The sequence below is a fragment of the Chiloscyllium plagiosum genome, unplaced genomic scaffold, assembly GCF_037043375.1.
Source record: "Chiloscyllium plagiosum isolate Xiang-an unplaced genomic scaffold, Cpla_swu_hap1 HiC_scaffold_7, whole genome shotgun sequence".
NCBI lineage: Eukaryota > Metazoa > Chordata > Chondrichthyes > Orectolobiformes > Hemiscylliidae > Chiloscyllium > Chiloscyllium plagiosum.
The window spans coordinates 30,144,297-30,288,475 of NW_028270145.1; the positions used below are offsets into that span (position 1 = coordinate 30,144,297).

The 144,179-nt window shown below is 45.3% G+C and overlaps 1 protein-coding gene across 5 annotated transcripts; it reads left to right on the forward strand.

Moving 5' to 3' along the window:
• Positions 1-5,608: 5,608 nt before the first annotated feature.
• On the forward strand, positions 5,609-111,432 carry LOC122551427 (neuropilin-2-like). Of its 5 annotated transcripts, XM_043693315.2 has the most exons (18): positions 5,609-6,096; positions 6,963-7,271; positions 31,550-31,730; positions 44,099-44,280; positions 48,194-48,424; positions 49,518-49,673; positions 50,429-50,598; positions 53,317-53,472; positions 64,486-64,630; positions 67,365-67,723; positions 71,298-71,442; positions 77,983-78,087; positions 84,237-84,398; positions 86,102-86,364; positions 86,495-86,591; positions 88,315-88,362; positions 104,589-104,669; positions 107,897-111,432. In XM_043693315.2, the coding sequence occupies exons 2-18, from the start codon at positions 7,196-7,198 to the stop codon at positions 108,220-108,222; spliced, it is 2,883 nt and encodes a 960-aa protein (XP_043549250.1). In that variant the 5' UTR covers positions 5,609-6,096; positions 6,963-7,195; the 3' UTR covers positions 108,223-111,432. The 5 variants fall into 5 exon arrangements, with proteins under 5 accessions (XP_043549250.1, XP_087845007.1, XP_043549252.1 ...); XM_087988881.1 differs by lacking the exon at positions 6,963-7,271 and having other exon boundaries at positions 5,610-6,096; XM_043693314.2 differs by lacking the exon at positions 5,609-6,096 and having other exon boundaries at positions 6,370-7,271.
• Positions 111,433-144,179: the final 32,747 nt, after the last annotated feature.

Genomic DNA, 144,179 nt, shown 5'->3' on the forward strand with positions numbered 1-144,179 from the left:
AATATACTTAAGAGGGAAATCAAGAGGGCAGAAAGGGGCATTGAGATATTTTGGCAAATAGAGTTAAGGAGAATCCAAAGAAATTCTACAAATACATTAAAGTAAAAAGAGTAACTAGGGAAAGAATAGGGTCCCTTAAAGATCAACAAGGCCATCTATATGTGGAACCACAGGAAATGGGTTAGATCTAACCAAATATTTTACATCATTATTTATTGTGGTGAAGGATATGGAAGTTAGAGAACTTGGGAAAATAGTGATATTTTGAAAGTGACCATTTTACAGAGGAGAAGCTGCTGGATATCTTAAAAAGCATAAAGGTGGATAATTGCCTGGCCCTTGATCAAGTGTATCCCAGAATCTTATGGGAAGCTAGAGAAGAGATTACTGGGCCCTTTGCTGAGATATTTGTGTCATTGCTAGCCAAAGATGAGGTGCTGGAAGATCGGAGGGTGGCTAATGTGATGCCATTATTTAAGAAAGGTGATGAGGAAAAGCTAGAGAATTATAAATCAGTGAGCCTGATGTTGGTGATGGGTAAGTTATTGGCAGGGATTCTGAGGGACAGGATTTACATTCATTTGGAAAGGCAAGGACTGATTAGGGAGGGTAAACATGGGAAGTGTCTCATTAACTTGACTGAGTTTTTGGAAGAAGTCACAAAGAAGGTAGGTGAAGGCAGAGCAGTTGATGTTGTCTATATGGACTTCAACAAGGCATTGGCAAGGTTCTGCATGGTAGGCTGGTTAGCAAGGTTAGATCACATGGAATCCAGGGTAGATAGCCAATTGGAAATAAAATTAGCTTGAACATAGAAGACAGAGGGTGATGGTGGAGGGTTGTTTTTCAGACTGGAGGCCTGTGACCAATGGTGTGCCGCAAAGATCGATGCTGGGTCCACTGCTGGTTGTCATTTATATAAATTATTTGGATATGAATACAGGAGGTTAATAAGTTTACAGATGACACCAAAATTGGTAGAGTAGACAGTGAAGAAGGTTATCTCAGAGTACAATGGGACCTTGATCAGATGGGCAAATGAACCAAGGAGTGACAGATGGAGTTTAATTTAGATAAGTGTGAGGTGCTGCATTTCGGATAGGCAAATCAGAGCAGGACTTATACACTTAATGATACACTTGAAGTGCATTGCTCAACAATGGGATCTTGGGGTGCAGGTGCATAGTTCCTTCAAAATGGAATTGCAGGTAGATAGAGTAGTGAAAAAGGTGTTTGGTACGCTGGCCTTCATTGGTCAGTACATTAAGTATAGGAATTGGGACATCATGTTGCGGCTGTATGGGACATTCATTAGGACACTTTTATAATATTGCATTCAATTCTGGTCTCTCTCTGCTACAGGAAATATGTTGTAAAACTTGAAAGGGTTCAGTAAAGATTTACAAAGGTTTTGCCGGATTTGGAGGGTTTGAGCTATTGGGAGAGGCTGAATAGGCTGGGGTTATTTTCCATGGAGTGTAGAAGCTGAGGGATGACCTTTTTGTAAAGGTTCATGAAATTATGAGGTACATGGATAGGATAAATAGGCAAGGTTTTTGTCCTGGGGTAGGGGAGTCCAAAACTGGAGGGTATGGGTTTAAGTCGAGAGGGGAAAGATTTATAAAGGACTGAGATGCACCTTTTTCACACAGAGGTGAGTGTATGGAACAAGCTGCCAGAGGAAGTGGTGGAGACTAGTACATTTCCAGTATTTAAAAGGCATCTGGATGGGGATATGAATAGGAAGGGTTTTGAGGGATATTGGACAAATGCTGGCAAATGAGACTAGATTAATTTAGGATATCTGGTCAGCAAAGCTGAGTTGGACCGAAGGGTTTGCTTCCATGCTGTATAACTTTATGATTCTGTGAGTCTATGACTGTAAAGGCACCCAGAAATATCTAAAAATAAATCTGCATTTCAACAGTGACTTGAGGACACGCTTGAAACGTTGTAAGTTAAGATGCACGGCAGCAAATATGCACGCACCAATTTCCCATGAACAGTAACATGATAATGATCAGATCGTGTTTTGTATAATGTTGATCACAGAATAAATATACATCAGGACACCTAAGATAAATGAACAACAATACACTCAATAATTTGTATTTGTGTAGCACCTTTAATGTACAAAATTTGAAACTGAGCCACAGAAGGAGATATTCAGCAGCTGGCCAAAGGTTGGCCAAAGGCACAAGTTTTAAAAGCTGTTTTACACAAGGAAATAAGATGCTAAGGTGGAGAGGAGATATAGGGAGGGAATTTCAGAGCTAAGGCACTCAACAGCTTCAAGCAATTAAAATCCAGGATGTGCAAGAGGCTAGCGAGGGGCTGTTGTGGTGTGGTGGTAGTGTCCCTACCTCTGAGCCAAAAGATCCATGTTCAAGACTACCTGCTCCAGAGGTGTGTTATAAAATCTCCAAATAATGTGTCACCAATAATAGTTAAAAATACAAAAAGCAGATAATAGTTTTAAAAAAGACATGGGTTTGGTGATGGGAAAAAGACAGTTTGGTTTTGTGTGATAGATAGCACTTCCAGATTTCAAAAAAATACAAGAACCCAAGAATTAGATATCTTGGAGATTTGCACAACTGGAGGAGATTCCAGTGGAAGGGAGGGGCCGAGGTTTTGAAACTAGTGGAGAGTTTTAAAACTGAGGACCTGCTCAACTATGAGCTGTTGTAGGACAGCAAACACTGAAAAATTGTAGATTAGCATGCCTTGGAGCAAGTTAGGTTACAGGTGGGTTACAAAAACATAAGTTTATGGAATAGCCAGGTCCAGAGATAAAGAAAAATGTAAGGATGAGAGTTTCAGTCACATGTGGGCTGACGAGTCAATCTCAGTATTTAATATTGGGTGATAACAATTACTTTAACAGCCAAAAGAAGCTAATGATTGAAAGAACTAGGTTTTGTTATATTACTTTTCCTTCAATATATTGGCTGGCATGAAAATGGTTTAACCTATTTTATGATGTTTATAAATCAATTGGAGCAATGCCCTCTGGTTGTTTTGAAAGATTAAGGGACTGAATTCCACTCATTGGAGCTTCTAATGGTTCTTCCATATCAACGGACATAACACCATTCTTATCCGAGTCAAGGAAGTAGTATATTTTGGTACATCACAATGCTATGGAGTACAATCAGATGCATATCAAATCTTTCATCCTATTGGTATATGGACTAATATAATCTTTGTGTCCAAATTAACTGATACATCTCAATAACAGTATTTACCAGAGATTTTCTGTATGGAAGGTATTAGAAATGTACAGCTAGCTTCTGTACTGGAATAGAGAGAAAATATCAATCCTTTTAGTTCACATGTTGGTGAATTTTAAGCGTTTTCTGGTTTATTCTGCATGAGTGTGAATGGGGAATGGTAAATCGTCTTCTGTATAAAGTGGCGAGGTAACGTAAGCTTCTGAGTGTTAATTTACTCAACTGTTTATGAAAATTACTTGCTGAAATATAATACAGGTTTGAAATTCTCAAAAAGGAAAGCAGATGATTAGCTTTTAATGTGTGTATATAAATGGTGATTGATTTAAATAATTGAACACAAAAGCAGCAAGATACTTCAGTTATACAGGGCACTGGCGAGACCACATCTGGATTACTGTATACAGTACAGGTCACCTTATTTAAGAAAGGGTGCAAATATAGTAGAAGCAGTTCAAGGAAGGTTTACCTGATGAATATCTGGAATGTGTGGTTGCCTTGTGATTTTTTTCTCCATTGGAGTTTAGAAATGACTTGATTGAAACACATAAGATTCTGAGGGATCCTGACCTGATACATGCAGGAGGATTTAAACTATTTAAATACAGAGAGGAGGTGGAATTTTTTCACTCAGAGGGCCTTTGGAAAACTCTTGTTGAAACGGTGCTGGAAACAGAGTTCCTGACTTTTTTTAAAGACGGAAGTGAATAGAATCTTGTTAAGCAAGGGGTGGGGGGGGGGGGGGTGGCTGAATGCTTATCAGAGGTAGCAGGAACGTGGATTTGAGGTTACAATCAGATTAGATAGTAAAGAAGGCTTAAGAGGCAAAAGGGCCTACTCATACTTCCTGTTTCTTTGGTGAATGTTTCCAATGGTAAAGGATGACTAGGGTTCAGTACAGGAGCCGAGAGTGCGGTGCTGGAAAAGCACAGCCGGTCAGGCAGCATCGGAGGAGCAGGAGAATCTACATTTCGGGTTTTGTACAAGAGCAACAAGTGCTTTTAAATTCCTTGAGACACACCCCCACCACCACCAACATCACTCATATGTATTGGCTCTTGCAGGATACCCTATTAAGAGACATGATGAGGACTGACTGCCAAACCTCTCATGGACCTCACACAGTGAATAGCCATATTGGATGTGATTTGGCACCTGGGCATTTTAGTGTCCCAGTTCCTGTCATTGACTGCAGGAGATTACATAGCAGTAGGAGGGGGTGAGAGATTTTAAAATGGAGTCCTAAAATTGGCAGAAACTGAAGAGTTAGAGGTCTTGCAAGTTCTATTATGATCACCATTGATCCTCATCTGAACAAGCAGCCTTTGGACATTACAGAACCTGTGAAGTAATACAGAATTCTCCGTTCCAGTATATTCCCAGCATATCACTTTTTTAAATTACAGTTAATCAGTGGCATTATATCCTACTGCTTAAATCACAGCATTATATCATGGGTATTGTACAGTATATTGTTATATAGCAGGTATATCATGGCTTTGTTTGACAGATTTATCATACTATTATATCACCAACACATCAGAGCCATACCATGGTTTTATATTATTGATATATCAATATGATATCACAGGTGTGTCACAGAGTAATATTACAGGTATTTCACAATGTTACATTACATGTATATTGCAATGTTGTATTGCAGGCATATCAGTGCTATATCCCAGATGTATCATAATGGTATATCACATATATACCATTCTGGTATATCATGGGTACATCATGACGCTATGGAGCTCAATCAGGTTCGTATCAAATGACAGAACAGGCTCGAGGGGCTGAATTGCCTACTCTAATTCTTATTACAATGTTCTATCCCAGCTAGATCATGGTGCTATATCAGGGATCCACGTGTAATGAATTGAGCTGTCCTGTTGATTCCGGGATTGTCACAGCACAGCAGTCATTTGGTACCCGATTACACAGAACCAATGCCTTGAAATAGCCTTTGTGTTTTTTGTATAAATTTCCTAACGTCGATTAAACCGCCCTTAGAGTAGTCGCCGCTCCCTGGCCACGGTCGCTGTTTTGCTAGGGGGTGGTGAGCCTCGGTTATGTCACACGGTAGATTCTGAACACTGGTGCCCGGAGTGAGTGCTGGAGTGAAAGGGCTGTTCTGGTGCATCTCCCCGCTGAGCTGGCCAAGGGATAGACGGAAAGCGGGAGCCCCCTGTGAAACAGCAGTGCCAGGACTGGTTACTGCACCCGCAGCCTGTCTTTGGGGCTGCATTGTCAGTGAGAACACGAAGCAGCGGCTGAGAAACACCAGACCCTGCACCCATTCCCGCGGTCTCACCAAGCCGTCCCTCTCCCTTTCCCCATCGTCCCCAAATCCTGTTGCGCACTCTAGGTCACGGCTTGAAGATGGCAGGGAGGTATCTACCACCGTTAACGGCAGCTTTCACCCGGCTCTCTCAGACAGAAAATTGTATCCACGTGAAAAAATGTACAGGAATGTTGCCAGGGTTTGAGCTATAAGGAGAGGCTGAGTAGGCTGGCACTGTGTTCCCTGGAGTGTCGGAGGCTGGGGAGAGAGCTTACAGAGGTTCATAAACACAGGTATAACACCCACACTGAGAGGGAGACTGGGAAAAAGTGTTTTTGATTTAGTCATTTAGTTCCCAACGTTCCCTGCTAACAGCAGCACGGCGAGGATTTCAGCTCCTGAAATGACTGGTGAATGGGTTGAAAATAAAAGGGAGCATTTCCCAGTTGGAGTATCCCCGGGCGTGAGACACCCTTCTGAGGGGAGAGAGAGACAGACACGGAGAGAAAGAGTGATTATATCTGAACATGACAGAGCTGCACTGACAGTTCCCTCAGAGCAGACTGCCTGCCTTAAACGGTAAGATAACTTTATCATAATACTGTAGGCTGGAGAGGGGGGGGGGGGGGGCAGGGTGGGTGGGGGGTGGAGAGAGAGAGAGAGCAAGAGAGAATTGAACATACTTGTAAACACACACACACCCAAAAACAAGTGTGGCGCTAAACGTCGGCGTTTCTTGATGGTTTGGGAGCCAAGTGTATCACAACCAGGGGTAGAGTGAGGGACGGTTTTGGTGTGTGTGTGCGAGGGAGAGAAGGGAATGTGTTGTGGGTGATGTTTGAGCTGGTTTTAAACGCGGCTCTGGAGGGCGTGTGTGTGTGTAATGTGAGAGGCTCCGTTTTTAATGCTTTCGACATCCTCAAGCGAACAGTACAGCCCCAGAGAGAGAGAGAGAGGAGACACACACACACACACACACACAAGGGCAGGAGACTACGCGCGCTGCATCTGAACAAACACACCAGAGGTGTTCCAGAGAGAGAGAGAGAGAGATAACAGCTCCCTCGCTCAACTTTGTGTCAGTTTGAAGTTTTTTTTGGTGGAGGTTTCATGCGGATGAAAGTGGGCATTTTGTTAACCTCCTTCGCGGACGGCTGTATATTTTTTTTCTGACGGGAGCAGCAAGGCAGACAGTTTGCGTGACACCGTTGAGTTCAGAGAGTCTTGCCTCCGTCTCTCTCTGTCTGTTAGTGGGAAGGTTTTCCGTGTTATCTTGGACAGCTATCTGGCGTGATTTTGAGACCATCCCAGAGAGGATGTAACAGAGAGGGAGAGAGAAACATTCAAAACCGGCTACCGGGGAGGAAGTGACACCATCCGAGGCTTAAAAAGGACATTTTTTTTCTCTCTCTCTCTCTCTTCTGTAATTGTTTTTATCTGGTTAGGGAGAAACTGGCGTTTAAGAAAAGAGAGGAGCCGGAGAACAGAGTGTGCGCTCTGAGAGACGCGGAGAGAGGAATATCGGCGTAAATCGGAATAACGGGACATCAAGGGTGATCGGGAGTGGAATTTATAAAAACAACACATCCAGCCCTCTCTCTCTCTCTCTCCCACACACACACACACACACACAAGAAAACGGCTTCTCCGGGAAGGAGACAGGATTTGGCGAGGATTGATGTTGGACAGAATGGAATCGCCGGCAGCCCTGTGGGTCATTTGGTGTTTATTCACGCTTGGAGCTGGAGAAAACGGTAGGAAAAACGATTTCACACACACACACAAAACTTTCCTCAGCAGCGGCCTGACTGCCGGCTAATGGAGTGAATGTTTCATTAATTCTCAGTGCGTGCGGTGTGAACACGGAGCCAAGCTACCTCTGGTTTGTCACCATTTGGGATTAGATTCTAGCGCATGGAAACGACCGGATCGTTTTCTGTTCACCCCCCTCCCCACCTCCTTCCCCCCGAGTGGCAGATGTAGAATTTGGCGGGTGTTTAAAAACACATCTGGATTAAATAAAAAGCAAGGGTTTTTGTGCGTGTGTTTCAAAGACCTACAGATTTGCAAAGTAAATGGGGATTGAGACGGGCCGTTTTACCTGGGTTGTCTAAATTCCACCAGAGGTTCCAGACCGGGCTCCCCTACCCCAGGCCTGTAGGGAGGTAGGAGGATACAGGTCTCCCTGGGAGAGGGAGCAATTCAACTGGGCAGGATTTTATATTGGGATTGGGGGTTCCTAGCCTCTGTTCTCTCAACCTGGCACTGTCCCTGTGCTCGACATCTCCCTCCGTCTCTCCCACACACAAACACACCGAGGTATAATCGGTGAATTCCAGATGGAAGTTAAGGAAGCAGAAGTGAAACCCCTCCACACCACCCCCCCCCCCCCCCCACCCCCAGTTCCCAATTCGGCTTCCCCCCACCCCGGCGGTCCGGACACCAGTCTGGGAGGTGTTTGCCGGAGAGGAGATGAGTGGGGATGGCTCCCACATTGATCCCTGGCTCTTGGAAAGGGTTTCCTGCAGACAATGCCCTGTAATGCTGCCTGAGCCCGGCCACGGATCCAACCCACCCTCCTCGGGAGGCTAGCGGTGGGACACTGAGCTCCTGTTCCTGCCCAGGCACTGCCCTCCTGTTCCTGCCCAGGCACTGAGCCCCCTGTTCCTGCCCAGGCACTGAGCTCCTGTCCCTGCCCAGGCACTGAGCCCCTGTTCCTGCCCAGGCACTGAGCTCCTGTTCCTGCCCAGGCACTGAGCCCCCTGTTCCTGCCCAGGCACTGAACTCCTGTTCGTGCCCAGGCACTGAGCCCCTGTTCCTGCCCAGGCACTGAGCTCCTGTTCGTGCCCAGGCACTGAGCCCCTGTTCCTGCCCAGACACTGAGCTCCTGTTCCTGCCCAGGGACTGAGCCCCCTGTTCCTGCCCAGGCACTGAGCCCCTGTTCCTGCCCAGGCACTGAGCCCCTGTTCCTACCCAGGCACTGAGCTCCTGTTCCTGCCCAGGCACTGAGCCCCCTGTTCCTGCCAGGCACTGAGCCCCTGTTCCTGCCCAGGCACTGACCCCCCTGTTCCTGCCAGGCACTGAGCCCCTGTTCCTGCCCAGGCACTGAGCCCCTGTTCCTACCCAGGCACTGAGCTCCTGTTCCTGCCCAGGCACTGAGCCCCTGTTCCTGCCCAGGCACTGAGCCCCTGTTCCTGCCCAGGCACTGAGCTCCTGTTCCTGCCCAGGCACTGAGCCCCTGTTCCTACCCAGGCACTGAGCTCCTGTTGCTGCCCAGGCACTGAGCCCCTGTTCCTGCCCAGGCACTGAGCCCCTGTTCCTGCCCAGGCACTGAGCCCCTGTTCCTACCCAGGCACTGAGCTCCTGTTCCTGCCCAGGCACTGAGCTCCTGTTCGTGCCCAGGCACTGAGCCCCTGTTCCTGCCCAGACACTGAGCCCCCTGTTCCTGCAAAGGCACTGAGCTCCTGTTCCTGCCCAGGCACTGAGCCCCTGTTCCTGCCCAGCCACTGAGCCCCTGTTCCTGCCCAGGCACTGAGCTCCTGTTGCTGCCCAGGCACTGAGCCCCTGTTCCTGCCCAGGCACTGAGCCGCCTGTTCCTGCCCAGGCACTGAGCCCCTGTTCCTGCCCAGGCACTGAGCCCCCTGTTCCTGCCCAGGCACTGAGCTCCTGTTGCTGCCCAGGCACTGAGCCCCTGTTCCTGCCCAGGCACTGAGCTCCTGTTGCTGCCCAGGCACTGAGCCCCTGTTCCTGCCCAGGCACTGAGCTCCTGTTGCTGCCCAGGCACTGAGCCCCTGTTCCTGCCCAGGCACTGAGCCCCTGTTCCTGCCCAGGCACTGAGCCCCCTGTTCCTGCCCAGGCACTGAGCCCCTGTTCCTGCCCAGGCACTGAGCCCCTGTTCCTGCCCAGGCACTGAGCTCCTGTTCCTGCCCAGGCACTGAGCCCCCTGTTCCTGCCCAGGCACTGAGCCCCTGTTCCTGCCCAGGCACTGAGCCCCTGTTCCTGCCCAGGCACTGAGCTCCTGTTCCTGCCCAGGCACTGAGCTCCTGTTGCTGCCCAGGCACTGAGCCCCTGTTCCTGCCCAGGCACTGAGCCCCTGTTCCTGCCCAGGCTCCGAGCGCCTTCTCCCGGCGCCTTCCAGCCCGCACTGCTCTCAATCCTGGTGCAGCAGCGCCCCTTCCGAGTCCAACCCCTCGCAGTCCTGCTGCACCGGGTCAGAATAACCCCCAGGCCTGTTTAACCCAGTCAGAATAACCCCCTTCAGAATAACCCCCTGGCCCGTTTAACCAGGACAAAGTAAACAACCTCCCCTCCCCGATCCGCTTAACCGGGACAGAGTACCTCCCCACGACTGGGTTAACGGGACAGAATATCTCCCACCCCCCGCCTCGGTTAACGGGGATAGAGTAATCCCTCCACCCCCGACCCAGCTAGCCGAGACATAGTCACCCCTACCCCCGTTTCGGTTAACCGGGGCAGAGTCACTCCCTGACCCGGTTAAGCGGGACAGAGTAACTTCCTGACCCGGTTAACCAGGGACAGTGTACCCCAGATTCGGGTTTAACCGGGACTCAGTACTCGCCTGCCCCGGTTAACCGATACGGAGTAACCCCTTGCTCCGGGTTTAATCGGGACAGTGAGTATCCCCCTGCTCCCGGTTTAATCGGGACCGTGAGTGTCCCTCTGATCCGGGTTTAATCGGGACAGTGAGCATCCCCCTGCTCCGGGTTTAATCGGGACAGTGAGCATCCCTCTGATCCGGGTTTACTCGGGACAGTGAGCATCCCCCTGCTCCGGGTTTAATCGGGACAGTGAGTGTCCCCCTGCTCCGGGTTTAATCGGGACAGTGAGTGTCCCTCTGCTCTGGGTTTAATCGGGACAGTGAGCATCTCCCTGATCCGGGTTTAATCGGGACAGTGAGTGTCCCTCTGATCCGGGTTTAATCGGGACAGTGAGTAACCCCCGATCCGGGTTTACTCGGGACAGTGAGTGTCCCCCTGCTCCGGGTTTAATCGGGAGTGTGAGTGTCCCCCTGCTCTGGGTTTAATCGGGACAGTGAGCATCCCCCTGATCCGGGTTTAATCGGGACAGTGAGTGTCCCTCTGGTCCGGGTTTAATCGGGACAGTGGGTAACCCCCGATCCGGGTTTAATCGGGACAGTGAGTAACCCCCGATCCGGGTTCAACTGAATCCGGGGTTTAATATCCTTGATCCGGGTTTAACCGACTCAGCGAGTACCCCCTGGTCCTGGTTTAACCGGAGCCCAGCTCGGCTTGCTGTGTTTGGGAATGTCCAGGGACATCTGTGGTCTCGCTCCGGATCAGATTGCAGTCCCCAGACCAAGCTGAGCTGCTGCCTGTGTGGATATGCGTGACTCCTTACCGGCGTGCCCGGTATAACCAGGAGCTCCCCGCTTTGAGCGAGGGCCAACCTGTCACTTTCACCCACATTTAACAGCCCGCCCATACACACCACCCCGTGCCTGAGCCGCCCGGAGGAAAAAGGAATTTAAGAGTAACCCTCGTGGGCCAAAGGGCCTGTTCTGTGCTGTACTTCTCTATGTTCTCTAACCCTCTGCCGGTCACAGCTCAGAACCCACTCGGTGTGACCTGCTTAAGGTAGAAGCCAGCCTGGGTTTGATTGAAAGGTGCAGAACTGCCCCACCGCATGTTCCAAGCCCACCTTGAAAAAACTGAATTCAATTCTTTGCAGAGAAACAGTAAACCTGCCCGTCACATACAGAGTGGTGGCTTAAAAACTCCGAGCCGTTCACTTGTAGGAGAAAGGAAACCTATTGCCTGAAACCCATGTGGTCTGCCAGTGTAGACATTGTAATCTGATGGTGGTGGATTCTGCATGTTTAGAGCTTAAGGAAGAGAGAAGGGGGTGGTTAAAACGGGGGACCTGGAAACACTGTGGACAAGGGGAGCATTGCTGAATCCCACTCCTTCCAATGCCCTTTCCAGTAACAAGTTACTGGAGCTGAAACACCAGATTCCCCTGTCCCGCTTACAGGGTCACATCTCTGTCACAGTGGCAGAGTAACTCATCACCCTCCCATGATCTGCCCTGACACCTTCTGGTCAGCATAGCTCAGTGACTTTGTGTCGTAATCACGGGGAGATTGGGGCAAGAGCTGTGCGGGCATCAGTGGAGGGGGAAGCACAGTAAGCATTTCAGCTGTGTGTGTGTGTGTGTGTGTGTAGGCTATCTTTTTGAATTACCAAAAATTTACGCATAATCCGCAAGGTGTTTTCTGTCAATGTGTCTGGAAGCAGATAGCCCCTTTCTCATTTGCGAGGTCATTGTTAACGCTCCCAATCCTTAAAATGAACACAAGTTCATTTGTGAAGTGTTCTTTCTTAACCTAGATCAAGAGATTTATATCTAGTTCTTGGTGACACTGTCCAGCCTTATGCATTCCATGTTGCATTTACCCTTAAACAGTTGCAGAGTTCTCTCTCAGTTGGGGAGTTCTCTCTTACTTATAGAGTTCTCTCCTACTTACGGGGTTCTCTCTTAGCTATGGAGTTCTCTCTCATTAATTGTCTCCCAGTTATGTAGCAATTGATTCAATTCTGATTACCCATGAAACATTAGGTGATATGTTTTCCCTTCTAATTCCTTTCGATTTTTCCCTCTTTTTTCCCTTATGCTATCTGTCGAAAGTGATCTTATTCCACCCTGCAGTGTTGCAATCAAGATTCACCTCACACAATTTTTCCTCTCCAAGATTTCAGGTTCACACTTGGCATTACCAGGCCTAACTGCTGCTTCCTGACTCATTCCATTTTCACACTTTTCAAACTCAGCTTTGTCCTCCACCCAGGACTACGGTTAGGTATAGCAGTGTAAAGAGAGAAGACTTGAATTTATATAGCATGCATTGCAACCAATTAGCTACTTCTAAAGAGTAATTACTGATGTGATACAGGAAACATGACAACCAAAACTGGGCATACAACAAGCCCCATCATCAGCACTGTCAGATAGTTTGTTTTCGTAATGTTGATTGCTGTGTAAACTTTGTTCAGGACACCAGAGAAGACTCTTCTTTGAATAATGTCATGGTGTTCTTCACCAGAGCAGATGGGTCTCTATTTAATGATACATCGAGAGAGGTAGTGTGAAACTCCCTAACATTGAAGTGTTAGCCTAGATAGTCGGCTCAAGTCTTAGTTTAAACACACGTACCAACAATTCAAGAATGGTTCTCCCCCACTGTTATTAGACTCCTGAATGGACCTCTCAAATTTTGTGTTTAATGTTGATCTTGCTGTTTGTGCACCTTCTCTGTCACCATAACATTGTATTCTTCACTCTGTTCTATTACCGTAATGCACTTTGTAAGGTATGATCTGCCTGTATTGCACCCAAAACAAAACTTTTCACTGTACCTAGGTACATATGACAATAATAATCAAATCACATCAAAGACTCTGCAGTTGGGACTCAAAACTAAAATCATCCGTCACCAGGCTGTTCCTAGGCAAGTTGATATTTGGGACTTTTTTCACTGGAGTGTAGGAGGTTAAGGACCTTATAGAAGTTTATAAAATAAAGAGGGTACAGACAGAGTTAATGGTAGTCATCTTTTCCCTATGAGTGGAATTTGAAGACAAGGGGGCATGCTTTTAAGATGAGAGGAGAGAGATTTGAAAAAGATACGAGGGGCAATTTTTTTACTCAAAGGGTGGTTTGCATGTGGAATGAACGTCCTGAGGAATTGGTGGATGTGGATACAATTACAGTGTTCAAAAGACATTTAGGTAACTATATGAATAGGAAAGGTTTGGAGGGATTTGGACCAGGAGCAGGTGGTGGGACTAGTTTAGTTTGGCATTATGCTGGTATGGACTGGTTGGACTGAAGGGTCTGTTTCTGTACTGTATGACTCTATGAGGTTTGTTACCATTGTAGTCAGTACAGGGCAGATCTCTGTGACCACTTCCTTTGCTTTGGGTGTGGTGGCCTATTGATGGAACATCAGTGGAGGTTTTTTCTCCCCCGTGTACCCTAGCTGTGAGTAAAAGCAAGTTGTGAAACAAGGGAATTTTTTTTCTAATTCCACATGCATGATGGAATGTTCTCCTGCCTTTTTTGGGCTGTGTTTAGTTTCTGAAGGAAATGCTTAAAGCCGTGCAGGGATATTTTGGTGTGGAGCGAGTCATTAACTGGGAACTCTGCCTAAGTGAGTAGATTCATGGCATGGAACCAGTGTCTCCCTGTCAAAATGAGACAGCCATTTCCCAACCAGTGTCAGCACCGAATTCCCTTGGATGTGTTACAGCTCAGGACATACCCAGATTATAGATTGTTCCGCCTGCCACAAGAACAATGCAGAAAGGCAGATTTGAATTTATATGTAACTTTCATAATATCAGGGTATCCTAAAGAGCTTTGGGTGGCACAGTGGTTAGCACTGCTGCCTCATAGTCCCAGGGACTTGGGTTCTATCCCAGCCTCAGGTGGCTGCCTCTTTGGAGTTTGCACATTCTCCCTGTGACAGCGTGGGTTTCCTCCCAGTCCAAAGATATACAGCTTAGGTGAATTGCCCATGTTAAATTGTGTAGGGATGTGTAGGTTAATCATGGGTAATGTGGAGTTACAGGGATTGGGTGGGTTGCTGTTCAGAGAGTGTCAGTGGCTGAATGCCCTCTATCTGTTATGACCTTTACAATCAATGAAGTACATTGAACTGTGGTCATTGTAGGAAATGCAGTAACCAATTTGAATATCGCCACAAAATGAATTTTGATCATGGCCGTAGAATCTGATTTAGTGTGCAGTTAGTTTTGGGATAATGTGGTATATTAATATAAATGGTACATTCTCCTGCTGTTTGGTTAGAAGTGCTAAATATTTAATCTAGTGGCAACAAAAGATGAGTGATATGAAGCAAAGTTGGAATGTTGCTTGTCCTGGAAGTGACAGTATTGTCAAGTACATGCTGTCCCCTGTACCTCTGGTGGTAGTGTTTGTGGGATTTGTCAAGCTTTTGAGTTGTTGTATCTTATAAGTCCCGCACACTGTAGACATGTAATGCAGTGATCAGTGTTGGGGGAGTGACTGTTTAGATGTTTTTAATCAACCTGTTCAGACATTTTATGAGTCACCTTTGGAGCAGGCGGACTTGAACAACTGCTGATCTAGCTCAAAGATAGGCAAACTACCAACTACACCACAAGACCCCCAAGGTAAAGTTGGCATAGTCCTAGAGGACCATATGGCTGCTCTCTCATTAGAGAGAGAGAGAGAGAGAGAGAGAACTGATGACAGTTTAACCTGAGGGTCATCACGCCTCAGACAAGGGGAGAGGTTAGACAGCAGAGTCCTTCACGGTAACTTCAGCTGGTGTGGGAATTGAACCCACACTTTTGGTGTCACTCTGCATTGCAAACCAGCTGACTGAGCTAACTGACCCCAGAGAGCTCAGTGTGTGAATAATCTGTCTTTTAGGTGTTTGCTGTAGGATTTGTGAGAAATTTGGTCAAAGGATGGTGTTATCAGCTTATATTTGGAATAATTAATTATACAAAATAGGTTCAGCATATTACAGAGCAAAATCTAGTCAGTTACATGTTACCCTGCATTTGGAGCGAAGGTAAAAACAAGGGCTGCAGATACTGAAAACCAGAGTCTAGATTAGAGTGGTGCTGGAAAAGCTCAGCAGTTCAGGCAGCATCCGAGGAGCAGGAAAATCGATGTTTTGGGCAAAAGCAGGGTGCCTGCAGGGTGGAGAGATAAATGAGAGGAGGGTGGGGTGGGGAGAAATTGGTATAGAGTGCAATAGGTGAATGGGGATGGGGATGGAGGTGATAGGTCTGGGAGGAGGGTGGGGGAAGGTAGCAAAGAGTACAATGTGTGAATGGGGTGGGGATGAAGGTGATAGGTCAGAGAGGAGGGTGGTGTGGATAGGTTGAAAACAAGATAGGCAGGTAGGACAAGTCATGGGGACAGTGCTGAGCTGGAAATTTGGAACTGGGGTGAGGTGGGGGAAGGAGAAATGAGGAAACTGGTGAAGTCCACATTGATGCCCTGGGGTTGAAGTGTTCCGAGGCGGAAGATGAGGCGTTCTTCCTCCAGGCGTCGGGTGGTGAGGGAGTGGTGGTGAAGGAGGCCCAGGACCTCCATGTCCTCGGCTGAGTGGGACGGGGAGTTGAAATGTTGGGCCACAGGGTGGTGTGGTTGATTGGTGCGGGTGTCCCAGAGATGTTCCTTAAAGCGCCCTGCTAGAAGGTGTCCAGTCTCTCCATTGTAGAGGAGACCGCATCGGGAGCAACGGATACAATAAATGATATTGGTGGATGTGCAGGTAAAACTTTGATGGATGTGGAAAGCTCCTTTGGGGCCTTGGATGGAGGTGAGGGAGGAGGTGTGGGCGCAGGTTTTGCAGTTCCTGATGTGGCAGGGGAAGGTGCCAGAACAGGAGGGTCGGTTGTTGGGAGGGCCTGGACCTGACCAGGTAATCACGGTCAGGTCCAGGGGGCGAACCCCATAATTAAGTTAATGATTTTTCCTTTCAAGGAAATAAAATAATAGCCTGAATACAGGAACACCCCTAATAAAAACAGATGAGGATTATATATGAGTAAATATGGTATGCATAGACATTGAAGGCTCCACTCTTAACTTTGTATGACTCAGAAATCTGGTTAATAACAGATCCTGAGCACATGAGCTGTAATCAGGGTGGTATAAACTATTTGATTTCAGTTGTAGCAATCCTTCCTCTTCCTTTCCAACTCCCCCCCCCCCCCCACAGACAAACAGCTGTCTTCAGGGTCTGTGCCTGATGGTCATTTGATAGTGTGCGAGACGAGTGTGACCGCTGGACAGATCAGAATCAGTAAGTTGTTAAAAACTTCAGCCAACCTGTCTGCAGTTCTGCGGATCTTACTGTGGCCACAGGACTCTTTGCCAGAGCCACATCCTCAGATCTCCCCAGTGCCAGACAAACATCTCCTATTTCTGTTTCAACACAAGAAACCGCCAAAGCACCCCCCTCCCCCACCCCCTGCAGCAGCAAACTAACCCTCCAGTACCTGTCTAACCGCGTGTAGTTCAACATTTTATAGCCACTGAAAAGCAAGGTTGTGATTTCATTGGCCCCCACTGGGGAATTTCACTTGGTATTGTCACCGCAGTACTATGTAAGTGCTGCATTGCCTAACAGTTATTGTACTGCTTTTTAGTGAACTGCGAACCCACCGGCCCCGTCTGCCCTTGCAGGTGGTATGCATTGGGCGCGAGGTTGAAAACGAGACAGAGATGTTTTCCCCTAGTGTCCTGTCCATGCTTATCATGCCAACCTACATTAGGTTAAATGTTTGGCACTTCCAACCAAACAGTGAGTGATTGCATCATTAGCACATGGATTCAAAACCCACTAAAACAGATTCATGATCAGAATGGAAAATGGAACATCGAGTCACTATGCCACCGTTTGTGGGAGCTAACTGAGCTGAATCTGGCTGTCGTGCTTATGACATGACGACATTTCTGAAGCACTCTTCGTTGCCCGGAATGGACGGTGCTTGTGAGAGTGGATGTCCCAATGCCAGCCTTTCGTTCCAAAGGCAGAAGGTTCAAGTTGCCAACAGTGTTTAGCAGGGTTTTCTGCTGCTGGGGACATACTGCCTGATGCTAATCCAATTCAGTGCCTTTTAAAGAAGGCTGGTGCACCTGCTGTCTCCCAAAGCACTGTGGAGGCTGGGGCTGAGGTCGGTGGGGGGGCAATTGAAATTCCGAGTCTATGATAGATCCATTTTTTTTTGTTGTGGGGTGGTGGGGGATAAGTGTTGGTAGAAACACTAATGGATGTGGAGTCAAGTTGGAAAATTGGAACTGAGATACCTACCAGCCAGGAAGTAACTAAGTGGAGGGAATGTTGAAGGGGGGTGCTGGATGGCCTTAAGGCTCTAATTCAATTAGCTACTCATTTTAAAAGATGAGATGGCCAAGAGTTCTGAAGGTGATTGACAATCAGCGACAATAAGAGAAATGTTATATTTTGATTATAAACAATGGCCGTCATGGAAACAGGGCCAATGTGTTGTTTGGGAGAGGGGTCTATACCAGGCCAAGGTTACGTGGAGTCAAATTCAGTGCTCCTGAAGAAGGGCTCATGCCCAAAATGTCAATTCTCCTGCTCCTTGGATGCTGCCTGACCTGCTGCGCTTTTCCAGCAACACACTTTCAGCTCTGATCTCCAGCATCTGCAGTCCTCACTTTCTCCAAGGTTACGTGGAGTCAAATTCAGTGCCAGATGGGCTCTGAAGTTAGCTTATTATGTTTTCTTTCACACTATACATCGTGGAAAGAGCTGATGGGTCTCCTGCCAGAGGAGCGGGCAGTTGTCCTGCTGAATGAGCGAGTTTTGTGTTCTTAGCCTGGCGTCACATCCATCCAATAAGAAATCCTTTTGTCCCAATCCAAACTAAAGCTGCGTAAATCCCTCTTCAGTTACTGCTTCAATGCAATTGGTTCAAGGAGCCCGACAGTCTTTCTTCCCTCCTTGACCCAGAGATTTCCCCACCTCAAAAGAGACCAACTGCCTTCCAACAGCTGGGCACACTGCCACTCTTTAGTGACTGAACATTTGAGGGTGAGAAGCAAGCTGTCCCTGCCCTCCTCTGCTCCCCACCCAGCTTCCCAGTAACGGAGGCCCATTGCAGCAGCTTCTCCATCTGAATCGAAAACAGCCAGAGCCAGAACCAGTCCCTCCATCTCCTCTCTGGTAAGATCCTCCAATCCCACGACCTTTTTGACGATGATGTAGCCCTTCAGTTCAGGCTGCTGGTGTGCCTCCTATTTGGTGGCCAGGCCTTCCACTGTCTAGGCCCAAGGCTTTGGAATACCTTCCACAAATCTCTCTGTATCTCCTCTTTGCCCATGTTAAAGCTGCCTCTGAGAACATATCGCTTCGACCAAACTTTTGGTCATAACCTGATATCTTCTCGCGTGGCTGGGCACCAAAATCTGCTTACCCACATTCCACCTGCAAGCGCCTTGGCTTGTGTTCCTACAGTAAGGGCAATACATAAACGCAGGCTTGTTGTTGCAACTCAACCTTCCGTTTTAATGAACAGCGACAGTTTTGCCAATACATTAGCTGCTCTGTATGGCACTGACCTGCACATATCCTCAAGGTCCCAGCCAAATCCATGGTTTGTAATGAGCTAGATTAGATTAGATTCCCTACCCATTTGGCCCAACAAGTCTACACTGACCCTCTGAAGAGTCACCCACCCAGACCCATTTTTCCGTCTGACTAATGAACCTAACACTATGGGGCAATTTAGCATGGCCAATTCACCTGACCTGTACCTCTTTGGATTGTGGGAGGAAACCAGAGCACCCGAAGATACCCACGCAGACACGGGAACTCCACACAGACAGTCGCCTCGAGGCTGGAGTCAAACCTGGGTCCCTGGTGCTGTGAGGCAGCAGTGTTAACCACTGAGTCACCGTGCCGCCCCTTCGAAGGGGCAAATGGACGAATTGGGCACAGCAAGGCTCCACAAAACGCAACTGCAGTTCAGACCATAGAGCAGTTTTATGATGTTGGTGGAAGGATGCTATGGGGTGAACTCACCCACTTTCTTTCAAAATATATGCCGTAGGGTGTTGGAGGGCAACTGAATGGCAGGAGAGGCTCAATGGGCCAAATAGTCTTATGCTCCTGCTTCTTACGTTCCTAGCAGCTCATTCAAATCACAGCGCTCGCACCAGTGAAGCACTCCCCCAGTATTGCACTGAAACACATCAGCTAGGATTATGTACTCAAAAACTCTGGAGGGGGATTTGAACACACAACCTGTTGACACAGGGCCAGATCTCCTCAAGATGGGAAGCCCTGTTCAGGTTAAGATTCACGACATGTCTCTAGGGACCCTTCTGCACCAACAAACCCCAACGTCTCACGCTGAGGTTGCCTTAAAATACCTTGAGCATGTCCAGAGAATCAGGGCGGGGGTGGGAGGCGCAGCGCGGGGAGAGGCGATTCGGCCCGCTCTGTCGCTACCTGCTCTGGAAAAACGAAATGATCCGGTCAGTTCCACTGTCCCGCCCTTCCCCATAGCCCTTTTGAGTATATCTAGCGTTTCCTTCTCACTCTCTCACCTCCATTAGCTGCAGGGGGCGGGGGGGGGGGGGGGGGGGACACAGAGCGAGGGAGAGTCTGAGGGAAGTGAGCAGGAGAGGGGAGGGAGCGAGCGGCAGTAAGGCTGGGGAAAGCAAGGCAAGCCGACGTTTGTTAGAGCTGAGAGCTGCCTGCATGCTGGCCAGCAGCCAAATAATTCTCCGTTCCTGAAGAAAACGCGGAAAAAAAAAATCCACGCTTCTTTCCAGCAGCTGCTGTAGTCTGTCTGCAGCTTGTGCGATGTCACTTGAGACTCAGGTTCGAAGCGCTTGCTTACCACCTGCCAGCTTGGAAGAGCATCCTGTTCAGTCTCATCCGGGATCCCCTGGTGGTGTGACAAGACCCGCAGCCTAGAGGGATCAAGTCAGTGCTGGGTTAAGGATAAACCCCTCCCAACATTCAGTGACCAACCGGTGGAACGACCGTTCGGTTTGAGGGGTGGTGTGAAAATCCTGCAACCGTCCCATGACAGTCACGAACATGTTGTCCTTTTCCACTCAAAGATCATGTGTCCCTTTGTAAACATGGACAGCACAGAAGCAGACCCTTCGGTCCATGCTGGTCTGATATCCCAACCTAATCTAGTCCCATTTGCCAGCACTTGGCCCATATCGCTCTAAAGTCAAGTTTAGAGGGGTGCTGGAAAAGCACAGCAGGTCAGGCAACATCCAAGGAGCAGGAAAATCGACGTTTCAGGCAAAAGCCCTTCGTCAGGAATGCCATATCCCTCTAAACCCTTCCTAATCTCATGATCCTACCATTGTGTCGGTTTGTCGCCTCGCTCAGGAGATTACCCAAATTGTGAGGGAAGGGTCGGAGTTTATGGTGGGGGATAAGGGGTGTGGGAAATGCTCCGGAGCTCAAGAGGAGCAGGTAAAACCGACCTCCGTTCGCCTTCACGTGCCCCTTCCTTTTTTGTGACTTTGCCCGTGTTACAGAGTAGTCATAGAATCGGAAGGAGACCATCCAATCTCATCAGCCCTTGCCCTCTAACACCAAATTACCTCCCAAATCCTTTTACAGTCTTTATCTTCCTATTCTCTCTCTTCAGAACAACTACTGAATCCATTCCCGGCAGAGCGTTCCAGGTCATGTCAGCTTACTATATAATTCTCTATCCTCATCTCTCCGTCATTAATTATGATTGACTTGGAGCGCATTGGCGCTTGGGCCTGCACCTTCTTAAATTGTAATCTCTGTGTTTTCTTTTCAATAAATTCCTTTCTGAAATGTTTTTATTTCCGTGTTCCCAAAGCAACGTCCTCTTCCTGACTGTAATGAATCTAGCAGCACAGGGAATGAACTTGCTGCTCGAGTGAGCAGGAACAGAAAAATCGTTTAAAAAGGGGATACTCCGTCTTCTCCTGTCTCACTCAGTCCAAAAGGTCCCCCCCCCCCCTCCCCTCTCCCTCCTCTCCTCCGCCCCTTATTTAGTTTGAGTTCGTGCAGTTGAAGCCTGTGATCTGGATGTGAAGCCATCGTGCGATGGGAAAGTTTCTTAACATCTTGAAATGGAGAGTAATTGTCCAAACTGTAGGCGATGATACTTAAATCTCATTGTCACCAACTGCAAACCACTGACCTTTCCTCTAGCCCCTTCCGTCGCTGTAGATTAGATTCGATTCCCTACAGTGTGGAAACATGCCCTTCAGCCCAACAAGTCCACACCGACCCGCCGAAGAGTAACCCACCCAGACCCATTCCCCTAACCTATATTTATCTCAGACTAATGCCCCTAACTCGTTGGGTAAGTTAGCATGGCCGATTCACCTGACCTCCACATCTTTAGGCTGTGGGAGGAAACCAGAGCACCCGGAGGAAACCCACACAGACACGGGGAGAATGTGCAAACTCCACACAGTCACCCGAGGCTGGAATCGAACCTGGTTCCCTGGCGCTGTGAGGCAGCAGTGCTAACCACTGAGCCACTGTGCTGCCCCTCTAGCACTGAATTTACTCCCTTCGGCAACTTGGGATGCCAAGCTCTGGAGGTCCATGCCCTTTCCTACCACTTTGGTCACTCATGTTAACCTCTCCTCCTTTGGCCCAGTCTCAATGGTTTCGCCAAGTTGTGCTCTGGGCGAGCAGAGTGGGACTGCTTGCCTGTTAAAGGTGCTGCAGCTCCGTCCTTTTGAACAGGCCTCTCTTACCAGCCTCAGTAACCTTCCGCACAATGATGCCTCTTCTTCAGTCCAGGCCTGTGTAGAACACCCCTCAGGAGCCATCCAAAATCACTTCATAGAACCCCCCCACACACACACACGCAGAGTTGGGAAGCAGGTCATTCACCCCATCGAGTCCACAGTAACCTTCCCAAGAGCATCCCACCCTATCCCTGTAATCCTACGTTTCCCATGGCTAACCTACCTAGCCTGTACATCCCTGGACACTATGGGCAATTCTAGCGTGGCCAATTCCCCTTAACCTGCACATCTTTGGACCTTGGGAGGGAACCATAGCACCTAGTGGAAGCCCACACAGACACGGGGAGAATGTGCAAATTCCACACAGACAGTCACCCGAGGCTGGAATCGAACCCTTTATCGATATTTTCTATAGCAATCAGTTCAGAGGTGTCGTGGCAAGCCTTTGGAGCCACGGTGGGACAAGAACCGAGGCCTCCTAGCTCAGAGATGGGGTTGGGCACTGCCATTTTGTCGAATCCTCCATCCCCCCGGTCATGAGCAACATGGGCCGGGCTGAACCAAGGAAAAATTGTGCAAACTTTTTACTGTGAGTACCTGGGGGAGTGAATAATATGTGTGGGACGGGCCCTAACACAGCGGGCATTAGAAAAACAATCTAACCTCTACATATTTAGTAAGGCTGAGGAGGTTGGAGAGGGGTGAAGGTCCTGGGGTGGTGGGGTGCATGTACGAGATATTGATGGCTCTGCTTAGGTACGTTTTAGAATTCACCGACATGCAGAGACTACTGAAACTCTGCCCAGAACCCGAAAAATAAGTTTAATCGCGTGTTCAAAACGACGAGGAAAGAGCTATGTACTGACACAAGGGTTAGAAGAACTGAGAGAGCTGGGGATTTGTGAGGGGTTTTTTGTTTACACAATGCATTGTGGCGATCTGGAGCACATTGTCTGAGAGGATGGTGGAAGCAACTTCATTTCTAATAGTAATGAAATAAAAACTCAGAAAGGAGACATGTCCACGTCGAAGGAAAAGAAACAGGGTTGTGGGAAGATTTAGGGGTCGCAATTTCGGAGAACCTAGCCAGAGCGGATGGGCTAAATGGCCTCACTTTGCACTGAAGGCTGTCCCTCCCTCTCCAGGGACACCTCTTGTTTTCTTCCTTCTACGTTGAGGAGTGAGTGAGATGGAATGATCGCAGAGCCGCTCATGTCTGTGCTGTGCTTGAGTTCTGAGCGGTAACTCCGGTACCTGATGTACTTTTTGTGAAACAGCAGGGGCCCTTTGAGGAGATTCTAAACAAATGAGATTTCCAGACGTGGAAAACTGCACGGTCGCGTGACACAAATGTGATGCCTCGGAGTATATTTTTTAAAAATGACGATTGACGTTCTGATGAATCTTAAATTCAACCCAATGATTTTGTTTGCAATATGCATATATAAACCATCATAAATCATTCTTAATGTGGCGCCAGCATCCTTGCTGTCATTCAGCTTAAGAACGCAGTTCCGAGGAAGAGGCTGTCTTTCCCTTTGCTGAGCGTGTGAGTAGGCGAACAGGAATGGGGGGGTGGGGGGTGGGGGGGAGGAAGATTTGTATTTAGATGGCGCCTTTCCCAACTTCAGGGGGTCTCAGAGGTGCTTCACAGCCACTTTTTGTTCTGTAGTGGGGTTAATGGGGGGCTGTGGAATGCTGCTTGCTCCTCCTGCCATTGGGAGCTGGGGGGGGGGGGGGGGGGGAGGGGAACAGTCTCTTCCCTCCTGGTCGTGTCAGGAATCATCTCTGAGGACCAGGAATTATTTCCTAATACAAGGATCAGACCTGGCAAGCAAATGCAGATTCCAATAAATTTCAAGGCCTGGGCAAATCCGCGGTCAGGGGAGTGGTGACCTGTTTGAGACCAAAGAGGATGAGGGAGAGAAGGTGAGGATGGGGCAGGAGTATGTCCAATCCTACCACTTGATGAGCAAGTAGGAGAGTGAGGGCTTCAGTGCCACTATCTAAGGGTAAGGTAAAAGGGAGAGGGCTCCCAGACAATCCAATTTTTTTCATTTTAAGAATATACTGTATTCATAAAAATATTGTCATGGGGTCACACAGCATGGAAACAGACCTTTAGGTCCAACTCGTCCGTGCTGACTAGACATCTCAATCTAACTCAGTCCCATTTGCCAGCATTTGGCCCATAAACCTCTAAACCCCTCTATTTGTACACCCATTCAGATGCTTTTTAAATGTTGTAATTTAACCAGCTTCCACCACTTCCTCTGGCAGCTCCTTCTATACACGCACCACCCTCTGCGTGAAAAAGTTGCCCCTTAGGTCTCTTTTAAAACCTTTCCCCTCTCACCTTAAAGCCTACGCCCTGTAGTTTTGGACTCCTGCACCTTAGGAAAAAGATCTTGACTATACACCCTATCCATGCCCCTCATGATTTTACTATCCTCCAGAAAGCCACCCCTCAGCCTCCGACACTCCAGGGAAAATAGCCCCAGCCTATTCAGCCTCTATCAGAAATCCAGTTAAGCTCTGTACAGTAGCACATCACAGAAACAAACATTAGAGTTTGATTATCTAAACAAACTAAAGGCATTTCTTACTTGTTCAAGACTATATTTACATGCATTTGAGATGATGTGGAGGAGGTGTTGGACTGGGGTGGACCAAGTTAAAGTCACACAACACCAGGTTATAGTCCGACAGGTTTAGTTGGAAGCACACTAACTTTAGGAGCGTTGTCACCTCATGAAAGAGCAGGTCTCGGAAAGCTAGTGCTTCCAATTAAACCTGTCGGACTATAACCTGGTGTTGTGTGATTTTTATGCATCTGAGGCACGGGGAGGATGTTTTAGATTATTTACAGAGTGGAAACAGGCCCTTCGGCCCAACAAGTCCACACCGGCCCTCCGAAGAGCAACCCACCCAGACCCATTCCCCTACATTTACCCCTTCACGCCTAACCTGCACACTTTTTGGACTGTGGGAGGAAACCCACGCAGACACGGGGGACGGGGAGAATGTGCAAACTCGCGGGAGTTGAACCCGGGTCTCTGAGGCAGCAGTGCTAACCACTGTGCCACCGTGCCGCCCATAACTGAAGGGGACACCCAGACTATCCAGTAGGATGGTAATGGGATTCTATTTCAATGGAAAAGACGGGAGTTGATCTAATCCAACCAATATTGAAACAAGATGAAAAATCACACAATACCAGGTTATAGTCCAACAGGTTTAATTGGAAGCACTAGCTTTCGGAGCGACGCTCCTTCATCAGGTGGTTGTGGAAACAACAGGTTATAAACCTGTCGAGCTATAACCTGGTGTTGTGTGATTTTTAACCTTGTAAACCCCAGTCCAACACCGGCATCTCCAAATCGAAACAAGGTGAGTGAGCTTTAATCTAATGGTTTGTGGGAGGGGGTGTTGCTATAAAGTCTAGTCTCTTCAGGCTCCTCAGTGCCTTTTTCTTTAATGTCTGATAAAGCTCCCATGAAACGCTTCAGCACGATGTGCAAGGTTTAATTTAGATCGCGTTTCACGGAATCGCCGTAGGTTCAGCCCGAGGAGAACCGGTTCCGGGCAGGAACAGTGTGAGGCTGCCCGAGGAGGCAGGGTCTCTGCCAGCAACACGGGGTTTCAGTGAGCTGCTGGTGTCTGAACTTCAGTCCATCCTGGCACGCAGCGACAGGCAAAGTAATCTCTCCATCAAGGCAACTCAACGAGTACAGGAGGCCTTTCAGTGCTTAAAGGACGCTGTTTAGCACATAAATGTTTCCTGTCATCACTGGGATAGCCTTATCTCTGAGGCTGATGCAAAGATAACTGGTTTGCATTCAACTAAAATACACAAGAATTATCGGCACCGTAAATAAAATGCTATCACGTCAATGCTGGAGATTAGGGAAACAATGCGTTTTTCAGCACGGCCTTTCTTGTGAATTTTTTTTTTTATTTTGCTTTTATTAGGGGTTTCTTTTGTGTGTGAGATATGGGTGTTACACATTTCCATCCTTCACACACACTGCCAGCATCCGATACAGACCCAGGTTAACGGCTGGAATAAAAACCAGAAACTGTAGAGCCCCTACACTGCGGAAACAGGCCATTCGGCCCATCGAGTCTACACTGACGCTCCAAAGAGTATCCCACCCTTTCCCCTGTATTTCCCATGGCTAATCCACCTAACCTGCACATCTATGTGACTTGGAAGGAAACAGAGCACCCAGAGAAAGCCCACACAGATACTGGGAAAACACACAAATCGTCACCTGAGAGTAGAATCGAACCCAGGTCGCTAGTGCTATGAGGCAGTAGTGCTAACCATGGAGCCCCTGTGCTACCCCAGGTGTCATTGTACCCGACACACCTTCAGGATGGAAACATGTGATGCTACTAGAGGGTAAAAGGTGCTTCAAATTGATCATGTTTAATTTTAAACAAAACATGCTAGCAATTCAGGATATGGATGTAAAACTGTACTTGCATTTTGACTTTTGATCTTTTAAATGTTAGAGTTGGTGGTCAGTGGGCAGGCTGTTGTTGTTATTCCCCTTGTCTGAGACACTTGGAGTGATATGCCACTGTAGATTTGACAGCAAGAATAGCACCCAATCATAACTAAGTTCTTCAACCCCAGTGAAGCAGCTTAATGAGAGGATATGTGTGTGTCCATCTGTGTCTATGTGTTGATATCCACACACATTTACATTTGTGCATGTATGTGGAACTCCATCAATATGTCTCTGTCCATGGGAGTATGTCTGTTTGGGGATGTGTACGTGCATCCGTGTGTGTCATCCTATGTTTATGTGTGTTTCTTGTGTGTCTATGTCTGTGGTGTCTGTGAGTCATTGTCTTTTCTGTCTGTGTCTCTGTCTACGTCTTTGTATACATGTGATTGTCTGTCTGTATCTCTGTCTTCCTGTATGTATGAACATCCATCTATCTGTGCTTGTGTCCCTGTTAAATCTGTGTGTATGAGTGTCTGTCGATGTCTGCATGCGCAGAGGACGAGGGGTAGGATTGGAATTTCCAAAAATTGAAGATCCAGCTGAAACAAATCCACAAATCGGAGCTACATGAATAATGCCTTTTTTCTATTTAAGCACTTTTGTTTATCACCTTCAAAAATAATTGAACTGGGACAAACACTGACCAGCAAAGGGAAGCGGGAAGGCCTGTTGGCTTTCTGATTGGTGTATACAGGAGATGGGCATCTGGGATACCCTCAACAGGAATGTGGAAGTAGACAGCTGAAGGTGGTCGTCCGTGGTTATGTGATCAAAAGTCCTGGAATAGGACCAACCAGACCGGGTAGCTCCACCGAGTGTACCCCTACATTGTTAAGGATGTCAGGAAGAGGAAGTGCAGACGGCAAGAGTGAGAGGTGGTTCTGCAGAGGAGAAGCAACCCTCACAAATGTATAGAGTCGAGGGGCAAAATACTATTGGGTGGTGGACAATGGGGTGTTGGAGAGGAGGGCAAGGACAGTAAAATTCCAGAGAACAATGTGAGGATGACTCCCCTGATGCAGTCCTTCCGGTGGACATTTTCCCAAGAGTCAGAAAGCCCCTTGCGTACCTGAGACTGTCAGCTGGAATCGCAGCATTGTTAGTGCACAGTAAGAGGCCACTTGGACCATCATGTTCACACTGGCTGTTTTGAGTAATTTTCTCTTCATGCCAATCCCTTTGTCATATCCCCACATATTATTTCTGTTTAAATAAAAATCCAATGCCCTCCTGAATGCCTCAGTTGAACCTGCTTCCACCACATGTCCAGACAGGGCATTCCACACCCGATCTGGGTGAAAATGTATTTTTCTCACAGCGTCTGCACACCACTTTAAATCTGTGCCCTCTCGTTCTTTGTTACAGAATCATCGAATCATACAGCGTGGAAACAGACCCTTCAGTCCAACCACTCCATGCCGACCATAAACCCAAACTAAACTGGTCTCATCAGCCCGTGCTTGGCCTAGTTCCCTCCAAACATTTTTTATTCATGGACTTATCCAAATGTCTTTGAAATGTTGTAACTGCACCTGCATCCACCACTTCCTCTGGGAGTTCATTCCACACATGGACCACTCTCAGTGTAAAAGAGATGTCCCTCATGCATTTTTTAAATCTTTCTCCTCTCACCTTAAAAATATGACTCCTGGTTTTGAAATCCCCCACCCTAGGAAAAACACATCTGCCATTCACCTTATCAATGCTCTTCCTGATTTTGTAAACATCTCAACCCTCCTTCAGTCCAGTGAAAAAACTCCCAGCCTATCTAGCCTTTCCATATGCCTCAAGCCCTGCATTCCTGGCAAATCTCTTCTGAACTCTCTCCAGCTTCTCCCTATCTACCCCATTCACAATTTGGAAAACTTCTGTCAAATCTAAATACTGGATCAGGTTTAGAACCCACATGCCCAGCACATTAGCCTGGGTTTCTGGGCTCCTAGTCCACTGGCATTACCACTGCATCATCATCTTCTCATTGGCACTGCCAAAAGGTGCCCTACGATTGGGTTGCCCCTACCATCCTCCCTCAATCGGCCACTTCTCTTGCTGGCTCCTGACTGCCTCCTCCTGGTGATGCCGGGTATTCTTTGGTTGGGGGAGGGGGATGTTGAGAAGCGGGGTGATGGGGGCTGGTGCTAGGCTGGTTTGGAAGGTGAGGTTCCACCTCCCCCAACCACCTCCAAAAAATAAAATCCTGGCGTTCGACCTCCCTACAACCACTCCCACCTTAGGGGACAATCCCACCCCAGGATACAGGACGGGACCGCGTGGTGTGGAGGGTGTTAAAATCTTTTTAAATAGGAATTGGCAGGGCCTGTTCGCCCAGGCTGCAGCCCAAGTTGGGATAACAACTCTAGTCACCCTAGTGGTTCGATCACATGCCTGTTCACCCAACTGCCAATATTCCCTCAGTGACTAAATGTAACTGCTCAAGATAAATAAACACAACACTCATCGTATTTTTTTCTTAATGTACCTACGATTTGTCTCCTGGGTTTCTTCGTCCTCCAGATTAATCTCTAGTTTGCAGTCTCCGGGGCATGTTGTCAGATAGACTGGAAAACATCCAAAGATCAGATGCCCGATCTAGCTATGTTCAGCTTATAAATAGCCCCCAGTCTGAATAGCATCCAGCATCCTTGCTGCTGCTAGCCTACGCAGGAACCACAACATTAAGTGGCTAGAGGATGAGGAACCGTGAGGATAATGAGTGACCATGCAATCTCTTCCTTAAGGAATCCTGTTCCTCAGTCCTACTTAAAAAAAAAATTCAAGGTTATGTTTCTTTAGTGCTTTTTGCACATTGGAACGCTGCAAATTGCTTTACCGTCAGTTGGATGCAGTTGCTGTTATAGGAAACGCAGCAAACATTTGCACAACAAATCCCACTAAAAGCAATGTCATCGTGACCAGGTAATCTGGTGACTTTTGCTGAGGGATAAATAATAGCCAGGACACATATGGGGGAAAAGTGACCCCTCCCTATTTTACTATATTGCAATCTGTTGCATCACCAGAAAGATGAAAGGAGATCTCGGTTGAAAGACAGCTGTTCTGACACTGCGGCATTGCCTCCACACTGCACTGAGGAATGTCAGCCTGATTATAAACTCAAAACTCTGGAGTGAGATTTCAGCACATGACCTTTTGACTCAGAGGTGAACCACGGCTGACATACCAAGATTTAGCGATGGCCAGCACTGCTGCCTCACAGTGCCAGGGATCTGGGTTCGATTCCAGCCCCAGACAACTGTCTGTGGGGAGTTTGTACATTCTCCCTGTGTCTGCATGGGTTTCCTCTCATGGTCCAAAGGTGTGCAGGTTAGGTGAATTGCCCACAGTGTCCAGGGATGTGTAGGCTAGTTAGGAGGAATGTAGGGAAATGGGTCTGGGTGGAATACTCATCAGAGGGTCAGTGTGGAGTTGTTGGGCCAAATGACCTGTTTCCACACTGTAGGGATTCTATAATTCTTCCCAGAGGACTGTACATCAATATAGTGCGACACACTGACACACTCCTCCCTAGCTGCCCAGATTACTTATAGTAACTTAACCAGCATTGTCCAGGATCACACACCATTATCTCTAATTCACCATGTGTGCAGACAAACCAGTGACCACTAACTGAGCACAATTGACACAAAAGGACAGCTCTTAGTAATCGGCAGCTGCAACACCATGCATTCATATAGCACCTGCTATTTTTTCAAAACATCCCAAGGATTCATAATAACAGTGCCATCAGACAAACTTAGACACAAAAGGAAACATTGCAGCCAGTAATTGAGAAATCTATTCAGTGAGTTTGGTCTCAAGGAGTGTCTGAAAGGAGGGGCAATAGGAAAAGTGGCTTGAGGAGAGGATTCCAAAGTTTACGAAGTTGAAGGCTGCCGGCATTGGTCCTAGAGCCACAGAGTCATACAGCACTAAAACAGACCCTTCGGCCCAACATGTCCATGTTGACCAGGTTTCCCAAACCGAACTAGTCGCATTTGCCTGCATTTGGCCTTTTAGCCCTCTAAACCTTTATGGAAATGAGAAATCGTCGGGGTAGGGGGCCACTTCAGTGGAATAAGGAGTTCTCTGAGGGGTGAAAGCGAAGCTAATAAAAAATGGTTAATGCCGTCATGTTGTTGAGCTTGTCACACCACTGTCCCTCTGTGTGTAAACTTGGCACAATGTCTTGTAAGACCGCCGTTGCTAAGACAACGAGTCCTTTAAGGAACACAGGAGGGTGACCTTTATGCAGGCTGCAGGAGGACTGCTAATGAATAATGAGGTGTTAACATTGACACAGGCAGAGTCCCTGACTGCAAGGATTAACGTTTGCAAAAGGTGAACAGGAGGCCCCGTTCAGTTTGGACTGCATTTTAAAAGGAAAATCTATCAGTTTCTGAGAGAAGTCTTAGTGGAAATATTCAGTCCTGGCTCTTTATCCCTTCTGAGGTGGTTTTCAAGAAGAAATATGTTTTTTCTGTGTTCTTTGTTTCCAGGAAAAGTGACCCCACTCCCCTTTCTCAGTTTGTAGTCAATCACTGGATTCCGTAGATGTCAGATTCCCTATCAGTGCTGATAGTCTGGTTCCAATGACAGTGTGTGTGTTAGTTTCCTGCATTAGCCACCTGTCCATTGTGAAATCAGGGCACCAAAAGAGGCCTCTTGGCCAATTGTAGCTCCTTGAACAAGCTTTGCCCATTTCACTACCCTTATCTTCCACGTCTTGAAATTATTTCCCAATCAAAGGTGCAATCAATTAGTCTGACCTGTACAACAGGCCCACCATTACAAACGACCAAACACCAGGCCAAGTGAAGTACTTTTAAAGGGCCATCATATTAGAAACACCCCCTCAGGTGCAATGTAGAGATGGCAGTAACTGGAGAGAGGGGAATTATGAACACCCAATTCTCCAATTCAGAGGTGAGGAAACACGAAACACTGAGCTACCACCTGGCTGCTGTTGTTGTTGGAGCAGGAAAGGCTTTCAACATTCCCATCCCGATGCTACACTACCCAACAGTCATTTCTCTCTAGCAACGCGCTATATGCGACAACAATGCTGCCAGCTTGCTTTGTCTTTAATGTCACGCTGAACCTGATCTGAGGTTGTTGTTGCTCATGGTAAATCATGGGGTTGTTAAATCCATGGGCCAACGTCAATATTTCTACAGTCTTGTTTTAAGGCAAGCATGTCCTCCCTCTAACAGTTACTGTTCTTCCTATTTCAGGAGAAGCGCAATGCGGGGAACGTTTAAACGCAGGAGAGGCGGGTTACATCACCTCGCCCGGATACCCACAGGACTACATGGCACACCAGACATGTGAATGGGTCATCTATGCACCTGAGAACCACCAGAAGATCCTGCTGAACTTTAACCCGCATTTTGAACTTGAAAAACATGACTGCAGGTAGGAGTACCCAAACGTAACCAATGTAGAGAGTGTGTGTGTGATTCTATCACATCATGGCTGATCTGCCCCAGACCTCAGCCCATCATAGCTCTCAATCCCTCGATATTTCAAAAATCTATCTATCTCCTCTTTCAGTCGTCTAGTCTCTATAACCCTCGGCTACAGAATTGCAAACATTCACTGCACTCTGAAAGCAGAAAATTCCTTTGGATCTCAGGTTTCAGTGAGAGGCCCCTCATTCTGTCACTAGTGTGAGATTCTCACACCGGTGGAAACATTTTCTCAACAGCTACCCTCCTCATAATCATCAATAAAATCATCTCTCGTTCTTCTAAACTGTAATGAGTAAAGGCCTAACCTGTTTAACCATTCTTGTTAAGTCATCCCAGGAATCAGCTTGGTGAATCTCCATTGCAAATATGTCTTTTCTTAGATACAGGGATCAAGACTCCAGGTGCAGCCTTAACAACACTGCGCAGTTTTAACGAAGCTTCCATATTTTAAAATGCCAAATGCCTAGCCAGAATTTCATTTGCCTTCTTAATTACTTGCTGCACCTGCATGCTAACCTTTCATGTCTCATGCATAATAAAATCTAGACCCTTCTACACCATACTTTTTTTGGAGTCTCTTTCCAAACATTTATAAGAGTCATACTGCCAGAGGGTCGTAGAGTCATACAGCACCGAAACAGGCCCTTCGCCCCAACTTGTCTATGTTGACCAGGTTTCCTAAATTGAACCTGTCCCATTTGCCTGTGTTTGGCCCATATCCCTCTAAACCTTTCCTGTCCATGTACCATCCAAATGTCTTTTAAATATTGCAATTGTATCTACCTCCGCTACCTCCTCTGGCAGGTAAAAACAATGACTGCAGATGCTGGAAACCAGATTCTGGATCAGTGGTGCTGGAAGAGCATAGCAATTCAGGCAGCATCCGAGGACAGGCAAAATCGACGTTTCGGGCAAAAGCCCTTCATCAGGGCTTTTGCCCGAAACGTCGATTTTGCCTGTCCTCGGATGCTGCCTGAATTGCTGTGCTCTTCCAGCACCACTGATCCAGTACCTCCTCTGGCAGCTCATTCCATACATTCACCAGAAGAGGTGTGAAAATGTTACCCCTCAGGTCCCTTTCAAATCTTTCCCCTCTCACCTTAAACCTACACCCTCTAGTAATTCATAATATGATCAAGCAGAGTCAGTGGGGCTCCATGAAGAGAAAATCATACCTGACAAATTTACTAGAATTTTTGAGGAGGTAACAAGCAGGATAGACAAAAGGGAAACCGTAGATGTAATACATTTGGATTTCAATAAGGTTCCACATATTTGGCTACTTAATAAGAAAGAGCCGTTGGTATAGTGTTAGTATATTATCATTGATAGAGGATCAGCTAACTAGACAGCTACAAGACAGAGAGTTGGGAGAAAAGGGGGAATTTTCAGGATGGCAACCTGGAGTGCCACAGGGATCAATGCTGGGGCCGCAGTTATTTACAAGATGTATTAATGATTTGGATAAGGGATGTGAATGTACCATTGCTAAGTTTGTGAGTGAGATAAAAATAGATGGGAAGCAAGCAGTGAGGATGACAGAAAGAGTCTGCAGAGGGATATAGACAGGTTAGGAGTGCAGGCAAAATACCTTAAAGGTATATTCCCTTAAATGTATTGATCTCATTCACCTCCTGTTTCTCATTGCTCTGTAAGTACACATCCTTTGGTATCTTGCTTTCGTGTGTCAGAAGTTGCAGCTCAACAAAACCCAGGCATGGTATCTTAGCCACATATTGGGCGTATTTTTGCCTTAATGAGATAAAGATTTTGCAGTGAAGACAAAACTGTGCTTTCAATCAAGTTTTCCTTCCAACAAAATTCAAATTTCTCTCTTCAATTTGCCTTCACAGTAACTTTAGTGTAGCCTGAAAGGGCTTCACAAGACTGATTCTGAAACAAAATTTGAGACTGAGTTATCTGAGGAGGTAACAGGGCAGATGATCAAGCAGTTTGGCCAAAGTCTTTAAAGAGTGTTGTGCAGATGGATAGAGAGAGGCGGAGAGGTTTAGGGATGGAATTCTGCAGCTCAATGGCCTGGTAGCTGAAGGCTCAGCTGCCAATCTGACAGCAGTTAAAATCAGGAAAGCATAAGGAGCTAGAATTGGAGGAGTGCAGAAATCCCAGGGTTGCGGGCTTTGGGTGGCCAGTGGAGATTACAGAGGTAGAGCTGGATGAGAACATGGAGGCATTTGAAAGCATCAGTGAAAGTGGCTATGGTTGAGTTGGTAACATACTGTAACCATGAGATCCTGCTTTCAAATCCCTCTCCAGAGTTGTAGAGTCAGACAACACAGTTACAGACCCTTTAGTCCAACCAGTTCAAGCTAACTACATTCCCAGATTAGTCCTATTTGCCTGTGTTTGGCCCATATCATTCTAAACCTTTCCTATTCATGGATCTGTCTAAATGTCTTTTAAAAGTTGTAACTGTACCTGCATCCACCACTTCCTCTGGCAGCTCATTCCACATACAAACCTCACAGATCAGTTTGGGGCCACAATTATTTATGATATGTACTAATGGCTTGGATGAAAGGATCATCATTGTATTTTCAGCAAATTTGGGTACAAAGATAGGTGTAAAAGGAATAAGCTGAGAGAAGAAGTCGGCAGAGGGACACAAATAACTTTCAGTTAGGGAGAAGAGATAGTTTAGTAGCAGTATCACTAGATTATTAATCCAGAGAATCGGGTTCAAATCCTGTCATGGGGGACTATAAATTCAATAAAGATTTCAGATTAAGATTCCAACAATTACCATGAAATAATTGTTGATTGTCAGGAAGAACCCATCTAGTTCATGCTTTCCTGGTCTTTTCTTTTTTATTTATTCATTTTGTGATATGTGGGTGTCGCTGGCCTACATGTGACTCCAGACCCAGAGCATGAATGTTTGATCCCCCAGTGTATTGATGAGGGAGTGCTGCACTGTTGGAAGTGCCTGCTTTACAATGAGATGTTAGACCGAGGCTCCATCTACCTGTTCAGGTGAATGTTAGCAAGCCCATGGCACTATATTGAAGGAAGAGCAGGGACGTTATTCCTGGGCTCCTGACCAATATCTATGCCTCAGCTGACAGCACACAAAATAAAACCGATCTCCTGGTCATTCCCAAATTGTTCAGCACGTCCATAACACTCTCACTTTAAACCTATGCCCACTAGTTTTGGACTCCCCCAACCCTGGGGAAAATACCTTGTCTATTAACCCTTTCAAACCCCCTCATGATTTTATAAACCTCTGTAAGGTTACCCCATAGCCACTGATGAAACCCTCCAGTCCTGGCAGCATCCTTGTAAATCTTTGCTGCACCTTCTCAAAACATCCTTCCGAAGGAAGGGCGACCAGAATTACACGCAGTATTGTCAAAGTGGCCTCACCAATTTTTGCTGGGTATGGTGACAAGTTTTTAAATCCCAGTTCTGCTGTGTAATGAGGTTTACACCAGGACACTGTCCACTTTTCAGTGTGGCTAATTCAGGCAAAGCTCTGTCATTCCTGTCCCAACTCACAACCCCAGCCCCATCCATACAATCTTTCTACACCAGCCGGAGAACTGGTGTTTGATGTGGAGGAGCCGGTGTTGGACTGGGGTCGACAAAGTTAGAAATCATTGAGGAGAAAGTGAGGTCTGTAGATGCTGGAGATCAGAGCTGAAAATGTGTTGCTGGAACAGCGTAGCAGGTCAGGCAGCATCCAAGGAACAGGAGAATCGACGTTTCGGGCATAAGCCCTTCTTCAGGTTCCAGCAACACATTTTCAGCAAAGTTAGAAATCACCCAACACCAGTCCAACAGGTACATTTGGAAACACTGGATTTCAGAGCGCGGCTCCTTCGTCAAGTAGCTGTGGAGCAGTTCCATAAGACACCGAATTTACAGCAAGAAATTACAGTTTCATGTTCAATATAGTTTGTTTAATATATTATTTCAATTGCATTACAGTGTAATCTTTTGCTATAAATTCTGTGTATTATGGTCCTGCTCCACAGCTAACTGATGAAGGAGCAGTGCTATGAAAGCTTGTGCATACAAATAAACCTGTTGGACTATAACCTGATGTTGTGTGATTTTTAATGGTGTGTGTATATATATATATATATATGGTCAGAGTTAAATAGGGGGATCTAGTCAATGCTGGATACAAAATAATTTCTGAGGTGCAATGGCTGGATGGTGCTGTGATGGTGGTGAAAGAAAGGTGCTTGATGAAATGGGTCTTGCTTGTTAAGGAGTGGGAAATGAGGCTAAGTTTGATCTTCAAAGTTAGGTGGGATTTTCAATACCTATCGGACAGCACAAGATCCTATGTTTTAGAATCACTTCATGGAAAGACAGCACCTCCAGCAGTGCAGCCCTCCCTTGGTTCTGCACTGGAAGCGACACCCAAAACGTTTGCGCTCACATCCTTTTAGCGTGCCTTGAGTCCACAATCCTACAACTCAGGGGCAAGTGCTGCAACTGAACTAACACCAACAGTGCAGGTGACTGGGTTACGAGAAAAGCACACAATCGGTGTCAAAACTAGACGAGCAATGCGATCAGCCAGGGTGACCATCCTCAATCCATCTCCACGCCGCTGACTTGAGAGTGGTGATCTGTCGAGAGAGGAAGTCAGACGCAGCCCAGAGTAGTGCATGCACTTATATTGACCTGTGCCCCAAAATAAGCAATAGGCCAGTTCGGGATTGAAAGAAGGTAGATTGAAAGGCGAGAAATGCTATTGAGCTTGTTCATCAATCGGAACCAGCTGATGGGTATGACTAGGAGAAGCAGCACGGTGGCTCAGTGGTTAGCACTGCTGCCTCACAGCGTCAGGGACCAGGGTTTGATTCCAGCCTTGGGTGACTGTCTGTGTGGGATTTGCATGTTCTCCCCATGTCTGCGTGGGTTTCCTCCCACAGTCCAAAGATGTTCAGGCTGGGTGGAATGGCCATGTGCAATGTAGGGTTACAGTGTAGGGGATGGGTCTGGGTATCTGCTCTTTGGAGGGTTGGTGTGGACCCGATGGGCCAAATGGCCTGTTTCACACTCTAGGGGTTCTATGAAACTAAGCATTTCTCTCTATGCTCAAATATGTTGTATCCACACAGGGTTAATGCTTGATGTTAAGCATCAAAATCCAAGTGACCAACAGTGAAGTCACTGCATTAGTTTTGCTGTCCCCTGCTGGCAGGAGTAGAGAATTGCGCCTCAGGTTCCCTATGGATCCCAGGACCAGGGAACAACAGATTCTGGATTAGTGGTGCTAGAAGAGCACAGCAGTTCAGGCAGCATCCAAGGAGCTTCGAAATCGACGTTTCGGGCAAAAGCCCTTCATCAGGAATAAAGGCAGTGAGCCTGAAGCATGGAGAGATAAGCTAGAGGAGGGTGGGGGTGGGGAGAGAGTAGCATAGAGTATAATGGGTGAGTGGGGGAGGGGATGAAGGTGATAGGTCAGGGAGTAGAGGGTGGAGTGGATAGGTGGAAAAGGAGATAGGCAGGTAGGAAACAACAGACTCCACTGCCCCGGCAATTGCCATCCTCAGTATGAAAGGAAGCAAATTGTGTTTTCACAGCAAATTTCACGACCCTCGGCTCGACAGGTTTTTTTTTGGAGTGCAGTCATTGTCTTCATGTAGGAAACTACGGCAGTCAATTAGCAGCCAGTCCCCACAAACAACAATGGTGATAATGACTAGGTAATTGAAGTTACTGGGTGGCTTGGGGATAGTTATTGGCTGGGACGTTGGGGAGGACTCCCCTCCTCATCCTCAAAATAGTGCCATTGAATGTTTTAATGTGTGCTTCTGAGAGTAGTCGAGGCCTCCGTTTGAGGTCTCATCAAAAAGATGGCACCTCTGACAATGCAGCACCCCCTCAGTGCGAACTGCTGCCCCATTTTGTAAATCTGTTTTCTTTACATTGCCATATCCCTTATTACTGTTTAAAATGCCATAAAAGTATTGCTGTTTTTACGAACAGCCATCAGGGACACAACCCCATATGTGAAGAAGCTTTACCTGGATTTGCTTTTTAAGAGGATTATCTTAATTCTACAGTTGCTTTCCCTTTTGCGGGAGACTCCTATGAGAGGAGTGAACAGTTCCCCTATCTGCCCTGTCAACTCTTATATACAACTAAGAATTCGTTTGAAGTGCCCTCCTGCCTCTTAAGTAAACAGGCAGTGAACTGTTCACCCGTGTCGTATTCACTTAATGGTTTTTTCCAAGAGAAGAGAGGCTGAAATGTTGCTTAATAGAAGTCTCAAATGGAAGGGTTCAATCGGCTGGATGTTGAGAAAGTGTTTCCATTTGTGGGGGACTCTAAAAATAAGGCCATAAATATGAGATAGTCTGGTTTCTCTCTGCTATAGGAACGATGTTGTTAAAAGGGTGCAGAAAAGATTTACAAGGATGTCACCAGAGTTGGAGGGTTTGAGCTATAGGGAGAGGCTGAATAGACTGGGGCTATTTTCCCTGGAGCGTGGGAGGCTGAGCCTTATAGAAGTTTATAAAATCATGGGGGGTGCATGGATAGGGTGAATGGCCAAAGTTTTTTTTCCCAGTGTAAGGGAGTAAAAAACCAAAGGGTTGAGGTTTAAGGTGAGAGGGGAAAGATATAAAAGGGACCTAGGGGGCAACCTCTTCATGCAGAGGGTAGTGAATGTATGGAATGAGCTACCAGAGGAAGTGGTGCAGGCTGGTACAATTACAGCAATTAAAAGGCCTCTGGATGGGAATGTGAAAAGGAAGGGTTTAAAGGGATATGGGCCAAATGCTGGCAAATAGAACTGGATTAATTTAGGATATCTGGTCAACATGGATGAGTTGGACGAAAGGGTCTGTTCTCCTGCTTACATCTTTATGCCTCGATAACTAATAAATCAATTGCAGAAAAAGCTTATTCACATAGAGTTTATTTAAAATTGGAACTCATTGCCACACGGAGTAGTTGTCGTGGATAGTGTAGATGCTTTTAAAGGGAAACTAACTAAATATTTTTTCTGTTCTTTCATGGGGCACAGACATCTCTGACTTGGCCAGTTTTTTATTGTCCTCCCCACAATACCCTTGAGAACGTGGTGGTGAATCACTTTCTCGAACTGCTACACTCCTTGGGGTTTTAAGATTTTGACCGACTGACAATGAAGCAAGGGTGCCATAGTTTCAAGATAGTGAGTGACTTGGAGGGAAAGATGCAGGTGATATTCCCATGTACCTGCTGCCCTCCTCATAGAGATTGTGGGTTTAGTAGACACCATTGAAGGTGCCTTGATGAATTTCTGCAGTGAATCTTGTTGATGGTACAAACGGCAACTACTGAGCATGGGTGGTGAAGGGAGGGAATGTTGAAGGTGGTAGATCAGTTACCAGTTAAGTGGGTGGCTTTGTTTCAGATGGTGTCAAGCTTCCTGACCATAGTTAGAACTGTTAGAACACATCCAGGCAAGAGAGGAGTATTCCATTACACTCCACCTTTTTCCCAGGGAGTACAAAACCTATGCCGATGGCATAGGTTTTGTACTCCCATACCCTGGGAAAAAGACCTTGGCTATTCACCCTATCCCTATGATGTTATAAACCTCTATAGGTGGCTCAGTGGTTAGCACTGTTGCCTCACAGCACTAGGGACCCAGGTTCAATTCCAGCCTTGGGTGACGGTCTATGTGGAGTTTACACATTCTCACCTTGTCTGTGTGGGTTTCCTCCCACAATCCAGAAATGTTCAGGTTAGGTTAGTTGGGCATGCTAAATTACCCATAGTGTGTTCAAGGATGTCTAGGTTAGGTGCATTAGTTGGGATAAATGTACAGTAGTCGGATAGGGGAATGGGTTTGGGTGGGTTACTCTTCGGAGAGTCAGTGTGAACTTGTTGGGCCAAATGGCCTGTTTCCACATTGTAGGGATTCTATGAGATGGTCAACCCTGAGCCTCCAACACTGCAGTGAAAACAGCCCCAGATTATTAAGCCTCTCCCTATAGCTCATACCCTCCAGCCCTGGCAACAACCTTGTAAATCTTTTCTGCAACCTTTCAAGTTCAGTACCATTTTGAACATTGTGCAATCATCATCAAACATTCTCACTTTGGAGGTTACAAGGGATACAATGCATAAAGAGATCTGCGCATATGGTGGGATAAATTAACTTGGAAAGAAGCTTATAAGAACATAAGAACTAGCAGCAGGATAGGCAATTCAGCCCCTTGAGTCTGCCATTTAATATGGTCTTGGCTGAAGTCATCTTGGTCTCAACTCTACTTTCCTGCCTGCTCACCATTACCCTTCAACCCATTACTGGTTAAACATCTGACTATCTCCTCCTTAAGTTTACTCTGTGTCCTGGGCATCCACCGTATTCTGAAGTAGCAAATTCCACAAATTCACAACCCTTTGAGAGAAGTGATTTCTTCTCAACTCCGTTTTAAATCTGTTAAATCATGTACAGCGTAAACAGAAGACAGAAGTGCTGGGCTGTATATCCTGTTACTGTGCTGCAAATTCGATGACTTGAATCAATATTGGGTGACTGACCTTGTGGGGAATGCCCACAAGAGTGGGTGGAATATTAAAAGCAGACTGCAGCTTCCTGTTCCTGAATGTATTTGAGGATGTTGATAATTATATTCCGAGTTTATCCTGATCTGCCACTCCAGTCTTTAAGTATGACTGTTCAGAATCATCCAGAATGTGGAGATGGGAGGGTGGAATAGCTGGTGGGGTACGAAGACATCAATGGGTCTACTCTTTTGGAAAATTAGGGGACCTTAAGGGATAGCATAGTGGCTCAGTGGTTAACACTGCTGCCTCATAGCACCAGGGGACCCAGGTTTGATTCCAGCCTCGGGTGACTGTCTGTGTGGAGTTTGCACATTCTGCCCTGTGGGTTTCCTCTAGATGCTGTGAGTTCAAGGATGTGCAGGTTAGGTGGGTTGGCTGTGCTAAATTGTCCATAGTGTGCAGGCTTGGTGGGTTACCCATGGGAAATGCAGGGTTTCAGGGATGGGCTGGGGTGGTATGCTCATTGGGGGGGGGGGGGGGGGGCAGTGTGGACTCAAAGGGCTGAATGGCCTGCTTCCACACTAGAGGGATTCTTTATTGAATGAGAAAATAGTCAGCGTCTCTAGTGGCATAACAGGGTTGGTATGATATATCTGTTCTTAAAAATAGATGTTGCCCACAAGGGTGGGTGGAATATTAAAAGCAGACTGCGGCTTTGGGGCCTTGTGATTCAGGCTTCCTGTTCCTGAATGTGTTCGAGGATGTTGTTAATTATATTCCGAGTTTTTACTCTATTGTAATGCCTTTACTATAGATGTATGCCACGAGCCATTTAGAGAAACATTGGGTCAGGTTTAGGAGAGGAGCATTTTGCAGCTGTCATCCCTCAGAAGCGGAACTACACGATTGCTGTTCAAGGGAAGGAAATCAGAGATGAGCAAGGGCCTGGAATTGCAGACAAGGAGCATTCTAGGGCTGTAGGGGATTCCAGGGAGGAGAGAAGCCAGGGAGCACATCAAATCCAAGGCTGGGCAAGAAATGGAATAAGGCCTGACTCTGAAATAAAACACATTTACCGGGTAGTGCTGACAGGACACCCTGACAAGTGTTTGTGGGGAGGCGATGGCCTGGTGGCATTAACATTGGACTATTAATCTCAAGATCCAGTTAATGTTCTGAGGTCCTAGGTTCAAGTCCTGTCATGGCAGATGATTGGAGTTTGAGTTCAATAATTTTTTTAAAAATGTGGAATGAAGAGACGAATGCTGATTATCAGGAAAAACACATGTAGTTCATTAATGTCATTCAGGGAAGGAAATCTGTCATCCTTACCCAGTCTGATCTGCGTGTGACTCTAGACCCACAGCAGTATGACTGATTCATAATAATTAGGGATGGGCAATAAATGCTGGCCTCATCAACGATGCCCAATCTCCCTGAATGAATAAAGGAATCAGTTTATCAAACATGGGCTGTCGGTGTGCATCGGTGGAAAAGGAACATTAATATTACCCAGGTTTATCCTTATCCCCTTCCCTTTCACAAAAGTTGCTGACTCCTAACTGGAGATTTGTTACCATGGGCATTGCCGCCCAAGCATTTCCCATATGGGAGAAATTAAGGTGAAACAAGTCTTGCATCCCTATTGCCCCTTACGTGGCCTCAAGATGTCACAAAGCTCTTGACATCTCATGAAAGAATGTTGAAATGTAACCACTGTCATCAAATTGGAGAAGTGGTAGCCAATCTTTGTACAGGAAGTGCCTACAATCAACAATGTGACAGTGACCAGATGGTCGAATCCTTGTGATACTGGTTGAGGGGTAAATATTGGTGAGGACACTCAGAGAACTCTCCCATGCTTCTCAGAAAGAGCACCACTGGATCCTTTATGTCTATTTGAGGGCTTTGTCCTGAACAGCTTCTGAACAGATTTAAGAACAACTTCTTCCCCACTGTTATCAGACTTATGAACAAATGTCTCGTCTATTAGAGTTGATCTTTCTCTGCACCTTCTCTGTAGCTGTTACACTGTACCCTGCATTCTGTTCTATTCCCCTGGCATAATTATGTAAGGTATAATTTTTCGGGTTAGCATGCAATACAATATCTTTCACTGTACCTCAGTACATATGATAATAGTAAGTCAAATCAAATAAACATTGCCTGTGCAGCAAGATACTTTCAGCCTGGATTCTCCGCTCTAGTCTCTGAAACAGGATTTGAGCCTGCAACTTTCTGTTTCAGAAGTAAGGCCGTTACCCACTGTGCCACACCAGATACATGATCCGTGGCAACATTGTGTTGCTAACGTGCTCCACAATGGAGGCAGTCACTGTTGCCAGGCCCAAACCTGTCTTGCTCTGACAATCCACATGTGAACTTTTCAGGAGGGATCAGGGGTAGCTGTTGGAGGCTAAGAATTGGAAATAGTAACCAGAGCAGGCCATTCAGCCTGTTCAAGCCCACCCTGCCATTCAGTACCATCATGGCTGATTGATCCATCACATTCCTGAAACTCAGGTAACCAGAAATCTATCAATATCTACCACGATGTTGAGATTCCAAAATTCCCTGGGTCGAGGATTGCAAGGATTGTCTGCCCCCCGAGTTAAAAAAACATTCTCCTCATCCTGCTCCTAAGTGGTATCACCCTCGCTTTTAGATTGTGCCATCTGTTTCTAGACTTCTGCAACAGGGAAACATCTTGCCTGTGTTTGCCCCTGTCTAGCCTTCTAGATATTTTGTGAGTTGCAGCGAGATCACCTCTCATTCTTTGAAACTCTCAAGAGTGCCATCCCAGTTTGTCCAATCTCTCTTCATAGGGCAGTCCCCTTGCCCATAAATAATTGGCTGGCTAAGCCATTTCAGGGACCTGTTAAGGGTCAACCAGACCAGGGAAGGATGGCAGATTCCTTTTCCTAAAAGGGATCACACTAGTGTAGTTTCACAGTGATTGACAGTGGCTTTTTATCACCATTAATTTTTAATTCCATTTATAGAGACATGCAGCACAGAAACAGAGGCTTCGGCCCAACTCATCCATGCCGACCAGACATCCTAATCTAATCTAATCCCATTTGCCAGCACTTGGCCCATATTCCTCTAAACTCTTCCTATTCACAAACCCATACAGATGTCTTTAAAATGTTGTAATTGTACTAGCCTCCACCACTTCCTCTGGCAGCTCATTCCATATGTGCACCACCCTCTGTGTGAAAAAGTTGCCCCGCAGGTCCCTTCTATATCTTTCCCCTCTCACCCTAAACCTATGCCCTCTAGTTCTGGACTCCCCCATCCCAAGGAAAAGACCTTGTCTATTTATCCTATCCATGCCCCTCACAATTTTTAACTTTTTTTTAAGAAAAGTCGATTGAGTTTTTAAATTCTACCTCCAGCCCAGTGAGCCTTGAACTTGCTTCCACTGAGCATTTGGGGCAGCACGGTGGCTCAGAGATTAGCACTGCTGCCACACAGCACCAGGATCCCAGGTTCAATTCCAGCCGCGGGTGACTGTGTGGAGTTTGCACATTCTCCCCATGTGTGTGTGGGTTTCCTCTGGGTGCTCCGGTTTCCTCCCACAGCCCAAAGATGTGCAGATCAAGTGAATTGGCCATGCTAAATTGCCTATTGTGTTAGGTGCATTAGTCAGAGGGAAATGGGTCTGGGTGGTTACTCGTCGGAGGGCCAGTGTGGACCTGTTGGGCCGAAGGGCCTGTTTTCATACTGTAGGAAATCTAATCTTGGCCTCTTGACTGCAAGTGACATTACCCTTGGCTTGCCATTTTTTCCAACTTGACTTAGTATGCCTTCCTTGACTTTTCTCAGGTATGACTACATTGAAATCCGTGATGGAGATGCGGAGAGCGCAGATCTGCTGGGTAAACACTGCGGGAACATCGCTCCGTCATCCATTATCTCCTCGGGTTCTTCGCTTTACATCAAATTTGTGTCGGACTATGCGCACCAAGGAGCAGGATTCTCGCTACGTTATGAGATCTACAGGACAGGTTAGTCTTTCAGGTTACTCTGTTGAGTATAGAATAAAAGCGAGATTATCGTATATGAACATTCCTGTAAAGTTTTGCGTTTGTTCTGCCTATACCTATGCCCAGAAGCACTCTATGACGGCTGTCATTTTTAGGAAGAAAAATTCTAATGGCAAGAAGTGCAGTAGAGATCCCAAAGGCAGTATAATTTTAGTTTGTACCATTCATTAATAGGATGTGGGTGCTGCTGGCTAGGCCCAGAATTTATTGCCCATCCCTAATTGCCCACAGGGCAGTTCAGAGCCAATCACATTGCTGTGGGTAATGAGGATAAGGAGAACAGGGTTCCTTCCCTAACGGGCATGAGCGAAACACAATTTTTTTTACCATATTTGATAGTGGTTACATGGTAACCAACAGGCTTGCTTCATTTCCAGCTTTTTTCTAAAAGAAACTTGAATTGAAATTTCACCATTAACCATGGTAGTTCTGGAACCCATACCCCCATCTCATTTAGCTTGGAGATCTGGTTTTGTAGCCCAGTGTCAGATGCACACATACATGCTGTCATCCACTTGATAGCATGAATCACAAAGGCCTGGGTTCAGGATCCACTCTTGGATGTAAAGTCAAGGTTGACGCTGCGTTGCAGTATTGAGAGAACTGGAGGTCTTTCAGGTGAGCTGTTAAACAGAGTTACTGCCTGCCTGGACGGATGTGAAAGGTCCACTGTGTTATTTTAGAAAAGAGTAGGGTAGTTCTAATTAACATCACAGTAAACTACTCGTTATCACATTGCTCTCTGTGGGATCTTGCTGTGCACTGTTGGCGACGTTACAGCAGTGACTACACTACAAACGTACTTTATTGGCTGTGAAGTATTTTGAGGTGATCATGCAAAGCTTTATTTGAAGGCAAGTCTTTCCGGCCTTTAAAATGGGGCAGGAAGAGCTTCCTCTGTGATGGTCATAGAGAAATGGTAAATGACGCTTGCATAAGCCTTAAAAAAAATACTCACCACCAGGAACATGATGTCCTTTGTGAGGACTGTACCATCAGGTTGGCAAGTCTGATTTGGTACATTTCTGGCGATGTCACCACATGACTGCTACCTTTGAACCCCCACTCAAACCCTGTTATTGGTCCAGCTTTTGAACAATCTGCCACCCGCAGCCAATGGGAAAGGAAGCAGGCTTCTCATTACCCAATTGGAATGACCATGACTTTCCCTGTGCGCCAACTGCCTCTCCTGAAGCAGCTGCACCATTTTCACCATTAACAAATCATTGTGTCAAGGTGAAATGAAGGAAAAGCAGATCTTTTGTGGCACATGACTTGCGTGCTGGGAGATTACTCTTCAGTTCTATTGTGGACAATCCCAAAGGTTCTCAACCTGACTGTGGGAGGCAGGGGGAGGAGAAGAATTGGGGCTTTTGGGGAGATAATCAGCCAAGTGGACCTTTGGAACACTCAGTTTATTTTTCTCTTGTTGAGAGAGGCAAAAACAAATTGAAGTGGCCTTGAGGTTTTACAGAGGTCTGGACTGTACTGGGTTGGTTTGTTTAATGTTTGATCAGAAGCCAAGAATTAAAGCTGCTGTTTATTTAGCAATGGAGCTGAGATCTTATGAGGCGGATGATTCGTCAGCCATCCCACCTCATGTTTTTTCCTCTTGTAGCTTCTTGTGTTTACACTCTGCACACAGCCTGCTTCCAGGAGCCACAAATTACTGTGTTTTCTAAACGCTCTTCTGTGCCATGTTCAGTGCTAAAAGACCCAAAAGAATTAAGCTTGAGAGTGAGGGAGAGATGGTGACTGGGAGATGGAAAAGCAGGTGCGAAAAAGGCATTGGGAGGGGAGACAAAGAGACTGCAACAGGTATATATGGAGAGTCAAAGATGTGAGAAAGACTGAGTTAGTGCAATAGAGGCAGAAAGACAGACAGATTTACATTGAGATATATGTAGGAAAAGGCAGTGGAGCAAGAGAGAGGTAGAGATGGATTTGGAGAGGCACTGAGACAGGCTGGGGAGAGCTCAGACTCAATCCTGAGACACCTTGAATGGTGTTTGCACATTTCAAGCATGATCCATATTTCATTTTATATAAGGAGTGATCATGCTCTATCTCTCAATCTCCTATGCTTGTCACTTGAGGATGCTGCTACTAACTGGGGGGCTCATTATGACAGACATGCTATGAATCCAAAGGCCTTGGTAATGTTTTAGGGACCAGGCGAACACCGTAGAGCATGAGCCTGTCATGGCAGATTGCACAATTTAAATTCAATAAATATCTAGATTTAGGAATCTAATGATGACCATGAATCCTTTGTCGATTGAAGGAAAAATCCACCTGGTTCACTAATGTTCTTTAGGGAAGGAAACTGCCATCTTTACCTGGTCTGCATGTGACACTAGACCTATGTCAATGTGGTTGACGCTGGGCAATTAGGGATGGACAATAAATGCTGACCTGGCCAGTGACACCCACATCCTGTGAATGATTTACACAAACACACAGATATATGAAATACATAGAATCTCTGCAGCATGGAAGCTGGCCATTCAGTCCCTCTAAAGAGCATCCTACCCAATCACTGTAACTCGGCATTTCCATGGCTAATCCACCTAGCCTGCACTTCCCTGGACACTGTGGGGCAACTTAACATGGCCAATCCACCTACCTGCACGTCTTTGGACTGTGGGTGGAAACCGGAGCACCCAGACACTGGGAGAATGTGCAAACTCCTCGTAACCAGTTGTCTGAGGGTAGAATTGAACCTTGATCCTTGGTACTGTGAGCCAGCAGCGCTAACCACTGTCCCACTGTGCCACTATCTGCAAACAATGTAAATGTGCAACAAGTCAGAGCCAAGGCTTGACTCACATCAAATCCTGCTCATTCAGCCCCCTTGTGCTCGCTGAATAATATCCCAGTCTGGTATATGTCTCAAATTTAAGGCTCCAGCAAAACTCCTTCATCCTTCTGTCATCTCCCCCGAGATCTCTGTGTTCCTCAAAATCTGGCACATGGAACATAAAACATTACATGCGCATTCTTAATTTCTAATGCTCTACCAGTGGTTGTCATGCCTAGCCTAAACTCTTGAATTCCATCCTCATGACCTCTCGTTAGGGCTATACATTCCCCTCCACCTGTAAGACCTCCTTTAAGCTTAACCCTCCAAACAAGATTATTATCATCTGTTCCAAGACCTCCTTTATGTAAGTCAGTATCAAATTGGCCTGACAACACTCCTCTGAAGAGCTTTGTGCTATTTATTGTATTAAAGGTGCCACATAAATTCCTGACCTGGTCCTCATCCAGGACAAACACGCTTCCCATTAAGGGACAGTGGAAGTGAATCAGTAGCAGGAACGCTGACTGATTTTGTTTTGATGCCACTCCCTACCATCCTCCTACAAACCCCTGGATTCAGGGGAGGTGATACTATGGTGGTGCTGTCACTGGACTAGTCGTCCAGAAGACCAGGCGAACACCCTACAGCATGAGCCTGAATCACACCAGGGCAAATGGTGAAGTTTGAACTCAATACAAAAAAAAATCTGGTCTTAAATGGCTAGCCAAATGATAACCATGTAGCCAGCATTGTAAAAACCTATTTGATTCAATAGTGTCCTTTAGGGAAGGAAATCAGCCATCCTTATCTGGTCTGGCCTACATGTAAACTATCACTGTAGACTTTATCCACTTCAGTGACACAATGCTATTGCACAATAAATCAACCAGGGTAGCCATAGTTGTGGGCCTAGAAACCAAGCTAATAGTTGTTGAGAAAACTGTTTAATGTTCTCCATGCTCAGTGGCAATTCAACTTCATATGAGGAAGGGGACGTTTACTAAAGCTGGTGGAAGAGACGGGTACAGTGCCATCTGGACTGGTTGCCTCATTGCCTTCCCTTCTTTGCAGGGTCTGACGATTGCTCCAAGAACTTTAGCGCCCCCAGTGGCACAATTGAGTCTCCCAGCTTCCCGGACAAGTACCCACACAATCTGTACTGCACTTACATCATTCAGGCGCCACCCAGGTCAGAGGTGATCCTCACCATGCTGACCTTTGACCTGGAATATGACCCCCTGCAGATAGCACCAACAGACTGCAGATACGACCGTCTGGACGTCTGGGATGGTCTTCCGGAAGGTAAGGATTGCTGTGGCGATTTGCAAAGCCAACCGGCAGTTTGGAGCTATTGTGTTCCTTATCCAAACTCTCTTTGGCATCTTCTCTGAAGTATTTCACTTTTAAGTCTTTGCGCTGACAAGATTTGACCTAATAACCCCAGCGTTTATTTTTCAACTGAATGCTTTTCCAAGATTTAACTTGGAGATTGGATTGGACAGGCGTTTATGCCACTTGTCAAGGAAAGGAACATATACCTAGCTGTAAGACAGCCCAGTGTCTTTGGAAGTGGATATGAAGATGTGGTGCAGAGCGAATGTGCCTACTGGTATCTTAATACAGATGCTGTCTCTTTGTCTAATGGGTTTCCCAGCAATGAAACATTGGAGCAACCAATCTCGCACAAAACTATTGGAGTGCAGGGGGGGTGGAGGGCAAGTTGTGGACCTTCTTATCGGTCTTGCTATGGATCTGTCCAAGGTGACCCATAGGTGAGAGGAGTAGACAACAAGAAATTTTGCTGCCTGCCTCTCTCCCAAAGTCTTCTATGCATTGTGGTGGCTCAGGGACACATGAGACTTGCCCCGATGGACATATAGACCCTGCAGGGTATCGTAGAAATCAAGGACTGTGCTATGACTTAATTTTATTTGGTTTTCTTGTGAGAAAGCTCTTTATTAGTTGTTGCCATTTAAAAAAAAGAACATACTGCTTTGTTTCTTTCGTGGATGGTACTGGGGGCAACCTTGTGCTTTCTCGCTGTTTTCAGATAAAGGTAACAAACTTTTTGAGCGAGTTAAATGCGTGACACCCAGAGAGACCCAGTCAGTGCAGGGAATAACCAAAGAAACCAAACAGATAGTAGAAACATGGTTACTTTAAATCTTTGGCAAAAGGTAGCCATGGAATAACTCAAGGTCAAGTCGAAACTCCAATGACAGATTAATGCCAAGATTGAATTCTCCGGGAGGATTCCACCTGTAATGTTCATTTCAAGCTTCAGTATATCTTTGACCCGTTACTTTTTAGAGAAAGTTTCAAAGTGGAGGGAAAATGTCTCACAGTAACAGCTCCAACTTCAAGCTCCTCTGTCTGTTTTCTCGTTGGTCCCCAGTGAGCCCACTGATTGGACGCTACTGTGGTTCGAAGATCCCAGCGGTGATCCGTTCTGATACTGGGATCATGTCGCTCACCTTCCACACAGATATGGCCGTGGCTAAAGATGGATTCTCTGCAGTGTACAACATTACAACGAAAGACACCGCAGACTGTAAGTAGGGAATCAGAAGCTGTTCGGGGAAGGGGTTAGCCCTTAGGGTTTTCAGGGTTGACCTTTCACCTTTAAGAATTAAATCAAATTCAGACAAAGTGGGTGATCGGGACCCCCTTGCAAAATCGGCATCTTATAAGATTCCAATCAGGTCCAACCCAATGATGGTCCCATCAACCTAACCGGTCCAGAATGGGAACTTAGTTAATGCCTCAGTTAAGTCATCATATCCCTTAATACCTTGGTAAACAACAGCCACAGGTTGAGAACTGACAATTGATCTGGCATCAGCTGCCATTTGCTGAAGAGAATTCCAAAGCTCTGCCATGCTTTTCAGTCCCATAAAGGGTGGCTCTAACCTTTACGCCTTGCCTCCTCATCCTGCTCTCTAAATCAGATGTTGTTGTACTCGCCCTACTCAATTTGTTCTTCTTGAATGTCTTAAAAAGGTTAATCAAATTGCCCTTAAAGCATGTAAATTCCAGGGAATACAGCTGTAATTGGTGTATTCTCGCCATGTAATTTTAACCCTTGGCATCTTGGTAACATTCTGATGTGGACTTGGCTAATGGAGCTGCACTCTGGTACACATGTACCCTTACCAATCCATCTCATTCCTTCCATACAACTGTCAACTATCTGTAATTAACCAATAGCCCTTCTCAGGGAATTTCCAGCTGCCCAGTAAAGGCCAACTTCAACCACGCAACAGGTCAAAGGTTACACCATATTAACGTATTCCCTTGTATTTCTAGCCTATCAGTGCAATAGTCCACTGGGAATGGAGTCTGGCCAGATTAGCAATATGCAGATCACTGCTTCATCCTCCTATACCTTCGGAAACTGGGATGCAACCCAAGGGCGGCTCAATTATCAAGTCAATGGTTGGACACCAAATGAGGACACTGTCAGGGAATGGATCCAGGTATGTCAAGAGTTTGAAACTAGGGTACGGGGAAAAAGCAGGAAATTGGAGGCAGAGAATGATGCTCATTTGAAGAGGCAGTGCAGACGTGACAGTCCAAAACAGCCTTCCTCAGCAGCCCCTGTCAACCTCCTTGTGTTTCTTTCAGCTAGAAGTTGAATGTTGTGCAGATCGCGAGATGTTCCTGTTCAGATATAGGGGCAGAAAGGGTTAGTGAGGTTGTGCCTCAGCAGCTTTTGGAGGTTTGCTACTGGCTGTGCAATGCTGCCCTAGCTGTTCTGATGGAACCAAATGCAGAACTAGTCATTTCAGACCTCATCAAAATGGACAGAAACACAAAGATGGACTTAGACAGTCAAAGGATCACAGCTTGTTATTTTGAGGCCAGATTCTCCATTTAAGTCTGTTGAACAATAACATAGCATTACCAGCACAGAAAAAGGCCATTCAGCCCATCAGTCCGTGATGTTATTTTTGTGTCAGGTCTCCCTCCCCAGTTGATCTAACCCTCTCAATACATCCTTCACTTCCTTTCTCAGTGTCCCCGCAGCCCCTAAACATTAATGGACCCTCTCAGAAATTCTCTCCTAAATTTCTGTGTGGCTGAAAGGGGAATATCTGGGATTGCGGAATGTTTGATCAATTACTTGGCTCCTGAATTAACATTGATCCACTTTTATTAGCCAGTGGTGCTCAGAGATGTTGGGCTCACTGGCAATGGGTTAACAGCAGCTTTTAACCTGAGTAAATGGTTTAGATGAATATGGCATCGTATTGATTTTACTGTCACTGCAATCTCCACGGGCAAGCTGAGGCATAGAACCTGGTAGAGAGGATGGATCCCACTTCTCTCTGCTCTGCCTTTCATCTCTAGAGTTGCCAATTCTGCAACTCTAATTGTCCTGAAGAGTATGGAATTTTAGACACTGGCTCAAGTGAACGAGGAGATACATGAGGAGCATTAAAATACTGTGATTTTTGATCAAAAATCTTTGAGCAGATAACAAAGAGTTGGGCTGTTATCAAATTGACCTGTGAGGGTGGTAGTTGGACTCCTGATTGATGAAGCCCCCTGGAATAATATCTAACTAGAACTGGAAACTCTACTCCTCTATAAGTCTCCAATGGCCTTGCCTATTGAGGGCTACCTTGTCCTTGTGGCTGGGGGGAAATGCAGGAGGTTTACACTGAGCAATGATGCTCACTCCGTGGGCTAGCATGGGGCATGATGGGACAAATGGTCACTTTTGCATCATAACCATTCTGTGATTCTGTGAAAACCGGTGGTCTCCCTAACCGTGTATGGGCAGCAGGTGTATGAAAACACCAACAAACATCCACATCCTTCCACAGTCAGACATTATCCTGACCTGCAAATATAATGCAGAAAATGCTGAAACTCCCTCCCTGACTTCACTGTGTGTGTGGGAATGTGTATGTATATATGTGCATGTGTGTGTATATATGTGCATGTGTTGTGTGTGTGAGTCTGTCCATCCAGGTGTGTGAATCCAGGTGAGGTGTGTATGTATGTCGATATATGTGTGCATATCTATATATATGTGTGTGTGTGTGCATGTGCACACACGATACATATGTTTTTGTATGCATGTGTGCACGTGTGTATCTGTTTGTGTGTGCATGTGTGTGTGTTTGTGTGTACATACGCGGCACATGTTAGCATATGTGGCATGTGTTTGTGTGAACGTGTGTACATTTGTGTGTGTGCGTGTGTATTTGTGTATGCATGTTTATTGTGTGTGTATATATACCTAAGCCGCCATTGACCACCAGCTTAACAATTAGGAATGGGGACCTAATATCAATGACATCCACGTATCCAGAATGAGTTTTTAAAATGGTGAGAGGAAGTCACACCTTAATAATCAGGAGGTGATTCAAGGCAGCAACAAGTTACAGCTCTTGGGAAAGTCTAAATTGGCTGGTGTTCTGCTTTCCTACTAAAGGACTTTAAGATTCTGTAAAGGTTTGCTCTGGCAGAAAGTTATAATGCAGGAAGAATTGAAAACCAAGAATCATGTTTATAAAACAGACCCAGTAAATCCATCAAGGAATTGAGGAGAGAACTCTTCAGGCAGAGAGGATGAGCATGTGTGAATGATCACAGAGAATACCATTGATGTGTTTGAGGAGAAGCCAGTTCATTTCATGTGGGAGAGAGGAAGGAGTGGGAGATTATGGTGACAGGATGAGATGAAGTAAATAGGAAAAGGTTATTGTAGAACATATACACTGCCACAGACCTGCATGTTTTAATACAGTACCCTGCAAACTGGAGACAGACAGTTGAATTTTGTTGTGGTTTTACCCTGGTTACAATTGCTGATTGATTATGACTGACATCGAGACCTGGATTATTAAGTCACTCTGCAGTTTTCTGAAGAGCTTGAGTCCTCAGGTTTTTAGGACCTGAGGGTTTTGGTTTATCTTGAAGGAATAACTTTAAGGTTTCCAAGCCGGTTTGCATTGTTTTATTGAGGGGTAGGTCAATAAAAGGATTCAGCATGTCTTTATTTTGGGTAAAGTGCAGGCCATTGAAAATATCATCCTTCCCGCTCTGAATTTTGAGCACCAACCCAACCTGACAAGGTCAATTACCTTTGAAGAACAAAGTGCCTAAATTAATTTGATTTGTCTGAAAATGTGTGTGGTTTCTTTTGGGGAGTGTAATGTCTCAACCTCCTCTTTTTGTTCCAGGTGGATCTCGGGATATTGAAAATTGTGACTGGCATTGCCACCCAGGGGGCTATCTCTGTAGATACAGCCAAGATTTATTTTGTTAGCACCTACAAGCTGGAAGTGAGCTCCAATGGAGAAGACTGGATGGTCTATCGCCAAGGGAAGAACCACAAGGTAATGGCAGACTGATTTATATTCAGCAGAACTGAACCTAGGCAGTTAAAAGAGGTCAGGATGCTGATCAACCGTGATTTGATACATCCAATTCCAGCCTCGGGCAATTGTCTGTGTGGAGTTTGCACACTCTCCCCACGTCTGCGTGTGTTTTCTCTGGGTGTTGCGGTTTCCCCTCACAGTCCGAAGATGTGTAGGTTAGTTGGATTGGCCATGGGAAATGCAGGGTTACAGGGATAGAGGTGGGTCTGTTTGGGATGCTGTTTGGAGGGTCAGAGTGGACTCAATGGGATGAATGGCCTGCTTCTGCACTGTGGGGATTCTACGATCTTCCCCCAAAATAGCTGTGAATGGTATGGAGCGTGTTAAAAGGTTACGCAGTTATGAAACTGGGACTCAGGTGGACAGCAATATTTAGAGATTCCCAGGATTCCCTATCTCTGTTGTGAACGTTGAACAAAATGGATCAAGATGGGCGCTATTATCAGCCAATACCAGGAAGAGTGATGTTGTTTCAAGTCAAGGTGGTTAGCGACTCAGAGGGAAGTTAGTGGTGTTCCTATGTACCTGCTGCCCTTGCCCTTCTCAGTGGTGTTTGGAAGATTCTGACAATAGAGCTTTGGTGAGTGGTTACAGTCTATCTTGTAGATACACTTGCTACTGTGCATCAGTGGTGGAGTGGTTAATGTGGTAGATGTGGTGCCAATCAAACAGGCTGCTTTGACTTGGATGGTGTTGAGTGTAGTGGGAGCTGCACTCATCTAGACAAGAGGGGGGAATGTTCCATCACACTCCTGACTTATGTCTTGTCAATGGTGGGTAGACTTTGGGGAGTCAGGAGGGGAGTTACTTCCCAAAGAATTCCCAGGTTCTGACTTCCTCTTGGAGCCATAGTATTTATATGGCAATTGCAGTTAAGTTACTAGTAAGCCCCCACAATGGTAATGTTGAAGGATTCAACAATGCTATTAAATATCAAAGAGAGATGGTTACGTTTTCCCTTGTTGGAGGTAATCATTGCCTAGCATTTTTGTGGTGTGAATGTCGCTTGCCTCTTATCAGTCTTGTTCTATTATGAGTCGAGAGTGTGGTGCTGGAAAAAGCACAGCAGGTTAGGCAGCATCTGAGGAGTGGAAGAATTGATGTTTCGAGCATAAGCATCAGGAATCAGTAGTAAGTTGCTGGTTGTGAAGGTTTTCCCTGATGAAGGGCTTATGCCCGAAACATTGATTCTCCTGCTCCTCGGATGCTGCCTGACCTGCTGTGCTTTTCCAGCACCACACTCTCGAGTCTAATCTCCAGCATCTGCAGTCTGCGCTTCCTCCTAGTTCTATTGTGACCAAATCAATGAAAATACATCATGGATCAAGAAATAACTTTATAAAATCAAACAGTAAGCAGAAGTGAGAAGTTTGCGAAAAGCCTTCCTAACCATCTTTGAGTAAAATGCTGATGACAGGACTTTCCCTTGGGTGTGAAGGATCCCAGATTATATTGCAAACATCAAAACCTAGCAGCAACGAAGGAATTAGAAACAAGAACAGCTGATCTTTTGTCTAGACAAGGTGGATTTCCTTGTACAAATAGAACTCAGTAAATAGTTTGAGGAATGTGAACCTTAGCACTTGCTTTGCTCCGTCTCACACATTCCCACTTAAGGCATTAATCCTGTCAACATGTCAGTCACTTGTTTAGTTCTCCCTGCTATTTTCTGGGAGGCCCATGGCTCAGTTCAGTGTCACTGTGCTTGAGGGAATTTAGCAGTTGGTTGGGAGTTTGCGAGAGTCAATATGGATTGAGGTGGGCAGCGGAGCATGGGATGGCGAATGAAGTGGTGAGAGGGGATAGTGGGGGAGGGGTGGACGGGGCAAGGAAGTACCTTCCCCAGACCGTTGTTCACTGACAGTCTCTGATCAGGTAGCAGCAGCTGGGCGCTTAACGTCAGTGTTTGCTTCTTGTGGGTTTCTAAGGGAAGTCTGTGGTTATGCCATTGTCAGCTGGAGACACAACGTTGTGACAAGTGAAGCTTCTGCAGGAGGGAAACTGCAACCTCCAGGTGACGGGAAATGAGAGTTTCCGCGTTTATAGCATCTTTCATGCCCTCGGTGTTGCTAAGCAATTTACAGCCAAATGAGTCTCTTTGTGATGTTGGGAAATATGGTGGCTAAGCTTCGGCTCCTGGAGACAGCAATGCACTGAAGATCTGACAATCAGATCCATTGATGAAGGGGATACATTCACAAGAGCATATCAGATAGGAGTAGGAACAGACCATTGGATGTTTGAAATTGCTCTGCTTTTCAAAGATATGGCTGATGATCCACCCTGCTGTCCTGTTCCATATCACTTGATTCCCATCATTTCCAAGAGTTTATTGCTCTCTGTCTTGAATATAATCAATGACTGAGCATCCACAGCCTTCTGGGATAGAGAATTCCAAAGATTCAAAAACTCTTTGTATGAAGCCATTTTTCCATTTCTCAAGTCCAACCCTTTAACTTGAGACTCCATTTATTTGGCTTCTCGATGAGGGGAAACAGCCTTACAGTGCCCAGCCTCTCAAACTCTGGAAGAACTTCATACATTTGAATGCGGTCAGCTCTAATATTCTTTCCTAATTTCTGGGGGATATAGGACTGACCACTCTATTCAATCTCTCTTCGTAGGATATTCCCCACATCCTAGGAATCCTAGTGAACCTTCATTGCATCCCTTCTAAGGCAAGTGTTTCCTCTCTTGGGGAAGGAGACCAAAACTGGCCACAGAACTCCAGGTGTAGTCACATTGGTTGGTGTAAAAGCTCTTCACTCTTCTATTCCGATCCCTTTGTAAAAATGAAGGTGTGCATACTAATTGTTCCCCTTATTGTTCACTGTCCCTTTGTGTTAACTTACTGGATTCCTTAACAGGAAACCCTCTGAAGACCAACATTTCTAGACTCTCGCCTTCCAAATAATATGCTACTCCTCTGTTTTCTTCTAATAGAGCTGATAACGTTGCACTTCCCCATGTTGTACTCTATTGGCCACATTCACTCAACCCCCTGTCTGTATTTCTCTGCAACCCTTATTACAGCTTCCATTTCCACTAAATGGGTAGTGTTATTACACTTGATCCCCTCACCCAGGTAATTGATATCCATGCTGCAGAGAGTTGGGGTCAAGCTATTGAATGTTTTCAGGATGCAGTTGGATATAGTTCTTAGGACTAAAGAGATCCAAGAGTATGGAGAGAAAGCAGGAACAGAGTGTTGGATGATCAGCCATGGATGTATTGAATGGCGAAGCAGGTGTCAAAGGGCTGAATGGTCTAGTCCTGCTCCTATTTTCCATGTTTCTATTTTTCCAGGGTGTAAGTAACTCTGATACCTGACTATAGTATGCTAGCCTGAAACAATCTACCCACCTTTCCTATCCATTAACAAAGCTTTCTTCCATGCGCTTTGATCCATGCTAACATATTACTTCTCCTGAGTGGGGGACAAAGGTTCCTGAAACTTCTGCAGGGTCTCCCATCAGCTTATCACTGCTCCAGCAATACATAGCCACAGAAACTCCCTAGGACCCTTGCAACCCAAGTGAGAACCGTAATATCGATCGCTAGCACCTTATCGTGAGTCGGGCCACATTGCATCCATAGGTTTCCTGCATCCAGCTTGCTCAAAATCTTTCAGTGAACCTGTCCCTTTTACAAATCCGTGTTGATTCTGCCCAATTATATTGTGATTATCTCACTATCCCCTCACCATTGTCAGTAATACACAGCAGTGAGCTCCCTGCAGCTGTTAACTAAAGCGCTGGCTAGAATTGTCACAGTCGTTACATCCCGATATCAGCAAGCTAAGGCAGATTTTTGATCATTGAAGCGGAGGAGAGTAAAAGAACAAGAGGATAGAAAGGTGAAGGTAAAGAAGGTGAATGAGAGAAGAAACTAAGGCCCTATCGTCCTTGTGGCAATAACTAGAGACATTCCTTCCTCAACCGTGACTCCCAAAGCAGATTGACTGCTCATTCATCGCATTGCTGTTTATGAGATGCGCTGACACAGGGTAAGCATTTTGCTATCCAGAGACACTCAGTGCAATAGCCTTTGATGTGTTTCACATGCATTTAGGGGTTATTAAAACAGAAATGTTATCTTTCTTACTCATCCAAAGCAATCCACAGGAGTTAATTTAATGTCTGGTTGGGAGAGATACGGGAATGTTGTTGAGTGAGGAGACTGCTGTACAAGTAGGAATGGAAAGCACTTTCAGCAGTAACCTGGCTGGAAAGCAGCCAAATGTATTGGTGTCAATAGGAGAGGGCTTTTGAATTTGATGGATGCTCCCAGTTTGTCGGGTTTCTGTTCTGCTTTTCTCCATAAAGCAAAACCACTTGCTCCCTGCTCCTCTCTCCCCCCCCCCCCACCATGCTCATGTATTTGGTAATGCAGATTTCTGATCAGTGAGATCCTATCACCCAGTTTATATTACTCAAACTTTGTTAAGCCTTGCTGGCTGTGACTTGCTCAAGTAACCATTACCTGCGTGTATGTCCTGACAGGGAGTGTTGCTAAAGTATTCCTCTGTGTGGGAGGAGGAATGCTGTGGCCAAAACTGTCTCTGATATTGGTTTGGGCCTAAAGCACGGAAACAGACCCTTTGCTCCAACCAGTCCACACTGACCATAATCCCAAACTAAACTAGTCCCACCTGCCTGGGCTTCACCCATATCCCTCCAAACATTTCTTATTCATGTACTTATCCAAATGTCTTTTAAATGTTGTAATTGAACGCACATTCACCACTTTCTCAAAAGGTTCATTCCACACGCAAACCATCCTCTGTAGAAAAAAAAATGCCCCTTTGTCTTTTTTTAATCTCTCTCCTCTCACCCTAAAAAGTGTGCCGTTTAGTCTTGAAATCCCCCACCCGAGGGAAAAGACAACTACCATTAATTCTCTCCATACATCTCATTATTTTATAAACTTCTATCAGGTCACCTATCAACCTCCTATGCTCCAGTGAAAACAGTCCCAGCATATCGAGCCTTTCTTTATAACTCAAACCTTCCATACCTGGCAACATCCTGCTCAATCACTTCTGAACCCTCTCTATCTTAATAATATTCTTCCTATAACTGGACAACCAGAACTGGACATAGTATTCCAGAAGAGGCCTCACCAATGTTCTGTGCAACTTCAACATGATTTCCCAATTCCTATACTCAAAGGACTATCTTATGAAAGCAAATGTGCTAAATGCCTTTTTAACCACCCTGTCCAAATGTGACACAAACTTCAAAGAATTATGTGATTGAACCCTCAGGTCCTTCTGTTCCACATACTACCCAAGGCCCTTCCTTATTGTATAATTGTATAAGCCCTACCGTTGTTTGTTAACCAGTATGCAATACCTCAAATTTATCCAGATTGAACTCCATCTGCCATTTTTCGGCCCATTGACCCATTTTATCAAGATCCCTTTGTAATCTTAGAAAAACTTGTTCACTGTCCAGTATGCCACCAATTTTCATGTTGTCCACAAACTTACTAACCACACCTACTACACTCTCATCTAAATATTTATATTTATATAAATGATGAACAAAACAGGACTCAGAACCGATCCCTGTGGAATACCATCTTGTGCTATGTCTGGCAATAGCCACAGGGCAGCGGCAAGAACTCTACAGGACTCTTGAAACCCAAACAGTAATATTGATCACTGCAACACCCACTATAGATATCAGCTGACTCAACCCTGAGCCCTCTCTGCTCTGGATGACCCAGGAGTGGTGATGAAGGGGAAGTCGGGGTGTACCTGTGAGGCAGAGTGAGGGTGGAGGGAGGTGCGAGGAAAGCTGGACAAAGCGGGAAGGTCACCCCTTCTGTGACAGAATGAATCAATCAAAGTTAATTCCACTCTCTTCCACTTGCATCTGTTACTCTGCAGGGTGGGAGAGGAAGTGGCTCTCATTTCTAAATCGTCTTGAGGCTTGTTAATTCTTTATTTACACTGACTTGAGTATAAAATTCCAATGTGCTGCTGTATTTTAAAGGAGATGTTAAGATGTATTGTTAAGGCAATTTTTCATTCATTACAATTAAATTGAATGGAGAGAGCTGCAGTCCTTTCAGTAAATGGAAAAATATAGAATCCATAAATGATTCTAACTGAACTATCGAACCCTTAAATAAAAGTCAGAGAAATGGATTTTAGACCACAATCACATCAGCCTTCAAATAGTGAAGCGGGCTCTTGGTGTCAAATTACCTATTCTTTCCCCTGTTTCTGATGACCTTAAGATCTTATGACCTCTAGCAACCAGATGGATGCACAGTTGCTGCTGGTTAGACAGAATGTTCCCAAAAATCTAGCTGGTGGTGGTGTTGGCAGGACCTGATGTGTCCTGACAGATAGTTTCATACCCCTTCCTGCAAGTGCAGCTGGTCTCTCAAGACTCTATGAACCCGGTGTAACAACAGTGGGTTGCCAACTCCAGATGGGTGTATTTCTGGAGGGCTTTGCACTTGGCGTCCCACCTCAAAGTGTCCCCACCCCTTACCCCTCCACCCACCCAATGCTGCTACGATTGGACTGTACGCTCCAGGTGCACCCTTGCCCTTAGCTAACCGGAAACATACATGGGAATGTAGAAAATAGGAAAAGAAGTGAACTATTGGGCCCATTGAACATGTTGTGCCAATCAATATGGTCAGAGCTGATCCAACAAAGGAGACAGACATTCCGATGCCTGATTGGACTGACATTCAAATGGGTTCCTTTTCCCTCAATCTTGAACGTTTTGCTTACTAAGACTTCAAGGTAACGAAAAGTATATTTTCCAGTCCCTCTGATTTACCTGCTGGATTTTTCCACATGACAGCATCCAGGCCATTCATTTTCAACTTCTGGAAACTCCACGGTAATCCTGAAAGCCTTGGCAAGTGTTATTCTTGCAAAATGGCTGTGGCGTTTACTTACCTTTACTGCAATCCCCTCAAGAATCACTTGAGAGAGGGAGCACGTCCAAAGTGTTCTGTAAATATTAATGTTTCCTCTTGTTCACGTCGGAATGTTTGGTTTGGGGCCCGGCATCTTCTCCAAGTCCCAAACATTTCTCAGCCCAGAGGGAAATATCGCTCAAAGAAATTAAGTAATATTTGGAAACAAACATTGTTGTCCTCCATTTTGAAGGATACAGGACGTGTTGGAGCAGTATATACCATTCTCAATTAGATTATTTACAGTGTGGAAACAGGCCCTTCGGCCCAACAAGTCCACACTGACCCGCCGAAGCGCAACCCACCCAGACCCATTCCCCTACATTTACCCCTGCACCTAACACTACGGGTAATTTAGCATGGCCAATTGACCTAACCTGCACATTTTTGGTCTGTGGGAGGAAACTGGAGCACCCGGAGGAAACCCACGCAGACATGGGGAGAATGTGCAAACTCCACACAGTCAGTCGCCTAAGGCAGGAATTGAACCCAGGTCTCTGGCGCTGTGAGGCAGCAGTGCTAACCACTGTGCCACCATGCTGTCCATTTGTTTCTTTCCTTCTTGGAAAACCTTGAAAGAAATCAACTTATTATGATCAATGGGCAATTTAGACTGTGTTAACTGGGATAAAATTGGAAGGGAGAGACCCAGAGGTTGCTAAGGAAATTGAGTGAAAATTAAATTGGATTGAGACATTTGTGAGTTCCGGTTAGTGAACTAGGGGTGGGGAGGCTACAGGCGGTCTTTTTGTGAAAAACAAAGATGTCTTTTCAGGAATAAGATCTGTACACAATCTATTGAAACATGACTTTGAACCAAACGACAAAGAAAGAATCAGGCTAGATGCCAAGTAAACTTTCCGGCCCGTGACTTGTGATGTTTTATGAAAGTAACTGGGGCAGCAAGGGACCTTCTTGCATGAGGCTGGAAGGTTTCCTAAAGGACAAAGTTTTCACTGACACCTCTTGGCTATAGCAGGTGCTCTTGAAAAATAGGTCCCTGTGGAAGACATAATCCTTCAATGCAATGGAACCAATTTAATAGCATATACGCTATGTTAAACAGGCCCGGGATAGACAAGCAGGAGAGAGGCATTGAAATATTATGTGATTTAACAGGATTGTCATCACTTTGCAAGTTCTTACCTTGCAGATTTTAAATTCAGAAGTGCAAACAGAATATATGTACAGTTTCCAAGCGTGAAATATTCCGCCCTTCATCCTTTCATGGATCACAATAGGATTGTACCATAGTGTTCAATGAATTGGGGTCTGGATAATGAGATCAAGCCCTTTGAATGGTGATAAGATTGTCCCTTTCAAATTGGACTCCTGATGTAGTGATCAACTCACCAAGACCCAAGTGGAACTTCCATTGTAATGTGGGTCTCAATGATGACTGGGATTGCTGTTGGAAATCCACCTCCTTTCTTTAGGTAGAATTCCCTGTGTAGACTCTTTATCCCAGCCCATCACACCCAAATCTACTTAAATTCTTAATTGATCACCACCCCCCTTCTGAGATGCTTGCAGAGTTTAGACTCGAATGGCACCAGAAACCAAACATCCAGCACAGAAGCGATAGAAAGTACAAAAGAATTTTCCGGAAGCTTTTGGAGTTGGGGGAGGAGAGGTGTGGGGCAGTTAAAAAACAGGCCAAAGACAAGGACCTGAACAAGACTGTTGTGCATGGAGAGCAAACACACACACATGCTCCCTCAATGGAAAATTCTGGAATGTCGACTTCTGATTACATTTTAAACAGAAAAGAAGCCAGTAAATCTCCTCACACTGAAACCATGCTGCCTGGGTAACTGTAGCTTTGTTCCAGCTTAAAAAAGACTAATGTTCCACCAGATTTCCTCAAATTCATTTCATCCCAGAGGTACTGTGTTGGAAAGGTTAAGAGTTGTAAGTAAAATTCATCAGTTCCAGCAGCGCTCAAATGCATAATTAGCCCATTTATATTCACCTTGTCTGCTCGGATCCAGCCTAAATTAACTGCTCCTTCAAAGCAGAGTGGGTTTTTTTTAACTTTTATACCAGAACCTTGGGCTGCAGATTTCTTGCTTCTCTCTTACAGTCGTCACCCGTGAGCAGCCTGAATGAGACTCGAGCTGCCCATTACACCAAATACTGCTGCTTTGACCTTCAGATGGGGAGCTGGTGATGTATCCGACAGTGTTTAACGATCAGCAGTGGATTTTCAAATTACTGCTTATAAATTAACCACCTCCACACATCCCAAACTGCATGTCATCCCAAAGCCCTAGTTTCTCAATGGGGAAGTGGGATGTTGGGGAAGAGCCAGGGCTGGGGACTGGGTAAAAATTGTCACTCTGCCCAGCTTGACTTCTCAACTTGCACCTTCTGTGAACTCATCATTTGACAACAAGCCAACTGACCTGGTCTAGTGGTGTTGGTCTTGAACTGCCTTCATTCGGACTTTTTAGGAGCTAAACTGTTGTTTGCCAATGTAACTCAGAAGATCAGGAATCGGGTCCTCATGACCTGTCCCTGGAGCTTGGCTGGTTGTCCACTCGGAGGTGAAGAGAATGAAGGGTAGTGGGGAGTGGAGTGTAAACGAAGCCCCATTACTAAGGGGCTGTGAATACCTCAAGACACATTCGAGTAAAGGATGCAACACCCATCAAACCATAAGACAGCTGAATATCAAAAGAGCCATTCGGTCACTTTTTTGCATTTAATTGCTGATTGCAAGTTTCAGCTCCTGGCTTCATTTCTGAGGCCAGTGTAAAGGACCCACCCGGTTTTCTGTGTGTTGAACTTAACAGGAGGGAATTCCATTAATCTCTCAGGATTTCCAAACACTGGGCCATTTTCCTTCCTACATTCCATGCCAAATATCCAGGTGCTGAAGGGGGTGGATTCCTGCTTACAAGTCACATAGAGGTCCGTGTGACCAAACCGTTGGACTCACATGCAGGCAGGTAGATACATATGTCTGCTGGCAGCTATGGACAGATAGACAAACAGATACATATATATTTAGAGAGGCATGCACACAGATACAGACAATACATACACACAGATTTGACCTTAGAGGTGCACACATACAAATGGATTAAAATATAATGGCCCATATTTTATGATGAATCATAGAATCCTTACAGGCCATTCGGTTCATTGGGTTCACATCAACCCTCTGAAGAGCATCTTACCCTATCCCTGTAACCCTGCATTTCCCATAGCCAATTATCCCTGTAACCCTGCATTTCCCATAGCCAATCCATCTAACCTGCACATCTTTCGACTGTGGGTGGAAACACACGCAGATGCAGGGTGAACGTGCAAATTCTACACAGACAGTAACCCAAAGGTGGAATTGAACTGAGGTCCCTGACACTGTGAGGCAACTACTAAGCTATCATGCCATTCCAAGGAACGAATTACACTCTCTGTTATCTGGGTCAGCAGACATCCTGCAGAACAATTGGTGGGAATTAGGGTATACTCTTGCTACTAGTGGGTGTCTGCTCCAATGCAGTGCCCTCTGAGGGGACCTGTGTGAACAGCAAGAGCACCAGCCAAATTCTTTATTCCTCATCCATTCAAGTTGGAGAATCCTCACTGAAACGCGCAGAGCTTAAACCAGGAAGCATAAAGCAAGAAATATAAATCAAATTTCAATCATGTACAGAAAGTGAAATAAGCTATTAAAAGAGAAAGAAGAAAAAAGTGGAAAGAAAGTTATAGATAAAGGGAAAATTGTCCAAGTGTCAAGAACTGCAGTATGTGAAATCATTCCATAAAGTTGCTTATGTCAACGTTCTCTTTAATTTATCTGTTACCAACTAAGTCTGAAATTGGGTATGGAGCGTTCCCGAATAGAATGTGAAAGATTGGCTCCCGATCACTTTGCAATGGTTACTTTTGTCTTCATGCGTTCTTTCTCTCTCTTTGAGTAACAGCAGAGCACTTTACAATGGGAGAGGAGTTGAGACGTATGTCCAGAGGATTGTGGGCCCATGTTAACTTGTACTGATGCACTCGTTCCTTCCCTAGTTGTTTCCCGCCAACACGGATGGAAACGAGGTGGTCCTGAACACACTGACACCGCCCGTCCTGGCTCGCTTTGTTCGCATCCGGCCTCAGATTTGGAAAAACGGAATTTCGATGCGTTTCGAGCTCTACGGTTGCCAGATTACAAGTAGGTCTCCGTCTCTCATCTCCCGTCTCTCATCTCCCGTCTCTGTCTCTCATCTCCCGTCTCTGTCTCACATCTCTGTCTCCTGTCTCTCATCTCCCGTCTATCATCTCCCATCTCTCATCTCCCGTCTCTCATCTCCCATCTCTCATCTCCCGTCTCTGTCTCTCATCTCCCGTCTCTGTCTCCCGTCTCTTATCTCCCGTCTCTGTCTCTCGTCTCTGTCTCCCGTCTCTGTCTCCCGTCTCTCATCTCCTGTCTCTCATCTCCCGTCTCTGTCTCTCATCTCCCGTCTCTGTCTCCCGTCTCTCATCTCCCGTCTCTATCTCTCATCTCCCGTCTCTGTCTCCGTCTCTCATCTCCCGTCCCTCATCTCCCGTCTCTCATCTCCCGTCTCTGTCTCCTGTCTCTGTCTCCCGTCTCTCATCTCCCGTCTCTCATCTCCCGTCTCTCATCTCCCATCTCTCATCTCCCGTCTCTGTCTCTCATCTCCCGTCTCTGTCTCCCGTCTCTCATCTCCCGTCTCTGTCTCTCGTCTCTGTCTCCCGTCTCTGTCTCCCGTCTCTCATCTCCCGTCTCTATCTCTCATCTCCCGTCTCTGTCTCCGTCTCTCATCTCCCGTCTCTGTCTCCCGTCTCTGTCTCCATCTCTGTCTCCCATCTCCGTCTCCCGTCTCTCATCTCCCGTCTCTGTCTCCCGTCTCTGTCTCCGTCTCTCATCTCCCGCCTCTGTCTCCGTCTCTCATCTCCCATCTCTGTCTCCCGTCTCTCATCTCCTGTCTCTGTCTCCCGTCTCTGTCTCCGTCTCTCATCTCCCGCCTCTGTCTCCGTCTCTCATCTCCCATCTCTGTCTCCCGTCTCTCATCTCCTGTCTCTGTCTCCCGTCTCTCATCTCTCGTCTCTGTCTCCCGTCTCTGTTTCCTGTCTCCCTTCCAAACATCTGATCATTGCCCACACTTTACTTCCCTGCCAACTAAGAAAGCACATGCTGGGATTGGTGAATGGCCTTCGCAGTGTCTGTTAACTCATCACTGATTGGAAGGTGAACGTGCGAGGGCGTGTTCGTGCGCCAGTTGAGGTAGTAAAGAAGCCATGGGTTTTTGCACTAATCCTCTCCCATTTCGTAAGTTTTGTGATCATAAGTTTGGCAACGTGTGTAATTGCAGCAGGAGTAGGCCTTTGTGTCTGCTTCTCCATTCATGGCTGATGTTCTACCTCAAAAGGCATTTTCCCTAGATCCTTTATTATCCTTATTCCCTTGAACTCTTTATTAATCTCTGTCTCAATGACTGAGTTCTTTGCCTCTGGGGTAATGAATTCCATCGCCTTCACACTGTTGTACACCTCCTCATCTCAGTCCCAAATGGCCTTCCTCCTTGTCTGAAACTGTGTCCGGGTTCTAAATCCACCCAAGTCTGGGCAAATATCCGACCTGTATTGAGCCTATTGAACCCTGTAAGAATTGCATATGTCTCTAGATGTTCTAAGGAGGAGGAAGAAGGGGAGAGAGCCAGAAAAATACAGGAGGTTACATTTTCTTCATTTAGCCATATTTATCGAGGGTGGGCATCACTGGCTGGGGCAGCATTTATTGCCCATCGCTGAATGGCTTGAGAAGGTTCAAGTGAACCATCATCTGAGTGGTTTGCTCAGTCATTCATTAAGCTACAGAGGGACCTGGACATGAATCGCATGAAGTTAGGACACAGATACAGCAAGTGCAAGGCAAATGGAATGTTGTTGTTTAATCCAGTTGGAATGGACTATAAATGTAAGGAGGTTTTACTGCAATGATGCAGTGCATTGGTGAGATCACATCTGGAGTACTGTATCCAGTTGTGGCCTCCTTATTTCCTCAAAGACATAGTAGCTTTATATATTTTTATATAGCTTTATATATCAAGAAGGTTCACTCGAATCACTGCCGGGATGAAAGGCTTATATTCTGTAGAAAGGGTAGGCCTATATCCACTGGAGTTTTGAAAAATGAGAATTGATTGCATTGAAACACTGGATAGGCTGGACACTCCAGAGGATTTTTACTGGTGAGAGGAAGACTAAAATAAGAGGACATATTTTCAAGAATTAAAGCCCTCTCCCACTTAAGACAGAGACTCAAAGCATCGCTAGAATGTGGAGCTTTCCCCTTTGGAAGGTAATGGAGGCTGGGTCTTTAAATTTGCTCAAAGCTCAGTTCAACTTTTGATGGACAGGGGAATCAAGGGCAAAGGGGAACAGACAGGAAACCACAACAAGATAAGCCACGATCTTATTGAATGATGAAGCAGTCTGAAAGGGGCAAATTGGCCTACTCCTGCTCTTATATCCTACTTCAGAGGCAAGTCAACTCTGTTATTTCTGAATCTGGAGCCGCAGCTCCACTGGATCAAGAAAGGATGGCCGTTTTCCTTCTCTGAAGGACTTTAGTGACAATCCAGTTGTTTCATGACCTCTATTATTGATTTGAAATCACATCTGAGGAGTTACTAGTCCAGTACCATAACCACTTTGCTGCTGGTATCTAGTCACAGAGCTCAGGATCAAGTTGTTCGGAAGTGTGGGCCACTAAAGTCAGAATGAAAGCAATTGTGAATTGTTCAAGAGGCCAGAGCACCGTGATCTTGCAGGGTCACAGGGTTGGTATGTAGGTAAGGAATAGTAAAGACAGTAGGATATTATTAGAAGCAACTTAGAGTTGTGAATTGGTTGAATAGCCAACACTCTGTCTCTTTTAACAGATGCACCGTGCTCCGATATGCTGGGAATGCTGTCTGGCATTATCCCTGACTCCCAGATCACAGCCTCCTCTACTCGGGACTACCACTGGTCGCCAGGCAGTGCCCGGCTCATCGCCAGCCGATCCGGTTGGTACCCACGGCAACCTCACCCTCCGCCCGGCACGGAGTGGCTCCAGGTGGCCTTGCCCACGCCGAAGACCGTCAGTGCCATCATCATCCAGGGGGCGCGCGGAGCTTCGGTCATGGATGGTGGGACAGGAGGGGAGAACAAGGCTTTTGTACGGAAGTTTAAGTTGGCGTACAGCATGAATGGAGCCAACTGGACATTTGTAAAGGAATCTGGAGGATCACGGCATAAGGTGCGGCCCTCAATTTCTTCCATTTCTTTTTGCAAAGCGTTTGTGCCTAATAAGATTGACCACTGTGTACCTAAAGGTAGCACAGGACCCAGTCAGAACAGAGGTGACTGGGTCATTCCCCCATCAGCTGGAGCTCCTGAATGGTATTTATTTAGCAAGTATGATTTATACATCTATCCTCCAATTCCTGCATTAAATAATCTTGCTATTAACAGGACACTTTGCTGTGGTTTAAGTTATGAGTTCTCTTTGCTGTCATTGAGATAGACACTCTTTATATTTCAGAATAGGTTTAGGGTGAGAGGGGATAGATATAAAAGAGACCTAACGGGCAACGTTTTCACGCAGAGGGTGGTACGTGTATGGAATGAGCTGCCAGAGGATGTGGTGGAGGCTGGTACAATTGCAACATTTAAAAGGCATCTAGATGGGTGTATGAATGGGAAGGGTTTGGAGGGATATGGGCCGGGTGCTGGCAGGTGGGAATAGATTGGGTTGGGATATCTGGTCAGCATGGACGGGTTGTACTGAAGGATCTGTTTCCATGCTGTACATCTCTCTGACTCAATGACTCTAAGAGTGGTCACTGCACTCAGAACGTTAACTCGACTCTGTCTGCACACATACAGCCAGACCTGCTGAGCTTTTTCCAGCAATTTCTGTTCTTGTTCCTGATTCCCAGCACCCGCACCGGGTTTTCCTCTTCACTCTCTTGGCAGCACAGTGGACTCTCCAAAATCCTGTTGTAAATCCCATCTCCTCTCCCAGCTTATTGGTTGACACTTAGCTTTTGAAAAAGAGATAATCACAATCACCTTTGCTCTCTTGAAGACGGGAACACACTGGGATGAGGGAAGTTGGGGAAGACGAGAGGAGAGGAGACCAAGTTTTGTAGACACCACCTGTGTTCTAACTGCTTCACAACTGTGTCACCTAATGTGATGTCTAAATGTTAAGATTTGGTGCTCGGTGGGCTACCACAAGTTGTCACATCTACACACCTTCATCAACGATCCCACGCACGTATGAGCCAGTTAGAAATTTGAGAGTGGGCTCTTTATTTTGTCCAGACCATTGAGTCCAGCTAGGTTAAAGTAATTGAATTAATTTCACATAATTTGAATGCTGAGTGGAAAAGTGACTTGGAATCTTAACCTATGCAATCTGCCTCCTTTCTGATAATGGAAACAATATGCCAGGTTTTGTAACCTGTGTGCGGGAAGAGGAGACAGTGACAGCTGTCCTTGGGATCTCAAGGAGTGTTTTCGAGGTGCTTGTGCTTGTACTGTTAAGCACTGAAGTGGGGCCTCTACATCTGGAAGTCTGTTGAGGCCTTAAGGGAGGGCAGAGAGAATGTTTACCAGAATAGTAATACTCAAAGTGGGAATGTGCCACTTCCTCCAGGCTCACGTGACGTCAGTCCGTGCCTGTCTCTCTTAAGGAGACAGCGTTGCTAAAAGCTTATTGAGTTCGCCTCACAGATTGGGATGAATTGTTGCTGGCAATTTGGGGTACCCCTTTCTTACTGGTGTTCACTGTCAGTAAAACTGATGCTGACTAAGAACATTAACTTCTGTTGGTGACTGACAAGCTGTCAGGGACAGTCAGACCTGTGCTGTCACATGCACTCCCATTCCTAACACCTTGCAGGTTAGCAGCAAGCGATGCAGTGGATCTCGAATGCTGTGCCTGGGTGAGCGGTGGAAGCAAATCCAATATTGACTTGCAGCAAGGGGAAATCACTGCAAGTAATGGGACCCAGCCTCTTTCAGAGAGGTTAGCAGTTCCAGACTGGGCCAAATGGCCTCTTTTTTGCACTGTTCTATGTTTCCCGTTCAGCGACTGGAGCAGCAAGACTCTGAGACAAGAACGGAACCACAGGGGAGAAAAGGAGATGGGGAGAATAAATCAAGCACTCTTTAGATATTAGAAAACATAGTTTCTCATTATCAGAGAAGGAGAGAGACAGAAACAAAAACATATTGCCAGTCGAGTTTTTTTTCAGCAATTAACAATTTATTGCATTTGTTTTCAGTTGACTTAATTTACAACTTCTAGCTCAGGGCGACGTGACAAATGAAATATTCAGAGCGGTTTGTAACATTTGCATCTTCACTGCATGCCAAAAGGAAAACAAGGGAAGACAGAGCATCTTTTTTATGTCTGCAGCCTCTCTCGTGTTCTCAACTGCTGTTATAACATATGAGGCATGACTGCCAGTGTGCGCACAGCAAGATCTCACAGACAGACCTGTGATAATACCCAGGCGTATTCCATTTTTTTACTGATGATAGTTAAGGGGATAGGCATCAGCCTAGAGAAAACCCCACTCCATCTAGTCACTCTCTCAGGCTGATCATTATCCATTCCTCTGTCTGTCCGTCTATCCTTGTCTTCTGTATCTCCACCTAATTTTTACTCCTTAGCCCCTCCCCCCAACCCTACCTTCTGCATTAAAGAAAACAACTTTTTCCCAGCTACCATCAGCTTGGAAGAAAGGTGACTGGACCCGAAATGTTAACTCTGATTTTACTCCACAGATGCTGCCGGACCTGCTGAGCTTTCCCAGCAATTCCCGTTTTTGTTTCCAATGTATGGCATCCGCAGTTCTTTTGGTTTTTATCCCAGTTCCCATGATTTGTTCCAGGCTGACATTGCCATGGTGTTCTGAGGTGTGCATTTCGAGTGCACCATCTCTCATGTGAGACTTCAGCCTCACTTGCCCTCTTTGGGTGCATCTTAAAACGGTCCATGCCTCTGTTTTGAAGATGAGCAGGCATCAGATCCCCAGACGTAATGATCTACTGGTACTATCACTGGGCTAGTAATTCAGACACCACAACCTCCAACATCCCCCCCACCATTGCTCCCAACCCAGGCTAATATTCTGGAAACATGGGCTCATATCCCACCATAGCAGCTGATGAAATAAAAACGCCAATCTAATGGCAAACACTGTTGCCTTCAGCCCTCAATGTTGTGCCAACCTTTTATCCTACTCTAAGATCAAACTAACCTACATACCCTTCGTTTTACTATCATCCAACGTCCCTAACGTATCTGACTCTACTAACACTGCTGGCAGTGCATTCCATGCACCCACCACCATCTGTACGTTCACTAATGTCCTGTAATGTAGAGAAGGAAATCAGTTGTCTCTAACTGGTCTGGCCTACATGTGACTCCAGACCCACAGCAATGTGGTTGACTCCTACGGGTGGGTCATAAACGCTGGCCCAGCCAGCGATGCTGACATGCCATTAACAAATTTTTAAAAAGACCCTGGCTGGCATTAATTACTAAAACAGATTACAGCAGCCTTTGTTTTAATGTTCCTGTTGGAGCTTGTCTTGTGCAGATTGGCTGCACTGCTTCCTACTTTACAACAGAGACTACACTGCTAAGATGGAGGAAGTTGTTAAAGAAATGCAAATCTTTCTTTAGTTCTAATTGAAGAATTAAATTAGCATCTTGTTTATTTCAGTAGAGAAATCCTTTTATAGTTGCTGTGAGAGATACCTGTGGTGGTCAACTGGTCGAGTTTACTCAATCTGTCTCTCTACATTATTCTCAGATGTTCGAAGGGAACATGAACTACGACACTCCTGAGATCCGCCGCTTTGATCCTGTTCCTGCACGCTTTGTCCGAGTATACCCAGAGAGATGGTCCCCTGCTGGAATTGGGATGCGCTTTGAGCTGCAGGGCTGTGATTTAATGGGTAGGTGTATTTCCAAAAGTTTGTGTGCATGTGGGTGTGTGTCTCTACATGTTCCAGTGTCTCAGTGTATCTGTGCGCGTGTGTGTTTGTGTGTCACTGGATGCCTGTGTGTGCCTAGGTGTCAGTGTGTGAGAGACAGTGTTCAACTGTGTGACATTTGTGTGTGCTTGTGTGACTGTGTATTTGGGTGCATCAGTGTGTGCCTGCACAAATATCTGTATCTATGTGTGTGCATGTGTGTGTGTGAACCTGCGTGTGTATGTGTATTTTGCTATTTTTATCTGTATGCCTATGTGTGAGTGCTTGTTTGTATTCTTGTGTGTGGATGTATGCGAATATATGACAGTATATGTGACTGTGTGTGCCTACTTTATTGCTTGTGTAGGTGTGTGTGTGTGAGTGTGCATGAGTATGTGCCTGTGTGATTGTGTGTTTTTTGCCTATGTAATTGTGTGTGTGTGTGTGTGTGTGTGTCTCTGTGTGTGTGCATGTATGTCTGTTTCAGGGTGTGTGTGTGTATCTGTATGTGTGTGCACATATCTGTGTGTGGCAGTGTGTATGCCTATGTGTGCAATTCTGTGCATGTGTGTGTGTGCATGTCTATGTGTTCAGTGCCTGTGTATGTTTATGTGTGTGTGCATGTTTGAGTGTGCAAGTGTGTGTGTGCGTCTGTGTGTGTGTCAGTGTCTGTGTGCATGTGTCAGAGTGTGTGTCTGTGTGTGTGTGCATGTCTGTGTGTGCACGCGTGCGCATGCGTGTGTGCGTATGTCTGTGTATGTGTGTGCACGCGTGTGTGTCACAGAGTGTATGTCTGTCTGTGTGTGTCTCTTTTGTCTATACCAAGGCAATGGATTGTTGTAATTTCCTAGTGGAGTAGCACTGCCAAGATCAGTGACCTGATCTTTAGCCCCAGATTCCGTTTCGCAACTTTGACAGATTACATCTATGTGAGGTCTTGATTGATATCAGTCATGCATTCACAAACTTTCACTGACATTCATGTATTCTGACTCATTCATAGACTTGTTTACATTCAGTCTCACCCACGCACGTCAATATTTTCACATGCACAATCTTCAGATGCACAATCTCACTCGCTCACTACAGTATTTGGAATCAAGTCATACCCATTCATTCCAGTGCTCAAACTAGCACACAATCTCCACACAATCTCACTCACCCGAGATTCACACTTGCGCACAATCACATTTGGTGACCAATTTGCACACTCCACCCTCAGTCTCTCAAGAACCACAGTTCTGTGCACAGAAAATGCTTGGAATTTATCAGGCCCGACAACTTGCTGACGTGGAGCTGGCACTGAGTACTTCCAGCATCCTCTAGCTTTTTTTTTAAAGATATCCGGCCTTAGTGCTAACACCAACAACTTTGCATTTGTATAGCACCTTCAAGTGCAGCAAACCAACGCAAGGCGTTACACGGGAGTGTTTCCAAACAAAGTTTGATGCCAAGCTGCGCAGAGTGATCTCTGAACATCTAACCAACGCTTCATCAAAGAGCTAGGGCTTGAGGAAATGGCTGAAAGAGGAAATAGAGATAGAGAGATCTCAGTTGCTGGTTGACTTGCTGGTGCCTACATGTGTGACCTCACGAACACACACACACACACATATGCAATAGTTCGGTCATACTTATGCCAAGAAATGTTGTGAAAAAATACTTTAAATTGTTAAATGATCCTGAACGAATAACCCAGATGTGGAGTTCAGCGTTTTGAAAAATGTAGAGACATCTCAAAGGGATTGTGTGAAATTAATCTCTCGACAGTTATATGGCGGAGATGGACTCGCAGAGCAAGAGTGTGTCTCGGGCTCTGCAATTTGCGTTTGCAGTTCAGCCGCCCCCTTATGAATTGGTAATTGTGATTTTCCTTTTCTTGAAATAAAGGCAGTTAATGCCTGGAGCTGTTCGCCAGATGTTTGGGAGGCGTGGGGAAGTGCTTACTGAAACCACATTTCAAAGGCTCAGCGTCTTTAGATGCTGATGCAGGAAGTTGTCAAGTGAGAGGATCTGTTCCCAATCAGCCTTAGAGGGTTAGAGTTAGATACTTCACAAACCAACCTCTCTCACTGCTATCCTGGCCACCACAGCCTGCTAGTTGGAATAGTATTATGACTAGGCAAGATTCCCCACAAGGACACTGCACTAGAGGGGGATCTTGTTCACTCGTTTACCGGGATGTCATAAGTCACCACAAGCAATGCAGGACGGCCTTGTGGTCTTGTTAAATTAGCCATCAGTGTGAAAGGCCCAGACATCTGCTGATGATTACAGTGCCCAATGCCTTTTGAGATTCCCAATAATAACTCTTCAGATCCTGGAATAATCTCTGCCTCCTCCAGCTTTCATCTCTTCCCATTTTTATACTTTTTTGGTCTTTCATTAGTTCATATCTGCCGGCCTCCTCTCTCCTCCCTGCTTCCTTCCACCATCCTCCCCGCCCCCATCCCAAAACCATCATCATGATTCCTCCAGTAATCAGCAAAGTATAGCTCTCCAGCCTCCTCCACATGGTGCAAGCTATGTGGTGGAAAAGTATCTCACTGTTTTTTTTTTTGTCCTCTCTATAATCATGATTGGACCTAAACTGAGACACTCCTCTCTGCTCTACAAAGAAGCACTGATGAAAGTATAATAACAGATTGCCAAGAATGCAACCAGAATGTAGAGTGCAATTATCGTACAAGATGGAAAAGGCTGGGTGCTCTCTTCTCTGATGCAAGGCTTTTGATGAGTAGGTAGAGCTGGTCAAAATTATGAAGGGGCTTGATTGGGTTGACTTGGAGAAGACCTTTCCATTTATGAAGGAGACCTGTATGAGGATCACAATATCATGTGGTTAGAGTGGCGTTGGAATATGGAATCCACTGCCATGGGAGATGATGAAACGGGAAACCTCAGAGCCTTTAAAACATACTTGGACGCACACTTGTAACATTCAGTGCTATGGCCCTGCTGCGGATAAAGTGGGACTAGCTGGATTGCAGTATATGTTCGGCGGTACAGACTCGATAGGCCAAAGAAACTCTTCTGTCGTGTTGATTCTAAAAATAGGAGAAAGTGAGGACTGCAGATGCTGGAGATCAGAGTCGAGAGCATGGCACTGGAAAAGCACAGCAGGTCAGGCAGCATCTGAGGAGCAGGAGAATCAACGTTTCTGGCATAAGCCATTCATCAGGAAGGCCTGCATTCCTGATGAAGGGCGAATGCCTGAAATGTCGATTCTCCTGCTCCTCGGATGCTGCCTGACCTGCTGTGTTTTTCCTGCGCCACACTCTAGATGAATGTGCAATCTACTGCCACAACAAACTATGAAAACCACTTCCACAGGGAGTTGAATTTGAGGTGAAGCTAGATAATCACATGAGGGAGATGAGGATAAAGGGATTTGCCAGTGGTGTGATGTGGAGAGAGAAGGGTCAGTGCTCATGTGGGGAATAGACACTGACAAGGGCCTGTTAAGCTATTTCTGACTTGTACGTTCCAGGCATTTCCTCTGTCTGAAGTCCCCATGTTGGTGCCAATTACTGACAATACAATTGTGAGGTGACATGTGACATGCTCCCTTCCATTGAATTCAGCTATACATTGTCTCCTCATCTCTACTTCCTGTTGATCAGGGTGACGGGTTTCCATGGTATTTAAAGAGAGACCAGCATTTACAAGATGTTTCAGAATCTCAGGCATCCCAAAGCACGCTACAAACAAGAGACTACTTTGTGTCGTGCACTGGTTGTTCTAATTTGGAACCAGTTGCCAGTTGTCCTGTTGAGATACAGAGCCTTTGTCACTTGAGAGTTTAAGCTGTACATTCCAGCACAGCTTCTCAGAGCTCAGCAAGCCAACCAGAAACTGGGGAAAAAAATACTCGCAATAATTTTGTTTTAATTAATCTGTTAGTCAGGACCTTGACTATTCACAATGGATGCTGTCAATCAGCTTAATGCAGAAGCTGAACTCCAGCAGTGGGTTGTGGGGCTATGCTTTGGTTAAAATATGGGGACTTAATTATTGTCAACAGCTTTACGGACTGTTGGACAAAGAGCTATTCCCTATGTTTCTTAAATATGCGCCACTCATGGAAATACAAGGCATTATTTCTTACTGTTCAGGACAATGTCCAATTTTTAATTTGAGTTCATATCTTGTGTTCCGTAAATTCAGAAGGAAGTTGAGTTTCTTTTGAGTGCCCCTACGGGTTGGCGCTGAAAAGTCTTGAGGTGGCAGTTGGTCATACACATTTTGATGAGGATTTAAACCCTTGAGGTGAACAGTTCAGTGCATTAAGAAAAAAAGGAGAGGAATGAATCATGCTTCTGCTTAGTGACAAGAGAGAGGCAGGACAATCCAAAAGATCAGTCGGTTTGGGTGTGTTATATGCCAGAGTGTGAAAGGTTGTAGATATATTGGATTGAATGAACTCATGTAGTTGCTCAAAAGTTAATATTACTATGAGTTTAGTTTGTAGTTTGATTTAAGTGTTTTGGAAGAGATTCTAGCAGAAGGTAGAAGGCATCTTGTGACTGCCCAGAAGTTTTCTAAAAGGAAACTGAAAGCAGCTGTACCAGTCTGAATCTGAGCAAGGAGCTGTGGTGTGGAGATAGTGGTAACTCTTCACTGTGTTTGGATGTTTGCTGGGATGTAAGATATAGTGTGAATTTGATATCTGTTGATCTCTTTTCTTCTGATATCTGTAATGAAATCTTTCCAACTTCATTTTGTCTCGTGTAATGTCGTTCCTGTTTATCTGGTGTAATAAATGCTTTATTCTTTGCGTTAAAAGTACAGTGATGGACGCATGTGAGTGCATTCAGCAACTTACCCCCATGATTCTAAAAAAAATGTCAAGTTAAGATCTAACAATGAGGTTTCATTCTAAGATCTGGTGTTAGTAGAGGATGGGATCATAAGACTCACCCCTTTCGAAACCACACAATAGCTTAAAATGTTTCATGGGCAATTGAGTAATGTTTGAAGCATAACAGAGACAACTCACCAACCAATTTGTGCATGGTAAGATCCCAATAAGATAAGGGCCAGATTATCTGTGGTAGCGATGTCGGTTGAGGGATGAATGTTGGCCAGGACATTAACGAAGAGCTCTCCTGTTTTTGGTATTATGATGTGGAATCTTTCACACCTGCCTGAGAAAGTTGGCATGTGTCTCATTTTCCTGGCTCACCTTCTGAAACTGCAGCAATCCCTCAGTACTGCATCAACGCGTCAGCCTGGATTATGTGCTCTTTCAATCAACTAGTGCTTTCTGCTTTCTGTCCCATTACTTTATTAGGAGGTGCAATGTGTGTTACTGAACCCAGATCAATTGGATCAGATATTCTGGGAAACTGGCAGGAGATTGCTTTTAGCGGTGATTTAATGCAAAGCCTTTGAGGAATTTTAAAAAGCTATTGTGATCAAGAAATGATTTGTTGTAGTCAAGTTTTGAAAGTGTGCCAAGTTGGATCAAGAAAGAAAGAGATTCATTCATTTTTTATAATAACTTGGTTCCAATGTAGAACAGTAAACATTATCCAGAATACTAACTGATCTGTTTATTCTACCTTCCCTTCATGCCTTGAAGTAGAAATACAGGCCAGACACCATTTTTGAAAAAATAGATACTTTAGATATTTTTACAGGGCTCATTGTGTTTTAAATTGGTCACAGATTTCAGTGTATTTGTTTGTGTATATGTGTATGTGTGCATTTGGAGTAATTGCTTCCTAATAACATTTACAATTATGAAGGTCTATTTTCATAACTGGCAAATTTGTATGAAGCAGATTTGCACTAATCTCGCTCAGTTGCAAAGGGAAGATAATTTGTCAATCTGTCGGGGAGTAGTTTATAATGTAATTAATTATAAGATCCAGGCAAGGTTTATGTAAAATGCATTCGCAGAAAGGTTAATCAAAATGAGAAATCCTGGACTGAGTTGTCAGGCAGTGATGTATTGAAGTACATATTCTTCCAATTACATAATCTCCTCCAGTGCTACAACCCTCTGAGATCTCTCTAGCCCCAACATTCATAGGCGTGTCTTGAAGTGCCGAGGCCCCAAAGTTCTCGACTTCCTTTCCAAAACCCCTCTTTTCTCCAGTAAGAAGCCCCATAACACCTATCTGTTTGATCAAGCTTTTTGCCTGTCTGGATATCTTATGTTTAGTCTCAAACTTTGCCTGATAACACTCCTGTGAAACGGCTTGAGATATTCTGCTACATCAAAGGTGCTACAGAAATGCAAGTTGGTGGGAATTGCAAACTGTACCTCCATTCCCGGTCATTCACTTCATCTCGTATCCTTTCCTTATCCAATTTCCAGCAAGACTAATTCACTGGGTGTGAACCACAGTGAGGACATGATGAGCCTTTATTGTACTGCAATTTCTAACCCTCTTCTCGAGCACATCGCATGTCCTCAGTACACGCTGTCTCATCGGTTTTGCGCTTTGAAAAGTGATATAATTCTAAATTACCAACTTGTTCTGCAACCTCACCTGAACTGCTTTGCTCTTCCAGCAACCACCACATCTGCTGCAACCATTGCCTCAACACAGTGGGTTGGAGAGAATGTCACAGAGGCTCCGTGTGCCAGTGGGGGTGACCCATCCTGCGTGACAATTGGTAAGTTCATGAGAATGCAGCAGTAATATCACCCCTGCCCCTCATTTGTTACAGATTTAATGATTTTTCAGCCATTCTCAAGAGAGGCAGGAATGTAAAAAGGAAATAAATCGAGGGATGTAGTTCTCTCATGGTTAAATTGTTTTTTTCTTGCTGCAGTCTACAGAAATGGTTTTGTTTTGTTAAGTTACAGTGGGCCAATAATGCAGAGAAACACTGGATAGATAACACAGAGAAACGCTGGCCAGAAGTTGAGTGAATCTTTGGACTGTAATTGAGAGAAAGATGGTCAGGAATCAAGAGAAACATTGGCCACTAAACCAGAGAAAACTGGGTCAATAATCCAGAGAAACACTGGGTCAATAATCCAGAGGAACACTGGGCCAGAGGAATATGACCCCAATAAGCCAGCAAATCCAAATAGCCCGTGGGGCAGTAATGTAGCAAATGTAGAAGAATTCTTGTTCAAAAATATTGCCAGTGGAAATAATGATTAAAGATCCAGAGAAACTCTTGCATCAATGTACACAAACATAGTCTCCATAATTCAATTTGGAGAATTAAGGACCCAAGCACATCATTCATGTTTACATCCCAAATAAGACTTAAGTGCAGGATTTAATCACATTTGGAAAAGAAAGGGCCTATAGTCAGCATAGCTTTATGCGGGGGAGGTCTTGTCTCACAAATTTGATTGAGTTTTTTGAGGACGTGACAAAGAGACTTTTAGATAGACACACAAATAGGCAGAGATTAGAGGGATACTGGCCATGTGCAGGCAGATAGGATTGTTTAGAATGGCATCAAGGTCAGCATAAACATGGTGGGCTGATGGTCCTGGTTTCTGAGCTGTACTTTACTAGATACTCAGTCAAGTAATCTCATGCCAAATGCAAGTTTGCATTTTTCTGCATGGCAACCTTGAACTCAGCAGATGGCCTTTGCTTAGAATACCAGAATCACCAGTTTTAAATCAAGTAAATAAAAACTAAGATAGTGTGTTCTGACTGGTTATTAAATAAATCCCAGTGGTCAGTGTCCAAAACAGCAGCTTTGACCTTTTTCAGAATTGCACGTGGCTGCATAACAACAAAAGCCCACTTGGAAGTAGAGAGGACAATCAAGCTTGTAGATTGAAATAAAAGCATCGAAAGTCATTTTTTTCCCCACTCACCTGAGAAAATCTGGAGTTTTCGATTAGAAATGAACTCCCCTGAAGTTGTGAGGAGTACCCTTGCTCTCAAGAGTAATGCACGTTCTGGCCACTGAGGGCAGTGTTTAATCTGTGCATGAGGTAGGGATAGGGGACGTCTGTACCTTCTCAACCCCTCCCCCCAACAAGGAAGCTGGGGCATTGGGTGGAAGGGAGCTTTCGCGTGAGGTAAATTTTACTGTTGGGAGGTGGGCAGGGTGTGGTTGGGGTGGACTGTGAAATTATGGCTCGCTGGGGGGAATGGGAAAATGCAACCCTGCTGCTTTTGGCCCCACACGAAATGCTAGAAAACCAGTTTCCGGCAGTAACCACACCTCTCATCTCATCTTCCCGCAATCTCTTCCACACTGCTCTGGGCCTTAAGCTTACTGAAAGCTACCTACTTCTGGGTTAATTGCGATAGGTTTTGTGTCAGCCTGTTCTGGATAGATAGGTCACCACGTACAACAGTTGATTGAGGGTTGGAACCTCAGATTTTAATGGCTAATTGAATTTAATGGCTCAAGGACCGCAGTAGCTGGCTTTGCCATGTGAACACTAGTCAGCCTGCCCATCTGCTGAGCTGCAGACAGAGTGAAATAAGGTCAGTCAGGTCTTGCTATTAAAGTTGTCAAATGCCCTGTAATCATGGCATTCCTGGGGTTGTCATCACCCAGCTACTATCGCCTGTTCCCTTCCCACCTGCTGCAAATCCCAGGGCCAGGGTCCCTGAGGGTCTGTAACAAATGCCTGTACAAGTAAAGTGGCTCTCCAAAAGAAGATATGTGCAGTTCTGGTTGCTCTGCTTTGGAAAGGATATTATTAAATTGGAGAAGGTTCAGAAAAGATTTACCAGGACGTTGCCAGGATGCAGGGTTTGAATTATAAATAGGCTGGGGCTTTTTTCATTGGAGCATAGGAGGTTGAAGAGTGACCTCATAGAGTTTATTACATCGTAAAGGGCATAGATTAGACAAATAGGAAATGTTTCTTTTTCCCTAAAGTGGGGGAATTCAAAACTGGGAGGGCATATTTTAAAGGTGAGAGGAGAAAGGTATAAAAAGGACATGAGGGCAACATTTTTACACAAGAGAGTGGTTTGTGTGAGGAATGAGGTGCCAGAGGAAGTGGTGGATGCAGGATTAAAAGACATTTGGAAAGTACATGAATAGGAAGAGTTTCGAGGGATATGCGCCAAACGCAGGCATGTGAGACTAATTTGATTTGGGAACGTGGTTGGCATGGACTGGTTAGACCGAAGGGTCTGTTTCCGTGTTGTGTGACTTTACAACTGGATGACTAAGAGTAGTGGTGTGGAGGAGAAAAAAAAAATTACAGAGTTAGGAAGCAGGTTGGGTTGTTTGATCAATTAAAAATAAATCCAAAAAACGTTGTGTGTGGTGAAGGTGCAATAGTCCCATTCCCTCATTAGAGGGAGGCAACTGGTGGTGGTGTCAGTTTAACCTGAGGGTCATCACACCTCAGATGAGGGTGGAGGTTGAGAAAGAGAGTTCTTGATGGTAACTTCAGCCAGTGCAGGAATGGAGCCCACATTGTTGGCATCGCTCTGTGTTACAGACTCGCCACCCAGCCAACTGAGCTAAACACTCCTTTAGTGCACAGCCCCTGCACATTCCATCATGAGCAAGTCTCGGTGTGAATGTTTGCCTGTCAGGGTTTATTCTGACTAGTTGTCAGAGCTAGAGATGCCCTCCACTGCAAAGTTGTTGGTTCATCTCCTTCGAGGCATTTTATTTCCCTCTGCACCAACTCCATCTCTTGCCACTCCCTCATCTTGATGAGGCAAGCCCCAGCTCGAGATCCCTCAAGTCCAGCATCTCCTACCTCCACGCCTTTTCTGTCCCCCACTTCATCTCCTACCTCAGTGCCCCCTGGACTCTCTCTCTCTCTCTTTGGTCACACATTTCTGTAGAATTGTTTCTCAATTTTACTATGTATCTATCTTACCTCCCTTCTCGCAATCTTCATTTCCACTGATCATTGATTTCTCCCTGTTCTCCCCCCCTCTCCATGCAAGTGGCTAGGAAGTATTTTATTGGCTTGTGTGCAATGCATAATCTTGGGCCCTGTTTTTTGTAAGTCAGACCTGTACGTGAGACTTAAAATAACTCTTGATCATTGACTGCACATTTAAGTCAAATCATAAAATTGCAGGAAAAGTATTTGAAAATAGGCAGGCAATGCACATATTATAGCTATTAAGAAAAAAAGTTGACTGAACGGATGCACTTATATTTGAAAAAAAAATTTCACTTGAACTCTGTTTTACAGCTTTAACCATGAAGAGATTATATTTGTTTTTCCTAAGTGTCTTTGCAAGGTTTTGTACTTGATTAGGGGAGTCTATCCGCTGAATGGTTTGATCTTAAGACATTTTGCTGAGCACACGATTCTGTGTGACAAGGTCTAATTCATTCCCATTTTATTTCGGAATTAATCATCAAACCATGAGTAGTTAATCGGTGAGGAAGGGGGTGGTTATTATCGACTGCTTGCATGTTTCCTGTCACAGCTAATTGTGAGGTGACTATTTTCCTAACCTTGGCCATGTGATTCTGAAAGAGTGAGATATGGCCACAGCCACTGCACTCCCACTGCAAAGAAACCCCATAAAAGTGGCGGGTGTGAAAATGCTTTTTGTCAGTGCCTAGAGCTAAGATACATAGTTAGATTGGTAGATTGAGCTTTAAATCTCCAGTTGGCTGCATTCTATCTGACCTGAGAATGCTTCAAATAGACACTGGAGACCATCTCCCTGTGCGACAGATCCACCCAGCCTGGAAGGTACCTGTTACATCCAGTTTTGTGATCCTAGAAAGAAATTCTGGGTGGTCACAGGGGGCAGGTGCCCTGGTTAGGAAGTCTGTGTAGGTTATTTGCTGTTTCACCTACATCTCCCCATGCCATTTCCCTACCATCTCATGCAGCCCCCATCATTCTCCATTCCAATTTGTGCCATACCCACACCATCACCATCACCCATACGTACAATGCTACCTCCATAGCCAGTACCTGCATGGGCAGATCTCAGGAGCCGTGAAGTGATGGAAAAAAACACTTTTCACAATCTAACAGAGTCCTCACGACTACACACTTAAAAGGGGGAGGAACAAAACTCCTATTTATGTCAATCATTCAAGCTTTTCAATCCCCTGAGATGGTTAATCTCTTATAAAGATAAATGCACTCTATTCAGACCTCACATCAAAAACAGCTAATTCTTTAATGCCTTATTAAATTCTCAATCAAACTATGAATCAAGAATCTCCTGCTGTGATAATTATAGCATTTGAAACTCAGCCAAGCATTTGTAATGACAATAATAATAATAATAATAATAATAATAATCACCCTTGTTGAATTGAAACCCAGAGCACTTTTGAAACTGAACAACTAGATGGCAGTGTAGTTCCTAACCTACACAGATAGTGTGTCAACCCCATCAGTCTGTAAGATGTCTTTTTTACTCTCACTGACCGTTTCAACCTATTTTACTGCAATATTTAGAATTGAGACATTTAAAAGAGTTCAAATATTCTATTTAGATGGATGTTACCCTTCAAAGTGCATCAATTCATGACACCAGTGTCATAGGTATAACCAAAATCGGTTACATTTGAACTCACCGCTAAGTTCCAATGGCCCTGGTCAGTTCAAGTTTCCCATCTGTCTGAGTCCATTCCCCTGCAACAAAAGTGACACACATGCACGCATACACATACACAGACACACACGCATGCACACACACACACCCCTCCCCCTGCAGAGACCCCAAAATGCTGGCCCCACATTTTATGAAAAATACTCTGCGTACGGCAGTTAATATCATGTACACGTGCACAGAATGTCCATCGCAGAAACATGCCATCCAGTCCCACTATTTATGCTCCACGAGACTCCTCCCACTCTACTTCATCTTGCCTTATCATAATCACGCCTAACCTGCTTCTTGTATTTATCTCCCTTAAATAGACACCAATGCTAGTCACCTTATAGAGTTGTTGAGTCATACAGCATGGAAACAAACCTTCCAGTACAACCAGTCTATGCCAATCGTAATCCCAAACTAAACTAGTCCCACCTGCCTGCACTTGGTCCATATCCCTCCAAACCTTTCCTGTTCATGCACTTATCCCAATGTCGTTTAAACATTGTAACTGTACCTGCATCCACCACTTCTTCTGGAAGTTCATTCCACACGTGAACCCTTCTCTGTGTAAAAAGGCTGCCCTCGTGCCTTTCTTAAATCTTTCTCCTCGCACCATAAAAATATGTTCTTAATCTTGAAATGCCCCACCTTAGGGGAAAGACACCTGCCAATCACCTTATCTATCCCCCTCAATATTTTATAAACCTCTCTAAGGTCACCTTTCAGCCTCCTACACTCCAGTGAAACATGTTGCAGCCTATCCATCCTCTCTTTATAACTCAAACCTTCCAATGCTGGCAAGATCCTGGTAAATCTCTTCTGAACCCTCTCCAGCTTAATAATATCCTTCCTGTAACAGGGTGACCAGAACTGGAGACAGTGCTCCAGAACAGGCCTCACCAATGTCCTAGACAAAATTAACATAATGTCTCAACTCCTGTGCTCAAAGGTCTGAGCAATGAAGGCAAGTGCGCTAAACACCTTCTTAGCCACCCTGTCTATATCTGACGCAAACTTCAAAGAATTATGTGCCTGAACCCACAGATCTACAACAGTACCCACAGTCCTTCTACTTTCTGTAGTTCTGTGTTTTGCCTTGTTGTACACTTTGGTATTGATGTGACAGAGGGGTGAGGCCGTTTGGTCTCCTGGTTATCAATAAGATTGTCTGCCATCGACGTCTCGTTTGTCTGACTGCAATGTGGTGGAAGAAGAGAGGGACAGAAATGAGACAGAATGAATGACTGAGCATGTCCCCACTTGGGAAATTTGTTCCTGGCTTTCTAGAAATCCCGACCAGCATCGAAGGCTTCAACTGCAGTTTCGGGGACTCGCGTGACAACGAGCTCTGCGGATGGACACATGACCCGTCAGCTACGTTCAGGTGGATGGTCCATTCTGGCAGCTCCAAGTTTGAAGATGTCGGACTGAACCAGGACCACAACACAGGTCAGCCAATGTAGGGTGACGTAAAATTGAGGTGCTGGCAATCTCCCCCTGCAGTTCCAGTCTTCCGCCTGTAGGAGGCACAGCTCACTGCCTCCTATTTGTTCAGATTTCTGTTTGTGGACACTTGCCCTCCGACCTCACCTGAGGTTGACATTCTTAAAGTTAGTGCTGATTAAAGATACACTGGAAGTCTGTCTGAATTATTCCCCCCCCCCCTCCCCACCAAGTCTAAAGGTGCTGAGCCCAATCTCCATGCTCCTACCCCGACTCAATCACAGGCCGACTGACATGTTGAACCTGGGGCTGGAGAACTGTTTTCAAATCCCACCGTCCACTTACTCCCCACCACCTCATTAACTCGCCAAAACTACTGTGCTGCTCCAGTTCTGGGCCCTGATGTTTGTGGCCACAGATTGGCAGCTGTGGCTTTATCAGCCTAGGCTGAAATTCTGGAATTGCCTCCCTAAACCTCCCCACCTCTCTTAACATCCTACTTAAAACCTGCCTCCTTGACCAAGCTTCTGGTCACATGTCCTAATCCCTCTTTATGTCATTTGGTGTCAAAATTTGCTTTGATTACACTCCTGTGAAGTGTCTTGGTATATCTTGGGTAGCTCAGAGGTTAGCACTGCTCTCTCGCAGCACCAGGAGCCTGCGTTCGATTCCAGCCTTGGGCAACAGTCTGTGTGGTGTTTGCACGTTCTCCCCGTGTCTGCATGGGTTTCCTCCCACAGTCCAAAGCTTGCAGGTTATGTGGATTGGCCATGCTAAATTGCCCATAATATCCAGGGATGTACAGGCTGGGTTGGTTAGCCATGGGAAATGCAAGGTTACAGGGATAGGGTGGGATGCTCTTCAGAGAGCAAGTGTGAACTCAGTGGGCCGAATGGCCTCTTTCTACACTGTCATGTTTCTATGATGATGATCCTACAAAGTAGAAGGCACGATGTGACCAGAGGTTGTTGCTGAGTCTCACAACTTGAGCAATGTGTTATCTTTAAAACAGTGATACTTCCCTTTCTAGGGACAACTAGGACTTAAACCAGAAGCTGTCAATATGCACCATATCTCACACTTCAAGTCTCCCAGCTGGTATCAGGGGCGAAGCTATCAAACAAAGGTTAAGCACCTCTGTCAAGGGGCGGAGAATAGTTTTATGAATCAGACAGCCAATGCCTCCTGGGGCTGACGTGAGCTGTTCACTTATGGCTGGTTGCTTTTTCAGTAATGACACTGAGCAGCTCCTGACACTCCAGGGAGCACAATAGGAAGAAGCTAAAAACAGATTTGTTTAATATGTACGCAAAATACACACACATACAAATGCTAAGGGCATAAAACTATATTGCATAAAATGTGCAAGTGAGCCTCTTTGGCGGTCATACAGTCTCCATCACTCTCCATTTGTCTGGGAAGGTGGGATGCCATGACAAAGTATGAGCTAGGAGTGCCTGAGTGAGCAGGACAGTTACAGGCCTGTAACTGAAGTTCCAGAAATATGCCTAACCAGAGTTGGCACCCCTTGGACAAATGGCTCACTTTGCTGGTGTACTTTCTATCATCTGATTGGTTGACCCAACACGGTTTTATGTTTCTGGAGGTTTGAGAGAGAGAGCGCATTGGGGCCAAATGACATTGGTCAGAGTCAACCTGGGAGAGAGTCTCCATTCTCAGGAACTCTTGTTGTCTCTCCTTTTTTTTAGGTAAATGGAATTACCTGCACATTGAAGCCACCAAGATGGCTGAAGGACAGCGTGCCAGGCTGCTTAGTCCCATGGTGCCACCCATTAACAGCCACCGTTGCATGGTGTTCTGGTACCGGATGCGTGGTGCCAATGTTGGCACCTTACGGGTGCTGCTGAGGAAGAAGACCAATGATGTAATGCTGTGGTCATTGAGGGGAGATCAGGGGGACAAGTGGAAAGAGGGCAAGATCATCCTACCAGGATACAACGTTGATTATCAGGTAACTCGCCACTTATGTCGCAGCTACAGAACGACAGCAGTTGCCGTCTGCTTCGAGACTCTGTGTGTTTTCCTCTCTTTCTCTCCCTCTCTCTGATGCAGCATTCTCCTCTCTACCCCTCTGTGCTCAGGTCATAATCGAAGGCATCGCAGGAAGTGATGCGAGTGAGGATCTGGCGGTTGATAATATCGCCATAGCGTCACACATGTCTCTTGACCAATGTATACGTAAGTACCACATCCTCGCTGTTAGCAGGAGTTTGGTGGAATGTGGTGGAATCAGATGTGGAGTTAGGTTGAAGAGAAGCCAAGAAAACAGTTGCAAGATTTCGAAGAGTATGAGCTGCAAGCTAACTCGTTCCTCTATCCAGGTTATGTATGACCTAGGACTAACACATTCTTCATCATGCTCCCTGTCCTTGTCTCATCTGCACCAACTTCTGAGATCATTCTCAGGAGCCCGACATCATCGAATCAAATTGGCAGCCGTCTCACACACCACCTTTTGCCTTCTCTTCATCTCCATGCTTTGGTGACCAAGTGTGACCTTTGGGGAGAGGCTGACATAACAGTGCAGGCGTCTGGGTGGTGCTGTGTTGACCTGAATGGCATTAGATGTACGTAGGCCAGAGGGTAGATTGCAGGGTCTCCTACATGGATGACATGGTGGCTCAGCAGTTAGCACTGCTGCCTCACAGGACCTGGGTTCAATTCCATCCTTGGCTAACTGTCTGTATGGAGTTTGCATGTTCTCCCCATGTCTATGTGGGATTCCTTCGGATACTCTGGTTTCCTCTCACAGTCCAAAGATGGGTGGGTTGGCTATGGGAAATGTGGGTTATGGTGATAGGGTGGAATGCTGTCCAGTGGCTCGATGGGCCAAATGGCCTTTTTCTGCACTGTAGGGATTCTACAAGTGCCTCTCCAAGCTGCATATCAACCTGACTTGAATTATTTTGACCATTGTTTTCACTCTTACTGGGGAAAATGTCCTAGGTTTTCTTATGGCACTCTGGACGTAACTCCACCTCCCCACACTCCCACAGCACGCCCCCACCCATGGATCCTGAGTGGTTCACGCTAGCTTCAGTTGAGGACAAGCAATAAATACATGCCGAGCTGACGATGAACATATCCCGTACAGTCGGTATTTTAAGTAGAATAATGAGAGAGTGACTTCAAGATATCTGAAGTGCTTTACATCTGTTCAAATGGGTTTGTGTAAATTCACAGATTTGTGTTGCAAGAAACAGAGCAATCCTTCAGGCACAGCAAGCTCCCACAAAGAGCACAATTCCCACACGGTCTATTTTTGTATCGATATTGATTGCAGGCTGAAGATTGTCAGGGAAACTAGTTGATGACAACAGTATTCTTCTCCAAAATCAGTCCATGGGATCTTTTACACCCACCTGTGAGGGCAGTTTAACATCTCAACTGCAAGTTGGCACCTCCAACAGTGCAGTTCTCCCTCAGTACTGACCCTCTGACAGTGCAGTACTCCCTCAATACTGACCCTCCAGCAGTACACCACTCTCTCAGTACTGACCCTCCGATAGCGCACCATTCTTCAGTAATGATCCTCCAACAGTGCAGCATTCCCTCAGACTGACCCTCCGACAGTGCAGCACTCCATCAGTACTGACCCTTTGACATTGCAGCACTCCTGCAATACTGCATCAGCCTAGATTTTGTACCCAGGTTGAAATAACTGGAAAGACACAGGTGTCTTTAAATGTATATAATTCCTGAAAATCTATTGCTTTAACCAAGACCTATTAATCTCTAATTGGCCCACTGTCAAATTTTACCTGATGACATTCCTGTGAAGCCTTGTTATGTTTTATTGCTGTCAAAATGCTGTATAAATGCAAGTTATTCTTGTATAGACTAAGGGCCTGTAGCAAGGTGTTGCCATGTATGTTTAATAGTTGGTCCATTTTATTTGCAGAACCCATCAGTGCCTTTCCAGGGATCCACCCTACTGATATACCAACAGGTGAGTTAATTGTATCGTACATGTGGCTCTTGACATTTATTTGAGCAATGGGTATTTAGAGATGCAGGACTACATGGAAATATATAAGGTTCAAAGGGATTTTCTCCGTCACTGAATCTGAGCTCTCTTAATCGTCAGTCTTGTCGAGATCTGATTATACTGGCACAATTCGGTGAATTAGCATGGCCTGTTACAGAGCCAAGACGATTTCAGGTTAAAGTGGACTGAGTTAATTAAGCTCCAAAAAACACTGACGGTATCTTGAAAAGGCCAATTAAAAACTCTTCACTGTGAGCGATTTGTGTCAATGGTCTCCGTGAGTGTGCAGTCTACATCAGCTGGTTCGTGTGCGTCCGGACTTGGCACAAAACCGAGAGGGCAAAAAAGCAGTTTGGAACTCTGAGGGCCCAGAAAAGTACTCTATAGATTGAGCACGGTGTGTAGGTCTGGAATATCTCTCCTCACTTCCTTTTACAGATGAATTAACCTCTTGGTTTGCCAACAGGTTAACACCTCTGCTAAAAGAGCAGAGAGAGGCAGTTCATGAACACTGTCACAGCACAGTCTCAGCACTTCAGAGTTTCCTTTAGTATGCCGTGACCAAACCAATCGCCCTATTGCAGTGAATTTAATCTCCTAAAGTGATCTCAAAGTAGGCTGCCTTTAGTTTGCTGCCGTAGCCTTGTTTTTGTTTGGGATAAAATGTCAGTCGCCACACCGCACCATTGCAAAGAAAGTAAAGCCACTGTGCATCATGGAATCCTGCTTGTCCCCCAGCTCCTCATGTTTGCACGTGGTGGATTCTGGGATGGTTCCCCTGCCCTGACTACACTCTCTGCCATGGGAAACTAGACTGGGTGGCCATTTTGGATGGTCAGATTGGCCGGCCAGATAGTGTCATGTTGCCATTGGGGATGTCGTCTGGGGTGACAGGATGTCCTGGATTTGAACCAGTCAGTGTTCTCTACAGCAGGCAGGTGGGATTGATGGGCTGGGTGCCCCTTTTCCAACCACAGCTACGCGCTCCCACCACCACCCAATCCCAGCTCCCCCATATACACCCCCTTCCTCCTTGCACCAAGAAATTAAGGTCCTCATGGTGAAACATCCCTTATAGCCCAGAGTTGGCTGCTCTGGCATTTCCAAGCGCAGTCTGCCCACCAGTCACATGTTGCCACAGATTGAAGGGAATTCTCCCTTCAGAATCTCTGCCCACAATTCCACCATGATGTAAGGGGGGTGGAGGTGGGGAGAGAAAGAGATAGGCATCTACCTGGTGGCCATAGCGTGTTCCCATGATGCACCCTGCGCACTGAGCATGCTCTTAATCAATCATTGAGATTAGTTCCCAGCGCTATTTTGTGTCTCTTCACCAGGGGGACGCCCTGCGGGGAGCGAACCCACAGTGGAGTCTGTGTCAGCGCAGCCCATCCCCAGTTATTGGTATTACATAATGGCCGGAGGAGGTGCTCTGATAGTTCTGCTCTGTATCACTCTGGGCATGGTGCTGTATCGCCAACGGTACGGATTTGCGGCAAAGAAAAGCCTTCACTCGGTCAATTTCCAAAGCGTCCGCTTCCCCAACAGCTATGTCACGGGAGTGGAGCCTGGGCTCACTATAAAAATTGGAAAGGAAGATTACACCTCAAACTGAGAGATCGCACGGCTAGTTAACAAAAAAAATCACAAAACATTGAATTGTATCGCTGGCTCTACTTGCACTCTTCACTACAATCGCCATGGGAACGCCTGGTTTTTCTATTCTCTCCACTCAACATCGCACCTGTGGATTATAAATAGAGAAGGAAAGAGTAATGATCTCACACGCATCGTGTTATCTTTCGATTTGATTTTTTTCTTTCCCCCCCACCTTCTGAGAGAATTCGTTGTGCAAGATCACTTTGTGGAGTTGTACAGGGGCAGACTGAAGGAATGGCTAAGGAGGGAGAGACCTTCTACATTTCTCTGAGAAGTCAGCGGCTCATGAAGATTGTTTATTTGTCAACATTTCACATCATTCTGGTTGGAAAACAAATTGACAGTTCATACCTACGACACACGTACAAAGGAAAATATTTTTAACAAAAAGAAAACACGAGGAAGTGTGTCCCTTGAGACCAGACTTAAATTTCATTTTAATGACGTTCAGGGAATGCGGTTGCTTTAATGTGGAATATTTTTAGGCAGTACAATGCTGGCTTCCATGTTTGTCTTGGTTTGTTCTCTCTTTCTGTCTTAATTTTGTTCTGCAGCCTTTATGAATTAACCCGCCTGGGCTTTATGTCATTAGCAGTCGAAAACATTCTTCCAACTGGAAAAGAGCAAAAGACCTTTGTTGACTCTCAATCTCCTCCTCAGTGTGCCTGCCATATCCCAGTTAGAACAAGTCAACTGATGGGTCACCCTGCTCTATTTGTGGAATCATGCTGTCCACCAACTTGGCCATCCAATTCCCCTGCAATCCAAAGCAATTCATTCTACCCAAGCACTGACATGCTTAAGAGAACTGCGGAGTTGGGCAGAGGGTGCGGGCTTGAGGGGCAGTAAGGGGGATGTTGGTGGTGGGGGCAGGAAATGGTGCCTCTATGTGTACGCCTCTCTGTTTCTGAAAGTGCAAACGAGTAGCACTGCAACAATTTGTAAAAAAACTCGAGCAATTTGAGATCTAAATCTTATCGCAGCCTGGAATTGTCAGGGTGGCCATTTTGGAATTGGGCATTCAGGTTCCTGAGGCAACCCACCACACAATTTAGTGAAACAGCCTGTTAAAAGTCATTAGGAACTGATTTCTCAGGCTTTGTTTGAGAAGTGAAACCTAAATGCTAGAGGGAAAGAGACAGAGCGAGAGATGGGGGAAAAAAATTAGATTGATAAATGAAAATACTGTACCTGGCAATGCAATCTTCTCACTGTGAAAAAGATAGCAAAAACTGAGACCATTGCGGGGGACAGGAATTCATGCGTAATTGCTGTGAATGTGAAAAGATCTCTTCCAATTTTCGAAAATGGGTCCGTCTCACTTTTTATTCTGCCGAAAATTACATCTTTGAAAGGCAAATCAAGCTGAATTGTGCACTAATTGAGAAGCCAAATGAACACACCTGCCACAACTCTCTCTGCCTTCTAGAACATTCCTAAAATAGGACAAACGACATTTTCCAGTGTGAATTTGTTTTTGCATGTGATGCTGAGAGAAAGTGCCTCTTCGACCACCTGTAGCATGCCTTCATGATTTTGAAAAAAAACTCCCCATATGTTAGCAAGGCATGTAAAGATAAAATCCACTCGCCCACTGAGTGAGCCTCCAGCTTTTCAATCCTCCCTTTAATACCCATCCATTGAAGCTCCAGAAGGGATCCTCATCCAAAACATAAATCAGGGCAAAATTCCATCTCTCCATCAAACTTTAATATGGAGCTAAATCCACTGAAGGTCTTAGGAATTGTTTGACTCCCCCTTTCAAAGTTCAGTACCTGCCACCTTCCCAGTGAATTGGCCACTTTCCTTTTGAGAGAGGTCACTTCCCTGGTGTCGTCGCTTCAAAGAACATCTTGCATCTCCCGGGTGATTTACCTGTGGAATGTTGCCCAGGGTGTGAAATAAGGCAACAGTGGCTGCCTGGGGAGAGAGAGATAGGCTGAGGGCCCGAAACCTTGGCCCAGCTTTTAAGGAGCACAGGAGAAAGCAGGGAAAGAGGTGGAAATGTTTAGGGAGGGAATTCCCACAGCTACCACAAGGTAACCAGCCAGGAGAAGCCTGAGCTGCAGCAATATAGATTTCCTGGAGGGTTTAAACACTTGTTTTATTTGTCACAAAAGGAGCAACTTGATGGCAATACACAGTTCATTGCATTCACTGAGTATTACATTACATTGCATTGCATTACGCAGTACTCTGCATTCCACCGTATACTGTACACTGCAGTAGACAGTACATTGTATCCCACGGTATACTGCAATGTTCGTTACCTTACATGACATGGTATGCTGCATTGCACAACACATTGCATTACACAGTGCACTGCCTTCCACTATACACTGTACAGATCAGTCGTGATCTAAATGAGTGGCAGACTGGGCTTGAGGGCTTGAATAGCTTCCTCCCATTTCCTCTGTTCCATAAGAAAATAAGTTTGGCCTAAGCAGAAGCATCTCAACGTTAGTGTCTTCTGCGCCTCATACAATCTTGCAGTGAAGATTGTATGTTCAAGTCCCAGTCCCAGTCCAATGGCATGAACACAAAAATCTCAGCTGACATTTCCAATGCAGTACCGACTGAATGTTGCGCTGGCAGAGATACTGTCTTTCAGATGAGACACTAGGCTGAGGCCATCTCTGGGCGAAAGTGAGTACTGCAGAAGCTGGAGATTAGAGTCGATGTTTCGGGCAGGAGCCCTTCATCAGGAATGCTGATAAATGGCTCCTGCCCGAAATGTCGATTTTCCTGCTCCTCAGATGCTACCTGACCTGCTGTGCTTTTCCAGCACCACTCTAATCTTGAGGCCTTCTCTGTCATATCAGATTGGATTAAAAGGTTCCTGGGCATTGTTCTAAAGAAGATTGGAGGAGTTATCCCTGGTGTCCTAGCCAATGAATATTCAAAATAATTCCCCCAATTAGCATTCCGAAAGCATATGAATTGGTCCTGATCATGTTGCTGTTTGAGGAAGCTTGCTGTGCACAAGTTAGTTGGTATGTTTACTATATTACAATAGTGACCATAATTATACAGTACATCATTGAGTTAAAGCCTTTGGAACATCTATGGTTGTGATGGGCACTATATAAATGCAAGTTTTTTCTTCTCTCTCTGAATCAAGTGCACTTGAAACTGTGATACCTTGTCCCTTAAATCAGAAAGAGTTTTAATTCCTAGCTTTGACATTCCCTACCTTCATGAACCTATAGGCAAACATATATGCAGACAGTCATGTACACACATAGAAACACAGGTGTGCATACACACATCTATATAGACAGTCAGGTGCACACATATACATAGTTGCATTCACACTTATACAGACAGTCATGTACACACATATACAGACAGGCATGTTCACATATAGATACACAGGCATACATACCTAGCCACAAACACATGTACATTAAGACACATGCACTACATATAGACAGTCACATACACACATAAACAGACAAGCATCTACACACAAGAACACATAGGTATGCTCACACAAAGTCACAGTAAGACATGCACATATACAGTCATCTATACATGCACAAAGACACACACACACACGTATGTAAAAGTTTCCTCTTAAAGTGGTTATTCTCTGTATGCTTTGGCGACATTGTTTTAGTAGTCTTTGTCACCCGATGATGATGTCACGCTGATTGCCACTTCTTCCTAGAAATAGATGTCAACAAGATGATGGTCTTTGGAAAGATTTGATTGAAACAGGATTTTGCTGGTGATTAGCCAGCAAAGGAGTTTGCTGTCTGCTAATGGTAATCACATACACCAGGGGGAAGAGAAGAAAGAAAAGAACTTAAAATGCTCGCAGCTCCTCGTTTTCTGTGTAATTTGAGTCTACAGCGAGCAGCATGACATCGCCATCCAGTGACAAAAGGCTGTTAATGATTCTGCCGAGCAATCAGTCATCACTCTCAGTAAGTAGATGATCCTTCACTCCGAGACACGCTTTCTGAAGCAGTCTTAATCCAAATGTCACATTTATTCATATTCCCAGCACTTAATATTCGGCGTACAATTGTCATCAAATCGCCAGCACTTGAAAAGGAAGATATTTCAGCCAATTTGAACTAAGCCCATGTGTCAGCCATGCTTCAATGGCCAACTCTCAGGCCCTCTGAGTCAAAAGGTTGTAGGATCGACAGTACATGGGATCAGTGTCTCGATAGAGACATGACAGCAAAGTCTGACCTGATAACTCAGTGCAGTTGAGTACTGAACTCTTCAGAGGAATAATATAGAATAAAGACTAGAGGATTCCTTCCCACTGTCCTCTCCCATATCTGTCCTTCGCCCACACCAGTGAGAAACAGATTTGCCTAGTACTTCTTATGGGGCCTTACTTTGTGCAAATTGAGTGTTGTCCTTCCCCAGATTACAACAGAGATGGTACTTGAATGCAGCTGGCTGTAAAGCACTTTGAGATATCCTGAGGTTGTGGGAGGTGCCATTTCAACGCAATTCTATTGTTGTGCCCTTTCCGAATTTACTTTCCAGTGAAAGTGATCGATGAACATGACTGTTGCAGTTACTGATGTTCCTTATTTCTGAAAGGGCACTGGCTTTGTCAAAAAGGTGTTTGCTAAGCCTATTTTTCTCTAATGTTTTGGCAAAATGCATCACTCCATTCCTGATTCACCCCTAGCGAGCACCAACAAATGCATATCAGGGCATATTTATTTCCTTTTGAAACTGCTTTGTAAAGGTAGTATTTTGTATAAAGTGCCCTTGCTGTTGGATTTCTCCTGTGATATCCAAAAAAAGCCTGCAGTGACATTACTGGAGGGGCTTTGAACAGCAGGGTGACTGAAGAGGAGTGTTGCACTAACCCAGGAGCGGGTAGTTCAAAACCAGGGGGCACAATTTTAAGGTGAGAGGAGAAAGTTTTAAAAAGGACGCAAGGGGCAACGTTTTTACACGGAGAGTGGTTCATATGTGAAATGATCTGCCAGAGGAAGTGGTGGATGCAGGTACAGTCACAACATTTCGAAGACATTTGGATAAGAACACGAGAGGGAAAGGTTTGCAGGGATAAGGGCCAAATGCAGCAGGTGGGACTAGTTTAGTTTGGGAAAATGGTCGACATGGACCAGTTGGACCGAAGCCTCTGTTTCCATGCTTTATAACTCTATGACTGCCTCTGACCTGCAGTTGTTCCCAGCCTAGCCAGGAAATTCCCAAAGCAAGGCTGCATTGTGTAGATCAACTAGGAGAAAGTGAGGACTGCAGATGCTGGAGAAGGGCTTATGCCTGAAACGTCGATTCTCCTGCTCCTTTGATGCTGCCTGACCTGCTGCGCTTTTCCAGCAACACATTTTTCAGCTCTGCATTGTATAGATGCCCTGCTCCAACAACCTCCCGGAGCTGACGAGAATTGTTTGGTGCAAAAAGACACTGGTCCAGTTTGTATTTTCTTCCTCGGCCTGCTCCTTCCCTCGTGGCAGCTCTTCACCAGGTGAGGCGACCGATCTTCCTACAACTTGCAAGGGAGGGCCTCATTGCTTGAGAGCTTTATGAAACCTAGTTTCCCAAGTCACCTGTTCCTCCCACGCCAGCTATTATCGCATGTCACATCTCAAATTATTCGTACACTGTTTCTCAAAACGTTTTCTGAAAGAAATCCTATTTAATTTGCATCTGAATGAATCGACGCTAACTGCTTGTACCGTCTCCCTAGAAACCTGGTGCCACACATTGACCACTCACCTGCAGAAATAACACTTCCACAGATCTATTCTATATTTTTCTCCCAATAATTTGGTGAAGGCGGCTTCCTCTGTTCTTAAAAGGTAATGTGAGGGGCAATGTTTTTACACAGAGAGTGGTTCATGTGTGGAATGAAGTGATGCCAGTACAGTTGCAACGTTTAAAAGACATTTGGATAAGTACTAGAATGAGAAATGCTTGGAGGGGTATGGGCCAAGTGCAGGCAGGTGGGACTAGTCTAGTTTGGGATTATGGTCAGCATGGACTGGTTGGACCGAAGGGTCGGTTTTCGTACTGTATGACTCTATGACTCCATTATCTTGTCCCTTTCCAATCCTAGAAATCATCATTGCCCCTCCACCTTCACAAGTGGTGAGCTGCTGAGATGCACAGAGTTCTTGCACAGTGCTAAAAGGGTGTCAAATCTTAAGAAAAGGAATTTCTGTTACTTGGGGCTTGTTGGAAAGAATGAATTGAGACACTCAGAGTGATGAACTGTTTCACAGTTAGTAGGCATTGAAAGGTCAGTCCTTTATGTGCTGGGGAAGTGTCCTCTCTGTAATATGTTTCCCTGTAGGTGACATCTTTACCATCTTCTACGGGAAGGCAGGTTGTTCATTGTTCTTTTACACCTTTTACCCCTCCAGCAATTGTGCAAGAATCCACCAGACCTCCCTCTTACTCCATTCTCCATGATCTACCTCAATATTGCCATCACTGGTTGGATATAATCCTGACTTGACCTCTAAGCTGGTCAAATGTGTTGTGTTCTTGTTATTATCTTCACAGCTCAGGTATTTTATTAACTGGCAAGCAGAACTTTTCAAAGGATTGGTTTTACCCAGAATGGACCTTTGCTTGATGGTTTTTCTTCACTCCTGCCAGTACCCTGGAGGTTGATTGTGAATAACTGGATGTTCCAGGGCCACAGGTGGCACGGTGGCTCAGTGTCAGCACTGCTGCCACACAGTGCTCAGGACCCAGGTTTGATTCCAGCCTCGGGTGACTGTGCGGAGTTTGCACTTTCTCCCTGTGTCTGTGTGAGTTTCCTCCAGGTGCTCTAGTTTTCTATCATGGTTCAAGGATATACAGGTTAGGTGGATTGGCCGTGCTAAATTGCCTGTAGTATCCAGGGATGTGTAGGTTAGGTGGATTAGCCATGGGAAATACAGGGATAAGGTGGGTTTGGGTGCGATGCTCTTCAGAGGGTTGGTGTGGACTTAATGGGGTGAATGGCCTATTTCCACACTGTTGAGATTCTACTATTATTTCAATCTGGAATTAGAAAGTGTGCAATTCTTAACAAAACAGTGCATGTTACATCCGAGTTTTCTCAGAATAAATATTCCGTGTAGTTTGCTTTGGTTCAGGCATAATTTGCATGAATGAGTAATATGCATGAATAAGTGTGAACACAAACTGACTGGAGGAAAGTATTTGTGAACACTTCGCCTTGCAGAGAGTGTTGAGAATTTACTGGCAGGAGCAAACGTAGAGAAGAAGGATAGGCAGTTCATGAAATGACTCCTGGGTGAGAAAATAAAAGAAAGACTTGTACTTATCTAGTGCCTTTGGATGTCCCAAAGCACTTTGCAATTAATTATGTACTTTTTGAAGTAAAAATGTTGGAAACACACAGTAGGTCTGGCAATGTCTGCAGAGAGAGAAAAATAGTTAACACTTCAGGTTGTGATCTTTCACCCTGAAATGTTGGCGGTATGGCCAGTTTTTAAGCAACTCTGGAGTCAGGGTCATGGTGGGAAGGGCCAAAGCACAGATCTGTGCTAATATGGAAGATGGAAAAGATGAAATAACAAAGCAGATGTTGGTATAGGCAAAAGGAATGGTAATGGCATAAGTGAAGATACAAAAGATGGGATGGAGGAGGTGTGAATGGTAGTGATAGAGTCATTATCCTAAGCCCCTGTCTGAAAAATTGGCGCTTATGGTCTGAAATAATTGTTGTTTGCTGAAGATGGTGAAGTGCCTAATTTATGTTTCCATTGAGCTTCATTGGAACAATGCAGCAAGCCAAGGTCAGAGAGATCATGGAGGGGATCAGATGGAGAATTAAGACAATAGGTCAGGGTCATGCTTGTGTGGAAAAAGGGATCCCCCTATCTGTATTTGGCCACCCCAATGTGAAGAAAATACCATCTAACAGCAGAATAAAGCTGACATAAGAGCAAGATTATCACTGTGGAAGATGTGTTGGGGATGTTGGATAATGAATATGGAGGATAAAGGGCAGGAATGTGGGAAATAAATTGGATACAGCCAACCACAGCATGTGGACGTCCTCAGTAGAGGAAAGCATTTATCGAAAGTAACGCCCATTGGGCAAGATGCAACAAAGCTGAAGGAGCTGGCAGATTGGAACATTAACCAGACAGGAAGTGAGATGCAAGTAACTGGAGCCAAGGTAACTGCGGGAGTCAGTGAACTTACGGTGGACAGTCATGAATAACTTATTCCAAGAAAAACTGCAGGAAGGGAAAGGTCAAGGATGGGCCTACTGAAGGTGGAGGAAGGATCAAAAGTGAAGTAACATTGATGGAATATTCAGCGTAAAACAGGGAAGCTGAGGAGACCTGGAACAAAGAATGTTTCACACCTCTCACAGAAAGGCAGGCAGAGCCAGAACTGGGACAGCTTGCTTTTGAAGTATGGTCAACTTACGCATAGCAGATTCCCACAAGCAGGTCATGTCCAAACAAAGTGCCTTTAATGACATTGATTGAGGAATTAATGTTGGCTGAGAGAAACCTCCTGCTGTCCTTTGAATGGTGCCATGAGATCTTTCACACCCACCTGAGGGGGCAGACACGGTCACGGCTGAACATCCGCAAAGCAGTGTCTCTGACAGCACAGCACTGAAGCAAGTGCTCAGATTTTACATTCAAGTTCCCTGCAGGTGGACTTGAACCCACAACCTTTAACCTGCTGAATGACAACCGCTGACAGTCTGTGAACAAATTGAAGGTCAGTTACAAACCATTGAGCAGATCAATGCAGCTAGGTAGATAAGCCCGTCTAACTGGGAGAAGAGTGTGATTTCTAGAAACGGTTTTATGCTGGAATGGGAGACCTGTGTTAATTAAAGATTGGATTCAAATGCCAGGCTGCAGTGTTCGATCTGGCAGGGGTTTATGTTGGAATGAAGAAGCAGAGTTTTGATTGAATCACCACAGGAGTGCAGAAAATCCTCATTAATTCTGAGATTCCTAATTCCAAAATGAGAGCTATTCGAAGCATTGCAGGTAGCCTGGAATTTGCTCTCAATCTTCCCAGTGAGTGCAGTGTATCACATTGGTGTGACCCTCCTCTTGCTGTTATTTTAATATAGCCTTTAAGCCATTTGGTTAAACTCTGCTAAAAGGGAAGGCGGAAGTATGTGCAAAACACCTATCCAAACAGTAATTTCCTTCACTTCATCATCCCATGGGCAGCTCCCTGTCTCTTCCCTTGCAGATTGGAGGGTTAAATTGTGAAGATATTTTTGCTTATCGTTTACATATTTAGAAAATTAAGGGATGATTGGATGGTTGAAGATAATTAGAAGAGCTAAAATGAAAAGATTTGTGGAAGTGGAGGAGAGTATACCAAGGCAGCACCACCACTGGGCTGATCAGCAGTGCTTTCCACAAGCATTCCTTCATTCAGAGGGGGGTGGGAATCAGAAACCCTCTCTCTCACGGAAAAGCCATTGAAATCTGAGGTTGACAGATCTTTGCGTTAAATTCCAGATTAGGCATGATCAAATTGGTTTGAGGGGCTGAATGGCCTGCTTCCATTTCAATGCTCTACCTCGGTACTGTAACGCAATTTTTCATGATGATCATTAATTCTGCTTGAAAAGATAATGCCACAGTTCAATCTCATTGCTGATTAAAATGCCAAACTCTTTCACCATGAATATCACAGCTCTCGAAGGACAGTAACAGTAACATTTAGCATCGATTTTGGGGCAAACAGTTCTCCCCATTGACAGATAAAATGTAAACGGTTCATGAGGGTTTTTAAATCGGGGAGTTTAATTCTCCTTCATTCTGCGGCTTCCATGATCTCAAGATGCCAGCTGTGTAAAGAACTATAAGTTGGCAGCAGGAGCCAAAGCCTGTTGGCCAAATACACAAACATCTGGGATGTTTGCTTCACCTGATACCACTCCCAACTCAACCGCGAGTAATCATCTATCCTCCTTCACCGTCTCCCCTCCCCTCCCCCAACCTGCTCTCTGTCTGGTGCAGAGTCTTAGAGATGTACAGCATAGAAACAGATCTTTCAGTCCAGTTTGTCCACGCTGACCAGACATCCCAATCTGACCTAATCCCATTTGCCAGCATTTGGCTCATATCCCTCTAAACCCTTCCTATTTGTGTATTCTTCCAGATGCCTTTTAAATGTTGTAACTGTACCAGCCTCCACTACTTCCTCTGGCAGCTCGTTCTGTACATGCACCACCATCTGCATGAAAAAGTTACTCCCTAGGTCCTTTTTAAATCTTTCCCCTCTCACTTTAAACCTATGTCCTCTAGTTTTGGACCCCCCCACCTTCCCTGGAAATAAATACATTGGCTATTCAACCTATCCATCCTCCTCACGATTTTACAAACCTCCACAAGGTTACCCCTCATCCTTTGACTCTCCAGGGAATAAAAGCCTCAAACCCTTCAGTCACAGCAATATCCTTGTCAATCTTTTCTGAACCTGTTCATAATTCCCCAACATCTTTCCTACAGGCAGGACATGAGTAAGGGATAGTAGGGAGAAACACAAGGGACTCTGTGAGCAGGATTCTGCGGAGGGATATTTGTTTGTGCTTTTATCAAGTGATAATTACACAGGTACGGTAGACATAGATCAATGCCGCACCCCCAAACCTCCAACCCTGGTGTCTTGCATTTTTTTCGGATGCACAGCTCTTGTGTTCAGTGTGCATGGAAGACATTCCCTGACCGAATTTGTAAACATTCGCTCACGAGAAAGTGGCGGTGATCTGCCTTCCCAAGTCAGGATGGGCAATTAATGCTGGCCCACTTGGTGATGGTCACACCCCATGAGCGAAAGGACAGCACGTGTCTTCCACTTCATTCTCGATGGGCTGGGTTCTCACCCTGTGACGAGGTGGCACAAAGCCAAGTCATTTGCCGCATGGAACAGTCTTGCCCTTTTACTTGGGTTTATTCTGGAATGCAGTCACTGTTGCAATGTAAGGGGAACACAACAGCCAATTTGCATACAGCCAGCTTCCACAAGCAGCAGTGTGTGATGACCAGCCGATCTGCTTTATTGGTGATCATTGAGCAGGGCACGGGAAGGATGTGTCTGCCCTCATCTGCCTTTCTCCATCACTGGAGGGGACGGTCAGATGACGGCTTCCAGATGACGGCTGCCATCTTATCCTCCAATGGAGGCAGAGGGATTGAACTCCCATGTCTCCAGAGTGGGACTTGAACCCAGACCCTTCTCGTTGGCCAGGAGACCAGACATGAGGTACGGCTGACCAGTGCTGGTGTCTGCTTTCTTCCTTGTCTGAGCACTTCAGTCATCAACACCTAGGGTTGTTGCTTCTCTGCCTGCAGGAAGGGGATAATGGATAGGCCCCAGATATTGAGTATCCGGGAGTGGGAGGCACTGGGAAAACCAGGCTGCTAAATGCCCTCTTAACATGGACCTTGGCTGTTTGGGATACTGATTGTGCTGCGGAATGTGATCAGCATGCTACTCCCCTCCCCGCTCCCTCTTCCCCCTCCCAAGCCCTCACTGCATCCATCTTCCCCATTCCCTTCCTCCCCCGAAACCCTCTGTCCTTTGAAAGCATTGGTCTTGCGTGGTTTGATGGTTAACGTGGTTGTAAAATGTGAATGTACTGGCGGCGTGGTCTGTAAACCGCACCGTGGCTTGTGATGTGCTTGGACTTAGCTGACAACTGCCGAGGGAGCTGTCTGCTTCTTGCATTCTGAATGTAACCGCCCTGGAGATGTACCTGTCTGGAATGGAATAAAGATGCTATTTTTTTATACAGGAGAGGTGCTGTGTAAAATCTCTTTGCAGATGCGGGACGGTTGTTGGTAAATCTTCCTTCAATATTGTGTTCCTGAAGATAGATCCAGGCATCAGTAAAGGCAAACTCATACCACTCAGCACTTACTAATCAATAGCTTACTAATCAGTGCCAACTAATTTGACAGAAATCCTGAACTACTTATGGAATTGCCCAGTACCATTCTCAATACAAAGCAACCTTGATCCGGGTGTGGAGTTGCTTGCTAAGCCATTTCCGCAAACTTCCCCTGGTCATTGCCCTTTCAACAGGAGGAACTGCTGTTTCCTAACTCTGCCTAAAGTCAGCACACCTTCCAACAGGATCCATCTGGAATAACATCACGTGTGCAGGAAACGCGGTTGTCCTCTTCCTGCCAAACTTCGCCCTTGCACCTCCTTGCCTGCCAACTCGAAAGCCACAGGGCTGCACTTCTAAAGCTGTGCTCAGTCTCACGAATCTTGGTCCTGTCATTTAATTGGCCATTTTATAGTCAAATTATTTTGCCTTTTTACCCCAGTGTCCAGAGTCTTTTAAATGGATGAATGAATTGTTTTTAAACGTGGGATAAATGTGCAGAATTAGAAGTGCTTGCCAATGATCTTAAATCTGTTTCCAGCAGAAATAGTTTCTCCTTTTCTGCTCCCAGTTTTGAAGCTCCCTTTATCTTAACGCTGCTCTAAATAGAAGAATCTGAGCTTCTCCAGTTACCCCATTCCACTGGGAGGCGTGAGGCCCTGGTACCATTTCACTATGTCTCCAAAGGGCCATGACTGAATTGTGATGTCCAACACTGAATACAATGCTCTGGCTGTGGCCAGAGTTACTGGGTTATGAGCTCCTCTCACCTCTTCCCTCACGATGCCTCTTTTAACATGTACTACTCTCACTCCTGATGGTGAGAGTAGTACACATCAACGTACCTCTACATTGTCCACAAGAAATACACCCTGCCAGTTTACTGCCTTCTCAGGGAACTGACAGCTCTCTGCCAGGTATTACCCTAAAATGATGTTGTGAAACCCTAGACAAGAACATCACAGGGACTGAATCTATATCTATTTCCATTTGGGGACGTGAGAGGGGAAGAAAAGTGAGAATCATCTTGACAAAAGGTGTACAAAAACTAGTCTAACATGTGATATTGTATTAAGATACCAGTTTTTAACATAATGAATTTTAGAGGAAGCTTGTCCCCATGTCAGGATCAATAGAGCTACTGTTGGTAAGGTTATCTTTTATTAACCACTATGTATTTGCAGGGTAAGACTTAGCACAATGCTTAATACATCTCTCTCTCTAGGGTCCAGTGTTATATGATCTCTTACCTCACTGGTGGTGTACATTATTAATACATTTAGCATTAACCTTTTACACTGCATTCAGTACTCCTTGTGTTGGAGGCTGCTCATGTGCTCAGTATGTGGTTATCGTGTGGTTATTTGTTCACGAACTGAAGGTGTATTATGTTGGCTATTCATGTACTAAAGACTCCTCCCAGCACTGAATTGCTTGAACACACGTTGACACACAAGACCCTATGAATACAACTGACAAATGTAGCAATTTGCATATGTTTGTGTTTCCAAATCACAACTATGTTGACAAGGGCCGCCATGAAAGACACCAGAGAGACTGGACAGGGTGTTGGATAGAGATTGGAGAAAGAGACACTGTAAGGCACATGCCTGGGGCTTATACTAATCAATGTATGGACAATACAAATTGGCTTATGTAGTCAGGCATTAAAGATTGAGGAATCAAAGATCATCCCAAGATTTCAGGCACAATCAAGCAGATGGACCAAAAAATAGTGGATCTTGAGGATAAACACGATTGCAGCAAAACAGAAAATTATTCCGGTGTCCATTAGCAAAAAAGCAAAATGGATGATCATCTGTGTGTGGTCAGTTAGTGAAGAGTTCCAGTCAAACAGAAAATTCTAAACCAGATCCCTGGGGTGATTGCTCAAGTATATTTGACCGCCCATAGGTATAGTCTAATTCTGACATGCCAAGACCATGTGGTACACAGTGAGCTACCTTCAGAACGATATCAGTCCATTGGAAAAAGAACTGGATTGACAGAGGATTGCATAACTTAGCAATGGGATTCATGAGAATCCACCCAGTTTGGACAGTTAACCAAGGCCAGTAAAATGAGTTTAAGATATAGACTCACCATGATTAGATTACTTACAGTGTGGAAACAGGCCCTTTGGCCCAACAAGTCCACACCGACCCTCCGAAGAGCAACCCACCCAGACCCATTCCCCTCTTCACCTAACACTACAGGCAATTTAGCATGGCCAATTCGCCTAACCTGCACATCTTTGGACTGTGGGAGGAAACCCACACAGACTCGGGGAGAATATGCAAACTCCACACAGACAGTTGCCTGAGGCGGGAATTGAACCCAGGTCTCTAGCACTGTGAGGCAGCAGTGCTAACCACTGTGGCCACCGTGCCACCCCTAGCTGATCTAATTGAAAAACAGAGTAGCCTCTATTTGTACCCTCACAGAGTTAAACATCCCTTTTATTAGGGAGCAGATCACGTTAAGGCCTTAAAAAATTCTAAGGGTCAGGCTAATTTTGACTTGCACACTTCCTTTATAATGTAGGGTATTAGTGCTCGGTCAGCTAGTTAACATTATGTCGTCAAAGTGACCAGGATTTACAAGACAAATGGAATAAGAGTCTCACCCTCTGCAGATATTGAAGAATCTGCCATTATAATATTGTTCTTGCCTGTTTCTGTTACAGGGAGAGAAATGATCTCCCACGCTGATGAAGGAATGCAATTCGAGCCCTTTGGGGAAGCTGACAACTATATTTATGGCAGAGGTAATGTGGATTTGAGATCCACCTGTTTTAACTTGTCCAAATAGCAGTTGGGTGACACAATGAGTGGGATTTTCGATACACTCTATTGGACAATGTCTGAAAAAGCTTTTATAGCCCAATCAGATATGTTTGAAATGTTGCAATGCAGGATACCTGACCACTAATGTAGCTATAGCAAGCTCCCACAAACAACATTGAAATGACCAGAGCAACTATGAAAGCGATAGTTGAGGGATAGATATTGACTAGGAGCTGAAAATGTGTTGCTGGAAAAGCGCAGCAGGTCAGGCAGCATCCAGGGAACAGGAGAATCGACGTTTCGGGCATAAGCCCTTCGAAACGTCGATTCTCCTGTTCCCTGGATGCTGCCTGACCTGCTGCGCTTTTCCAGCAACACATTTTCAGCTCTGATCTCCAGCATCTGCAGACCTCACTTTCTCCTCAAAGATATTGACTAGGAGACTGGGGAGAGCTCTACTAATCAATGTATGGACAATACAAATTGAAATGGGAGCTAGCATCTCATCCAAAAGTCAACACCTCCCGAAGGGCAGAAGTACCTCAGTATCAAACTGGAAGCTTGGATTGTGTTATCAGGTCCCAGGCGATGGAGATGATTTCACAACCTTCACAGCTACCCGCAGCTGTTTGCAGAGTATTATAGACGTTATCTTCATCAGCTTTTCCGAGACATGTTCATTCTGAAGGATGAGTGGGTTAGAACTTAATATTATTTTATTCACCTTTAAAGGGTAGTCTTCTCCAACCATTTTGGCCTCTCCTTCCCCATGAATCAATTGCAGAACTGTTCCCATCTAAACATATTCAAAGGGATCACACATACCGAGTCAAAACAGCAACGTAAAGGAGGAGAAAAATACAGTTTTAAAAAAAACGAAATGAACATACTGGAGTTCTGTACAAGATGTGTCACTCCAGAGTGTCTGATTCACCAGTTTTGCAGTTCCTCCTCTTCTGGGAATTGTTGTGGTCGAGTTGCAGAGAGCTGCAGGACAGTAAGTAGAAGGGAAGTCTATTACCCCAATCCTTTGGGGAATAAGTGTTGGGTTTGGCTCTGACTCTTCAAAGCACTCTTTAAAATTGCCAACTGAGCCACATTTCAGTAAAAAATGTGGAGAAGTAAAGGTCCATGGGAGATCATTGAAGACCCACTCTTGGTTAAGACAGCTGTCTGTAAGCCCCATAAGGCCTTGTTCCTTACCATCTTCAGTGGCCAATTTCAACCAGATGTAGACACTCTTTTAGTATGTTACTTCTTAATGCTTTTTAAACATTTCATCTATTTTGGTGTCATATGAAGAGTTGAAACGGTTTAAGGAATTGTTTAAGGAACTCTGTTTAAGTATCAGTTCAGGATCACTTCGTTTGCACAGATGAAGTTTATAGGGACCAATGGTCACTGGCTGACTGAGAGGCACTCACTCAGCACAGACCAGGAATTTATCCTCTAGCTTTCCTGACTGTACATTAACCTGGACAAACTAAGGCATTTGCCAGCTGAGGCACTGAGACAATGCAGAACCACTTCTTACATTACAACGTTTACCTGGGTGTTCTCAGGCTCACTTGGGCTATCTACAACCCACAGGAACCTGCTCTCACCCCAAGCTGAAACCAAAATACCAGAGATCTGAAATAAAAGCAGAAAATGCTGGAGAAACTCAGCAGGTCTGGCAGTACCTGTGGAGAAAGAAAACAGAGTTTACGTATTGAATCTAGTACAACACTGCTTTAGAATAGGAAGTGTTAATTCTGTTTCTGTCTTTGCAAATGCTGCCAGACCTGCTGAGTTTCTCCAGCACTTCATCTCTTCTCACCCTACTTCATCTCATCCTATCTGCAGTTCCTCTATTCCTGAATCCCTTCTGTGTTTATCTAACTTTGAAGATGGTTCAGGAAGTAGGTGGCACAGTGGCTGAGGTATCACGACTGCCTCACAGTACTAGGGACCTGGGTTCGATTCCAAGCTTGGGTGTCTGTGTGGAGTTTGCACATCTCCTTATGTCTGTGCGGGTTACCTCTGTGTGCTCTGGTTTCCTCCCACAATCCAAAGATGTGCAGGTTAGGTGAATTGGTCATGCTAAATTGTCCAGTGATGCGTAGATTAGGTGCATTAGTCAAGGGTAAATGTAAAGTAATAGGGTAGGGGAATGGGTCTGGGAGGGTTAATCTTTGGAGGGTCAGTGTGGACATGTTGGGCCAAATGGCCTGTTTCCACACTATTGACAAGTATAACCTTTCAGTTCTGGGATATATCACGTGAGTCATTTTTGTAACTTGTCCAGTGCCTCAGTGTTCTTTTAGTGATGTGGAGACCAGAAATGTTGATGGTGTTCCGAGTGTGTTCTACTCAAGGTGATGCATAACTCCATTGTATCAAAGAAATCTAACCCTTTGGATAATATTTAGAAAACCCTGTACTCATTCTTGAGATTTGGGCATCACTGGCTAGGTCAGGTTTTGTTGCCCAGTCCATGGATTGAAGATACTCACAAAGCACAATTGAGCAGGTGATAGTGACAGTGATGAACGGCAATACTGATCAGCAGAGAGACACTGCCAGAGTGGTTTTATCGCTGGATTGTTAATCTTGAGATTCAGGTAATGTTATGAGGAACTGGGTTCAAATCCTGCCATGGCAGCTGGTGCAAGTCAATAAAAATTTGGAATTAAGAGTCTAATGGTGACTACCAAACCAACTGTTGGAAAAACCCATCTGGATCACGAATGTCCTTGAGGGAAGGAGGCTGCTGGCCTTATTCCTGACCCGAGGCAATGTGGTTGACTCTCAACTGCCCTCTGGGCAATTAGGGATGAGCAGTGAATGCTGGGCCTAGCCAGTGATGTCCTCATTCTGTGGATGAATAAAAGAAAAACATTTTTAAGAAGTTGGCACAGTGAATGACTTGGAAAGCACTTGCAAGTGATGATGTTCCCATGTATCCAGAAAATCATATGATATAGGAGCAGAAATATTCAGCCCATTGAGTTTTCTTTGTCATTCAATGAGATCATGGTCTTTCTAGATAGAGGCCATGGACTTGGAGGTGTTGCCAATGAAGACTTACCAAGTTGCTACAGTGCATCTTGTAAATCCACTCATACATGATATACGCAACTAAATATGATCATGCTCATGCAAAGATTGGATATGTGCTCAGGTATAAAAATGTCACAATTTGACGGTTACTTTTGTTGCTTTGCAGATGTGGGATCTGACTTGAATGCTTGGAGGGACCGAGATTCGAGTACAGTGCTGCCAGCCGATGGGATGTCAGTCACCCCAACATCTGGGAAGGACAAGAACTGGCTCTACTCCCTAGACCCCATTCTGGTCACTATCATTGTCATGAGCTCAGTGGGGGTCCTCCTTGGAGCAGTTTGCGCTGGGCTCTTGCTGTACTGCACTTGCTCCTATGCCGGTCTATCAAGTCGGAGCTCCACCACCCTGGAGAACTACAACTTTGAGCTCTATGATGGGATCAAGCACAAAGTGAAAATGAACCAGCAGAAATGCTGCTCAGAAGCATGATCACAAATGGAAGCAGACATTTCTTTGACAAAAAAAGCCTTTGTTATTATCAGTAACTTGGCAGTAACAAACATGAGGATGCAGTAAGTAAGGAATTACCTTTGAGTCTTAACCATTTTCATTCCAAGCGAGCTACACATTGCCTTCCACCCAGTTAAATGAGGGGCATAATTCAGAACCTCTTAAAGTCAGCACTATAAAGCCTTAACTTGACTATTTTCCCAAGGATATGAGCCATCATTACTCCTCTGACTGTGAACTTTGGGGTGAAGTAAAAGCAGGCTGACCGATTGCGGCCTGATCCTGGCATTACTATCCGGAAAACATGCCGAGGTTTATTCTGTTCCGTGCTGTGAAGGAAGTATTCAAACTGCTGTGCTGTGTAGCTTTCTGGTGTTTACTTTCTGTCTTTCGAATTGCTGATCCAGCGGTCGGGGGGCCGACAACAGTTCAGCGTTTCCGAATCTGAGAGAGAATTCTGAGCCTACACCTCAAACTTATCTTTCAGGAGTCGTTGGTCCAATTCAAAAAAGATGGGGCCCTCAACATTTACCATTTTATGGTGAGAAGCAGGATTCAACCGTCTAAGCAGAGCTTAAAAGAAATTATGGACTATATGCAGAGTGCCTTTTGGACAAGTGTGATCTATTAGTTATGGCAGATTAGTATTCATACATCTCCTGTCTGTGACAGGAGAGTGTTTTATTGGGCGCTATCTTGAGGCCTATACAGTGTCTGTTGATGTCAGAGGACTTTTATCTATTATTATTTAATACACAGTGTGTTGACTTTTGTGAAACAGTGTTTTTGCCTGTCTTGGAAAGGGGGAAGGAATGAGGGCAAAGATATGTTTTGCTTTCTAGGGGAGTGGCATAAGGGTAATGGCAAACCCTAAATGCTAAAGGCATTTTAGAGGATAGTTGGGAGGTTTTGAAATATCTTGGCCAGAGTTACGCTGAAGGATTTCTTGCGTGTCACTCTGAAGGTGGGAAAAGCTGCTCAAACCACCCCATCTATCACCAGCAGCAAATCCATAAAGACTAGCAAGGCTGAATCAGCAAGTAAGATTTACTAAACAGTGATTAAAGAAACATGAGAATAAACGCTGACTTTTTGAACATAGGCTTTGCAATGGTGTTACTTGGCAGTGGTTCAACTGATGCTATTCTGAACTTACAGAGTTTTTTTAATGTTATTGAATGTGAATTGGCACCAGATGATCCAGTACCAGCCCTATTTCCGTTCTTACAATGTGTTATTCTTTTTGACCTTTCAGTGTAATGATATCCGGTGTACCTGAAATCTGGCTCTTGTCATCTCTCATGGTCCACCATAAAATGGGGTGAGGATATAAGCAGTCACTCATTTCCATAGGCACCAACAGCTCTTTGCTGCACTCACCACCTTCATCGGTGAGATCTGGGATGCTAAGGTCCACACACTGGGCTCTCTTTGTGGATACATTCTGGGGATATGAGCATTGTTTACAAGGTGAGTGTGTATTGCCCAATCCCAATTGCCCTTGAGAAAGTAGTGTTGGCCCACCTTCTTGATTCACTGCAGTCCATGTGATGAAGATGCTCCCATTGTGGTGTTACGGAGGGAGTTCTGGGTCTCTGGCTCAGTGTCCATGGACGAGTGGAGGTGGATGTGCCAACTCTTGATGGAGAGCTTGGTCGTGGTGAGGAAGTTGGTGTTCCCCTACACCTCCTGCCCTGTTCTTCTAAGTGCCAAAGGTCACAGGTTCAGGAGGTGTTCCCAACACCAGGTACAGGAGCCTGGGACCAGGTTACATCCCCTTCCCGGTGCCAATTGGAGAGTTTGCCTGACCCTTTATAACCAGTGTTTTAACAATTCTGTTTGCAGTAGACCAAGGAATGAACTTAACCCATTAGAGGGGTGGATAGTGCCAAAATTATGTTGCGTACCATAAGAATTCCTTCCAGGAATGCAGGCTGGTTTGGAACCCAAATCCCAGAAGTAAAAGATCAATGTACCAACAAGTTCCTGTTTAACAGTTTAATGTCATAGAACAGGACATGCAGAAGGCAAGTTTCCTCTTTACTTGAGATAGAGTTCAATTGAGGAAGTTTTTGGACATAGCTTTTCAAGTTTTTTGGGTTCGTAGTTCAAGGCCAGTGGGAGGAGGTACACCTGTGGGTGCATTTCTTTCTCTGGAATACACATTGTATTATATAATGTACATCTCATATACATACGCATATATATGTTATTATGACGTATATTTGAATGTCTGTGGCGCACTTGCACACCCGTGGTGACCAGCTCTTATCTAGGATGCTCCATTTCTACCCAAAGTAGACGTTCCACATCTATCATGCAGGTAATGGGAAAGTGGTGACCATAACCATATCTTGTGGTGCACCCTGTATAGATGGTGCACATGTGGTCTGTGGCGTTTTCTTTCAACCTCAGTCTGAGTGATGATCCAGCCATAGTGGAGGTCAATTGAGATGCGCTTGGCTTAGATGTCACCTCCCTGTTCGCCAAGTGGGAAGTCATGGGTACCATCTTTTGGAGTGGGTGAGATTGGTATAATATTTGCCTTAAGGAGAAGATGGGCCAACACATGAGGCAGAAAGGAACAGAAGGACACGGGAATAGTCTGAGATGGATTAGGGAGGCAGAAGATTTGTGTGGAGCACAAACGCTTGGGTCGAATGGCCTGTTTCTGAGCTGTACGTTGCGTGTTATTCTACAACTTCCTGTATGCGTTAGCCGTATGTATTTTTTGTGATGCTATTTTACATACATGTGCTCACCAGCGGAAAACATCCACACATAAAGATTCCTGTGAGCGTCATATGGTTGTGCGTTCGTTTTTGAGGTAAATTATTTAGTCCAAACAGTGATGAGGGCAGTGCCTTACCCGTGGCCCTGTGAGTGATGTGAGGTTGGAGGATTGTGTGGTGTGAGAGTCACTGTATTTACCTATTCTTTGAGTGAATTATTACTACTGACCCACATCTCCTGGGGGATGCTCTGGGGCCTTGGTCAGAGAGTTATGTTTAGAGAGCCTCCTCTGACTTACAGTTGTCGACTGGTTTTTACGGCTTTGTGGGGCATAATGTCAGAGACTCGTAATGTGTGCTGGAGGCACAATAATGGCCTCGCCTCCCCGTGAGGACGAAATGATTGTTTTCCTTGTAGATTTGAAATACTGTCTTAATAAAGTCATTGTTAAAGGAACACTGTAGACTCCAGAATACATTACTGAAGAACTATTTCTATATGATGAATGCCTCAAATGTAAAACATTCGTAAAAATGTAGCAATGCGAAGATATGCACTCCATCATGTTTTGATTTTTATTGTGTGAACAATTAAGAATTTGGGATAGTGCCAGTCTGCAGTTCTCATTTACATGCCACACACACTAGTCTCTGTATCTGTACCTCTGCAGTGATACACTTTAATTGTCAGCCTTGGATCAGTCATTACAAACTTGACTCAGAGTCAGAAGGGCATGGGTTCAAGCTCCATATCCAGAGACACAAATCTGAGTCTGATACTCCCAGTGCGGTATAGCAGGAGGCGCTGCACATTGGGAGATGCCAACTTGTCAATGAGGCATTAAGTTGAGATGTCTTCTGCCTGCTCAAGTGATTTTGAAAGATCCCATTTTCCTAAGAAGAGCCTTGGGGATTTCCCTAGGGTTCTGGCCAGTAATAATCCCTTGCCTCACAGTAGGTGATCAGTCATTATCACATTGTTGTTATTGGGAATCTAAGTACAAACCAGCTGCAGCTTTGCCTATGTACAATTGAGACTGCACTTGCAAATCTGTAATTCATTGGCTGTAACATGCATCTGGGAGACTAACTAAATTGCCTACTTGAAGCAAATACCAGAAATGCAAATTAACAAAAAAGACAGGAAGCCCTGCACTTTTGTAGCACCTGTCATGACCACCAACCAAAGAAGCTTATTGGTCAGAGCATTGAGTATAGAAGTTGGAAGGGGGGAAAATTCATGTTGCAGCTGTTGGGCCACTTTTGGAATACTGCATTCAATTCTGGTCTCCCTTCTATAGCAAAGATGTGAAACTTGAAAGGGCTCAGAAAAGATTTATAAGTGTGTTGCCAGGATTGGAGGGTTTGAGCTATAGGGAGAGACTGAATAGGCTGAGTCTTATTTTCTCTGGAGTGTTGGAGGCTGAGGGGTGACCTTTTAGAGGTTTATAAAATCATGAGGGGCATGGATAGGCTGAATAGCCAAGGTATTTTTTTTTTCCCAGGGTAGGGGAGTCCAAAACTAGGGGGCATAGGGTTAAGGTGAGAGGGGAAAGATTTAAAAGGGACCTAAGGAGCATCCTTTTCATGCAGAGGGTGGTGTGTATATGGAAAATGCTGCCAGAGGAAATGGTGGAAGCTGGTGCAATTGCAACATTTAAAAGGCATCTACTTGGATACATGGATAGGAAGGGTCAATTGTCTATTGTTCAGAGAGATATGGGCCAAGTGCTGGCAAATGGGACTAGATTAGGTTAGGATATTTGGTCAGCATGGATGAATTGGACCAAAGGGTCTGTTTCTGTGCTGTCCATCTCTATGGCCGTATCACTCTAAGTGCTTTCAAAGTGCTGTCACCGTTGCGAAATGGGATTGACAAAAAGGATCAACAAAAGAATTATTGTTGGCAAGGGAATCAGCTTCCCTGAGCTCCTCCTGTAAGGGCAAAGTCAGTTTGCTACCAGTCACCTCCAATTGGAACAATCCTCCCAACACCTTGTGCTTGAACAAAGCATTGGGGCAAAACACATGGTGGAGGCCTGAGGAACCAAAAACAGCAGTGAGATTGGAGGATGAAAATGTAAAGTGTGAAAATGATTGGGGGTGAAGGGTGGGAGAGATGGTAATGAGTTTGTCTCACCAAAGAACAGAGGACCCAGTTTCAGCTTGTGTTCTTTTTCAACACATCCTCTGAGCTCCTCCAGTTCTAACCTCTTGTGCAACTCTGGTTATCATTGTTCCACATTGACAGCTGTCAAAGTTCATATACCCCAGACACCAAATTACCCAAAACATCTCTTTGTTAAAGTGAACCTCAAAACCTAAACCCAACTTAAAGCTGCGGTAGCAATGCGAGCTGTTCAAGACGAGCAGCGGAGCAAAAGGGATATGCGACGTAGGAGGATTTTCAATAATCCCAAAGAAAAGGCTTAGTTTTATCAGCTTTATTTGGCCAGTAATCTCCCTTCGAATGAGCAGACAACAATGTGAATTAAAATCTGTGCTGTTGCACCTCAAGGGGTGGAGGAAGTGTGGGATCTAATGGGGGAGAAAGATAAGGTCTCGGTTAGAAATTAGAAAAAAAGCAAGCGAGGATTGTTATTTGGAGGATGTATCTAGCATGTTTGATTCACTACATAGGAGGGACATATTTTCTATAAGTTGAAACTTTATTGCTGGAACAGCACAGCAGGTCAGGCAGCATCCAGGGAACAGGAGATTCGACGTTTCGGGCACAGGCCCTTCTTCATTCCTGAAGAAGGGCCTGTGCCCGAAACGTCGAATCTCCTGTTCCCTGGATGCTGCCTGACCTGCTGTGCTGTTCCAGCAATAAAGTTTCAACTTTGATCTCCAGCATCTGCAGACCTCACTTTCTCCTCACATATTTTCTATAAGCCAATCTTTGCTCTATTCATTAAAGAGGTCATTCTCTTTGGTATAATTGGAACTACACCGCGTTGCACGCTAGAGAAATCAATTTAAGAATTTCCCCAAGGAATGTCATTTGTAAACCAGCATAAAGGTGGGTATGAAAGCCGAACAGTTGGGAGAATCTGGGATTTAGAATTGGTCTGATTCACTGCTAATTAAAGACACAGAGCAGTAATTGGGAAAGTGCCTGCATTTCAGATTTAACTGTTTGAGTCATAGTCAGAAGAGACATCAGCATCACCAGTGCTGATGTAATTTGGGTTAAAGCAAATAGTACCGCAACACAGCACCTCAAGATCAGATACAAGATGGGCTCAACATGGGACAATACTATTGGTACAACTGGTCACGCTGGTATAGGAAGGATGTTATTAAATTGGAGACAGTGCAGAAAATATTTACCAGGATGTTATTTACTAGATTATGATTGGAGGGTTTGAGTTATAAGGAAAGGCTGAATAAGTTGACACTTTTTTCACTGGACCACTTAGAGAGGTTTATAAAATCACGGTGGGCATGAATAAGGTGAATAGGTAAGGTCTTTTCTCTAGGGTAGGGCAGTTCAAAACTAGAGAGCATAAGTTTAAGGTGAGAGGAGAAAGATTTAAAAGCGAAATCAGTAAGAACTAGAAATCAGAAACAAAAAACAGAAATATCTGGGAAAGCTCAGCAGGTCTGGCAGCATCTGTGGAGAGAAATCAGAGCTAATGTTTCGGATCCAGTGACCCTTCCTCAGGATAGTTCTGAGGAAGGGCCGGTCACCAGACCGGAAACGTTAATGCAAGATTTAACAGGGACGTGAGGGGCAACTTTTTCACACAGAGGGTGGGTCTAATGTGGAATTAATTGCCAGAAGAAATGGTAGATGCAGGTACAGTTACAACATTTAAGAGACATGTGGAAGGGTATGTGAATAGGAAAGGTTTAGAAGGAGTTTTGAAGTGTAGGCAAATGGGATTAAGTTAGTTTGGGTTTATGGTTGGCATGGACGAGTTGGACCAAAGGCTCTGTTTTCATGATGTACGACTCTATGACTCTAGTCAGGTGTCCGAAGCTCATTTCCAGATGCATCATTCAGGCAGCAGCTCCCAATTTGCACATCAACCACCTCCTGCCACTTCTCAAGAATGGTACAACAATTTGACTCCTGTCGAGTTTGGAGTGAGTTTCTGCAGGCTCAGGCATCTGGATTGAGTTTTTTTTTCTCAGACTGACTGAGACAAGAGGTGGGCTTCCACCTGCGATGCCAGTTGCACTGGTCTCAGGTGAGACTAACTTCCCACGCCAGCCCCTCTTGCTTTGGTTTTAGGGATTGCAGGTTTCTGGCATTGTGCAATTACTAGCAGAATCCCTGAGGAATTTTCACCTGCTTGTCCTTACCATATTGTTCTCATGTTTTGAAAGTGCAGCCAGCAGCGCAATAAAGTGGCTACATGTTTCCCTATTGTAACAAAACACACAGGTTTTCAGAAACATTTTAATTATTTCAAAACTATATTCATAAAAATATCTGTCTACAAAAATAGATACTAAAGCAGTTCAGTTCTGTACAGTAGCATATAAAGAAACAAACAAACATTGGAGTTTGATTCCATCCAACCAACAAGCCAAAGGCATTTCTTACATGTGCAAGATTATATTTATGTGAGGCATCGAGAGGATCCGATAACTGTACAGATCCCCATTTAACTTCAGCAGAGATACCTCAGCCCACTGCACTTTGGCAGCAGCTGCTTCAAGCTTTAGTGTGTCTCTCAGCACATAGTCCTGGACCTTGGAATGCGTCAGTCTACAACACTCGGTCAACGTCAACTCCGTGTTCTGGAAGACCAGTAAGCTTCAGGCAGACCAGAGAGTGTCTTTCACCAAGTTGATGGTCTTCCAGGCACGGTCGATGTATGTCTCGGAGACGTTCACAGGAACAGAAGGGTTATCTCATTTTGAATGCCAACTCCCTTCCCTCCCCGACCCACCCTGCTCTCAAAACAGAAAAAAAAACCTGCCATTCATTGAATTTCCTGCAGCTCTTGATGCTGGTTTTGGGCCAGGATGGTGAAGATAGTAATCAGACTGGTGTCAATATCCAAAGCAAGAGCTACAGGAAATTCACTAAAATGGTGGCCAGTTGTTTCCCTGAGGTACTGTTATCCAGGCTTCTATTTTAAAAAAAAATTACTATAATCTGTTTACTATAACACAAAAACATATTAGAGTTAGAGAGTCATAGAGATGTACAGCATGGAAACAGACCCTTTGGTCCAATCCGACCATGCCGACCAGATAACCTAACCTACTCTAGACTCTTTTTCAAGCACTTGGCCCATCTCCCTCCAAACCTTCTCATTCTTATACCCATCGAGCTGCATTTTAAATGTTGCAATTGTACCAGCCTCCACCACTTCCTCTGACAGTTCATTCCATTCATGTACCACCCTCTGAGTGAACAAGTTGCCCCTTAGGTCTCTTTCATATCTTTCCCCTCTCACACTAAACCTATGCCCTCTAGTTCTGGACTCCCCTACACCAAGGAAAAGACTTTGTCTATTTATCCTATCCATGCCCGTCATGATTTTATAAACCTCGATAAAGTCACCCCTCAGCCTCTGATGTTCCAGGGAAAACAGCCCCAGCCTATTCAGCCTCTCCCTGTAGCTCAAATCCTCCAACCCTGGCAACCTCCTTGTAAATCCTTTCTGAACCCTTTCAAGTTTTAAAACATCCTTCCAATAGGAAGGAGACCAGAATTGCACGCCATATTCCAACAGTGACCTAACCCATATCCAGTCCAGCTGCAACATCACCTCTCAATGCCTATACTCAAAACTCTGACCAATAAAGGAAAGCATACCAAACGCTGCCTTCATTATCTTATCCACCTGCCACTCTACTCTCACGGAGCTACGAACCTGCACTTCAAAGTCTCTTTGTTCAGCAACTCTCCCTCGGACCTGACCATTAAGTGTATAAATCCTGCTCAAATTTGCTTTCCCAAAATGCAGCACCTCGTATTTATCGAAGTGTAATAGAATTGAAGGTTTTGGGGTGTTTTTGAAACATGCCAGTCACACATACAAGGAAGTGAGTTACACGTTGGAATCTAAACGAGAGGGTTCCGGGTGATTCATATAATCCGGACAGTGGGGAAACAAGCCCTTCAGCCCAACAAGACCACACTGACCCTCAGAAGAATAACCCATCCAGAGCCATTTCCCCACATTTACCCCTGACTAATGCAACTCACCTACACATCCCTGAACACCGTGGGCAATTTTAACAGGGTTTGGATTGGATGGTTAATATACAGAATAACAGATACCCAAGAGTGTGACACAGGAGTGTGATATTCTTAAAACTAATACCAAAACTGTAATCCAGAATTAGGATTGTATTCCTTGTTAGTCCCAAATGAGCACACATTCACCCACACACAAACACACACACCACAAGCACAAAACACACACCACCAACACACACATCCACTCACACACACCTCCTCCACACACACAAACAACACAAAGACACACACCACCCTGGCACAACACACACACCACCATCAGACACATCCACCCACACACACACCCTCCTCACACACAAACACACACACCACAAGCACAACACACACACCACCATCACACACATCCACCCACACACACCCTCCTCACACACAAACACACACACTACAAGCACAACACACACACCACCATCACACACATCCACCCACACACACCCCCTTCACACACACAAACACACACACACCACCACCATCACGCACATCCACACACACACACACCCTCCACACACACAAACACACACACCACAAGCACAACACACACACCACCATCACACACATCCACTTACACACCCCCTCCTCACACACAAACATACACACCACAAGCACAACACACACACCACCATCACACATCCACCTACACACTCCCCCTCCACACACAAAAACGACACAAACACACACACCACAAGCACAACACACACACCACCATCACGCACATCCACACACACACACAAACCCTCCACACACACAAACACACACAAACACAAGCACAACACACACACCACCATCACACATCCACCTACACACACCCCCTCCACACACACACACACACACACACACCATCATCACACACACACCCTCCACACACACACACCATCATCACGCACATCCACCCGCACACACACCCTCCACACACACAGACACACACACCACAAGCACAACACACACACCACCATCACATATCCACCTACACACACCCCCTCCACACACACAAACACACACACACCACCACCATCACGCACATCCACCCACACAAACACCCGCCACATACAAACACACACACCACAAGCACAACACACATACCACCATCACACACATCCACCAATACACACCCCCTCCATACACACAAACACACAAACACACACAACACAAGCACAACACACATACCACCATCACACACATCCACCCACACACACACCCTCCACACACATAAACACACATACCACAAGCACAACACACACACCACCATCACGCACATCCTCCCACACACACCTCCTCCACACTCACAAACACACACACCACAAGCACAACACACATACCACCATCACACACATCCACCCAAAAACACCCCCTCCACACACACAAAAACACACACACCACTACCATCACGCACATCCACCCACACACACCCAATCCCCACACACAAACACACACACCACATGCACAACACACACACCACCATCACGCACATCCACCGACACACACCCCCTCCACACACACAAACACACACACACCACCATCAGACACATCCACCTACACACACCCCCTGCATACACACAAACACACAAACACACACCACAAGCACAACACACACACCACCATCACACACATCCACCTACACACACCCCCTCCACAGACACAAACACACAAACACACACACCACAAGCACAACACACACACCACCATCACACACATCCACCCACACACACACCCTCCTCACACCCAAACACACAAACACACACACCACACCATCACGCACATCCACCCCCTCCACACACACACCCTCCAAATACACAAACAACACAAACACACACACCACACCATCACGCACATCCACCCACACACATCCCCTCCACACACACAAACACACTCACCACAAGCACAATACACCACCATCACACACATCCTCCAACACACACCCCCTCCACACACACACACACATCACCATCACGCACATCCTCCCACACACACCTCCTCCACACTCACAAACACACACACCACAAGCACAACACACATACCACCATCACACACATCCACCCACAAACACCCCCTCCACACACACAAAAACACACACACCACTACCATCACGCACATCCACCCACACACACCCAATCCACACACACAAACACTCACACACATCACCATCACACACATCCACCCACACACACCCCCTCCACACATACAAACACACACACCACCACTATCACGCACATCCACCCACACACATCCCCTCCACATACACAAACACACACACACACCACCATCACACACATCCACCCACACACCCTCCACACACACAAACACACATACACCACCATCACACACATCCACCCACACACACACCCTCCACACACACAAACACACACACACCACCATCACGCACATCCACCTACACACACACCCTCCTCACACACAAACACACACACCACAAGGACAACACACACACCACCATCACACACATCCACTTACACATTCCCTCCTCACACACAAACATACACACCACAAGCACAACACACACACCACCATCACACATCCACCTACACACACCCCCTCCACACACACAAACAACACAAACACACACACCACAAGCACAACACACACACCACCATCACGCACATCCACCTACACACACACCCTCCTCACACACAAACACACACACCACAAGCACAACACACACACCACCATCACACATCCACCTACACACACCCCCTCCACACACACAAACAACACAAACACACACACCACAAGCACAACACACACACCACCATCATGCACATCCACCCACACACACCTCCTCCACACACACACACACCATCATCACACACATCCACCCGCACACACACCCTCCACACACACAGACACACACACCACAAGCACAACACACACACCACCATCACATATCCACCTACACACACCCCCTCCACACACACAAACACACACACACCACCACCATCACGCACATCCACCCACACAAACACCCGCCACACACAAACACACACACCACAAGCACAACACACACACCACCATCACACACATCCACCAATACACACCCCCTCCATACACACAAACACACAAACACACACAACACAAGCACAACACACACACCACCATCACACACATCCACCCACACACACACCCTCCACACACACAAACACACATACCACAAACACAACACACACACCACCATCACGCACATCCTCCCACACACACCTCCTCCACACTCACAAACACACACACCACAAGCACAACACACATACCACCATCACACACATCCACCCACAAACACCCCCTCCACACACACAAAAACACACACACCACTACCATCACGCACATCCACCCACACACACCCAATCCACACACACACCACATGCACAACACACACACCACCATCACGCACATCCACCGACACACACCCCCTCCACACACACAAACACACACACACCACCATCAGACACATCCACCTACACACACCCCCTGCATACACACAAACACACAAACACACACCACAAGCACAACACACACACCACCATCACACACATCCACCTACACACACCCCCTCCACAGACACAAACACACAAACACACACACCACAAGCACAACACACACACCACCATCACACACATCCACCCACACACACACCCTCCTCACACCCAAACACACAAACACACACACCACACCATCACGCACATCCACCCCCTCCACACACACACCCTCCAAATACACAAACAACACAAACACACACACCACACCATCACGCACATCCACCCACACACATCCCCTCCACACACACAAACACACTCACCACAAGCACAATACACCACCATCACACACATCCTCCAACACACACCCCCTCCACACACACACACACATCACCATCACGCACATCCTCCCACACACACCTCCTCCACACTCACAAACACACACACCACAAGCACAACACACATACCACCATCACACACGTCCACCCACAAACACCCCCTCCACACACACAAAAACACACACACCACTACCATCACGCACATCCACCCACACACACCCAATCCACACACACAAACACTCACACACATCACCATCACACACATCCACCCACACACACCCCCTCCACACATACAAACACACACACCACCACTATCACGCACATCCACCCACACACATCCCCTCCACATACACAAACACACACACACACCACCATCACACACATCCACCCACACACCCTCCACACACACAAACACACATACACCACCATCACACACATCCACCCACACACACACCCTCCACACACACAAACACACACACACCACCATCACGCACATCCACCTACACACACACCCTCCTCACACACAAACACACACACCACAAGGACAACACACACACCACCATCACACACATCCACTTACACATTCCCTCCTCACACACAAACATACACACCACAAGCACAACACACACACCACCATCACACATCCACCTACACACACCCCCTCCACACACACAAACAACACAAACACACACACCACAAGCACAACACACACACCACCATCACGCACATCCACCTACACACACACCCTCCTCACACACAAACACACACACCACAAGCACAACACACACACCACCATCACACATCCACCTACACACACCCCCTCCACACACACAAACAACACAAACACACACACCACAAGCACAACACACACACCACCATCATGCACATCCACCCACACACACCTCCTCCACACACACACACACCATCATCACACACATCCACCCGCACACACACCCTCCACACACACAGACACACACACCACAAGCACAACACACACACCATCACACACATCCACCCAAAAACACCCCCTCCACACACACAAAAACACACACACCACTACCATCACGCACATCCACCCACACACACCCAATCCCCACACACAAACACACACACCACATGCACAACACACACACCACCATCACGCACATCCACCGACACACACCCCCTCCACACACACAAACACACACACACCACCATCAGACACATCCACCTACACACACCCCCTGCATACACACAAACACACAAACACACACCACAAGCACAACACACACACCACCATCACACACATCCACCTACACACACCCCCTGCATACACACAAACACACAAACACACACCACAAGCACAACACACACACCACCATCACACACATCCACCTACACACACCCCCTCCACAGACACAAACACACAAACACACACACCACAAGCACAACACACACACCACCATCACACACATCCACCCACACACACACCCTCCTCACACCCAAACACACAAACACACACACCACACCATCACACACATCCACCCACACACACACCCTCCAAATACAGAAACAACACAAACACACACACCACACCATCATGCACATCCACCCACACACACACCCTCCACACACACAAACACACTCACCACAAGCACAATACACCACCATCACACACATCCTCCAATACACACACCCTCCACAAACACACACACACACACACACCACCATCACACACATCCACGCACACACACCCCCTCCACACACACAAACACTCACACACACCACCATCACACACATCCACCCACACACACCCCCTCCACACATACAAACACACACACCACCACTATCACGCACATCCACCCACACACATCCCCTCCACATACACAAACACACACACACACCACCATCACACACATCCACCCACACACCCTCCACACACACAAACACACATACACCACCATCACACACATCCACCCACACACACACCCTCCACACACACAAACACACATACACCACCATCACACACATCCACCCACACACACCCCCTCCACATGCACAAACACACACACCACCACCATCACACACATCCACCTACACACATCCCCTCCACACACACAAACACACACACCACAAGCACAACACACACACACCATCACACACATCCACCCACACACATCCCCTCCACACACACAAACACACACACCACAAGCACAACACATACACCACCATCACACACATTCACCCACACACACCCCCTCCATTCATACAAACACACACACCACCACTATCACGCACATCCACCCACACACATCCCCTCCACATACACAAACACACACACACACCACCATCACACACATCCATCCACACACACCCCCTCCACAGACACAAACACACAAACACACACACCACAAGCACAACACACACACCACCATCACGCACATCCACCCACACACACACCCTCCAAATACAGAAACAACACAAACACACACACCACACCATCATGCACATCCACCCACACACACACCCTCCACACACACAAACATACTCACCACAAGCACAATACACCACCATCACACACATCCTCCAATACACACACCCTCCACAAACACACACACACACACACACCACCATCACACACATCCACGCACACACACCCCCTCCACACACACAAACACTCACACACACCACCATCACACACATCCACCCACACACACCCCCTCCACACATACAAACACACACACCACCACTATCACGCACATCCACCCACACACATCCCCTCCACATACACAAACACACACACACACCACCATCACACACATCCACCCACACACCCTCCACACACACAAACACACATACACCACCATCACACACATCCACCCACACACACACCCTCCACACACACAAACACACATACACCACCATCACACACATCCACCCACACACACCCCCTCCACATGCACAAACACACACACCACCACCATCACACACATCCACCTACACACATCCCCTCCACACACACAAACACACACACCACAAGCACAACACACACACACCATCACACACATCCACCCACACACATCCCCTCCACACACACAAACACACACACCACAAGCACAACACATACACCACCATCACACACATTCACCCACACAACACCCCCTCCATTCATACAAACACACACACCACCACTATCACGCACATCCACCCACACACATCCCCTCCACATACACAAACACACACACACACCACCATCACACACATCCATCCACACACACCCCCTCCACACGCACAAACACACACACCACCACCATCACACACATCCACCTACACACATCCCCTCCACACACACAAACACACACACACCACCATCACACACATCCATCCACACACACCCCCTCCACACACACAAACACACACACCACAAGCACAACACACACCATCACACACATCCACCCACACACATCCCCTCCACACACACAAACACACATACCACAAGCACAACACACACTACCATAATGCACATCCACTCACACACACCCCTTTCCACACACACAAACACACACACACCACCATCACACACAGCCACCCACACACACCCCCTCCACACACACAAACACACACACACCACCATCACACACAGCCACCCACACACTCAAACAACACAACATACTCACCACAGGCACAACACACACACCACCATCACACCCATCCACCTACACACACCCCCTCCACACACAAACAACACAAACACACACAACACAGGCACAACACACACACCACTATCACACACATCCATCCACACACACCCCCCTCACACACAAACAACACAAACACACACCACAAGCACAACACACACTACCGTCATGCACATCCACCCACACACACCCCCTCCACACACACAAACACACACACCACCATCACACACAGCCACCCACACACACCCCCTCCACACACACAAACACACACACACCACCATCACACCCATCCACCTACACACACCCCTCTCACACACAAACAACACAAACACACACCACAAGCACAACACACACACGACCATCACACACATCCACCCATGCACACCCCCTCCACACTCAAAGACACACACCACAAGCACAACGCACACATCACCAGCTCACACATCCACCCACACACATCCCTCCACACACAAACACACACACCACAAGCATAACGCACACATTCACACACATAGAGCAACAGCAGTGATGATATTTAAAAGGGGGAAACTGGACTTTTTTGACCAAAGGCCTGTAAATCAAAAAGGTAGAGATTGATGAATTCAAATGGTCCACAGAGCTTCTCACCCACAAAATCGAATCACTGACATCTGTATACCGATGGGGGATCTTCTAAACAAGGCTTCAGTTGAATGAAAGATCAAGCTGGAACCAAATCTTTGGATATTGGTCATAGTTCAGCTCTTCAGGGTTTGCAAGGTGTTCAAAATACAGAGATGTTGACGTTTATCAAGTTTCTATGCTTGAAGCAAAAGGAAGAGAAGGAGACCTTGCAGCATTATTGTTCCTTACTGCAGCGCCTCTTTATACCTTCTTTCCTTTCCGGCTCCCCCTGGTGTTTGAAACAGAAGTCAAATCCAACCATAAGTACTCTCAACATGCCTCCACCTTTCAAGAAAGGAAACCATACTTCTAAATGTATTTCGTTACACTGTAGATATGAAAATATACACAATATATTAGTACATATGTAGATTTACATTTATTCATCCCCAATCACTCATTTTACAAAATCTATACAGGTATTTTTGTGTCATCATATTAATAAGTAAATGATTCCAATACAATTGCACTCTTGACAGTGCATTATACTATCCTTCAAAATAATATAAGTAATATGTTATAAAGTTGAATGAGCAAACTCCACCATAGCAATCTAGCATTTTATTCTTAACCTTTTCTACAAAGGCAAAGGGATTATGTTCAGTGTATATAAATGATTCTTTGTGGTTGTGACAAACATGAATTTTGAAAAGTTTAAGAGCCAATAGTAATAGTTTCCTTATGTACTGTAGAGTACTTCTTTTGATGGGGATTTAGATTTTCAGAGATGTAACCAATTGACCTTTTTATGCCTATCTTCTTGAGACAAAATTGCACCAACCCTCAAGTCACATCAATTGGCACTTTGAAATGCTTAGTAAAATCTGGGGTAGTCATCACTGGTAACATTGTTGGAATTGCCTTCAGGTTCTCAGAAGCTGCTTTGCATTCTGTTAACCAACAGGTCGTTGCAATTTTGCAATAAATTTGTTAAAGAAGGAACCATTTTGTTAAATATGACAGATTTTTCATGTAAACTGCACTTCCCAAAATATCTCAGAATTTCCCATCTGGTGTTGAGGATGGAAGATTCCATCAACATGTTTACTTTTATTGTCATAGAGTCATAGAGATGTACAGCATGGAAACAGACCTCTCGGTCCAACCTATCCATGCTGACCAGATATCCCAACCCAATCCAGTCCCATCTGCCAGCACCCGGCCCATATCCCTCCAAACCCTTCCAATTCATATAGCCATCCAAATGCATCTTAAATGTTGCAATGTGCAGCTCATTCCATACATGTACCACCCTCTGTGTGAAAAAGTTGCCCCTTAGGTCTCTTTTATATCTTTCCCCTCTCACCCTAAACCTATGCCCTCTAGTCCCTGACCCCAGGGAAAAGACTTTGTCCATTTACCCTATCCATGCCCCTCATAAAGGTCTTTGGCAAAACTTGCCTTTGCCCTTATGATGTGTCTCAGGCTGGTTAGATGTGGAATTAGTTGCCAGAGGAAGTGATGGAGGCTGGTACCATTATAGTATTTAAAAGGCATCTGAATGGGTATAAGAATAGGAAGGGTTTAGAAGGATATGGGCCAAGTTTTGGCAAATGTAACTAGATTGGGTTGGGATATCTGGTCAGCATGGACCGAACAGTCTATTTCCGTGCTGTACATCTCTATGACTGTATGACTCCATATGTCCTCGTGAACTCACTCTTGGTAAGATTTATCACTAAGTCAGCTAACTGGAACTGTTTAAGTAAGCCCTCCAACTGTCTTACATGTTCTTCCCAGGAGTTACTACATATCAATACATCATCCAAATAAACCACATAATTCAGAACACAAGTTGAAAAGCTGCTGGAGGGTTTCGAAACTGAACTTTTCCACCATTACTTTAGTTGTGATTGTCATCAAAGAAATGGTCTCCAAAAACCAGGTTGTCCTTTTCATCATAGTAAGGATACACTGGTGTTCTACATTTGGTTTTGATAGTGGTCCTAGTCAGACTTCCGACACCCGACTAAATGGTTCCTCAGAAGCTTGTATGGGTATTAAGTGTGCCAGATTGATTCTATGCTGAGCTTTTCCCATCACTTGGCATGTGTGGCATGCTTTATAATACTACAGTAGGAAGCCCTGGCCCCTAACAATCCCAATTCATTAATGCTTTAGTTTTTCATATTCCTACATTCCTGTGGGGTTTTTATTCATCCCAAATGGCCCCAAGGGTGGTTAAGAATGTAGGCCGGACCAAGTAAGGTTAGCAGATTTCCTTCTCTAAAGGATGTTAATGAACCAGAGGGGTATCTTTTCCCCCAACAATCGACAATGGATTCATGGTCAATATCAGACTCTTAATTCCAGACTTTGTTTTGTTGGATTCAATTTCCATCATCTGCCCCAGTGAGATTCAAACCCAGATGCCCAGAACATTACCAAGGTGGCTGGATTAATACCATTAGGCCTTCACCTCCCCTGTTGCAGTGCCATGGTGGCTCAGTAGTTAGCATTGCTGCCTCACAGCATCTGGGACTTGGGCTCGATTCCAATCTCAGGTGACTGTGTGGAGTTTGCACATTCTCCTCTTGTCTCTGCAGGGTTCCTCTGGATGCTCTGGTTTCCTCCCACAGTCCAGAGATGTGCAGGTTAGGTGGATTGGCCATGCTTAAATCACCCTGTAGTGTGTAGGGATGTGCAGGCTTGGTGGGTTAACCATGGTAAATACTGGGCTACAGGAATAGAGTGGGGGTCCAGGTTTTGGATGGGATACTGTTCAGAGTGTCAGTGCAGCCTTGATGGAGTGAAAGGCCTCTTTCCACATTGTAGGGATTCTATGGTTATAACTGTCTTAGTCTCATCTTCAGTGCAGGCTGATTGAACTAACATTCTTAAATCTGAGCTGCTTGTTAATGCACAGTTAAAGAAGACTTACTAAACACTTCTGATGGATTACCAACATCTTTAATGAATGTTTCAATGACTCTAACATCTGCTTATGGTATCACTTTGACCCAGGGAGGAAGATTTTGTTTAGTCATTGCTCTGGGCACCACATGCTCCAAGTAAAAATATTCAGCATTTGTTATCGTAATTGTTTCGTCTTTTTAACATCACTCGGACTTTTTGGATTCTGGGCAAAGTTACAACTTTTGCTCATGTTTTATGGATATATAGAGATATTCCCAAGAGTCAGTTTGTTTATCTGTCATTTTTATCTTGGTAAGATGTTTGTTTCTTCCTCAGATTTTCTCTTCTTGAAGATGGTACATTGGTCATCTTGTTCTTTGAGGTGACCTTTTCCTGCCCACCAACTCTCACTCTGACAATCATAACAGGAAGGTCTTTGTCCAATGGCAGATATAGCTGAGATGATTGGAGACCAGGCTCTGCTGGATGTGATCTAACACACACATGCACAGACATACACATGCACACAAACACACATTCACACCGACACACATAGACATACAAACACACAGGCATACACACACTCAGATACAGACAGACACAGAAATACTGTAGACACACAAAGACACAGACACAAACACAAAGTCATACATAAACACACACTGACATACACACACACACACACACACACACACACACACACACACACACACACACACACACACACACACACACACACACACACACACACACACACACACACACACACACACACACACACACACACACACACACCCCTAAGCAAACCCCATCCTAAGAGCCCACAGTTTGCTTATGGGTTAACATCAGCCTCTGTGAGAATCAGGGAAGACTAGCTCTGCCACATCTGCCCTGGATTGAAAATTGGTTGGCTGATAGGAAACAAAGGGTAGTGATAAACGGCTCCATTTCGGAATGGCAGGCAGTGACCAGTGGGGTACCGCAGGGATCCGTGCTGGGACCGCAGCTTTTTACAATATATGTTAATGATATAGAAGATGGTATCAGCAATAACATTAGCAAATTTGCTGATGATACAAAGCTGGGTGAAATGTGATGAGGATGTTAGGAGATTACAGGGTGACCTGGACAAGTTAGGTGAGTGGGCAGATGCATGGCAGATGCAGTTTAATGTGGATAAATGTATGGTTATCCACTTTGGTGGCAAGAACAGGAAGGCAGATTACTACCTCAATGGAATCAATTTAGGTAAAGGGACAGTACAGAGAGATCTGGGTGTTCTTGTACACCAGTCAATGAAGGCAAGCATGCAGGTACAGCAGGTAGTGAAGAAGGCTAATAGCATGCTGGTCTTCATAACAAGAGGAATTGAGTATAGAAGCAAAGAGGTGCTTCTGCAGCTGTACAGGGCCCTGGTGAGACCACACCTGGAGTACTGCGTGCAGTTCTGGTCTCCAAATTTGAGGAAAGACATTCTGGCTATTGAGGGAGTACAGCGTAGGTTCACGAGGTCAATTCCTGGAATGGCGGGATTACATTACACTGAAAGACTGAAGCAACTGGGCTTGTATACCCTTGATTTTAGAAGACTGAGAGGGGATCTGATTGAGACGTATAAGATTATGAAAGGATTGGACACTCTGGCAGCAGGAAACATGTTTCCGCTGATGGGTGAGTGCCGAACCAGAGGACACAGCTTAAAAATACGGGGTAGACCATTTAGGACAGAGATGAGGAGAAACATCTTCACCCAGAGAGTGGTGGCTGCGTGGAATGCTCTGCCCCAGAGGGTAGTGGAGGCCCAGTCTCTGGATTCATTTAAGAAAGAGTTGGATAGAGCTCTCAAAGATAGTGGAATCAAGGGTTATGGGGATAAGGCAGGAACAGGTTACTGATTAGGAATGATCAGCCATGATTATATTGAATGGCGGTGCAGGCTCGAAGGGCTGAATGGCCCACTCCTGCACTTATTGTCTTAAAAAAAACAGGCTGCATGCTTCACAAATAGTCTATCAGATCCTCCCCACTCTACTGATGCCACTTTTAGGCTTGGGCATCGAAATCCAAGCTCTGAGATCGCCTTCCTTCCCCTACAGTTGCTTTACCCTTTCCGAATAAATTCACAATATTCTAGCCTCTAGTGAAGATATCAAGTACTCATTTAATGATCCAGCCTCCACAAAAAGACTTACAATCTCCACGCTGATCCCTAAATCCTTAGCTTGCCAACAGGTATAGGCACAACAATCTAATTGACAATAGGACTGCTCTCTTGTTAGAGAGAGAGAGGCAGCTGATGGTGGTTTAACCTGAGGGTCACCATGCCTCAGGCGAGCAGAGGAGAATTCTTCATGGGAGCCTCAGCATCACTCTGCATCACAAATCAGCTATCCAGCCAACTGATCAACCAAACCTCTTCTCACTTTTACTATTTATATTTAAATAGAAGCCTTATGAGCTCACCTTTATCACAGCTGCCAGTATGCTCCCTTTATTCAAGCCTGGTTTCTACATGATATTATGAATCTTACAGTCATCTTTGTTTTCTGTTTCAATTCAACCTCTGAAGCATCAGTTTTCCAGACTGCTTTGGCCATGGGTCCCTTTCTTCTCCTCTGTTCCTATTCTGATCCTGAATCATCTCCTGTTTTTTGATTCTGATCTATCAGATGCCTTTTAGGAACCAGATCACTTTTAGATTAATGAAATTTGTCATTATTTAATTGTGTACTCTGATGATTGAGTATTCCTTGTTCCATCACTTAACTGATATTATGTTATTGTTGCTAACACTTCCCCAAATGCCCCCCTATTACATTTCAGATGTTGTGAAGATAAATGTTTATTGTTTCTTTTGATTTCCATTTACAGGAAAGACAAGAAAACCTGTTCTTGAAAGTAACAGCACTCAAAATGGTTAATCTCTTTCTCAAAAATACATCTTGTAGTGATCAATTGAGAGATAAGAAAAGGGGGAGAACTTTCCCACATGTCTTTTCCTCCATAGAATGTTTGCCATTGTCATTATTCTGTAATCCTTACATCTTTCTGAAACCTGCTTGAAAATGAACTCTTACATCTCACTATTTGACAACCTCCTGTATATACCCAGCAACCTAAAATCTTCTCGTTTCTTCTTAATTCTAACAAAATAGATTCTGTCTTTGACTCCTTTACTACATCATGCCTTTCCCATATTTTAATCGGCATTTTTTGGTATAATAGTCTCAAACCTTCCCTCCTTTTTCTCCTGCCCTATCTGACTTGCCTAGCTCACAGCCAATGAATACCTTCTAGTGAAGTTAAAAATCACACAACACCAGGTTATAGTCCAACAGGTTTAATTGGAAGCACACTAGCTTTCGGAGCGACGCTCCTTCATCAGGTGATAGTAGAAAACTCAATCCTAACACAGAATCTATAGCAAAAATTTACAGTGTGATGTTATCTGGTGAATGTTATCTGATGTTGGTGGGCACTGTTTCATGTTGCTCTTCAAGTCAACCTCTTCTTAACCCAATTAAAGTTTGGCATCATCTTAAATACCTCTCTTCAGTCACTCTTACTGGCAAACCGTGAAAAGAGTGTTGGAATGGTACAGCGTAGGAGGACGAGATATTTAAAAGCAGGATTGCTATCAATCTTACTAGGTTACGTAAGATTCTGCCTTTTCTATCTCAGGGCACTGAATAGAAATACCCAGTCTTAGTCAGATTAGTGTTTGCCTTTTTGGTCATTGTCATGGACACATGAGGTATGTCCGCAGAGTGGTCAGTGAACTATGAATTTGTATGGCTCATTTAGTTTTGTGATTTGATTTGATTTATGATTGTCACATATACCGAGATACAGTGAAAAGTATTGATTTGTGTGCTGGAGAGATGAATCATACCTTGCATAAGTACATCAGGGTAATAGAACAGAATGCAGGATATAGCGTTACAGCTGCAGAGAAAGTGCAGAGAAAGATCAACTCTAATATATGAGAGTCGAGAGTGTGGTGCTGGAAAAGCACAGCAGGGCAGGCAACATCTGAGGAGCAGGAAAAGCGGCATTTCAGGCATAAACACTTCATCAGGAATTCCTTAAAAAGATGCAAACAAGATCAGTCTGTTATTAGCGTAGGTTGGATTGCTTTGAAGACTTCTGGGGGGAATGGTTAAAAACTTGGAATGTCACTGTGGGGAAATCTTGGAATTCTCTCCCTTATGGCATTGTGGGTTCACAGTGCATCATAGAAAGTCACAGAGATGTACTGCAAGGACTCGTCCATGCCGACCAGATATCCTAACCTAATCTAGTCCCATTTGCCAGCATTTGGCCCATATCCTCTAAATCCTTCCTATTCATATACCCATCCAGATGTCTTTTACATGCTGTTGTTGTACCAGCCTCCACCACTTCCTCTGGTAGCGCATTACATACACGCACCACCGTCTGTGTGAAGAAGTTGCCCCTTCGGTCCCTTTTATATCTTTTCCCTCTCCCCCTAAATCTATGCCTCTAGTTCTGGACTCCCCCACCCCAGAGAAAAGACCTTTATCCTATCCATGCCCTCATGATTTTATAAACCTCTCCCTATAGCTCAAAGCCTCCAACCCTGGCACATCCTTGTAAATCTTTTTGGAACCCTTTAAAGTTTCACAACGTCCTTCTGATAGGAAGGAAACCAGAATTGCATGCAATACTCCAAAAGTGGCCTAACCAATGTCCTGTACAGCCGCAACATGACCTCCAAGTTCCTATACTCAGCGCTCTGACCCTTAAAGTAAAGCATACCAAATGCCTTCTTCACTACCCTATCTAACTGCAACTCTATTTTCAAGGAGCTATGAACCTGCACTCCAAGGTCTCTTTGTTCAGCAGCACTCCCTCGGACCTTACCATAAAGTGTATAAGTCCTGCTCTGATTTCCTTTACCAAAATACAGCACCTTGCATTTATCTAAATTAAACTCCATCTGCCACCCTCAGCCCATTGGCCCATCTGATCAAGATCCCATTGTACTCTGAGGTAACCTTCATCGCTGTCCACTACACCTCCAATTTTGGTGTCATCTGCAAACTTACTAACTATACTTCCTATGTTCACATCCAAATCATTTATATAAATGATGAAAAGTAGAGGACCCAGCATCAATCCTTGTGGCACTCCACTGGTCACAGGCCTCCAGTCTGAAAAGCAACCCTCCACCACCACCCTCTGTCTTCTACCTTTGAGCCAGTTCTGTATCCAAATGGCTAGTTCTCCCTGTATTCCATGAGATCTAACCTTGTTAACCAGTCTCCCATGGGGAACCTTGTTGAACGCTTTACTAAAGTCCATATATACAACATCTACTACTCTGCCTTTATCAATCCTCTTTGCTGCTTCTTCAAAAACACATTCAAGTTTGTGAGATATGAATTCCCACGCACAAAGCCATGCTGATTATCCTTGATCAGTCCTTGCCTTTCTAAATCTTGTTAATCTTGTCCCTCAGGATTCCCTCCAACAACTTGCCTACCACCGATGTCAGGTTCACTGGTCTATAGTTCCCTGTCTTGTCTTTACTACCCTACTTAAACAGTGGCACCACCGTTGCCAACCTCCAGTCTTCCAGCACCTCACCTGTGACTATCGATGATACAAATATCTCAGCAAGGGGCTCAGCAATCACTTCCCTAGCTTCCCACAGAGTTTTAGGGTAGAGGTCCTAGTGTTTATCCACTTTTATGTATTTCATGACATCCAGCTCCACCTCCTCTGTAATATGGACATTTTTCAAGATTTAACCATCTATTTTCCTACAGTCTATATCTTCCATGTCCTTCTTCACAGTAAACACTGATGCAAAATACTCATTTACTCTCCTGCGGCTCCACATATAGACTGTTTTGCTGATCTTTGAGGGGCCCTATTCTCTCCCTAGTTACCCTTAATGTATTTATAAAATCTCTTTGGATTCTCCTTAACCTTATTTGTCAAAGCTATCTAATGGCCCCTTTTTCCTCTGCTGATTTCCCTCTTAAGTAGACTCCTACTGCCTTCATAGTCTTCTAAGGATTCACCCGATCTCGCCTGTTTCTACCTTACATATGCTTCCTTCTTTTTCTTAACCAAACCCTCAACTTCTTCAGTCATCCAGTATTCCCTACACCTACTTGCCTTTCAACCTAACAGGAACATACTGTCTCTGGACTCTCATTATCTCATTTCCAAGGGCTTCCCATTTTCCAGCCGTCCTTTTAACTGTGAACATCCGCCCCCAATCAGCTTTTGAAATTCTTGCTGAATACTGTCAAAATTAGCCTTCCTCCAATTTAGAACTTCAACCTTTAGATCTGGTCTATCCATTTCCATCACTATTTTAGACTAATAAAATAATGGTCACTGGCCCCAAAGTGTTCCCCCACTGACACCTCAGTCACCTGCCCTGCCTTATTTCTCAAGAGTAGGTCAAGTTTTGTAACTTCTGTAATAGGTATGTTGACATGCTGAATCAGAAACTTTTCTTGTACACACTTAGCAAATTCCTCTCCATCTAAACCCTTAACACTATGCCAGTCCAAGGCTATGTTTGGAAAGTTAAAATCCCCTGCTATAACCACCATATTATTCTTACGGATAACTGAAATCTCCTTACAAATTTGTTTTTCAATTTCCTGCTGAATATTAGTGGGTCTATAGTACAATCCCAATAAGGTTATCATCCCTTTCTTATTTCTCAGTTCCACCCAAATAACTTCCCTGCATGTATTCCCAAGAACACCTTCCCCGAGTTCAGCTGTAATGTTATCCCTTATCAAAAATGCCACTCCCCCATCTCTCTTGCCCCCCTCCCCCACCTTTCTATCCTTCCTATAGCATTGTATCCTGAAACATTAAGCTGGCAGTCCTGTCCATCCCTGAGTGGATTGCAATGGTTCAGGAAGGCAGCTCTCCACCACCTTCTCAGGGGCAACTAGGGAAGGACAATAAATGCTAGCGACATCCATGTTCTACACGTGTATAAAAAAACGTGATGCCTTATTTTACAAAGAGGCAATGCAGCTTGTGGCACCTGACAGTTTGGTCACGTTCAGCAGAATTTTGGCTGGTTTGCCTCCCTCTGTCTCCTATGGAGGTCCCTCTCCGGGACCTCGTCCATGGTCCAAAGCTATTCATTGCCTTTCAGTCACAGTAAGTACCTTTTAGCTGAGCTATTGGTTTAAATGACTCTGTTTGTTTGGTTGTGGTATGCTAGAAAGAGCTGTCCACACCTCAACGGACCCATTACCAAGGAGTTTCTGACTATCTCTGGAAATGTTCATTGTTACTGGTCAGTGCATTGAGTACAGGAGTTGGGATGTCATGTTGCTGCTGTACAGGAAATTAGTCAGGCCGCTTTTGGAATATTGCATTCAATTGTGGTCTTCCTGCTTTAGGACAGAGGTTGTGAAACTTGAAAGGGTGCAGAAAAGATTTACAAGGATGTTGCCAGGGTTGGAGGGTTTGAGCTATCGGGAGAGGCTGAATAAGCTGAGGCTGTTTTCTCTGGAGCGTCAGAGGCTGAGGGGTGACCTTATAGAGGTTTATAAAATCATGAGAGGCATGGATAGGGTAAATAGACAAGGTCTTTTTCCCAGAGTAGGGGAGTCCAAAACTAAAGGGCATAGGTATAAGGTGAGAGGGGAAATATTTAAAAGGGGCAACTTTTTAATACAGAGGGTGGTGCGTGTATGGAATGAACTGCCAAAGGAAGTGATGGCGGCGTTTTTAATTACAACATTTAAAAGGCATTTGGATGGGTACATGAAAAAGAAGGGTTTAGAGGGAGATGGGCCAAATGTTGGCAAGTGGGAGTATTTTCATTTAGGATATCTGGTCGGCGTGGTTTAGTTTCCATGCTGTACATCTCTGACTCTGTGAATGCCAAGAAGGTCTCTTATAATTTCTTCCTGAGGTAAATTCAGTCGTCCCAGTACCCCACTCAATCACAAAGAGAGCTATGTGATTTCTGGTAGCAATGTGTGTCCAATTTAAAGATAGTTTAATTTCCTTTACAAAATGCATAACATCTCCAGCAGAGTTTGACAAGTACCCTGTAGTAGATTGTGTAGTAAAATTCAGGAAAATTGTACTGTGGACAAAGGAGATGGTTACAGCGAGAGGCGAGAGAAACCCAGTGCATTTAGCAGATGCATAAGATTATGGGGAAGTGCTCACATTTAATACAGAATAAACAAGGATAGGTTATTCATACTGGTCAATAAATTATTAACTGAAGGGCATTCATTGGAGATTAGTACAAGAACATAAGGGAAATGTTAGAGGAGTTTCTGCAGGTTTCTTAGGATGTGGAATTCATTACTATAAGTGGTGATTAAAACTGATTTAATCAGAAAGAGCTAGGTAAACACTTGAGGAAAGAAAAATGAAAGGTCATGGGAAAAGAAGCAGAAGATGGGCTTTGAGAAAACATTTCTACTTGTCTGATCAAAGATGATCGTGTTGTTAGTGGGGTTAGTGTAGGGCTCCTAATTCATTTACTGGCCTCTGCTGCAAGTAACCTATGAGAAAAATAACAGAGTGAGTTAAAAAAAGGATCATATTTCATTTCAATTGAAGCTTTTCATTTGGCAGCTGTTCTAAAGATTGGAGAAAAGGCTGTCTAACTCCCTCATAACATTTCAGAAGCATTTAGATTTACACTTGAGATGCTAAAGCATACAGGGGTATGCTAAAGCATACAGTGATGAAAAATAGGATTAGAATAGTTAGGTCCTTTTTTTTTGACTGGCACAGACTTAATGGGCTGAAGGGTCTTATCCATGCTGTTGACCTCTCAACTCTATGACTGGTTGGGGTAGTTAAAGGTGAGAGGTCACTGGATCGAACCATTCAGAATAGTCTGGCCATGGTTAGTAAGTCTAGTGAAGAAAGTCAAATTTCTTGGGAGCTGAGCTAGCACCAATCTTAGTTAATGGTCTTGCCCTCTTGCTAAGATGCCAACAGTTTTGCTTTCTGGGCGACAAAACTCGCTTAATACTAGACTTGTTAAATATTGTATGGCTCGCCATTGGAGAATTTAGTGAGAAGCAGAGATTACACATGTGTAATTAATCATTTTAAAAATTTACAAGACATTTTGTACAATATTAAACACAATCAATAAAACATTCAAGACTAATATTTAGTATAATTATACATAAAATCAGTAGCCAGGAGTATGTTTCACACAATATAAGGAAAAAAAATGCTTGATGCCAGGAGTGGAACTAATTGGATAGATCTTTCAAAAAACCAGCCTAAAACACAAGAGGCCAGATGTCAGCTCTTTGCTGCTAAAGGCTATGAATCCATTTGATGTGATCAGTTCTGTTGATGAGATGAATACTTTAGTAGGCAGGCTGCTTTGCATCATATTCGGCATTGCATTTAATTTCAACCAGCCCAACTCCTGTGAATTAAAATACCAGATGTGGATAGGGGCTAATTTTAATCGTGGTTTAAGTGTAGAATGGGGCTGGTGAAAAATCAGGCTCTGTTTCTACAAGTAGTCCTGGACTTCCTATCTATTGACACCCCTAACAGTTTGAAACTGGGCATGACTTTGGTTTAACACTACTTAAGAGGTGCTAACTTGATCTGCATACACCCAACACTGTAAATGTTCCCTCCCATCACTTTTGGTCCACAGTATCCACGGCTGGCACTGTTTGTGAGAAATACACTTACTAAGGCAATGATTTTAAAAATCATACAACACTAGGTTATAGTCCAACAGGTTTAATTGGAAGCACACTAGCTTTCGGAGCGACGCTCCTTCATCACCTGATATAACCTGGTGTTGTGTGATTTTTAACTTTGTACACCCCAGTCCAACACCGGCATCTCCGAATCATAAAGCAATGATGACATCTGAGGGCAACATGCGCATGGGAATACCATTATCTCCAAATACATCTCCAAGCTACGTGGCATTCCTCCACTGTCGCTGGGTCTAGGGGCCTTGGAGCTTGTTTTTGATGTGCTTTGGACAGCAAAGAAATCATCTGACCTCCTGCTCCTATTTTAGGGTAATAAACCCAAATGGTGGGATCTTCACCCCATGTAGGGGTGGGGGTTTGGGGGTGGGGTTTGGGGGTGGGGTTGGGGGGGTGGGGGAGGCTAGTACAAATTAAAATTGGGCCCACTGATCCATGATGTTGAACAGATGAGAGGGGGGCTGCCCGAGTGCTGAAAATGCCTGCCAACACTCCCTAGATCTTTGTCCCAGCTGGCTTGTGAAGCATAAGGTTCTTTAAGCCTCACCCTCACATCCACTCACTCCTTGCCCACTCTTCATCCTCAAACATGTCAATTCAATGCCAACTCAAGACTCCTGACCCACCTCTTTCATAATGCCCACCTAGTGCCAACTCATACCAACTCTTTCATAATGCCCACCTAGTGCCAACTCATACCAACTCAGGATTGCCCCCAACTCTCACCTTTGCCTTTACACCAACTTGATGCCAACTCATCCAATGCCCATCATAGGTAAACCTCAGGAGCTATGATCAAGGAGATGCAATAAAATACAGTTCGACCTGTCTGTTACTTACTTCAAAATATCACACTCATTCATAATGCCTCTTAAATTACAGTAATTTAATTAACTTTACCCATTATGTGTAATAGTTAGTCACAACAATAATAATCCAGAGCCCTAATCTTTGGGTGTTCAAATTCCACCATGACAGATTGTGAAATTTGAATTCAATAAAAATTGGGGAATAACAGTTAGTCTAATGGCAACCATGTAACTATTGCCGATTGTTGGACAAACCAACCCAGTGCATTAATATCCTTTAGAGAAAGAAATCTGCCATCCTTACCTGGTCTGGCCAACATATGAATCCAGACCCATAGGATCCTGGTTGACATTTATGGATGGGCGATAAATGCTGTCCCAACTAGAGGTGCCAAATCACATGAGCAAATAGAGGAAAACCCAAATGACTGTACTCATAATCCCACACCAAAGGCAGCTAATCCATTAATAACCACTTTGAGCTATTAATCAAATGTTAAATTGCACCAACCCCTTTGATAATGGTAGGTTATAGAAAACTGTGAAGCATTAACAACATTTCATTGATAACATTTTGAGCAGGGCTTCTTCCTACACTAAATAGCTGTGACCCCACTATCAAAGTCATTTGGCAGAATGCCTCATCACCGGAATTTTCCAACAAGCACCAGGACATCACTTGGCTGGTGGTGAGAAGGGGTGGGGGCGGCAGGGTTGAGACTATCACACACCTCCTCCTTTGCAAAGGAAGCTTGGAAAAGATGCAGTGGCTTTTGTCGAGATTCGTCCCGAGCAGCTCTGTGATGCAGGACTCCGTGCTGTACAGCCTGTTCTCTGGGACGCACCCTGAGACAAACATTGAAGACGCCTGGAGGACCATCAACTCAGTAAAGGATTTTCTTTAGTCTGCCCGCACAAGAGTTGAGTCCGACCAGGGGTGTTGCAGACTGGCACATTCTGAGGTCCAGGACTACGTGCTGAGGGATGCAGTAAAGCTTGGAGCAGCTGCTGCCAAGGCGCAGTGGGGAAAGACCACCATCTGAGGTCTTCCTGCTGAAATTAAATGGGGGTCCGTGCAGTTATCAGACCCTCCTGGTCCCTCAAATTTATGTAAATATAATCTTGGGCACATAAGAAATGCTTTGGTTTTGTCTTGCTAGATAGAATCAAACTCCAATGCTTCCTTGTTCCTTGATGTGCTACTGTTAAGAACTGAATTGTGTTCATAACTATGTATATAAATATTTTTATGAATAAGGTATATTTTTGAGTGGATTTGCAAATTGAAATTTGCCAGCTCTGACACAACAATAGCAGCTGTGAAGTTCTGACTCAGTTTAGCAGCTATACTCCCCATATCCCCCATAACACATCGTTGTACTCACAATCCCACCCCCCCTCCCACCCCCGCCTGCTCTCACAGGTCTCGCTGAGTATCCGTAACAATTTTTATGCCTCAAAATGCGGTCACAATAGAAAAATGTCTGTAAGTCGTTGTCAACAAACAGCTGTTAAAACTTCTAGAACAGACTCACATTGTCACACCATTATTTAAAGGGTAGGCTATTTAAATAACTTGGCAGCTTTAAGTTCTGCAGATCGTATCCACAATTCACGAGCACCTGTGTGCATTCTGAAACTTCATGACCCATACGGCGATGCCTTTTCTACAGCCAAAACAAAATTTGTTTGAACCTAGCAGTGAGTTTAAACATCTTGCTGAGTTCGGGACTCCCTCGTGCAATAGTCATGTCCCAGCACTTCTCCCTTGACGCAGGTATAAAGTCACTCAGAAATAGGGTGGTACTTCTGGAACCAGGCCCCAACTCGCATTTTCAAAAACACTGCAAAAACTCTAGTGCCGAGGGCAGTACATGGCCTGCAAGCAGTTCACAAAGGCAGTTCACTGCCCCCTTGAGATTGGCTGGTGTGTGATTTGGGGATAGGGGTCTGAATGTTCCCACACACCTGCTGCCCTTTATTCCTGGCCGGTGAAAGTTGCTGACCTTGGAATGGGGTGTTCAAATCCTGAAGGTGATGCTAAATCGTATTAGCTGAAAGGGAAGACAATTTTTTGAAGAGGTGTCAGCAACAGCAATGTATATTCATGTAACCCCCTTTAACACAATTCAAATCTCATGAGGCACTAGAGTAGACAAACAAAATAGGACACCAACCAGATAAGGAGTTATGATGTCAAGCTTGGTCAAGGCAGGAGGATTTAAGGAATGTCTGCAGGGAGGAAGGTAGAGGGGCGGGGAGGTGTAGAGGACAAATTTACAATCCAGGCCAATGATAAAGCGACCATCGGAGGTGGAGTGATTTTAAATCATAGAATCCCCTACAGTATGGAAGCAGGCCATTCAGTCCATATCGACTCGCTGAAGACCATCCTAACCACCCCCCACTACCCTATCCCTGCATTTCCCATGGTTAACTCACCCAGCCTGCACTTCCCTGGACACAATGGGCAACTTAGCACAGCACAACCACCTCCCTAAATGGCTTTGGAGTGTGGGAGGAAACCAAACCACACAGAGGAGACCCATGCAGACAAAGGGAGAATGTGCAAGCTCCACACAGACAGTCACCTGATAGTGGAATTGAACCTGGGTGCCTGGTTCTGAGGCAGCAGTGCTAACCACTGAGCCACTGCACCACCCAAGAGATCTGAGTTATGCGTGCGCATATATCTCGGAAGATAGGACTTTGAGGGAATTGCAGAAACTGGTGGGGAGTTGAATGGAAATTATTAAATCAGGATGTTGCTTGGCCATTGGTGAGGGCTTCAGCAGCAGATGAGCTGAGCTGGGTGATGTGACAGAGGTGGAAATGAGTGATCTTAATGCTGCGAATTAATCAAACACTGCAGATCAAATGCAGTAACGCTGTGCGACTATGGCACTTAGTATGCTGAGCAGGTCCTGAGATTGTAGTTAGCATTCTGTGTGTACTCCCCTCGTCACTGTGCCTGCTACCTGCTTTAACAGTGAGCAGGTTACAGCACAATCTTATGTTAGTCTTTACGCTTTGTTTTAAATTCATTCACAGGATGAGGGCTCGGCCTAATATTTTTTTGTCCATCCCAGAGGGCAGTTAAGAGTCAACCACATTGCAAGTGGTTCTGGAATCACATGTAATTTGGACTGGCCAAAGATGGAGTCTCCTTCACATTAGTGAACCAGGTGGGTTATCCCCTCCCCCCCCCCTCAATAATCATCATTAGAATCTTAATTCCAGATTTATATTGAACTCAAATTCCATCATCTGCCATGATGGGAATCAAACCCAAGTCCCCAGGACATCAGCTGGGTCCCTGGATTAACATTCCAGCGATAACACCACTAGCCCATCGTCTTCCCGATACTAAAGCCATTCCTCTAATACAGCTGCTCACTGTCTCTTGTCCTGGGATATCCCTGCATTGCAACTCCCAAAGAGAGACCAGAGCAGAACATGCAACTGCTGTCACCCCAGGGAGAAATATTCCATTCTCCACTGCCCCAGCATGAGGGCAAAGACCCACCAAAGAAGACCTCCAGGCGAGGGGGGGAGAGGAAACCCCTGCAAAGGGCAAGGTGCCAGTCTAGGACAGGGTTTACCCGCACTCTCTCTTTGAAGGCCCCGGAAACCTCGACACATGTTGAGAGCCTTGTTCAGCCAAAAAATAACCTTCTTTGAAGCACAACTCGCCATGGAAACATGCAGCTAACTTTCACACAGCAAGATGTGCAGGTTAGGTGAATTGGCCGTGCTAAATTGCCCATAGTGTTCAGGGATGTGTGGGTTAGGTGCATTGGTCAGGGGTAAATGTAGAGTAATAGGATAGGGGAATGGGTCTGGGTGGGTTACTCTTCGGAGGGTCGGTGTGGACTTGTTGGGCCGAATGGCCTGTTTCCACACTGTAGGGATTCTATGAAGATCCCACTTATCAGCACTGAGCAAATCATCCGTCCTGAGTGGTGTTGCTCAAGGGGTAAATATTGCCCAGCACACCAGGGAGAGGTCAACCACCACCACCACCCCTTCCCGACCCCCAGATCTTCCTCAAAATAGTGCTGAGGAATCTTTTACATTCAGCTGAGAGGACAGTCTGAATGTCACATTCAAAAGGTGGCAGCACTAGTGAACGATGGGAGCGAGACTTGTGTGGTTCAGTCCCCGGGGCTGTAAGATTAATCTCTGACTCAGAGATAATAAGTGCGATTCCAACTGAGCTGTAATGATTCAGCACCTTTGAGAATTGGCGCACAGATTCCCCTGAAAAAGGGCTGCCATGGAAACAGCAGGCTGTGTAACTGGCCTTTGTTTGAGATGGTTTAGCAATTTGAGCCGAACCACTGCGTTTAACTTCTATGCTCCTGTGATGGTATGAAGGACAGTTTCTGATTGCCTGCATGGGGGTTTCCGCTGGAGCCCAGCTCTTACTTCTTGCTGCATGTATCTGAGGACACACAACCCGTAGGCCTGCCTCTCTCACTCTATTGTATATCCACTTACCATCATCAGTCTGCTCCTGTATCTTCTTCCTTTCCTTCTCAACTTCAGGGAGATATATATTGTGGGTGTGGGTGGTTTGGGGATGCAGGTGATGAGCTGGGAGGAAGAGGCAGGGGCTGAGATTAGTTGAACGGTGCTTTCAAAGGGCTAGGACGGGCATGACAGACTGAATAGCCTTTTTTTTTTACTGTAAGATTCCATCATTTTAAAAAATCTTATTAGTTTAAAATAGAGTCATAGAGTCATGGAGATGTACAGCATGGAAACAGACCCTTCGGTCCAACCCGTCCATGCCGACCAGATATCCCAGTCCGATCTAGTTCCACCTGCCAGCACCCGGCCCATATCCCTCCAAACCCTTCCTATTCATATACCCATCCAAATGCCTCTTAAATGTTGCAATTGTACCAGCCTCCACCACTTCCTCTGGCAGCTCATTCCATACACGTACCACCCTCTGCTTGAAAATGTTGCCCCTTAGGTCTCTTTTATATCTTTCCCCTCTCACCCTAAATCTATGCCCTCTAGTTCTGGACTCCCCAAACCCAGGGAAAAGACTTTGTCTATTTATCCTATCCATGCCCCTCATAATTTTGTAAACCTCTATAAGGTCACCCCTCAGCCTCCAACGCTCCAGGGAAAACAGCCCTAGCCTGTTCAGCCTCTCCCTGTATCTCAGATCCTCCAACCCTGGCAACATCCTTGTAAATCTTTTCTGAACCCTTTCCAGTTTCACAACATCTTTCCGATAGGAAGGAGACCAGAATTGCATGCAATATTCCAACAGTGGCCTAACCAATGTCCTGTGCAGCCGCAACATGACCTCCCAACTCCTGTACTCAATACTCTGACCAATAAAGGAAAGCATACCAAATACCTTCTTCACTATCCTATCTACCTGCGACTCCACTTTCAAGGAGCTATGAACTTGCAC

Bases quoted from the DNA above. Each gene is read 5' to 3' on its own strand.
- LOC122551427 (XM_043693315.2), top strand. From the start codon at position 7,196: ATGTTGGACAGAATGGAATCGCCGGCAGCCCTGTGGGTCATTTGGTGT. The intron at 7,272-31,549 runs GTAGGAAAAACG...TTCCTATTTCAG, and splicing joins GCTTGGAGCTGGAGAAAACG to GAGAAGCGCAATGCGGGGAA. The intron at 48,425-49,517 runs GTAAGGATTGCT...GTTGGTCCCCAG, and splicing joins CTGGGATGGTCTTCCGGAAG to TGAGCCCACTGATTGGACGC.